Raw genomic sequence first — 144,179 nt, 5'->3', positions numbered from 1 at the left:
TATTGAGAAAATGTCCCGCGTTTTCATCAGTCTGTTGGTTTTTAATTATTATATTAAGAAAACGTGCATGTGTTCTTTTGCATTTTTAAGAAAGCATTTTATTTATTATTTTTGCGGCTAGTTTTTCACCTATATTTAACAGCACTTCGTCAGAAGTACAAACACAACAGCCGTTTTTAAAATCCTATCCAATGGTTGAAAGTAAAGGAGTAAACACGGTCACTATAGGTTGTGACGGCTGTCAATCAAAATGTGGAGCGGTGATTCGTTCCATGTGTTCCCTGTCAGAAAACTAATGGATAATTCGGTAAAGTAAAATTAAAAATGAACAGAATTTATCAACTTGTTGCCTTCTGGGGTTGTTTTAATTAACATCCTTTCTAAAAATATGAAAGTTTTTGGTTTAATATATTCTTAATATATAAGACTGTCAATGATCTAATTTTATGTTGTTTTGTATTTTATTTGTTCATTATTAATTTTGTTGGATTTTAGTTGGACTTGGTCAGAACTGTTTCAAAAATAGTTATCTGCATGATGCTTGCTGCCTTTGGGCTCAGTGTTGTTGAATTTAAATGACATGTAAAATATGACATGTTATGTTACATTGTGATGTAATGTTTTTTTTCTGGAAGAGACTAAAGAACAAAGAATTTTGATCAGCTGAAAGGCAGAATACAAATGTTTTAAGTTAGATAAACATTAGGCTATATAACAGTTTCAGGTTATGTTTTAGTGTCGATAACATGTCCCACATTGTCCCACACAAACTTAGAATCGTGTCACCGCTAGGGCCGAGGACAACCACCACTCCGGAGGAGCTACACCAAGGAACACCAATGAGGCGAGACAACAACGTGAGATAAAAGCTTGATTTCTTTGAGTATAAAACACTTTAAGTCAATGTCACATGACTTCTCGTAGAGGCCGCTCCAATCCGCACCCGGTTGGACAGATATATTACTCCTCGAACGGATACAGTCCGGCCGAACAAGGTGAATGATTGGACCTCTCTTTGCTCTAGAACATCCCTAAGGCACCAGAATGTATCAGTCTGCAGGCGAGTAGCTCAGTTTCTCCGTCCTCCAGGACGACGAGGGGGAACCAGGACACAGCAATTCCCACGGGAGAACACTCGGGACAGTGTAAGTGGCCAGATTTTTCCTTTCTCCAGAGCGACAATGTTGGGACAGATTAAAGCAAACTTCAATGAAGGAAGGCTTTACTACCGGTGTCTTGATTTCCTCTATCTTCCAGCACAGCGATGATGGAGCTGAGTGCGACGGGCTTCAGGTATCAAACCTCAATGTAACAAATTACCGGATATCTCAATTCCCAAGACAGCAGGGATGGTATTATATGCAGCGCACTTGGACTAGGGGACCCCAGGGTGGCCAGTAACTGGATCTCTCTGTTCGCAGGGCGGCGGTGGGGATAGGAGCCGGACACAGCCAGGACAGGCTTCGAGGGAGGAAGACTCTGAGCAGCGGATGATTGGATATCTCCGTTCGTGGAATGACAGTATGAGGTGGGCAGAGAACAATGGCCTTCGGGTAAGGAACCTCCACGAGCAGCCAGCAAATTTTCTCCGTTCTCCAGGACACAGCGATGGAGACCGAACACCACGGTAGGTAACCGAATCTCTGTTCACAGGACCACAGTGGTGAGGGCGAAACCCAACAGTAGATCTCTGAGCCTTCTCCGTTCGCAGAACAGTAGAGGCAGAATATAGCGGTCAGCGAGAGAGGTATTCAAAGCAGCGGGCAGTGGGCTTTCTCCATTCACCGGACAGCAGCAGATAACTGAGTGTTCCTTTTCCACAGGGCAGCAGAGGGGGAATGCAGCAGCAGATGACAGGACCTCTCCGTCCACAGAACAGCAATGGTGGGTACAGAATCCAGCAGTTAAAAACTGAGTCTTCTCCTATCACAGGACAACAACGGAGGATGCGGCAATCCTTGGGAAAGGAATCTCGGACGACGTGAGTGACTGGATTTCTCTGTTCTTAGAACAAAAATGGAATATAATACCATGAGCTTGAATAGAGATCTTCACAACGGCACGCGGGGCTGAATTTCTGCTTTCTCCACCACAGCAGCCTGGACTGGGACACCTGTACAGAGCTTTACACACAGCAGATCAGATTATTTCCTGACGTCCCACCGGGCTAGACGATCAGCAAAGATTTCCGAGTGATGGTAACGTTTAATTCTCCCACACTCGTGCATGCATCAAACACTTTAAATCTTTACACGTGCTCACTTCAATCTTCAGACACTGCAATGACACACTACCTCACAGTGAACAGTAAGCCTTCACTCCGTCTTGCCAGGGCCAGCCAATCCACAGCCGTGATCTTCAAAGGGGGATATCCGGGTACATGAGCGATACGAGAATCGGGTCTCACTCATCTGCTTTGACGACACATAGCAAGAGAACACGCTGGCAGCAAACACAGGTCAGTAACTGAAATGCTCTTCCTGAACTCAAAAGATGTTATCTCTCACACAGTTGCCATTCGTGTACTTAACTTCTCTCACGATGATAACATGTACATCCAGCCATGCTTTCACTCGCTCCACTCTCCCAGTCCTACTTGCCAGTCACTCGCCCATTCTCGATCCTTCGCTGTCCTCGCGTTTCCCAGCACTGGGCCATTGTCTCCTAATTGTGACTCACTTTCGTAGTTCCCTCTTTTTTTTTACCCGGTGACAACAGCGTATTTACTTACCAACATCTGACACACATGAACTGATGCCAAACATCGCTATGTGTTCAGAATGAGACTTCAGTGCGATTTCCTACTGATAAAATTCGCGTCTGTTTTTGACGCCACAGGTTTCCCATTTAATTTAGTTCCAAATTAGTCATAGAGTGACGCCAGGGGCGCTTGACCATGCTTCAGTTTTTGACGCCTTGGGAGTGAGAATGGGTTGTCAGGACAGATGTGAAGTCTCGTATGACAGATTTCATCCTCCTGTTAGTTCTCAATGGTTTAGTTGTGTCTCATCACTGTCCTTTTTAGGCTACTTATCTCTTGATAAACATGTATTACTTGTTTTGTTAAACATTAGTACACTAATTCAAGAAAAAAAAATCAGGTACTATTTAATGTAGCAACAATAAGTTCCTTCCATCACCATCACAGCAGAACATTTCACTATATAATGACGCTTTAAAGTGTTTTTTGACCAAATTTTATTTTTTTATTTTATTTAACCTTTGTTTAACCAGATAAAATCAGTTGAGAACAAGTTCTCATTTACAACTGCGACCTGGCCAAGACAAAGCTAAACAGTGCAACGAAAACAACAACATAGAGTTACACATAGAAATAAATAAACATACAGTACAATCAATAAACCAATCCATTTACAAAAAAAGCTAAATATAGTACAAAATACAATATAATTAAGAAAGTAGGACAATAAATAGGCCATAGTAACAAATAAATTACACATTTACACTAAATTAACATTGGAAATATGAAAATGGAAACAATGGAAACAATGAAGTGCAAATAAAAATACTAAAGTACACAATAAATAAAAATAAAGGCTATAAACAGGTGCAGTGATCAGTAAACAGCTTTGACAGCTGATGCTTAAAGTTAGTGAAGGAAATAGGAACCTCTAGTTTCAAGGATTTTTGCAATTCATTCCAGTCATAGGCAGCAGAGAACTGGAAGGAATGGCGACCAAAAGAGGTATAAGCTTTGGGAACAGCCAGTAAAATATACCTGCTAGAACGCATACTTCGGGTAGATGTTACTATGGTTACCAGGGAGCTGAGATAGGGCGGGGATATGCCTAATAAAGACTTATAGATGACTTGAAGCCAATGGATTCGGCGACGAGTATATAGTGAGGGCCAACCAATTAAAGAATAAAGATTGCAATGATGAGCAGTGTAAGGAGCTTTGGTAACAAAACGGATAGCACTATGATAAATTACATCCAGTTTACTAAGCAGAGTTTTGGAGGCTATTTTGTAAATAACATCGCCAAAATCAAAAATTGGTAGAATAGTAAGTTTTACAAGGGCGTATTTGGCAGCATAAGTGAAGGATGCTTTGTGACGAAATAGGTAGCCAATTCTAGATTTAATTTTGGATTGGAGATAGTTAATATGAATCTGAAAATTAAGTTTACAGTCTAACCAGACACCTAGATATTTGTAAGAGTCCACATATTCTAAATCAGTCCCGTCAAGAGTAGTGATGGTAGCCTGGTTTGCCACTATGGGCAGTGTTCGATTAAAAAGCATGCATTTAGTCTTACTAGCATTTAAAAGCAGTTGGAGATCACGGAAAGCGTATTGTATGGCATTGAAACTAGTTTGAAGGTTAATTAACACAGAATCCAAAGAAGGGCCGGATGTATATAAAATAGTGTCATCTGCATATAAATGGATCAGCGAATCACCAGCAGCCCTAGCAACATCATTAATGTATATAGAGAATAGGGTTGGGCCAAGAATTGAACCCTGGGGCACCCCCATAGAGACTACCAGAGGACTGGACAGCAGACCCTCCGATTTTACACACTGAACTCTATCTAAGAAATAGTTGGAGAACCAAGCAAGACAGTCACTTGAAAAACCAAGGCTATTGAGTCTGCCAATAAGAATACGATGATTGACAGAGTCAAACGCCTTGGCAAGATCGATGAAGATGGCTGCACAATAATGTCTTCTATCAATAGAGGTTATGATATCGTTAAGTACCTTGAGCGTAGCTGAAGTACATCCATGACCAACACGAAAACCAGATTGCATAGCAGAGAAAATACGATGGGATTCAAAATATTCAGTAATCTGTTTATTAACTTGGCTTTCAAAGATTTTAGCAAGACATGGCAGGATAGATATAGGTCTATAACAATTTGGATCTAGAGTGTCTCCCCCTTTGAAAAGGGGGATGACCGCAGCAGCTTTCCAGTCTCTAGGAATCTCACATGATACAAAAGAGAGGTTGAATAGGCTGGTAATAGGGGTTGCAATAATTTCAGCTGATAGTTTTAAAAAGAAAGGATCCAGATTATCAAGCCCAGCAGATTTGTAAGGATCCAGATTTAGCAGCTCTTTCAAAACATCAGCTATCTGGATTTGCGTAAAGGAAAACTGACGAGGGCATGAACCGGTAGCTATGTGAGGTACAAAGCTCTTGGCCGAGATAGTAGTGGCCAAATGAAAAGCATGACCAGCCGCGGCAAAATGCTTATTAAAATTGTGAATTATCGTGAATTTATCTGTGGTAATAGTATTTCCAAGCTTCAATGCAGTGGGCAACTGGGAGGAGATGCTCTTATTCTCCATAGACTTTATAGTATCCCAGAACTTTTTGGAATTAGTACTACAGGATGAAAGTTTCTGTTTGAAAAAACTAACCTTTGCTTTTCTAACTGACTGTGTATATTTGTTCCTGGTTTCCCTAAAAAGTTGCATATCACGGGGACTTTTTGATGCTAATGCAGTGCGCCACAAGATGTTTTTATGTTGATTAAGAGCAGCTAAATCTGGAGTGAACCAAGGGCTAAATCTATTCTTAGTTCTAAATTTTTTAAAAGGAGCATGCTTATTTAATATGGTGAGAAAAGTACTTTTAAAGAAAAACCAGGCATCATCTACTGACGGGATCAGATCAAGATCCTTCCAGGACACCCGAGACAACTCGAATAAAAAAGCCTGTTCACAGAAATGTTTTAAAGAACGTTTGACAATGAAAAGTGGTGGCCGTTTGACCACAAACCCATTTCGAACACAGGCAATTAAGCAATGATCGCTCAAATCCTGGTCGAAAACAGAGGAGGTATAATTGGAGGGCATGTTAGTCAGAATTATATCAATGATAGTACCCGCATTTACGGATTTAGAGTTGTACCTGGTAGGTTCATTAATGATTTGTGTAAGATTGAGAGCATCTATCCTAGATTGAAGAACAGCTGGTGCATTAAGCATGTCCCAGTTTAAATCACCTAACAACACAAACTCTGAGGAGAGATGAGGGGCAATCAATTCACATATAGCATCCAGAGCATGGCTGGGAGCTGAGGGAGGTCTGTAACAGGCAGCGACAGTGAGCGACTTATTTCTTGAAAGATGGATTTTTAAGAGTAGAAGCTCAAACTGTTTGGGCACAGACCTGGACAGTATGACAGAACTCTGTAAGTTATCTCTGCAATAAATTACAACTCCGCCTCCCTTGGTAGTTCTATCTTGGCGAAAAACATTGTAGTTAGAAATGGAAATTTCAGAATTTTTAATGGCTTTCCTGAGCCACGATTCAGACACGGCTAGGACATCAGGGTTAGTTGAATGTACTAAAGCAGTGAATAAATCAAACTTAGGAAGGAGGCTTCTAATATTAACATGCAAGAAACCAAGGTTTTTCCGGTTACAAAAGTCACCAAATGAAAGTGCCTGGGGAATAGGTGTAATACTGGGGACTACAGGACCTGGATTTAACTCTACATCACCAGAGGAACAAAGAAGAAATAAAATAAGCGTCCGACTTAGCGCTTTCAGAACTGGCCTTTTAGTACATTGGGTAAAAAGAGTAATAGGAGAAGATTTCTGAACATGGTGGAGTAAATTGAACGCATAATTTATCGCCAAGGGTATAGTAAAATGTGAGTTCAGTGGAGGTAAACCCAGGCGTTGAGTAATAAAAAGAGAAATTGCATCTCTAAAAACACCAGTTAAACCTGGCAAAGTCTCTGCATATGTGGGAGGTGAAACAAAGGAGCTATCAAACATATGTTTAGAGGGACTGGGGACTCTACAATAAAATAAAACAATAATAGCTAACCTAAACAACAGCATACAAGGCATATTTAAATAAGAAAAGGGGCAAAAAAATAAATAAAATAATAATAAATAAAAAAATAAAATACCATATAAACAAACAGACCTGCAAGCGTCAATAGTGACAATAGTGAAGCCGAGTAATCAGCATCCGATAAGCAGCAAAAAGGCAACAGTTCAATGGGCACTGCACTAGAAGATCACGAGGCACGCACGACACCCAGAGCGCCAGCAGTCCGAGGCTAGCAGGCCAAGGCTAGCGGATGAAACTTCAATGACCACTCACACCGACAGATCAGCCGCAATGGCTCAATGGAACTCCGCGCCGACAACAGAAGGTCCAGGCAGGCCAACAAGGAAAAGCTGCAGTGGCCAGGGCTAGCAGGCCAAGGATAACGGACGAAGCTTTAGCGACCACGCCGGTGGATCAGCCACAGTAGCTCGGCGGGGCTCTGTGCCGACAACAGAAGGTCTAAGCAGGCCGACAGGGTAAAGTTGCGATGGCCGCGGCTAGCGAGCCGAAGGTAACGGATGAAGCTTCAACGACCACGCCGGCAGCTCAGCGGGGCTCCACGCCGACAACAGATATTCCAGGTAGGCCGACAAAATAGCTGCGATAGCCGAAGCTAGCGGGCCTAGGGAGACGGACGAAGCTTCAACGACGACGCCGTCAGATCAGCCGCAGTGGCTCAGTAGGGCTCCGCGCCAACAACAGAAAGTCCAGGCAGGCCGACAAGGTAAAGCTGCGATGAAATCAGTAAATCCAGTGATGTAGGAGAGAACACAATCTGATGTGTGATATGCGCAAGATTGGTAGCGCACTGTGCAGACTGGCCAATATTGTCCGAACTACAAACTGATGCAAGCAAAACCGTGGTAAGGGCCGCTAGCAGAGGCAAACAATGATCAATAGCTAGTTTGCAAGCTAGCCAACAGGCCAGCCTCTGACTGCAGTTCAGTTCAGTTGGGTAATAAAAATATTAGATCCATTTCACAATAAATGAAGCAGGTTGCGAAAATAAACAAATCAAAAAGAGTAAAATATATGGAAAGGCAGACTGATTAAAAACTGTTAAAAAAGTCTTAGACGAAACATTAGACGAGACAAACAGGAACACGTCTGCACTGTTGCGCCATCTTGGATACTTGGGAAAACCCAAGTTCACAGTTCAAGTTCCCAAATATCTTCTTAAAGTGTGCTTTTAAATGTACATAGTATAATAACTGTATTTCTCCGTGTAACATGAAGATATAAAAAAAAACATAAATTTGAGAAAGTGCTCTATACATTTATTATACCTGGAGCTCCACATAATCCAGGTTTGAGACTGCATGAGATTGTGTCAGATACTTATTTCACTTTTGTTGGTGACATACAGCAAGGAATCCCCTTTTTTGTCATCAAAACCCCTTTGACCTAAAATGTTAGTTTGAAGTACTTGCTGAGATTTTAAATTATTTTAATAACATTTCTCAATATCTTAATAAAAAACGGTTCTCTGATGTCGAGTAATGGTCACATGATTTGCAAGTCGATGCAAAATTTCATCCTTTATTCAGCATGTGGTTGAACATCAGAATAAGTTTTCATCTTTGCTGTTGCTCAAAAAGAGCAATATCCCAATAAAGTAACACTAATGTTCAGTCCCTTAATACAATGTTACACTGGATTAATCAGTTACTAAACTTCTGTAATGTCACACACTTCACTCTTTGCCCAGCAGATGGCAATAGTATTTACCATAGCTTTATATGTATTACGTACTTATCTGGCACAAAAACAATGAGTCTCAATTTAAACAAAACAAATTCACACTAAATACAACTAGTAAAACAGAAAACCCTAGCAATGCACCAGCCATTCAGCCATGAATTATCATATAAAAGATCATGTTTAGGAAGGTGGCAGTCAGTTGTACTGACACAGACTGTCCCAAAAGCACACACTGTTTCAAACCTTCACTAGTAGATAAAGCTGTGTGTATAACTCCAGGAAGCTTCCAGATGAGTGAAAGTCCACAGGTGTTTACATATAAGTCTCCACTCCACTCCCTTAGGATGCGAGGAAAGGAAACAAGGATGTACAAAAAAGACTTAAGAAATTAGAAATGGACTAATATGTAAACACCTGTGGATGCTTGCTCATCTGGAAGCTTCCTCACTCCTTGCTCCTCGTTCCTCACGGTTGTCCTTCACGATGGTGGAGTTCAGTCGGTTTCCGGCTCACAGGCAGGAGGACAGAGGAGCGAGGAGACGAGGAAACATCGATTAGAGTATCGAGAAGAACGACCAGTTGCTGTTTCCCAATACAGAGGCTGTCTGAATCCTTCGAACACAGATTGCATCACAGCGGCGCGACAAAGACTGTCCCAAACCAAAGACTCCTTCAAATGCCCCAGAATTCATTGCACATCAGTGGCCTTCAAAGGATGCAGGACACGGCTATTGTCTTCTTTACATGAGCAGAAACGAGTTCAGAACGTCTCATCTGGTGGAACATCCTCAAGATACTGAAGATACACTGAAGACATTGGCAGGGCTGATATCAACGGCTGGAAATGATACTTTGAAAACAATATGCTATATTTTATATAACATATATTAAGTGTCCAAAAAAAAAAAAAAAAAAAAAAACTACATGCATTATATTGATATATTTTTATGAAAATACAGCATTAGTTGCTAACTTGTTACTTTTTCTCCCTCAGAGCGGCAGCTTTGTTCAACTCATGTATTTATCTGGCACAAAAACACTGAGGATCTCAGTCAGAACTGAGTCTTGGTCTTTCACGGGTGGTTGCAGGAATGCAGACCAAGAATAAAGTTCACATACAAAGTTTAATGATGATAATACAAAATAATAATCAGACAGGAACTGCAACACACACTAAATGCAATATAGACTGAACAGAGAATTAGTGTGAGGGATGAACTTATATAGCAAACAAAAACGAGGATAATTAATAGAACAGCTGAAACCAATGAACTATATAATGTTTTAAATTCAACCAAGTTGGAAAGTTGATTAATTGTGAAAAATCTAGCCCATCACAGATGTCCTTAAAAACATATTAAGTTTTTGATAACCAGTCCCAGTTTAAGTCTCCCAGTAATACAAAATCATTGTCTGAAAACATTTTCATATAGTCTGACAGCAGTGTTAAAGCATCATGAGATGCCGATGGTGGGCGATAGCATCCCATTACTGTAAAATCCACACCGTTGGGAAGATGTAACTTAATTACAGACAATTCAAAACACTTTACTGATCGACTCAATCCATGCCATTTTGACATAGATTGCAACTCCCCCTCCTTCATTAGTGTGATCTGTCCTTTAAATGTTGTATCTGTTGTATCACGTTTTTTACAAAACCATAATTTCACAGTCAGTCGAATTTACCCAGACATGAACTGCATCAATTTTATGAATTAAACTGTGTACATGTAAATGGATGAAAAGCAATCCACAGTGTTTTTTAAGATCTTCTGGGGTTTCAAGTTGTGCCAGTTCAGGGCCTGGATAAGGGTGAATGTTGCCTGATAGAGGAAGCAGAAGAATCAACAAGGGTTTCTTAACTGGAGCAGATCTCCGTCCTTGTCTACGAGCAACAGAAGAAACAAACTGTTTTGTAATTGTTCCTCTTCAACACTGCAACCGCCGGCCATCATATTGACACAATTCTGCAGGAGGCGCTGCTGTAATCCAGTGGTTTGATCCAAATTAAGCCACATCCGAATGGAAAAAAATCCACTGGACAAGACGCAGTAATCCACAACATCCTATTCTCCAATTTGTCTCCCATTTGCGATGATTCCCCTGTAGAACAGCCCGAATGGCCACATATTAGTTCAATCTTTTATCAAATCTTCTGTTAGCCAGGTTTTTCTTCCAAGTAGCGCAGATTTCACCATAAAATCATAAAACGGCCATCTCAAAACATGTGTGTGTGTGTGTGTGTGTGTGTGTGTGTGTACTGTATATACTGTTTTAACTATATTTTACAAAAGCATATTACAAAAGAATGTTCAAATCATGAAATATGAGATGTTGGTTACTAGAAGGCTGTCGTCCTCTGTCAGGTGATTTGAGATCGCCAACAAGTTGTCACAGCTTTTCACATTGTTTAAATTTGCCTAGTTAGATTAATTCCTTATACACATTGAGCGTCTTGTTCTCTTAAGCTCATCCATGATGTTCTGTAACTTATGGATTATTTCCCTCATTTCAACAATGAATTTCCCGGCTTTTGACGTGATCTCACTTTCACTTATGTGGCCGTTTCGTGCAAGCTTGTCCATGTCATCGAGTGCCTTGTTATCTTTGATAACTGAGAGAATGTCAAGCACAAGGCCAACGCTAGCAAAAAACCCAGTAAGAGTTCCAGTCAAAAGCACAACTTTAGACATCTGTGCAGCCACTTGACCAATGTCATCAATCCACATCATGCATGCTAATTCACTGGCGGTGGCAAAACATTTACTAAAACCACTGATATCGTGCTCTGGTTTATTAAGGATGGTCAGTATTTCATCAGTATTTTGAGAAATTACTTCCATAATTTTAGTCACAGGGATGATTTTTTTCTGAATTTTTTCAAGTCCATTTTTTACATTTTGACGTAATTTCATCTGCTGGCACATTTTCGTGAAGTTTATTATTCCACTACAGATTCCTCCACCTACGGCTACGGCTACTCCCGTTACAGCAACCGCAGCAGAAGCTCCCAGAGTGAGTGGAGCTAAAGCTAATCCTGCTATCACGGTGACTCCTCCTGCTATTGCCAATAGTCCTCCATCTCTGCTGTCTTTAATATCACGTCTGAAATCTCCTTCAAAGGTTTTGATGAGACGACTCAGTGACTCGATGCACTGCTGGAGTTCAAGCTGATCTCTCTCATAGAGTCTAATGAATTCCTCTCTGAGACAAATAACTTCATTTCTAAAGAGAACATAAATATTAAGATTTGTTTGTCATTTATTGTATATTTAACTGTTTTAATGGATGTTGATGAAACTGAGTTTATTCATTTTATTTTACATAAGACAATCTCTTACACTAAATCGGGAGGTTCATCCATGATGTTGCTCCATCGGGGAGGATTGGATGATGCCATTGTTGCTGTGATTAAGAAAACACAAGTGAACACATTATCTCTTATTGTTGTCGTTGTCGATAAGCTGTTCCATTTTAATGGAAAATGGCGGTTAGTGCAGAATTATGACTGGTGCTTAAAATCAAGTGCATGATGCAAACAAAAGAATAAGGATAAAAGAATAATGAAGATGAAGTCTCATCGAGGCAGAGGTATGAAAGGTTTGTCAATTGACTACAATAAGCATGAATGGGCCAGTTCTCCTCGCCAGACATTAGTCAAAGACTGTAAATGGGTGTTTACAGGGCAATACAATATTTGATAAGCTTTTACTGAAAAAACTCTTGCTTTAGTCTTCACAGCATGGATAATTTTAGAGATATCATCCTCAGATTTGAAATGAAGCATGACCACACTTGTGGCTACACTTTAGTTGTGGTTATAAGTTATTATACTACATTCACATAATATTTTTACACATTTAATATTTATATATTCTTAATATTTTTTGTTTTTGTTTTTTCTTATATATCTCAATATTAATAACAGTATGATTAAATATGAGTCTTGAACTGTAAACTCTCAAGGGTTGGTTTTCTAAATATATGTTGGTTATGTGTCTATTCAGAATGACTTATGAGCAACGACCTTTTTATTTTGGGTATGTCATGTTTGCCCCACATGCCAAAATTGGAGCTGTCTGGTAAGGTGATATATTCCGCCCCCCAGTGGCCTATATGAGTCAAATAAATTTAGTACAAACACAATTTACACAGAAAAATAAACGCCTAAATTGTCATTTTCTGAGGGTGATTTGATGTTTAAAGCTGCTAACACAAAACTGATGTTGCTCAAATTCATCATGAAATGCACTTACTGAATGAAGGAGGTTGTTCGATGCTCTTATCCGAGGAATCACTGTCAGCACAGGCTTGCACACTAAAAGTTTTACTTGAAACAAACCATTCACTCATGTAACGAATCTTCAGACCAAGTCTGCAAAGCAAAAACCACAATATACACTTGTTATACATATTTACATCTGCAACTGTAAAACAAACTTTTGTGCAAAATGCTCTATTTTATTTGCTTGTATTTTTGCTGTGACTTTATTCTGTAGCCTGTTCAACCATGTTCAGAGTTTATCTTTTCACAAATCTTACCCTGCGCATGCGGTTCTTTATGGCATCATATTATCTTCATAAAAAAAAAACCTTTTAGTAATGATTATGACACAAAAAGAAATACAAATAATTATGCATGGCTTTTTGTGTCTCGCATTAAAAAAAATATTCCCAAAGAGAAAATAAATCTCTTACCTGGAGAATAAAAACAGATGATATGATGACCTTTTCTAATACATTTCCATCCGTTTTCTAACAGTATATTGTCAGTAATTTAAACTTATGTCCAGTAATATCTGCGTGTGTCTGAGCAATATCTTGTGAGTCAATGCTGCTGTTGGTTAATGATCTACAGCAATCAAACAATAGCACACTCACTATCATGACTCTACATCAGGACAGTTTTGATTGGATCCAAAGGGAAAATTCAGATCAACAGAATGTGTTTTATTGCCTTTATCATATATTTATAAATAAACACGATTATAATGATAAAGCTTTTTTTCTGAAGTCACTAAATTTAAACAGATGTATTGTGACGGCCCCTGTGTGACTGTTAATCATCTTTGTTCTGTTGAGGTGATTGCTGATCGGGTGCACCTGGAACCTGTGAGGAGATAAAGCTCCACTTGGTCAAACTACTCGAGCATTCCCTTCTCTGCAATCCAGACGTTTGCCAATTGTGTCCCACCACTGGAGCATTTCCTCATCTGGACATTTAATTCCAATGTACTCTTTCTTGAGTTTACACAAGGTAGGCTCAACTTTTTTGCTCCATAAAGCAAACAATGCATCACTGTAAAGACCACCCATTGGCCCAATGACGGAGTCCAACGGCCTGGGCGAAGGGATAATGTGTGTATGTCTTTTCAGCGCTCCAGTGAAGTTAACTTAATTTATTGGAATTTATAAATATTACTTTAGCTCTACGCTTAATCTGACTCCAATTTCAAATGATAATCAAATTTAGATAGTGTTTCCGATTAAAGAAATAGTCATAATATAAATTATGAATTAATTTAGATCTTTGATTATTCTAAGCATCTCATAATTTCAAATATTATTTCATTAAGGACCCGGTGTCACTTTGAGACGTTACGTCAATAATGTGCGCTCACGATCACAAACTAGCCAGTCCTGAAATAGTCAGAGGATGCAGCAGGCGTGGATTTATGGGTGGGCCTGGGTGGGCACGTGCCCACCCAGATTGACCTGTGGCCCACCCAATCAGATTAATAAAAACAATTAAAAATTTTAATTTTAATAATAATAATAATGAACTAATAAATAATTTCATTTTAATGGTGTAAAATAGCTACGAAAAATAGCTACAAAAGAAAAATATCATGTCGGCATATCACGTGTCAGTCGATTGATGCTATCACGCAACTCATCTCTGTGCGCGCACTGACTTAACGTTGTGATAGTGACTCGCGTGACAAACAGATGAACTTCAGGTTTAAAGCAGCCGGGAGGGCTGACTGACATGAGTACAAGGTAGTTAAATTCACTACGTACCGATCTGCTATTGTTGACATTTATCAGGCGTGTTGTGTTACATAGGTGTAATTTGCAGGTGGGACATATCCCCACCACTTTTTAAAACATCTCGCGGCACGAATGTACCAATTCTACAAATAAATTAAACATCTCCAGTTAACCAGCAGAGCATTCATTTCGTTCGTTTGTTAAATAAGAGACGATCTAGCGTTGAAATGTGTTTTTTTTTTTTAATCAGGTGATGAAAGTTGCCGCTGCGAAAAGTGGCGCTGACAGTGTTCTCTCGTGTGGCTCGCGCACACACCGCACTGTCTTGACTCGACGCGCGCTTCAATCCGTTGCGGATACTCTCTATTCGTTCTGGTGAAATCACACATCATAATGCACACGTGTCCCTCCTTGATATACAACCACTGATGAACATAATCAGTTTTGATAAAAAAAAAAAAAAAAAAAATATACTGGAGCGGATTAGATCCCACAACCTCTGACACTGTTGGCGAAAGCTCTACCACTGGGCCATTGGGTATACATTGTTCGAATTTAACAGCATAGGCTACATCTCATTAAACGACAAATGTAGCATACTATTTAAATCGATGGACATCGTAATGTTATTGTACAATGTACATATAATTTAACAAAGTTACGCCACTGAGCATGTAAATAAGCTTAAAAAACCGAGGCCCCCCCGTATATTCACCAGGCCCACCTATTAATGACATTCTGTATCCGCCACTGGGATGCAGTGCAACTATTTTACCCTAAGCGGCCGCTCACTGCTGACTCATGACAAAGGTGTATTTTTTCTAATAGTTGTGGGCTTGCACCAAGTCAGTGATAGTCAGAAATCGGAAGGTCTCCTTAATGATGTGCTCCATGCTCCATTCATTAGTGCCTTAGGTGTGATCTATCCTGGAGTAGCTTTGCAGAAACACCAGACTGCACTTTAATCTACTGGAAATAATGATTTCTAAAAATGCAGAATGAATCAAGATGTAACATTTATTTGTCAAGTAAAATTGTATCATGCCAATTACACAAGTGATTAAAAGCCAATTCAGAAATAATAAATACATGACATCAGTTACTCAAAGATGACTCTAAAAGTAAGCAATGCATTCCTGACAGAGACACACAGTGGTGTGTGAGTGTTTTCCAATAGGAAAACACTGAAACAGCACTGTATGGGGGCTGATCCTGGTAAAGGATCCCAAAGACTGCTCTGTCCCCTCGCCTTAAATACCCAGACCAGAACAAAAGGGTTATACAAATATTGTTTAGAGTTTGTTTTGGGTCAATCCATGTCCCCCAGGGGGTAACACCTGGTTTCTTGAGATATCTTAAAGAGACATCACCCAGAGAGGAGAACAGGATTCTCCTAAGTTCTCAAACCAATGACTGCAATGAAATTAAGACCATTTTACCAATCGCACTGAGACACTTAAAATGATACCAAACATGAAAAGGAAAAACAATAGATTCACAAGATACACCATATGTGATATATAGACATTCTTAGTGAAGTTTTGGTGACTTGACTCACGAGAAGAGGAAAGGAGGAGGGAGAGGGGGATTCAGAGATAAGGAAGAAGAAAAGTTTGGACAGTAAAGTCACACTCCCTGTGCTCTGTCTTTGCTATCTTCTGTCCAGGATGCGTTTTATGGCTTTATTGCAGGGTGAGTTTAGTCTTAGCAGGAAAACCAGTCCTTACAGTCTCATGACTTTTGGCGTTGCTGTAGTGTCATGCTGTTCTATTGCTCCCAGCAACTCAACACAATTAATCCTTTTGCAAAGCAATTGAATCTCTTCAGAAATCAAAATTAATTCAGAAATCTTCTTTCTCCTCTCACGTGTTTAATGGAGAGAGTTCTCTAGTGGTGAGACTAATAAATGGGTGATTCTTCAATTGGGGGCTATTTAGCCATCTTACATTTTGATGAATGAAATTTGGTTGAATTTTGTTAGAATTCTGTCAAGATAATGCTTACATGCTTTGATGTAAATATATAATAATGGCCACGACTGAGCTTAAATATAATTTGAGTATTTTATATCTATTTTCCAACTGGCACTGCAAAACGTCATTCCTGTCACAACATCAAAAAGTCTCATAATGTAAAGAATGTATCAAGGAGATCATTTAAACTCATTTATCTTGCAAACATTGTTAACCTTCAACAATACGTATAAAAAACAAAATGTTTACATTCAGCGAATTACATATATTTTCTTGTTCTTACCATCAAAATGTGTTTTTCTGCGTTCATCAAAGCACACTTTTGTTTAATTTCTGGAAAATTAATTTTAGATGTTTTTTCTTTGAATAAGTGGATGAGTATTTCATTAGGCTTTTCATGTAGCACCTCAAGATTGAACAAAACAGTTTTAAAGTTATGTTTGCTGTAAATTAAGCAACGTAGCGGTAATGACATACTGTTCTGGTAATGACATAGTGTTTTGGTAATGACATAAATGAAAAGTGCATTGATACATAAAGCAAATTTAAAGGCTTAAATAATGACTTCTGGTGAATGTTGTTGAAAGAAATGGACAGATTTGAGGATATATATATATATATATATATATATATATATATATATATATATATATGACACAAACATCAACTTGAACATGTTTTTTTATCAGTAATTTGTTAGTCAGAAAAATATTAGACTACCTTAAAAGTATTGCTTAATTTAACAAACCTGTGTGTGTGTGTGTGTTTTATATCACTAGTGCAGTGTTCGTTCTCGGAGCATATAAGCCCGGCCCGTGTGAGGCGTGCCGCTTCCCGCTCGCGCTGTTCTGTAGTTTACTAAAAGTTTATTAATTCTGAACGTGTCGCGTCTCGCATGTCCATCTATATTGCACCAAATGCGACACTGCACTCCTTTGTGAAGTCGATTGGATGAACCGTTCTCGAAATAATAAAAATGCAAACGGACATACCGACACATAGAGAATACTGCCTTTATTAGAGAGAAGAATATGTTCAGCCCCCTCTCCGAAGCTTCGAATATTCGATGTTCATTACTACCGAAGCTTCGAAGCTCAAAAAATGGTATTCGGACCAGCCCTAAAAATCACAATATTATGCTTCTTTAACTTAATTTATAAACACATAATATGATATAGATAGTGACACAGAACATGTCATTACCCCCAACACTGTCATTACCATCACAACAAGTTGTGTGTTGGTAATGACGTGTTGCAGTAATGACATTTAAAAAAAAAAATCAGGAAAAAAGATGCTAGTTCATGGATTTGCTAACATCACTCAACAGCTAGTACAAAAATAACTTTATATATATATATATATATATATATACATTTTTCTAAATATTGCTGCTAAAGCATTTATGGTAATGACGCTGAATAAGTCTACTCCATGATCAGAAGGAATTCATGATTAAATTACTTACTTTTTCAGACATCAAATATCACTGTTCTTTCATGGCTGACATGTGCTCCCCTGCTAATTTTCATTTCCATGGTTACGGCATAAACAAGTCTTACCCTCAAAAATATCCTTGTTGTAATCATAGACTGTCGCGGTAATGACAGTATTGTTGTGGACAATACTAAATTGAAAATATTCACAAATTGCACAGATATGAACCTGAATTATGTATCAAGTGCCTTTTAAAGTTACTGTTTAAACATATATTGTGTTTTTTTAATGAACTGATAACATTTTATCACATTTTCAGAGCAGATGAGTTTTAAAGTCTGGGTTGGGGACAAGGCCTGAGTAGCCAAATATTAGTGATGAAAACATTTTTAAATATGGAAATTATACTGAATGTAACATGATCACATAAATACAGCTGTTCTCACTGTTTCCTGCTTTCATTACAGAGGGACAGTTGTGTAAATGTTTTACTAGCACAAATACTATAACTATAAATATAAAAAAACACAAAAACATGCTTGTCACGAGCAGACTGGATAAAGTGTGGAAAAACAATGTTAAACATTTTAAAACAGTTGTTAAAATTGCCTGTAAAGCTATAATTAACATCTTATATAATCATTCATAATCTTGTTCAACTTTGCAATGACTGTCAGAAACATTACACATCAGCACACTGGAAAACTGTTTATCATCTATTGGCTTGTCTACTGATACATAATATTGAATAATTATAAAAAAAATCTACTCTAGATTATGAACAATTAAACATTTGTTTCAGTTTGTGAATAGTATATAAAATAAAATGCACCTCAGAATAGTTTTCATAATAAATAAAGGTTTGATTACTCAAAGTAATTGATTCACTATAATAGTTTTGGTGTGTTTGTTGTTAAGTCGTGCTTTTGCATGTTGAAGTCTTTTGTTTTATTGCCACGACTCAATGTTCTTCTTTAAGCATTTCACAGTCAGATGATCAGTAATAACTGTCATGTTCAGAGTTATTGGGTGAGTCGCATAAAGCCAGAAGTTCTTCCATATTCTCCCTCAGAGCATTAATGAGGTCTGGAACATCTTCACTACAGACGAGCCGATCCTCTGCCATGAGTCCTGCTGCCTTCAGCACATGTTTGATCATATTAATCACAGGTTTCCAGAGGATGAAGCTTCGGGTTTGTCTCTCTAGCACAGAGACTCTTCCTCTAAGGACGCTCAGTAGATGTGTGGCTCTCCTGACCTTCTCCTGAACATCACCTGAGATCTCCAGCTGCTGCTTCACCTCTTTAATGTCCTTCTGAATGTTATCCAGCACATTATTGGTCTTATAAATGTCCTTCTGAATATTAGAGATCCTGGATTGATAATCAGACACCTTCCTGCTGTTCTCCTTCACTTGGGAGTTGGTTCGTTTGAGTTCTTCTTCAGCTTCCCTGATAGCGTTTAAAGCCTTGTCGATTACACGAACTCCTTCATACATCATTATCGGACCTAGAGGACAGCAAGAAATGCTATCAGACACACACTATACTCTTTAATATGATGAAAGTAGGGGTTCTTCTTACCAGCAATCCATCCAGCAATCGGTATCACTAGAACAGCGACTCCTGCTCCTGTTACCAATGCACCCGTGCCCATCCTCTCTTTCTCTCTGTTTAATTCATATTTGGTTAATTCTACTTGTTTTTCCGCTGTCTCCAAAGCCGCTCTGGAATAATTCAGGGATTCTTCCATAGAGGTCTTCTCGGTGTGCAGTTTATCCATGTTCATGCATTTTTCTTTGTGCTGCTGCTCAACCTTTTCTTTTTCTTTGATTAGTTGCTCCATGTGTTCATCCAGATGTTTCAGTTTTTGTACTATCATCATCTCTGAATAGTTTCAGGCTCTACTCAGCGTGTTCAATGTGTTCCCTAAATTCTTTGTAATTGGAGCACATGTCAGTATTGGGATCTACATCTGCATCCATAAGGCACTTGCTGATCTTCCAGATGGAGGCAATGCCCTCATTCAGAGGCCCAGCGACTGCCTCCATATCCATAACTCTGAGAGTATGAAGGTATGGCTGGGGGGGAAAGATGCTGACAATATGAATGGCGTTTACCATGTACATACACTAGGGCTGCACGATTAACTGCAGTTAAACCGAAACAGTGATTTGGCTTAGTGCGATTATGAAATCACAAAAGTTGTGATATTTTTTCGATTTTAAATAAAATAAATATACACACAGTGTGTTAGTGAAGAGCTAGTCTCAGCCTCAGACGTCACGCCCACGGAACGTTGGCTAAACGTCTGATGCATATGGCACACTTTTCTGGAAACACTTCAGGAGTTTCGAAGTCGCGATCTGATTGGTTGAATTCTACAGGATGTCCGCGAGACGTGTGTGTCGCGTTCTTTAACGGTCCGTCTGGAAACAAATGCCGTGACGCCAAAACCCCTCGTGGAAGAAGAAAGCCATTGTGTTTACAACTGAGACAAATGAGCGCTTACCAGGATCAACTAAACGCTGGATTTTCAAAAGTATGTGAAGTTTGCGACTCCATTGTTGCAGTAAACTTGCACAACGTTCTTGAATGAATCATTTATTAAATGCACACCGGTCTGTTATTGTAGGGACATCTACATTATATTGGCACGCCCCTAAACATGACGCGGAACAAAACGAACTGTGATTGGTTGCGTTATATGTCAGTCAAACGTCCTCTTGGCCAAGAAAAGAAAAAACACCCCTTCACTTTTGTGTGTTTTTTTTCTGGATCGTGGCAGATTTGGAGATTGTATGCACAAAAAATCTCTGTATTGTCACATTTTTGACAATTTCCCATTCATTTCCTATGGAGTAATTTTTTACCAAAGAGCAGAAGTGTGACGACCACTTAGCATGCTTGGATCATGACCTCAATATTTTTTGTGTGTTCACATACCTAATACCATAAAAGTCACCTAGTTTCATAACATTCCGATGAAGCTGCGATTTTTAAAAAATTTAAATAGATTTATGTAATCTGAATTTATTAGTGTGTATGTGTATAAAAGTGTGTTTGTGTTTGTGTGTGTGTGTGTGTGTGTGTGTGTGTGTGTGTGTGTGTGTGTGTGTGTGTGTGTGTGTGTGTGTGTGTGTGTGTGTGTGTGTGTGTGTGTGTGTGTGTGTGTGTGGATGTGTCTGTTTTGCACTCTTGATGTTTTATAGATTCACCCCTTCACTGTTGTGTGCTTTTTTTCTGGATCGTGGCAGATTTGTAGATTGTACGCACAAAAAAACTCTGTATTTTCTTATTTTTGCCAATTTCCCATTCATTTCCTATGGCGGACCATTTGGTCCCGAAGACCTTGAGTGTGACTATTTTTTTACAACCACTTAGACTATTCAAATCCTGTCGCCAATTTTTTTTGGGTGTTCATATACCAAGTACCAACAAAGTCACCAAATTTCGGACCATTCCGATGAAGCTATGATTTTATAAAAAATTTTATTTAAACATTTTGGGACCATTTGGTCCGAAGAACACCAGAGGGTTAAAATAGTAATATTTTGTATTATGTTTAATATTTTTATTTAACAATAATCATAATAATAATAATAATAATAATAATAATATTCAAGCACAACACTTTGGGCCAAAATGTGCAGTTCCCAAACAAGCACAACACACTTATTGTTCTTTATAATTTAGTTTTGTTTATTTGTTTTAAAAATCACATTAAAAATAGCAATTTTAAACAGAAATGTGTGATTAGATTTTCATGCAGCCATATATATATATATATATATATATGTTTTCATTTACAACACAATATCAAAAACTGATAATTTTTCACTTTACTTTGTGAATGGAGGCAAACACACTCACCTGGATAAGTGGACCGGTCTCATTTCATCTGTCATAGAGGAACACAATAGAAAAGAATTACTGATATTGTGGGCCATTCGTCAGCAATGATTCATTTCATTAAAAGTGTTGGAGTTAGTGTAAAATGTCTCAGCTGTGGTAACATTAGTGAAAAGCCTATTAAGCAATATCACAATATAATAGTCCATAATGATGATATTCAGTATTCAGCATGACATAAGTCTGATGTTGCTTTAACACACACAGTTCAATGAATCGGTGATGATATTTAACTATTTAACATGTCGAGTCACCTTTATTTATATAGCGCTTTTTACAATAGATTGTCTCAGAGCAGCTTTACAGAGATAACAGGAAAAAGATGCAACAAAGTTTGTTTCTAGAAGAAAATAGCGTCACAGTCCAGCTTAAGTTCAATACTGCGATCATAACTGTCGTCATTAATGCTGATAGATCTCTAGGAGTTTTACTGCCTTGTAATAGAACATTCATCACATGTACACAATAATAATAATATAGGCTATATTAGAATTTTTTTTTATGACTTCGAAACCTCTGCCTATGCAACCCAGTATTTATTCTGCTCTCCACTGACCTAGAAACTGGTCCATTGCTCCAACGAGGCACTTGTTACACACAGTATAAGAAGTGTGTAATGTATAAGAGTATAAGTCTATGCAAAAACCACAGTGTCAATGAAATCACGTCGGTGGTGCTTGTGCAATTCTACGTCACATTGCATAGAATCTTAGAACAGCTCATTCTGAGAAAGTGCTTATGATTGATTGAGATTGTAAAAAAAACACTGGGTGGATTTTTATCATTCTAGGGTGGTTTTGCTCACACACTGCCGACACACATTTATGTTCAAACACCATGTAAAAGTGAATTTTGCATAATAGGTGCCCTTTAAAGCAATTTCTAAGCAGTGTCCTACAGCAGGGTAGTCTTGCAGTATTTAACTAAAGATAACTGCATCTACTAAAGTGCTTCTAACACTTACAGAGTATGTACAGTATATTAATGATATAAATGAAACCACTTCTTTGGAATTAAAATAAATGTAACAAACCACTGTATTAAAAGGTTTAATAAAGCTACATGCAAGAATTTTTTTAAGTCCATCTAAATATAAATGTAACAAACTCACAGATTATAGTCCAGTGTGTCATTTCTGTATACTCTATCAGCACCAAACAGAAGTCAGAAGGTTTTCCTATGAATATAGCTTGCTAATAAAGAGATACTTTTAATAATGGAAATACCCACATATCAGTGAACGTATTACATAAATGCATTTAACGTTTAGTTACAACACTCTTTACAGAAAGAAATAACACAGTTATGTATCATCATCAAGTTTGTCCGAAAGAATGAAGATAGTGAGAGTGTAAGTCTTATTAAAAAAGCAACATTTTGGGAAAAAAAAAAAGCTGAGAAAATAACGTTCTTTTCAAAGACTTCATCAAGATGGGATTAAGAGCGTTGATTAAAACAAAGGACTGTGAAGCTTTGAGTGTGTTGATGGACTCAATTCATCACCTTTGATCACCTTTTTTAAATTAAACTTATCAACATTCAAGTGTTGATTAAAAAAAAAACAGAGTTAGAACCAATTTCTGAAATTGCCATGAAATTGGTTTGTGGTTGAAAACAAAAGAAAAACACTGACAGAGAAATAATTTACACTGTAGGACAATGAAATGCTCAAATCACTCAATCTAATGTAATGTTAGTCAGTAGTTGGGCTCTTGTTCTGTCAGGTGGATTGATTATCAATATGTCTTATCCGTTCATAGAGGATATGCATATAACAGAAGAAGAACTTACTGTACACATAAGATTTGAAAAGAAATCTGAGGTATTTTTTTACTGACTGCCAAAAGCCACAGAACAGAGAAGCAATGGCTCGCTGCGATTCACAGAAACATCTGGATCTAGGCAGAGAAAGGTGGATTTGCATTTATATTTTGTCAATATGTTGAATTTTGAGGTAAAATCATACTTGTTTTTGTTATGTACTGTATTGACAACTCATTAAAATGAAATAAGATGAAATATTTGCAATTTTATATTCTGTGTACACTATGCACAAGTGTACCTGGACAAAAGCCGTTTTAAACGCAAAGGGTCGTTACACCATATATTGATTTGAAGAAGTTAATAGAAGTAAGGGATACATTACTTTATAATAAATAAATTCAATTTGTGATTTTATTTTTGAAGCAATTCTCACTTTACAGCATTTCAACACGAGTGCCAGTGCTTTTCACAGTACTGTAGCTTTGCAGGAAGGTTTCTTCAAGCGTCTCGGAGACGTTCCCGCAGTTCTTCTGGATTTAGTCTGTCTCAGTTTCTTCTGTTTCTTCATGTAATCACAGACGGACTCGATGATGGTGAGATCAGATCATACCGGCTGCTGTCAGACTCCTTGTGCATACACAAATCTCACTGGATTATTACAATTAATGGCAAAAAGAATGTTTGAAAATGTAAACTGATATTTTAGACCCGCGTGTAAGAGACTTCTTCTTCTTCAGAGTCTAAAAAATGTAAAATACAATCTTGCACATCTGTAAATTTTACTTTAATTTCCTAATGGTATAAATTACATTGTTCAGAACTAATTTTCTTTCTTTCTGAACTGTATTTGACTCTATTCAACTATACTTATGTACATTATTTTGCATTCGCTGACTTTAAAATGAACTGTCTGTCGATTTCACTGCGTATTTAAACCATTAAACGTGTAATAGTTAAACGTATAAATGTCATTGTTCAGAACTAATCTTCTTTCTTTCTTTAACTGTATTTGACTATTTAATACTTGATGTATTTTTAAATGATTTTGCATTCGCTGAATTTAAAATATAATTGTCAATGTCACTGTATTTAAACCGTTAAACACGTAATAGTTTTAGATTTAATCTTCTTTATTTATTTATTTATTTATTTATTAAGACTGACAATATTGAACTACTTTGATGTCAGCACTAAACGATTTTTGCATTTAAATGTAATGTGCAGTTTGTTGCCATTGCTGCCAATTTTAACACATTTGTGAATGTCAGTTGACAAGCATTAAAAATTAGTATACAGAATGTCAGTAAGCAAACAGTTAACTGGTCCCATTGACTTCCATAGTATTTTTTTTTCCTACTATGGAAGTCAATGGGACCAGTTAACTGTCTGGTTACTGACATTCTTCAAAATATCTTCCTTTGTGTTCAGCAGAAGAAATAAATTCATACAGGTTTGAAACAACTTGAGGGTGAGTTTAATGATGACAGAATTTTATTTTTCATTTTCTTGTGCATCAACAGAAAGGTTTTTATGTATTTATTTTAGAGATTGTTTTGTAAATAAATTTGTAGTAAATGTAGAGGGTTTTAAATTGAATTTGTGTTGATTGTAACTAGGTTATTAAGATATTTATAATAACTTTGTTATTATTATTATTTTTAATTACAAATGTATTTAATTATATAATAGTGTACATGATGTATATTACATTAAAGTGTATGTTAGTTCACATTAATTGCTTGTCAGTATATTTGGAAGTACACTTTTATCATATTTCAAAGTTCATATAAAAATGTATTAAAGTCCCACTTAAGTTGTTCCAAAAAATCACTCTTAATTTCAACTAATTGCATTTAATTTAAGCTTAATCTGTGATACATTTGAAATCAATAACATATTATATGCAATACGTTTGTGGAAAACATTACACTTAATTCACATTTAAGTGTATTGTTAACTGACATTAAAGTATATTTTAGTTCACATTAATTGCTTGTCAGTTCATTAAACAGTACACTTTAACTATATTTTAAATACACTATATGCAAGTATGAAATGACTTCTTACATTTGTATTAAAGTGCCATTTAAGTTGTTTAAAAAAGCATTCAAAAGTTTAACTAAGTGCATTTAATATTAAGTTAATTTGTGATGCATTTGAAACTAAATACAAATAAAATGCACTTAAGCGGTGAAAACATTACAGTTAATTCACACTTAAGTGTATTGTTAACTGACATTAAAGTACATTTAGTTCAGTTAATCAATTTTAAAGACACTAGAAGCAATTATGAAAGTAAAAATAAAGTTGTATAAAAGTCCCACTTAAGTTGTCCCAAAAAAAATCACCCTTAATGACAACTTATTGCATTTTATTTCAACTTAATATGTGATATACAGTATACGAAATCAATTACACTTCATGTACATTCAGTGCACCGAAAACATTGCATTTAAGTCACACTTAAGTGTATACATTTAAAGTATATTATTTGTATAATAAGTACACTTTATAAAAGGACACTAAAGTGCACTTTTTATTCACAAGGGCAAGGTCAGTGAGAGACTGCTTCATCATAGATAATGTCACTCAAGTCTTCTTCATTGTGATTTGTTCTGGTGATTGTTTTTGAGCTAATCATACTGTGTTAAGCTGCATTATGTATGGTTTTAAAATGGCACTCTACTTTGTGAGGTGGGGGGAGCTGATTACACTGGAAATCATTGATCAATCACTCGGGGTGTGTTTTAAGGACTGCCTGTCCCCTTCAGAGCTGTATTTAAGCAGCAGACTGACCAAACACATCACACTTCTCCAGCTTTGACCAGGCGAGCTGCTCTTGAGAAGAATTTCAGACTGCAGTCATTCATGTAAGTATACTTTCACTCAAGGGCACTTGACTTAAGATGTAGCTAGCTAACAGTTTCTAATACTTTGCATGAGATTATCCAACCCGATTTTCCTCCACCGCGTATCTATAGCGCGAGTTCATGTTTTCATTTGCCATGCTCTTTACGCAAAATGTACCCATTGACTTTAATTGGTTGTCTATGTCTAGGAGCCGCTTTCCAACAGGTTATTTTAAAATGAAAAGTCAAAATATGTTTAAGTTAGGTTTAAAATGTTATGGGTTGGTTTAGGGAAAGGTTTGGGTTTATATGTGCGAAAATAATGATCAATCTGGATCTTTTTTTCAATTGAAATTCAGAAGTTATACAACTTTTATTTTAAAAAAGTTTTGTCAGCATTGCGATTCTCTTTGTACACATATACACTCTTTAATGGACGTATGCACGAAAACACAATTTAAAACAACGCAGGCCTAATATTCATACTACTTCTACTTGTATTAAGTTGCTCAAGCAAGTAGTTAAAAATATTTAACCATGTACTTATATTAAGATTGCAAACATTTTAAATTAAAACTTAAAATTGACAAAACAGCCGACTATCATGCCTTTTCTTTTGCATTTAAATTTTAATACAATACATCTTGAATGTCACAAAGAACTTGTTTTTCCACCTCCACGAATGAGACGAGTGTTGTTCATTATGTCGCCTTGTTGAGGTAAATTGTAGTTTCACACATACTCCGTTTGCAGTGTGTAGGCTATGCGGTGCGTATTTTTTTCCGTACCCATGTTAACAGGTCAGAGCTTTCACGCTGCACGCGGATGCGGTCCGGCGATCCGTTCCAGGTGCGGTGCGTATACAGCAGTGCAGAGATCGTTTCCGCACCGAGACTATTTCTGCTGTGCTGCACGCGCTGAATTAAAGTGACAGCACATGGTTCGTGGTCAAAATGAACACAGATTGATATGAAAATATAATAATCTCACCATACATGCGTTTAATTGTATACAACAATTTTTCACAGTCATCTTTTTACTTTTAGAAGACTTTTAGTAAATCAAGGAAAACTACAATTTACCTCAACAAGGTGACATAATGAACAACACACGTCTCATTCGTGGAGGTGGAAAACATGCGAGATTTATTGTATAAAGATTTAAATTATGCAAAAGAAAGGGCATGAGTCTGCAGTTTTTGTCAATTTTAAGTTTTAATTTAAAATGTATGCGATTTTATATAAGTACATGGTTAAATATTTTACCACTTGCTTGAGCAGCTTAAAATATAATTATATAGAAGTAATGAATTGAATAATACGTTGTTTAAATTTGTTTAAATGTGAATACGTCTATTAAAGAGTGTATGTGTTGAGAGAATCACAATGCTGACAAAACTTTTTTAAAAGGTGCTCTAAGCGATGTCGTAGAGAGACGTTACTACTTGTTGACGTTCGAATTGTTGTCAAACAAAACGGAGGCTAGCTCGACCCTCCCTCCTCCTCATCCCGTCTCCTCCCTCCTCCTCATCCCCCCCTCCCTCCTCCTCATCCCCCCCCTCCTCCCCTCCCCTCCCTTCCGGCATAAAGGAAAGTCAAAGTAGTCACTACAAACAAAGTTGAGTTTTACTGATACTTCATTCAATGTGTAATGTCACCGTTAGATAAATGCTTTTATATATTGCAGAACAGAATGCAGAAAAAGAGAAACATTATCTTAAAATCATTTCGCCACCTGAGGTTATAACTATAGCTCCCATACAAGGACGCAATAATAGCATGATAACGTTAGCTTCGCGTTTCCCACTGAGCATAAACAACAGCGGTGTCGTAAACAAATTTAGTCAAAGTTGTCAATAGCCTATAAATGAACATTCAAATTCATAACAAACCGTGGGTTAAAACAATCATTCACACAAATTGTCGCCCTATACTGTGAGTTTGCTTGATCATTTACAATAGAGATTGATCGCTAACGTGTTGTAGTCACCAAAGTTAACGCTGACTGCATAGTTCTAGCTAATGACATCCTTGTGTTGGTTTGGTGAACATGAACGTTTATTTAGAAAGAAAAATGGATTTACCTGTTCTGCAAAAACAGAGCAACTGGAATGTCGGATTGGAAGCCCTTCTGCCGGCGGAGTTCTCGCCACCTTTCCAAGGTTTTTCCGATGTAAATTCAGTACTTCCCGCGTTCCTTATCCTTTGTCCTTCTTCTTTGCAATTTGTTCATCAGAATGTCGTCTCTTTGGTCGTGTGTCGGACATAATTCAAACTTCATTTATGTCGTTCATATGGTTTATGACATCAAAGTACCACAAGAGCAGTTCAAAAGCATAAGGAGCCATCTACTTTCTATTCGCTCCTGCGGTACTCTGATGAAATTCACCGATCGGTCTGTGCAGCGCCGGTTCAAGTCCAACAAGCCTATTATCAGGGGTGCTGGAGGGCTGGACATGATGCTACATAAACGCTTTTTGACTTTCTCAGTTTGTGTACATCTATAGGGTTCAGAGAATTATTTTTTCCCACAGTAATTTCACACATATCTAGTACAATTATGTGGTTTTGTTTTATTAATACAGTGTGTGTGTTTTTAAAGCTGATGTTAATTCTTATCTGATTTTGCTTTCAGATCTATTTAATTCCAAGATGTCCGACACAATAAATCTGCATCTAATTGGTGGAGGCGGAGGTGGTGCATTCTCATTTACTGGTGTGGACAACGGTGCCAGTTTAGAGAAGATCGGAGTCTGGGTGGGAGGATGGCAGGTTAGGGGTGTCAGGGTCTGGCTTTCAGATGGAAGAGTTGAAAATTTTGGAGAAGGTTCTGGACCGTATCAAGAGTACACGTTCTCACCTGGTGAGTGTTTCACCTCACTTTCCCTGTGGGGGAACGGAGCAGGAACACGTCTTGGAGCCATCAAATTCAAGACCAGTTTGGGGAGAGAGTTTTTTGCAAAGATGACAGACTGGGGTTTAAAAAAAGAATATCCCATGGATGTCGGGTCTGGATATTGTTTGGGAGTTGTAGGAAGAGGTGGTGCCGACATTGACTGCATGGGATTCATGTTTCTCAAAGCAATTGAATCAACAGTTCTCACCGATGTCCACTATCCCACTCTCCACCAACTGATACCACAGGTGGCAGTAGAAGACATCAAAGCCCACAGTTACAGGAACAACTCCTCCACCACACAAAATCAAACACTTGAAAGCTCAACGACTATAAATAAGAAATCTTCATGGTCTGTGAGTGCAAGTTTATCTGCAACATTTAAAATGGAAGTGAAGGCTGGGGTTCCAGAGGTTGCTGAAGTTACTAAAGGATTCAGTGTCACCATTGGATTTCAAGGCACTTATGGTCAGGAGAACACAGAAAAGAGAACCGAAAAGCTGTCTACAAATGTAAAAGTGCAACCATGGAAGAAGCTTGATGTTTCCATCACTATTGGCAAAGCCACTTTTGACCTGCCTTACACTGGCACAGTGAAGATGACCTGCAAGAACGGCAGTGTGTTTGCGTACAGAACCAAGGGCAGATACAAAGGCGTCACTTACACTGATATCAAAGTGGATACCAAGGAATCTCCTCTGTAATGTCAAGACAGATTGCACATGTAATGTACAAGTTCTTTGAATACTTCTAATTTTGTCAATCATGTATCAGTTTGGGTGTTCAGGGAATATATATATATATATATATATATATATATATATATATATATATATATATATATATATATATATATATATATATATATATATATATTCAACATTTGTTGTTTTCAAATAACCTTATATAATACCAATACACAAATATTCATATAGCTTCGTACTTTGTGTAATCACAATAAATAATCTCTAGATACTGATTCTCTAATAATGTGTTTAAAATTACATTTAATAAAAAAAAAAAAAAATAAATAAATAAACCCTCTGTTGTAAGCAGTGTTCCCTCTACTTATTTTCTTATTTTCATTATTTTTCTCTATTGGGCGAACATTTCAGCCACATGAGCAACAGTCTTTATACCAGACTTGAAAAGTGACTAAATGTGGTTGAATCACTTAGTTGTAACTTGTAAGTTACAAGTTACAACTAAATGATTCAATGTCATTTAATTAATGTGCTATTTCTATTTGATTTGACCCTTAAAGTAACTTAGTTAAGTAAAGTAAAGTAATCTCTGTTGCTCTATGATGCTGTATTTCATTTGAATGTGCAGAAATGCTTATGGTTGGGATCTCAGTCAAGGAGTAATATCTCACAATATAGTGACACTTTATAGTTAACTTAGTGTATTACTAACGTAAATACTTTGTAACATGAAGCACATTTTTATATGGATTAAAAGATAGTCCAATCACAGCGAGTTCAGCGATAAAGTCACGGCCAATGACAACCCATCTGAATAGAGGCGTCACACTTGTTTATTTATGGTAAATTATGACAGATCTCTTTCACGACTGAAGGGATTGATTCCTTAAATATTTAATATTTCGACTGTTACATTTATTTTTCTCTAATTAAATATTAAAACTTGTTAAAATGATGTATAGGCCTACAGTTAAAATACAAAAGGTATAGGCTAGTATTTAAAATGTTATCAGAAGAAGTGTAAAACAAGTTAGAGTAGCTATGTACATATACATGTACAGTTTGTAAAGACATCAGAAAAAATGGTAAAATTTCACTCGTGTGCATTAAAACATGTCATTAGTTAATTTTGAAATGTTAGTTAAGTTAACAAATATTCACTAAATGACTGATTTATTCACTCTTCGATAGCACAATTCACCTCTACCAATGGAGGAATATGAACCATTGTTTCAGAATGTGTTTTTTTGGACAAAGAAAATATTGAAACTATGTGTCTTAAACTTTAAAAGCGTGAAATGTATGTGGTAAACAGTTTTACACAGGCATGTACCACTTTCACACACAACTTAAAATTATGCCGACCATTAAAATACAAAGGTTTAGTACTATTCTATTCGTGCATTTTAGGTCGTTAACAGAAGAAATGTAAAAACAAGTAAAAGAGTTTTTCCCTTCACATACATTTAAAAACGCTAAAAATAAAATTAAAAAAAGTCATTGTTCTTAAAACAACTTAGAGAATGTATTTTACTTAGTTATTTTAAAATTATCAGAAAAAAAGGGTAAAGTCCGGTTCTAAAACTTTTTAAGCTTGATCATTATTTTGAACATATCAAACAACAGCAGTTAAAAATACATCAAGCGGATATACAAAGTTTTTCCTTCACATACAACTTTAAAATGATGCAGACGTTTAAACCACAGTGCACATCCTCTGACTCTACGGCTGATTTCCTCCTCAGTGTTTCCTGTTCTGTCCAATCACAGGTCAGATCACATCTATGATGAGAAGCCCATGGATCTGCTGTAGGACACAGTTTCAATGCCCTGAGGTTTTCAAGCAGTGATTCTTTCATGCTTTACGATGATTTATCAAGTTTTTATGCAAATAAGGGTTTCCCTGTATAAACTTACGGAAGGAAACATGAGAACGGTTGCATATTTTCAGTTATGAAGTCACAAATCTGTGGAGATGGCTGCGGTATCACATTTAGCTTGTTTTACAGGGAGACAGAACTGCATCCCCGCCGCCATCGTAATCTGAAACTGACATGCTTTTCCTGGATGTAATCTGCATGACACTTGGGTTTATTCTCTGGAAGAATATCTAAAATATTAATCCGTTTGTGTTAGATTACATGAATGATTTGTGTTGCATTAACTGAAACTGGGCGGTGCTTGTTAGTTCCCAGAATGCTTTGCGTATGGCTGAATTAAGAGAGAATAATTGTTGAAATTAAGTGTTATTTTATGTGTTTTTGAGAAAAGGGGAAAACTTTATAGTGTGTATTGTTTGTCACATCACTAGCCAGCTTGATAAATGCTAAGTCTGCTCCATGTTTTTTCCAGTGTGTTTCCCGTAACATTTAGATTTAGACCTAGACATGTGTATGCAATGAACACAGCTTCTTGATTGTTAATAATATATTATAATGCTTTGCATTCCGAAAATAAGTTATGTAAATTATAAATAAAATGCTGAACTGAAGAAGATCTGCAACAACAACAAAACCAGATCAGACACACTGATATTCATCAATTCAATAAGAGAAACTACCAGGATATTTCAGGACAGAAGGAGTTTGCTGGAAAACTTGACATACAGTGAAAGACAATCACAGACAATGACCCAGACAAAATAAACCTGATAGTTTCAACATTATAGTGATGTGAAAGTCTGTTGTTCCTTGTAAACTCACATTGAAATGAAGCTCTTGGGAAAATAAATGGAGCATAAAAATATGAAGAGTATTTCATGATTATATATTTTGGTTGTTTATTTATTTCACTAGTGTAGTTTTTAGAAATGATGCGACTTCATTAAAACTGACTAAATCTGACTAAAATTTGTGCATGAATTTGTTTAGATAATTGATTAGTTAAAAATAAGCATTTTAATTCAAAAAGATAAACTAATAGGACATTTTCAAAAACAACAAATGAGTTGGAAAGAAAACAGATGGATGATTTTGATCTCTTTCTGGTGATTTTTCTCAGTGTGTTTGACAGATCTGAACACACACACACACACACACACACACACACACACACACACACACACACACACACACACACACAGACAGAGTTTGTTGTTGACGAATGTGTAAAGTGTGTAATCTTTGAAAATGCTTAATGTCTGACACAGGTGAAGTGAATCGAGCAGAAGAGATGTTTCTTGTTCAAAGCTTTGACTTTATCTTTATTAACTTTATAATCAACTGATTATTATCCATAAGTACATCATTTACAACAAGGTTTCATTTGTTAACACTAATTAACTACATCTTTATCAGTGCATTTTTATAATATTTTATTCCACACCCCAAGCATGAGCGATGCATAACTCAAATGATTGTAGTTCAGTGAGATGAGCTAGCGCAGGTTCTGCCAGTAAAGGACACTGGTGTAACGTTAGCAATGATGTACATCTGAGACGGAGAGAAGTTATCAAGAGAAGGACATACAAACTAGAACACAGCCTCTATTAGCCAATGAATTAACTAATGTTAACAAAGGAGCCTTTATTGTGGAGTTTTATAGTGTTGTTAGTTTGCTATAGTGCAAAAGTACAGCATGACAATTACAATGTGAATAATGCTTAATATAATATGTGCATTTGGCTGGTAAACCATATCAAATTGGTCATGAATTTATTTAAAATTATATGTTACCCCTGGCTCAATTTTTTTATTTTATTTTATTTTATTTTATTTTTTTATTTTACTTGCTTTTATTGGCTTTTTGTCTACTGTTTATAATTACATTATTGTTGTTTAATTCTGTTTTGAGATGTAACTATGTATTTGCTGTTATATTTATTAAAAAAATTATAATAAGAATAATAAAAGAAGAAAACTACAGAGGGCATTTTTGTACGGCTAGCGCGTCTGACTTTATCAGTTTTCACATTGGGAATGGCAGGAGGAACAAGTGACGCATCTAACATGATCAAGACTATTGAGAAGATCATCACACATTTCCATAATAGAATCAAACCAATGATTCAACATCACACAACTGATAACACCTTTGAAGAGATGGAGATGTATTCTGTTCACAATAATGCAAAACCTTCAAAACATTTAATTGTACTTTGAACTGCTAAAATTGGGAAAACTGCCAAAACTCTCAAACTGGTTGGGCAACTAACTACACTGTAAAAAATAATTCTGTGGCTTAGTAAATATTAAAGAAATTTTTAACTTTATTAACTTAATAAAATCTCTGTATATCGTTTACTTGATTGTTTGAGTTAAACATACCAAAATAATTGAGTAAAAATCCAACAGTTAATTTTATCTAAAATTTACAGATATATTTAAGTTTTTTTTCAATAAAATAATTGAGTATTTGACTAACCAATTATTTCTTTATAATATACTTAATATATATGTGGAATTTCAATCAAAATATTTGAGAATGTTTAATTAAACTGATCTGTTTCAAGAAACAAAAAAATTACTTAATTCAAATCAATATTATTAATATATTTAACACGCTCTTAAAATTGAGTACGTTTACTCAATTAAAACAATGCCCCCCCCCCTCCCCCACCCTCTGACGTGACGAAAACGCGACGGTTGAGTGAGCGCGGCTGTTTGAACTCTCCAGTCTCCAGAACAACAGCTCTCTTCTCAGCGTCGCAGATTTGGTGCATTTTCACTGTGAAATTCAGGTTGGTGTATGTTTTATTTTATCTATAAAATCATTACTGTGCTTTAAATCATATTTAATGCAAAACAACATACAGAGGCGTAATTCGACACCTAAACGAGACGAGAGCCGCGTTTGTCTTTTTGCGTGATTGAAACGCTTTGCATAAACACATGACTTTCATAATGATAATGAATATAATTATTATCATTTGGATGATAAAATGTCCTCAGAACTATCACTTTTTGTTTATTGGCAGGTTATGTCAGTCGCTCGCAGTATATTTCGGCTGTGCCTCAGACAGTGACTGTGAGTGAAACGCACATAGACAGTAAAAGAAATGGACACAGCGACCCCATTGGAACTCAATGGAGACAAGTGAAGCCCATTTTCAGCGATTTCTTAGCACTTCCTTTCCTGACGCGCAGACTCAAACCGAGCAAAGCGTTACACGGACCACGTGAGCAAACCGTCTGTCTTCTAGTGGCTGTGCCGAGAGAAATCTGAATCATTCCCTTCCGAATCTTGCAGAGACGGAGAGTGTGAGTACGAGCTGTCCATGAGCGATGAGCAGGAGAAACTTTTAGTAGGTGTTCTGATTAATTACTTTGCCATTTTCCCTCCACGTCTCCCCGATTGCCCGCGAGCTTATCCTCCTGTCCATACGGTAATCTCTCTACTGTGCGACAGAGAGTCGAGTGGTTATGACGCAATCGTTAGCCTACTTTTACAAAAACTGCTTCTACGGGCCCATAACATAAGCTACAAGGTAATGGAGCATTTTATACATTGCCGTGTTTCTTTAGAAATAAAAAATGGACAAATGGAGTCTTCAAACGCCTCAGATGTAAAGTTATTCGCTGTCAAAGTGACGCCAAAATGAATGGAAGTCAATGGGATTGCTAACACAAGTGAAGTTCCGCTCAAGATGGCGGCACCCGGCCGACTTCAACTTCCGGTCGACTTCCTTCCCGCCTGGAAACACAGGACGGCGGTATGAAGTTCAAAGTTCACCCGCAGAGGCGAGTCTGTCTCCGGCATGAGGACCAGCGCAGATTCGGTGGATATTGGATTGAATTAGGCTACCTGAATGTTTAAATATTTCATTTTTACTTGTTAAATAAGTTTAAATGCAGGCAATATTGTATACATGAAAAAACAGTCTAAAATGTGCTGTATTGCTGTACTCATTGAAAATAAAGGCCAATGTAATGTATACTGGTGGTTGTCTGGAGTACTATTTTACAAAGGTTTAGAGAAAATAAAAAAGTTAATATTACTCATTAATAAAAACAGTTAATATTACTCATAGATATTGTTTTTTTAATGTTTAAATGTTAAATTATTTCTACTCAATTTTATTTGTTAATGTACCAGATGCAGTTACTCAGATTTACTTAATGTTTTTACTTGCATTTACTCAATTCATACAGTATATTTCATTGATTTCACAGCTTTAAAATTTACTAAATTTTTTTGAGTGTAAAAATGTTTCACCAATAAAATTGAGTAAATAATAGTTAAACTTTTTACAGTGTAGAAGAATCTAAACTACATTAGTTTATCTTGATCATTACAGAATCACCAGCAAACGAGACAAAGGCAGAATACATTTTGCATTTATTAATCAGATGATAGAAACAGCTACATTTCAGAAGACTTTGGATGAGGTTAAAAGTGCCAAAGAACATGTTAACAAATCAGTGTAAAATCTGTTTAGAAATGATTGAACAGATCTTGAATTATCATCATCTGGTTTTATTTGAGAAACATGAATCCCATGCAGTCGATGTCGGAACCAGATCTTCCTGCAACTCCCAAACAAGATCCAGAGCCGACATCCATGATATATTCTTCTGTTAAACTTCTGCCTGTCATCTTTGCAAAAAACTCTCCCTTCTTATTGGTCTTGAATTTGATGGCTCCAAGACGTGTTCCTTCTCCGTTCCCCCACAGAGTAAGCGTGGTGAAACGCTCATCAGGCTTGAACGTATACTCTTGATATGGTCCAGCTGGCTTTCCAAAGGATTCATTTCTTCCATCTGTAAGCCAGACCCTGACAGCCTTCACCTGCCATTCTCCCTGCCACACACCAATCTTCTCCAATCTGGCACCATTGAGTTGACCAGTAAATGAAAACGGACCACCTCCTCCTCCACCGACTGTAGACAGAATCAGTGCCATCTTTGAAGAAATGAGATCTGAAAAGTAAATATCAGATTAATATCAGAATTAACACCAGAGATCTAAATCAGGTATGTTAACGTCTCTTGTGCATGAATTCTAAAATGGTATTTTTTACTCAAAGACTTTTGTATTCTTATTCCATGATTAACAGAATTTTTAATTTGCTTTTTTTTTTTTTTTTACACATACATTTCACAATTTATTACTAGTCCTGTATTAACCTCCGAAAAGAGTTTCAAGCCATTGGCTACATGAATTGCATCTTAAATGCTTACTGAAATATACTCACATGAATGACTTTAGTCTGAAGAACTCAAGAATAGCTCGTCTGGCACGAGTCAGGAAGATGAGCTGTGTTTGACTGAGAAGTGTTTGTGAGATGTGTTTGATTGAGATGTGGCTGCTGCTTAAATTGAGCTCCAAAGGAGACGGGCGGCACCTGATGTGCGGTTACAAGTGACACATTATTATTTTAGTTATGCAACACTCATTTCATTTGCATAACTTCCAGTTCATAAGAAGCAACTAAATGTGGCAAATTTAAGATTGTGGTTTCTGTGCCCAAATAGTCTACACTACACTTCAGTTCACTGGCCCTGAGCTTGTTCTAAGTTTCTGTGCCTGTGCTCGGTCAATGCATTTTCAAGCGACGTTTTAAACATTTGGTACAATTTAATTGGACTGTTTAAAGCTGGAAGACCACCTTGACCAAACGAAATTTTTCCGTAAAAGTCTAGTGGGGCTACATGCCCACCAAATGTCATGTTCCCCGGTGTTTCGGTGTCCCTGGTATTGTTGACGAAAAATTCACGGGGGCCCCAGTGTTCGGGGTGGGGGTGGGGGGGGGGGGGTTGGGGTTTCAGTGGCCCCCGGGGACCAAACGAAAATTTTCCGTAAAAGTCTAGTAGACCAACATACCGTAAAAATGTCTTCATCCTCGGTGACACGGTCCACTAGACGATTATTCAATGTCATGTCTAATGATATACAAAAGTGAAAACTATGATAGAAACATATTATATCTATATCACACAGCCATCACAGATTCAGAATCTAAACCTTTAATACATTTTTGTCCATAAGGCAACTAACATCAGGTTTCAAATATAAATTAATGAGCTCTGTTATGGTCTCCACAGAAATAATGATCACATGAGGGTGGTCTCAGGTAGTTCTTGAAAACTCTTTCCCATCGCCTCTTAAATAATCTCCTTTCCTCAGGGCGTTGTCCCCTGGCATAGTTATATCAAGTTATGGACACTTGACACAATGAAAAACAAGCCATCCAAGGAATGCGGTTTCTAGTGATCAGGCATGGAGGGCTCACATTTCTGGGTAGACTGCTGTAACCCTCAATGATGCAGTTGGCCTAACACACATCCGCATTGTCCACATCACAGGAAATGTTTCCAGACGAAGGGGAAAACCCTCCAGACAGACACAACGAGCCTTGACAACACTGGCCAAACCTTGCTCTTTCTCTTCCTCATCCTCTTCCTCCTCACCCATATCACCTGTGCACCTGAACTGGCTCACATTTCATACAGTTGTTTTTTTAATCTCACCTCGGAATAAAGCAATGAAACGCACCCTGGAGAGACGATCTCAAAGAAAGAGCACAGTACATCGCCTAATCTTCCTCATCTCTGCATCCCCCTGATTCAAATCACTGAAAGTTCACTGAGAATGTCTATATATCACATATGTTGTATCTTGTGAATCTATTGTTTGTTCCCTTTCATGTTTGGATTAATTTGTTTGGTATAATAGTCTCAGTGCGATTGGTAAAATAATCTTAATTTTACTGCGGTCATGAGAAAGATTGAAAAGTTAGGAGAATTCTGTTCTCGTCTTTGGGTGGTGTCTCTTCAAGATATCTGATCATTCTCTCATGATAAGTGGCAGAGTAGTCTTTGGTAATCTGGTTTATTTCGAATTCAGACGAAGAAGCCGAACACGAGCTGAACATGCACGCACGAGGTATTCATCCTGTTACTGAGGGAAGTAGTAGATGGCGGCGTGGTAGTGCGCAGCGGCCACTCCAGATCCTCAATGTTGCTATTGTTATTACTTAGCCTATTTTCTCACGGCATTATGGATATCGCAGCGACCAGCATTTGTGTTTACCATCGCCAGACATTGCTTAAATACAAGACTCATACTATAACCAAGCTGGATGGTGATCTGCATGAGAAGCTTCGCAACCTCGGCTTGCTGCGGAGGCCAGAATTCCAGCCCTCGTGTTGCATAACGCCGGTAGCCGGGGGAAAGGACGACGTAAGCGGTGCGCGAGGAAACGGAAGCGCGGCAAGAGAGCGGGGGTCCATGCTAGGCTAGAAACAAAGCCTAGCCGGCTGGCTATCCCGTCTATCTTGCTTTCGAATGTTTGTTCTCTTGTGCTCCAGCAAACTTCGCAGCAGGAGTTTAGAGACTGCTGCGTTTTTATTTTCACAGAGACGTGGCTCAGCGACAGAGTTCCGGACGCCGCCATTCAGCTAGATGGGCTCGCCTTGTTTCGTGCCGACAGAAATGCATCTCTGTGCGGTAAGACTCGCGGAGGTGGCTTGTGTGTTTATATTAACACGGAATGGTGCAATAACTCTGTGCTAGTCTCTAGCTACTGCTCAGCGCTGGTAGAGATTGTGACTGTTAGGAGTCGACCTTTTTATTTACCACGGGAATTTACCTCTGTTATAGTAATCGGTGTTTACATTCCCCCAAGCGCAAATGCCAAGGAAGCGCTCGGTGAACTTTATGGGGCTATTAGCGAATTGCAGAATGCTTACCCTGATGGATTGTTTATTGTCGCTGGAGATTTCAATCATGCGAATCTCAAGTCAGTGCTTCCTAAATTCCATCAGTATGTGGACTTTGCAATGAGAGGGGCGAACATGCTTGATCTTGTTTACACAAACATCCCAGGCGCGTACCGGGCGGAGCCCCGCCCCCAACTCGGCTATTCAGACCCCATCTCTGTTTTTCTTATTCCAGCATACAGGCCGATCGTCAGGCGCACAAAACCACTTCAAAAACAGGTGAAAATTTGGCCAGCAGGAGCCATCTATGCTCTCCAGGACTGTTTTGAGTCTACTGATTGGCATATATTTAAAGAAGCTGCAACATATGACAACTCTACCAACTTGGAAGAATATACATTATCAGTGACCAGCTACATTAGTAAGTGCATTGATGATGTTACCTTCTCCAAGACCATCACCACACGCTCTAACCAGAAGCCGTGGATGACTGCGGAGGTGCGTTCCCTGCTGAACACACGTGACTCAGATCTCAGAGTCTAGGCTGCCTACAGAGACGCGTTTTTTGACGGCATGCTTATGGGCGGCCAGCTAGCGGATCGTTAGGAAAGATTAGATGAATGTGATAAAAATATTTTTGGGGTTGAAATCACTGATACCACCTTTACCACATGTTTAATGTGACTGCATTGTTTTGTGCAGATTGTTTTTTTTGAATGCTGATTCTGTTTGAGTGATTCACCTTTGAACGGCGAGCCAGACCCAGATCTACGATTCAAAAGAATCATCGTGATTCAACAAGGATTCGAACTGAGAGCTAAGCACATACACACTACCCGGGTAGGAAACACGAAAAGGCCTTTACACACATTGACATTTGAGTATCATACACACACACAAGGGATCCAGAAGGACTACTGAGACTTTGTTTCATTCTATTTGATTTTATTTTATTCCTGGACTTCACATTCAACTTTGGTCTCCATATGAACAATTTTTATTTTTTTTTTGGTTCATGGTGTTGGAATGGAAATATACTTCAGCCATTAACACCAGACAGAAGGATATTCACATCACCATATGGAAGGAAGCATAAATGGATGGAGACGCATAGGTTACTGTAAAGCTATGTCTTAGCTGGTGCTAATATTGGCGAGAGTCGAGTGCAAATCAGCATGAAATTTCAACATAATAATAATAATAATAATAACTTTATTTTGTATAGCGCTTTTAAAAGTCAATTCTCAGAGCGCTTTACATAGTCAATAAAACCACGGTAGAAAAATCAGCATAGTATACAACTATTACAAAACATGCATACAAACAATGTTATAAACCTAAAAGACAAGTTAAAATCAGTAAACAAAACGTAAAATAAAATATATCACATGTAGAACCACAGCAATAACGTTTCACCCAAATGCTTCTTTGAAATAATACGTTTTAAGGGATGACATAAAGGGGGGGTGAATTGCTGTTTCATGCATACTGAGTTTTTTACACTGTTAAAGAGTTGGATTCCATTGCTAAACATGGACAAAGTTTCAAAAGTTAAGTTGCACGTTTGAAGGAGTATTTTTGTTCCAAAAATACTCCTTCCGGTTTGTCACAAGTTTCGGACAGTTTTTTTCGAGTATGGCTCTGTCTTACGTAAGATAGAGCGGAATTCCCTTATATGGGTCCTAAGGGCACTTCTCCGCGGGCGCGCGCGCACTCGTAGACCAGAGAGAGAAGAGAGCGAAAGCAGTACGTTACCTCAAAGCGCTATGCTCTGCTTTAGGGAAGTCAGTGTCACCAAAGAAGTGGGTTTTTGGTTGCCAGGGCAAGACAACCCTGCACAGATTCCCAAAGAACCCAGCGTTAAGGGAACAGTGGATGGAGTTTGTTTTTCCTGAGCATAAACGGAGTTGTGTAGACTGTTTGTTCCCTGCATTTCGACGATGATTGTTTTATAAACAAAGCCCAGATCGTCTAATGCTTAAGGATCAAGCAGTCACAATGATAAAGGTTCGCTGTCGCATGCGGTGAGTAAACTGCTTCAAATGTCTCTCTGTGTTGTTGTTAGCTCGGTTAGCACTATAGCACACCGCCCACACGGCCCGCCCCCAGCCGCTCATTTTTTTCCGGAAAGACTCGGTACAGCCTATCTTTCTATTATAAATATAATAAAACTAAAGACGTTTTGGAGATATGAAGGATGCAAAACTACTCTATAGGTACTCAAGATTAATAGGAGATTGAGTGAAAATGAGCAATTCACCCCCCCTTTAAATAATTTCAAAGATGGAGCACTTCTAATCTGGGAGGGCAGGGAATTCCATAACTTTGGAGCGATTGAAGAAAACGCCCTATCACCCATTGTTTTTAGGCGCATTACCGGGACAACTAAAAGGCCAGCGTCAGCTGAGCGAAGATTACGTGAAGGAAAGTACGGTACTAAGAGGTCAGAAAGATATTGCGGAGCGAGTCCATTTAACGCCTTGTAGGTCAACATAAGAATTTTAAAATCAACACGATATTCAACAGGCAGCCAGTGCAATGTCTCTAAAACAGGTTTTATATGATCTCTTTGTCTGGTCTTAGTCAGAATACGTGCAGCAGAATTTTGTACCCACTGAAGTCGGTTCAGAATAGATTTAGATGCTCCCGCCAACAAGGCATTACAATAATCAATTCTAGAAAAAACCAGAGTATTTATTAATTTTTCTGCTACAGAAATAGGCAGCATGGGTCGTAATTTGGATATATTTATAAGATGATAAAATGAAACTTTAACAGTATTACGTACATGCAGGTCAAATGTTAAGTTAGAATCAAAAATTACTCCCAAGTTTTTTAATTTAGATTGGAACTGTATGTCTGAGCCGTCCACATTTAAAGCTACAGATGTTACTTTGCGTAACTGGTGAGTCGAACCTATGAGCATCACCTCGGTTTTATTGCTATTTAGACATAAATAATTAACAGTCATCCAATTTTTGATTTCTGTAATGCAGTTGGAAAGGTGAGTAACAGCTACATTTACATCCGGCTTTGAGTGAATATATATCTGGGTGTCGTCAGCATATAAATGAAAATCAAGACCAAGAGACCTCAAGAGTTGGCCAAGAGGAAAAATGTAAAGACTAAAAAGCAAAGGACCTAAAATTGAACCTTGAGGTACACCATATTTCACTATACCAACCTCCGATCTACTGCCACCCAGCACAACAAATTGTTTGTGATCAGAGAGATAAGATTTAAACCAGCTCAGGGCAGAATCAGATACACCAAAGACAGACTCCAGGCGAGTAAGTAAAGTACAGTGATCAATAGTGTCAAATGCAGAACTGAGATCAAGCAAAATCAGTATTGATAAACATCCAGAATCGGAAGCCATCAGTAAATCATTTGTGACTTTAACTAAAGCTGTCTCAGTGCTATGCATTTTACGGAAGCCAGATTGAAGAGGCTCAAAGAGTTCATTAACAGATAAATGAGATAACAATTTTGTTGCAACAATACGTTCTAAGATCTTAGCAGTGGTGGAAAGAGTACTAACAAATTGTACTTAAGTAAAAGTATTGCTACTTAAGTAATAATTTACTTGAGTACAAGTAGAAGTACTGAAAAATAATATGACTCAAGTAAGAGTAAATAAGTAGTTTGCTTAAAAACTACTCAAGTAACTACGTTACAAAGTACTTTAGTATTATTTTTCTATTTTTACCCAAAATGGGGAGATGATAGCGATATGGAGTGCTAAACACTCTCTTGTCAATTCTGTTTCATTCATACTGGAAGCCCAGTACACACTGATTCTTACCTCACGCAGAAAGTCCATAAGTGAGATTCATAGAAGAGATTCACTTATGACGTTTCAGGAAATGCCAATATGGATATAATAAACTCATATTAAACTCATAAATTGTAGTTTTTGACGGTATGTTAAGCAAACATATTAGCTTTCCCTGTTGTCAAGAGCAAATGTTTTATTACTAATCTTTAAAAGTCCAGGTAAGATCATTTGAATCATTTCATAATTGAAAGCAAAGAAGGTTAAGTGAAAGGTCTGATAAAAAAGAGAGAGATGTAGTAGGCTATGAATAAAAAAGTGCCAGTAAAAAAAAAAAAAAAAAATAAGTGGGGTATAACATGTAAAATTAAATGCTCTTTTTTTCCCCGTTCTACCGAAAATGTGCTGGGAGCCGACTATTGCTATAGTAACGAACTACACTTTTACATGCATCTGATTGACAGATAAATCATGCAATCTCATTTCACTGTTGTTGAGGGTTTTTCAGCTTTGTACAAAGTTTGCTTCGTACATTTAGTTTAATTGTATTGTTAAAGAGGGCGAGCTTTACCTTTCAATTGAACTGTTAATGTTTTCAAGGCACGTACATTGTTCTTGCTCCGTCCATGCAATAACGGTGTCCATGTTATGAGCCGAGTTTTTTATTTACTTCAAATGCTCAGTGCTCTGGTAATATCAATGGGATGACCCATTTCAGGATTTGCCATAATTACATTTTAAAATCAGAATATGAGCATAGCTCACACTTACATTCACTAAAATATGGAAACGTTAGCGATACAGATTCTAAACACGAGCGCCAGTGATTGAATGTCAAAGCGCGGTTTGAACTCCCCGCCCCCCAGCTGAAATGGAAGTTTTGATTTTTTGCACCCGAGTCAGACCTGTCTGTTATTGGCTGAAGCGCTTTCAGAACTGTCTGTTATTGGCTGAAGCGCTAGGCTGAGGGCTCAGCCTCCACCGCACGCAGTAGTTTGAAAAGTGTTTGTGAAATGTAAGCTTGCCCTGTAGCTCCGTCGGCATCAAAGTACTCTGTACTTTTGGTGAAAAATAAATGTAGCGAAGTTGAATACTTTATTTTTATTCTACTCAAGTAAAAGTAAAAGTACCACAATTTAATTATACTCAAGAAAGTAGAAAAAATCGAAAAATCTACTCAAGTACTGTAACGAAAGTATTTGTAATTAGTTACTTTCCACCACTGGATCTTAGCAATAAAAGAGAGATTAGAGATAGGACGAAAATTTCCTAGATTCTCAAGGTCACAGCTATTTGTTTTTGGAACCGGGGTTACAGCGGCAATTTTAAGTGCGGAAGGTACAACACCAGAAGACAGAGAATCATTTATAATACTCAGAAGGGGCAAACACAATGAAGTAAAACATGACTGAAACAACCTAGCTGGTATGGGGTCAACATGAGAGGTAGTAGCTTTCATCTTTAAGACCACATTACACAAAGATTGAGAATCTAACGGGAGAAATTCTTTAAGATAGACACCTGAAAATTCTATGCTATTTAGTTTTGAGATAGCAGTTGTTTTTGTAGTATTAATCTGATCTCTTATCCCCTCAATCTTATTGCTAAAAAATACAAGAAACTTGTTGCACAATTGAAAAGAAGAAGAGACATTAGAATTATTTTTTCTGTTTAAAAGATTATTAATTGAATTAAACAACCTTTTAGGGTTATCTTGATCACTTGCAATGATTTGAGCAAAGTGAGCAGACCTTATCAATACCATTTCAGTCCTATATTCACCCAAGCTTTCTTTCCAGGTCTGATGATGCACAGTTAAACCAGTAGAGCGCCACCTGCGCTCCATTTTGCGACACTGAGTTTTCATTGCACGCAGATCGTCATTATACCACGGAGCAGACCGTTTAAAAGATACAGTACGTGACTTCAAAGGAGCAAAGGTGTCCAGGCCGGATGAAAGAATTGTGTGCAGCATATTTACTTTATCTTCCAATGCATCAGATGGTATGATACAGCTAGTAGCAGAGTGAATAAAGTCAGAGAAGTCTTTGGGCACAATAGATCACCACTTACGGTAGTGAATAATACGGGAAGTGGTAGCAGGTATAACAGGTAGCTCCAAGTTAAATAGTATAGCTAAGTGATCAGATAGCCCAAAATCAGATACAGACAACCCAGACACAAATCACGAGATCTAACATGTGCCCTTTGTTGTGCGTGGGACAATCTACAACTTGATGTAACTCAAAGCACTCTAATAAAGATGTAAAGTCTTTTGTTGATGAGATATCTATTTTGTCCATGTGAATATTAAAATCACCAAGAATTAGAATTTTTTTATATTTTAAAATCAACACCGATATTAATTCAGCAAAATCAGATGTAAATCCTTTGCTACCCTTGGGAGGTCTATACACAGCCACAATGACCGTAGACGATGAAGAGACACTGAAAGCAAGGCATTCAAATGAGGTAAAAGAAGGAATATCCACAGAAGATAGTCCAAGTGGCTGTTTATACAGCACAATGATGCCACCTCCTCTACCCGTTGAACGCGGGAGATCACATAATCCATAACCCTCAGGAGTCAGTTCATTAAAAAGTAGTCCATCAGATTCTTTATGCCAGGTTTCTGTGCAGCAAATGAGATCCCAGTTTTGATCCATGATTAGGTCACATACAGTCAGGGCTTTGTTATTAATTGAGCGCACATTTATCAATATCTACTCTCATGTAATGGAAATCTTGAGTTAAATAAACATGAATGAACATGAAATATTTATTGAGTGAGTTATAAACTGCTGTCAAATACATTTATTGTCTTTGTCCCTGAGTGTCTTTAAAGGGAAACTGTCAACAAAGAATTTTAATGATGAAATGCTTTCAAATGAAGACACTAAATATATAAAGATTTATTATTCAATTATGACTGAAACATTAAGACATTGTTTTTGAATTAGATGATGGTTTACAAATGTGAAAAACCAAGAAAAACACCTCTAATAAACTCTTAATTTCAACAGTTATTCATTTATACAGAACATTTGATACAGAATAAAACTATGTTATGTAATTACTCAAACAAGCGAACTAGAACAAGCAACAGTATCATTGTCAAGCTTTCACTAACATACTAACAACACAAGGTTATGACAAATATAAAGCTTATATAAAGAAGAACGAACTAAAATACTTTCAAACCATGTTAAAGGGCAAATAAATGCTGACAGGACATTCACACATGTGGACAGAATTAACTCTTTAATATCAGATTGAAGTTTCTTCCTCTGTTACGGCGTAGCCTACTGACTCTGGTCTTCAGCAGATGAGACTGAAATACACACAAATCACTCATTCAGTGAGAGAGAGAGAGAGAGAGAGAGAGAGAGAGAGAGAGAGAGAGAGAGAGAGAGAGAGAGAGAGAGAGAGAGAGAGAGAGAGAGAGAGAGAGAGAGAGAGAGAGAGAGAGAGAGAGAGAGAGAGAGAGAGAGAGAGAGAGAGAGAGAGAGAGAGAGAGAGAGAGAGAGAGAGAGAGAGAGAGAGAGAGAGAGAGAGAGAGAGAGAGAGAGAGAGAGAGAGAGAGAGAGAGAGATCAGACAGAAGTGTTACCTCTCGCTCTGTAACATTTGTAAAGCAGCACGACTGTCGCTAGCAGATATGGAGAAGCGGCCAGAAGAGAACTGAGGATTTTGAGGACAGAAATCTGAGCTGAACGAGACACTGGAAAACAGAAACACAAGAACATTATTGAGCAACATTACAGAGCTCTGAAGGGCTTTCAGAAAGTTTCTCAAGGAACCCAAAGTTTGTAAATGAATATAAAAGCTTTGAAATAGTTTTTATCATATTATTCCACCAACATTCCCCTCTTACAGCTCTGTGTTAAAGGAAGAGTTCATTCACAAATATATATTCTGCCAAATTTACTGACCTTCATGTTGTTCAACCCTGTTTCAATTTCTTTCTTGAGTGGAAAATAAAAGATATTTTGAAGGAACTTTTAATTTCATTGAATTGTGTGATGTTTTTTTATTAGGTGTTGATTTCACTATATTTCAGCATATTTTGCATGTGATTTGATAGTTCAACTTAGCTATGTAAAACAAACACAGTTCTGTCATGAACAACTGTCATCATAGAGAATGGGGAGGGTTTCTGAAAGCGCATGAGCTCATTGGCTGCTGATACAGCAGGAACCAATCAGCTGTGCCCTAGAGAATGATGTGATTGCAGACTGAGTTAAAGACCGGTCCGCCAGCGCCATCTAGAGTTTCATGACAGAACTTTGTATTTGTCAACACCTGATTGTGTCCAGCAGAAATAAGAGACAGAGACTCATATATATGAATAGTGTGGCGTATCTCATCAGATGCTCATGAATAAAATAACCTCTGACTGAGATCCAGCTGTGGAGAGACTGTCCTCTCTCTGTTTTACAGTAGTAGAAACCCTCATGTGACTTTGAGACAGTAGTGATGCTCATCTCTCCTGTCGTCTGATCCTGGATCAGTGATCCGTCTTTATAGAAATCAGCGCTGAGGATCGGGGAGTTTGTAGATCGATGTAAACAGTGTAGAGTCAGAGTCTCTCCCTCAATCACAGGATCAACAGAACTCTCCAGAATCACCTCACCGTCTACAAACACAAGAAACACATCAACAGATGTAGTGACGACACAGGCTGTGTTAATCAGAGCCATACTTCAGTTATTAATAAGATCTGGAGGGTCAAAATATTCACTACCTTTAATCTGAGAAACTTTTATTCAGTAAGGATTCATGATCAAATGTGACGCATTGATCAAAAAAGACCTTTATGCTACAAAATAATTATATTTTAAAAAAATGCTGTTCTTTGAACTTTCTATTCATCAAAGAAGAAAAAAAGCATCACGTTTCCTACAATTATTTTTTTCAACATTGATAATAATCATAAATGTTTCTTGAGAAACAAATTATCATATTAGACGATTTCTGAAGGATCATGTGACACTGAAGACTGGAGTAATGATGCTGAACATTCAGCTTTGAATAAATTACACTTTATATTCACATAGAATTTTAGTTTTATTGTAATATTTCATATGTAATAATACTGGAAAATGAAGGTTTTCATGCATTTTTGATCAAATAAATCCAGCCTTGGTATCGAACATATTTCAAAAACATATAAAAAAAATACTAATCCCAAACTTCTGAATATTTTATTTTATTATAGAGTTTAAATCTTGATATTCACTGTGCTGATATTCAGTTAGTTTATGCATAATCATAAGACTGAATTCTCAATTCTACTATGTTTTAATCTTGAACAGATTGTTATTATTGTGTTTTATAGTTGTAAGAGTGATTGGACTCACCATGTACAGTGATGTTTCGAGGACACCGTTTCTCTCCAGATTCAGACTCACACCAGTACACTCCAGTGTCAGATGTGCTGAGAGAGTCCATAACACATCCAGATCCTGTTTGATTTGCACAAGTTTGTGTGTGTTTGTCTGTGTATCTTCTCACTGTCCATCCAGCAGAGTTACTCTGATCCTCACAGCTCAGAGAGAGAGAGTCGGATGAGAAGTGTTGACTTCTGCTGGGCTTGATGACCAGAGACACTGAAGCAGAAACTCCTGAAAAGAGGAAAATCTCCATCAAAACTGAAGCACAGAGACTGCAGTGAAACACAGATCCGGATGAGCACAAGCATAAACCCTCACCAGTGATCCACAGTGTGTGTGAGCTGCTGTTGTGTGTGTAATAGGCTGGTCGTCCTCTCTCTGCTCTGCACGTATAAACTCCTGTGTGCTGTAGAGCAGCAGGACTGAGAGTGTAAGATCCTCCAGCTCCTCTGCTGCTGTCTGACAGATGATCATGATCTCTGAACCAGCTGAACGTCCAGCCTTTAGAGGAGCCTGAAACCTCACAGGTCAGAGTCACTGATTCTCCTTCAGTCAGCCACGGCTGTGGAGACACTCGCACTGATGCCTGAGCTTCAGCTGAACAAAACATCACGAGTTACAGAGCCGTAGAGAAACTGATGGAGAAGCTGATCACACACACACACACACTCACCTGAGACAGTCAGTGTAACAGCATCACTGCGCTGAGAGCTTTGAGTGTGTATCTGTCCTGTACAGGTGTATTTACCGCGGTGAGAGTGATCAACACTGCTGATGTTCAAGTCTTGTGTTGAGGTTCGGCTGACAGTGTTTTTATATTGGTTGTTGGTTCCCTCTATTTCCCATCTGTATGTCCACTCAGTGTCTCCTGCCCACTTTATATCACATCTGAGAGTGACTGTTTCTCCTCTAAACACTCGTTCATCAGGTCGTACCGTCACCACAGCTTTAGGACTCTCTGTACAAACACAGATTATTGCAGTTATAGTTTCAGAAGTTGTGTAGATATTGTCTCTGATCTGTATTTGTTGCATCACACACTGCAGTCTCTCTCACCTGTAACATTTACCCACAGTGCATCACTGTATTGTGTGTAATAGACTGGTTTCCCTCTTCCAGCTCTACACCAGTACTGGCCTCCATCAGACACTGAATCAATCTTCAGGCTGTAGGGGTTTGTTTCTGTCTTCTCTGTCTCAGGGTTCAGTGTGTGTTTGTACCAGTAAGAGTCCCAGTATCCAGTGGACGGATCCATGCGACAGGTCAAAGTCACTGTGTTTCCAGTCAGTGCAGCTCCTGCAGGATCTGATGTGAGTTCAGGCTTCGGCTTTAGATCTGCAGGAGAACAACAACAGATTCAGATCCTGGAGAGTCAGAGTTCACCAGCGTTACACAAATCATTGAGTATTTCAGTCAGTAATCAGTATCAGTTCATACAGAAGAGAATTGAAGTGCTGAAAGCATTATAGATCTGAATATGAACTACATCAACAATGTTTATAATTATTAGTAAAAATAAAAAAAAGTTGATATTCATATCCAGTCGGCATGTATGTTATTTTGCATTTAAATGTATCACACAAATGTGGATTATACAATATTTACATCATTATTTAAAAGTGTTTAAAATCTTGTAGATTCTGTATAAACTCACTTTATTAGTAAAGATAATGACTAGTAAACTTGTTCCTTTGTGTTTGATGATCTGGAGTTAATTTTCCTCTGTCATATTCAGTAAAATGTGACCTGATCCAGCAAAATGAGTCACAGTGACCCAAATTTCAAAATTGAGATTTTGGTATTAATGGAAAGAGGAGACCATAAGCTTTCAAATTATATCCTAGTCAAAGTCATACCTTGAATGGTTGTAAAGATATACACATTTGAATTATGGTCGTCTTAAGGTCTACGTTGACGCTCAATATAGTAGAAAACTCTGGACAAAAGCTTGTCGGTGAGCTGTTTTTCCCGCAGCTCTTGTTCTGAATAGGCTGGCAAAGTTTCCTGCCCAACAGACATCATCTGGGGTAAATGATCAATGCCAGACATTGCTAGTGTCCTGGCACCGATGTTCCACTCAACATGTGAGTTCAATATAGCAGAGACATCTGCATTTGTGACTGTCAGAAGGTCTTTGTTTTGTTGGATGTTAGATTTGCATGACTGACCTTGACTAAGGACACACTGCCCCTTTTCTGAATCACACGAACGTCTGAAAGCATCCTGGACTGAAACTGTAGACATCCCTCTGGAATCAGCTAGAAGTGCTCCATATGACTCTTTGAGCAGTCTCTGCGTAACATCATTTCTGACAAACGGAACCCGGCTCAGGGCATCAGAGACTGTGTTTTAGGGACCAGGCACGTACTTTATGTCAAAGTTGTAGCCAGCCAGTTTAGCCACCCAACGTTGTTCGCAGCAATCAAGTTTGGGCTTTGTAAGTATATGGGCCAAAGGATTATTGTCAGTCAGTCCTTTGAGCCAATGGCTAAATTTATCACATACTGACCATTTTAAGGCCAAAAACTCCATCCGATGTGCTGGATAATTTTGCTGCGAACCGAGAAAGAGACTTACTGGCGAAGGCTACCGGCCTGGCTTTTGTCTCCCCCTCTGGGACCTGTGAGAGCACAGCTCCAATACCGTCCGAAGAGGCATCCGTTGTAAGTATGAAAGGGCGATCAAAATCTGGATGGGCAAGGACAACACTCTCGACCAATGATGTCTTCAACCTCTCAACAGCCTGGTCCTGAGCTTGTGTCCAGGGTTTCATCTAGGTTTCATCTTCCTATTTTGGCGAGCATGATCCAGCTTCTTCGGATTCTTCGCTCTCGTCTTTTGACCCTTCAGAAGATTAAAGAGTGGCTTGGCTACAGCAGAATAGTTTGGAATAAAGTGCTGGTAGTAATTCACCATTCCCAAGAATGATCTTATTTTCTTCTGAGAAGGACATCTACCATCAAGCTCCATCAAATCCAAACTGCTCATCTTAGAGATGCTTTCAACTTTGCTTGGATCCGTGGATACACCTGTCTGATCAATCATATGCCCAAGGAACTTCACTGATTTCTTCATCAGGTGACATTTTTTTGGAGCCAGCTTAAGATTGTTTGAGCGCAGCCTGCCAAACACCATTTCCATGCGATCAAGAGCAATTTTCTCATCTGAACCGAAGACAATTAAATCATCCAGATAACAATGGAGACTGAGATAGTTTTCATCACCGAATATGTTGGTCATCATACGCGTAAAGCTGCCAGGACTGTTGCAGAGGCCTTGAGGTAACCGATTGTACTCAAAAAGGCCCATATGTGTTGTAAACAGTGTTGGTCAAGTTACTTGGAAAAAGTAATTAGTTACTGATTACTGATTACTTCTCCAAGAAAGTAATCCAGTTACTTTACTGATTACTTATTTTCAAAAGTAATTAGTTACTTTACTAGTTACTTTACTAGTTACTTTTCAAAAACATGATGCACGAAATGAATACGCTATAAAGCAATAGACCTTTCTGCTTCTATTCTTTCTGCATATTCCATCATCTAAAATTGAATCAAAGGAAACATTCTTTTTTAAAATTTGTTTTATTAGTTTCGGTATTTTAACTTTATGCACATTGCATCAATGACTCACTCATTAAGATGGTCGCCTGCCGCCTCCTACTGGCGGTTTATAAATATTTCTATGCATAAATAATATTTCTTATTTGTATATTAATTTTTTTTTTAAATAATCTCATTACATTATTAAATGCTTTGATTGGTAACAGCCCTTTAGCATCTTATTATTCTATTGTAATTTATTGATCAAATTTAAGAATTTTAAATGAAAGATGAGGCAAACGATTAGGGAAAAATGCCCTTTATAAAGGTTAAAATATCATACATATATACATTTATATATGTTAAAGCTGACTGAACTGATGAGAATACTGATTCAGAATAAATTATATTTACAACACACACATAAAAAAAATCACATTTTTTTCCTGTTCTAACAAATGTTTTTACTCGAACAAGTGAATGACCGACCGAAGGACAAATGAAAAGGCTTAAATGTTGAGCCCTGGTATATATTTTTTATTATTATTCATTTATTTACCCATAAACCTGTCATTAGGAAGCCATAAGTTACAGTGGCAAGAATAACTTTGTGAAACCTTTGGGGGTGGTGGACAGAGAGGAGTATGCCTTAATCTAGTTGATCATGCATTTATTTTCTTTTATTCCACAGCTGATGTGTGCAGTTTTTTATTGCTTGGATTAAAATAATTTTCTCTTGTTTTGTTTTTTAATTGCAGTCTTTTTCTTCTGCCATTCATGCTTATCAGCTCCATGCAATCTTAAACTTTTCTTGGTTCAGCTGCACACAGTCTGAAAAGGTTTTTTGGCAGTTTGCTAAAGTAAAAGACCCATTCTAAGAGCTGTTGACTTTTCTACCTTGGGAAAGAACGTTCAACGAACAACTTGAAAAGGCATGACAAATCATGACATAAGACTGACATCACTCACAACGTACCAATGCATTATCCCTCATGAACAAATATAACGTCTGATGTTTGCACGTGCATACAGTTTACCATTACGACATCGTTCATGAATAAACATGACGTCTGAACACGGACAAACGGTGCGTGTTGACGCCTCAAAATTAACGCGTTTCGTTTAAAGACTTTTGAACGCGATCGCTTGCCATAGTGTTTACCACTGATTTCGCGGCGCTCATGTCATTGTCACTCACGAGTCACGGCTCACGTCGCGAGACAGTCTCGCAGTATAACGCAGTAACGCAGCCTGCTTACGGGGAAGTAACAGTAATCTAATTACTGTTTTTGCAATTGTAATCCCTTACTTTACTCGTTACTTGAAAAAAGTAATATTATTACAGTAACGCGTTACTTTGTAACGCGTTACACCCAACACTGGTTGTAAAGGTGGTAAACTTGCGGTCATCCTCATGCAGCGGCATATTATAGAATCCAGACGTCAGATCCATCGTGCTAAACAGGGTGTTACCGCCGAGTGCTGCCAAACAATCCGGCTGATGTGGAAGAGGGTGCGCGTCTTTCAGCGTTCTCCTGTTCAACCAGCGGAAGTCTGTACACACACGCAGGTCCCCGTTCTTTTTCCAGACCAGAACGAGAGGAGAAGCATACTCACTGGTAGATCTCCTAATTATCTCCTTCTCCTCCATTTCAGTCAGCACTTGACGTGTCTGAAAGGAAGCCTGAATGGTCTGGTGTCTGAAAGGTGTATTTTGTGCACGAAACCCTTAGCTTCCCCACAATCAAGATGGCCACGTGAAAAGATGTCTTCATAACTCAGAATCAGGTTCAGCAATCGTTGCTTGCATGCATCTGAAACATTACAGACTGACTTCGGTCGCTCGCTCACAGGTTACACATCAGCCACATCCTCAGACAACCGTGTAGGGCAGTTTAGCAGAAAAGGATCGATAGTATTGGCATCATCAATATCTTCAAGAGCAAGGCACGGATAGAGATCTGCAATTTTAGCATTCCGTCTCAACATCACTGGACTGCCCGAAGTGTTGATAAGCTTCAAGGGGACCCATCCATCTCCCCACATAGATATGATTAGTCTAGCCACCATAACACCTCTGGAAGCAGAGTGAGAAGATGTAGGCTCAGTCATGACTGCACTTCCTGGGGACACAACAGCAGATTTGGGCAGCTTCCCCCATACTAGGTACTCACAGCCCGGCTCAAGATAGACAGCCGAGTTACATCTTACTGTTCCTATCTTCCAAGGTATCTCCTCTCCTCTCCACCGGTTTAATCCAGCAAGCATTGACAGGAAGCTTTCACATTCAGGGTTTGCTGAAATCAGATTAGACACAGCCTGCCAAAATCCATCACACAATTTGAAGTATCTGAGAATGTGTTTAATAACATTCGTCCCAAGTATCAGCTCATCATGTTGTCCAGGAACTACTAAGGTGGGTACTAGCATCTTTATTCCATACACTTCCATGGTAAGATTGAAAGATGATTTAGGTGTTACATGCACCCCTCCACATCCTACAACAGTGACATCAGTTTTAAACTCACCACATTCATCCACTGCACCAGCTGATCTCAGTTTCATCTCAGCATAATTGTTTATTGTGCAGGCCATCGAACCACCGTTCAACATTGCACTCAATGTCACTGTCTCTCCAAGTTTCACTGGGGTATAAAAGAGGCTGTCACATCCACCCACAACATGCGTGTTCTGATAAATTACTTCAGAATGATTACAACTTCCTTTGACTAAAAGGTATGCCTTCTCAGACTCACAATCATCAATGGCTTGGGAGTTACTATGAGGACCCGCACTGCCTCCCTCCAAATACGGGTCTGCTAGTTTTCCTCATGTTGTGCCTGGTCAGAGGAATGTTTATGGCATTCCCTCTTTGTGTGCCCTGGGGAGAAGCATGCAAAACATAGTTTATCCGTCATGCAGTGTGTCACCGTGGTGTGTTTGCTGTCATTACAGACTCTACAGGCACTTCTGACAAAGCTGCGCTGCTGTCTAGAGCCACGTCTTGGACTAGAAACATCCCGAGATTGCACCCTGCCCATGAGCTGCTCCATCATACTAGTGAGCAACTGACTGTCAGGCTGTTGTGTGTGTTGAGATAACACTGGGGCCGGAGTTGAGCAGGAGGAGGGCTGATGCTGTGCCAGATTTGGTGCTGGTGTCGGCTCTGGCCGGCGACGTGCCTGACCATCAGGCATAGCACTGAATGATTGGACTGGAACCGAAGGCAACTCAGTCTTGGGGCAATCATACAGAACATGTTCACTGTCGAACACTGCAGTTGTGTGGCTCCGTAGATTCGCTGTACTATTACCCCGGCTTCTAAATTCCCTCTGGTGATCATCAGTCCTGCTCTGTATTTCTTTTGCACTCCATTCTTGAACAGGCTTGCATCTGAACATACTCGCTAAACTGGGGTCAGGACAGAATTTAACAAACATCCGTGTTACCTCCTCTCCTATGTTCTCGAAACGTTTGCCTTGTCTTTGCAGTCCCTCATCTGCCAGATCAGCCGCTTTGTTAATTCAAATCCAGTAGTCCACAGAATTCTCTTTGGCTCTGGGGAGAGTGGCATAAAAAATCTGCAAGTGGCAGGCAAGAGGTTGATTCACTGAAGTACTGCATAAGAATGCCATAAATTAACTCAGGTTCCTGCCTGACGTTGAGCATATCATCACTGCGAAGGCTGACTTTGACAACATCTCTTGCCTTTCCAGCTAGTCTATTCATTATCTCTTCGGCTTGCTCATGAACAGGGCACTTTTGCTCTCTTAAGTAAGCTTTTGTCCTGTCCTGTCCACCCACTCCTCAATGCCATACTTATCATACTTATCGGATCGCTCCAAGATGGCGCCGTTGAGGATGGCTGCTGTTTCTCACGCTCCAAACCAACTTTGCCGTTTTATTGTTTAATTAGTACTAGTGTTTTTTTTATCTAGCCACATCTGACAGTGTTTTATTAACCTATGATAGACAGCAACTACTGGACATTAAAACTGCTCTGGAACTTACATCATCATCTAGAACGTCTAGTTCGGCAAACTCCTCGGAATATCCATTGATGTGCTTACCTGTACAATCACCTGGAATACGACGCAAACGTAGGAAGCGTGCTCCCCTCCCGAGCATTCTCCTGGCGAACGTCCAGTCATTAGACAACAAGCTGGACGAGTTAAGGTCCAGGTTAACTTTCCAGAGGGACACCAATAACTGTAACGTCCTGGTTTTTATTGAGACCTGGCTGGAACCCTCAATTCCGGATGCGGCTATTGCTCCGGGCAGGCTATCTGTCCATCGGCAGGATCGAACAGCAGAGTCCGGTAAGAGCAGGGGGGGTGGTGTTTGCTTTATGGTAAACAACCTCTGGTGTTCGGATGTGGACTGTATTTCTAAAGGATGCTCTCCTAATCTGGAGCATATTACGATCAAATGTCGTCCTTACTATTTACCCCACGAGTTTACATCAGTGATCTTGACAGCTGTGTATATTCCCCCGCAAGCTGTTGCCAGGTCTGCGCTTGACGAATTGTTTTGTGTTATCGATAGGCTTGAATGTTTACATCCGGATGCTGCCTTTATTATTGCGGGTGACTTTAACGGTGTGAATCCGAAGAAAGTACTACCGAAGTTCAAAAAGCATGTTAACTTTCCGACACGAGGTGATAATACACTGGACAATGTTTACTCTCCTTTTCCGCATGGATACAAGGCCCTCCCCCGTCCCGCTTTCGGCAAATCAGATCACGTGTCGATACAAATGCTTCCTGCATACAGACAGAAGCTTAAACAACAACAGCCTGTGACGAGGTCCACTCAGCGCTGGACGGCTGAATCAGAAGCTGAACTACGTCATTGTTTCCTCACCACGGACTGGAATATGTTCCGGGAATCATCTAGGGGAAACATTGACGAATACACAGAGACTGTGACCAGTTTTATTGGCAAATGTATTGAGGATATTGTACCATGTACAACCTCAAGATCATTTCCCAATCAAAAACCATAGGTCAATAGGGAAATACGTACTATGTTAAAGGCACGGACTATAGCATTTAATTCAGGCAATATGGATAAGTACAGGGAATCACAACGCAATTTAAGGAAGGCCATTAAGAGTGCAAAAAAACAATACAGAACAAAAATAGAATCTCTCTATCAGGACTCCAACACCAGAAACATGTGGAGTGGTCTGAGAGCCATTACGTACTATAAAGGGAACACAGATGGAGTGGAGGTGTCAAACTCTCTCCCAGAGGAACTTAACACCTTTTTCTCACGGTTTGAAACCAACATTGATGGCACGGTCACTGAATGGGAACAGGGCGGGTGCCCCCTCCAAGTAAACAGGGCAGATGTATGTAAACAACTTAAAAGGATTAACATTCGTAAAGCTGCTGGACCGGACAATATTCCTGGCCGTGCTCTCAAAGTATGTGCTGACCAACTGGCGGATGTATTTACAGATATATTCAATCTTTCGCTACTCCAGTCAGTGGTCCCCATCTGCTTTAAAAAATCTATCATTGTCCCTGTTCCTAAAAAGTCCAAGGTACTTTGCTTGAATGATTACCGCCCTGTAGCACTAACGTCGACCATCGTGAAGTGCTTCGAGCAGCTAATCAAAGCTTACATTATTGACTCTATGCCTGCGACTCTGGACCTGTACCAGTTTGCCTATAGACCTAATAGATCTACAGAGGATGCCATCTTTCTGTCACTTCACTCTGCTCTCTCCCACCTAGACAAAAAGAACACGTATGTGAGAATGCTGTTTATAGATTACAGCGCAGCATTCAATACAATTGTGCCTCTTAAGCTTGCGGTGAAGCTCAGGGAACTGGGTCTTGACACCTCCCTGTGCAGATGGATAACCCTAACCCTAGACTTTCTGACGTGCACACCTCAGGTGGTGCGGATGGGTAACATAACCTCTACCTCACTTATCCTCAGCACTGGCTCCCCCCAGGGCTGCATGCTGAGTCCCCTCCTATACTCTCTTTTAACCCATGACTGTGTAGCTACACACTCCTCCAACACCATTGTTAAGTATGCAGATGACACCACTGGCCTGATCTCTAATGACGACGAGTCGGCCTACATTGACGAGATACGATCGCTGTCTCTCTGGTGTCAGGAGAACAATCTACAACTCAACGTCAGTAAGACAAAGGAGATAATTGTGGACTTCATCAATGAGTCTGTAGTTGAGAGAGTCAATAACATAAAGTTCCTTGGGGTTAACATTAGTGATGACCTGGCCTGGTCCATCCACTCTAACATGGTGGTTAAGGAGGCCAGAAAACGGCTCTTTTTCCTCCGACGGTTGAGGAGATTCGGCATGGACGCAAGAATACTGTCCAGTTTTTACAGATGTACTATTGAGAGTATCCTGACGGGATGTGTCACCGCATGGCATGGCAGCTGTACCTCCCACGATCATAAGGCACTACAGAGGGTTATTAAAACAGCAGAGCGCATAACGGGGTCTGACCTGCCATCCATGCAGGATCTTCACAACGAGAAGTGCAGGAGGAGAACAAAAATTATAATTTCTGATCCTAGCCACCCGGGCCATCGATTGTTCAGCAAGCTGCCATTGGGCAGGAGGCTCAGAAGCATCCAGACCAAGACCAACAGGTTCAGGGACAGCTTCTTCCCCCTGGCCGTTAGGCTATATAACTCGTAATGTACTTCCTTCATTCTGCACCAAATATAGACTGTCTTTTATACTGTCATTTCACTTACAATTGCTACTTAGCTAACTGGACTTAGCATATTATTGTATGGTCACTGGCACTTATTAATACTGTACATAGTTGGCTACTTGGTTTTTGTTTAATCTTTTGTTATTATATTTATCTTACTGTTAGTATATTTATTTATTCATGTGGATGTGATAAGATGTTTTTATTCTAGATAAGTTTTTAATTTGATCATTTGTATGGCAACGTTGGGGGGAGGGGGGGGGGTGATATCTAAGCATTTCATTACATAACCTGTTATTGTAATGACAAATAAACTACCTTGAACCTATCAGAGCCATTACCCCTAAATGAGTCATGTTCAGACTTCATGTGCACTGTAACTTGTGGCGCCATCATTTGCGTATGTGTACACTGTTCTGTACGTGCTGGTGTCTGAGTGTAACTGAGTGAATTGGTTTAGCAATCAGCATTTGCAGTAACTAAGCCAGCAGACACTAGTTTTGCAACTATTGACTCGCCAATTTGCGAACCTAACTGGCTTACCATGTCTGTGAGGTGGTCAAAAGCAACTCTATCAACACCAGGTGTCGAGGTGTATGGACCCTCACCAGGAACCCGACCAACAAGAGTACCACCCAGGAACTGACTCAACCCAATACCCCTACCGTTGTCATCATATGACTGTGGTCGTCCAACCCCCCGACTAACGTCTTCACGGAAAGTACCACCTTTGGCGCTACTCAGTAACCATGTACCCCTTCCTCTAGGGAAACCCATGTTACCATAACATGATGCATCCAGATCACCATCATATTCAGGTTTCTCAGCCATAATGAAATCAAAAGTTGTGCATGAAAAATAATTTTGAAAAAATAAAACAAGAAAAATATCAACGAGATTGATTATGAGAAAGCTCACTACTTGAAATTATATCTTGATCGCAAAGACAGTCAAATCAGAACTACATTCCATGTGTCCATGCGTTGTGTATGTAATAAACTAATGTACAGTCCCAATGACAGTGTGTGAGTATGTGTATACTGTCCGCATCCAAAGCATTGAAGACCTGACCCTTCTGACGAACATGACCTGCTCACAGCAATGAAGACTCGAACCACCGATGAACTCGATCTGCACACAGCAATCATGGTCAATTTGCATCAAGCTGATCAAGGGATCCACGGAGTCACGGCACCAGTGTAACGGATGTGGAAGGACACACTCACAAATGGGGTTCAGCTTGAATTTATCTTTTTTTGGAAACAACAAGAAGAAAGACAATTTACATTGGCTGATGACAGACTGCAGACATTTATATGGACCACAGCGTCGACACTTGAATCTGCTGCGGTACGGCAAAAGAAGAGCGACCAAAATCCAATATCTGCAGTACCATTAACCCTCTGGGGACCAAGCTGTTTTTGGGGTCCTTGAGATGTTCTGACATGCCTTGATATTTGTGCTTTTTTCAGTTATTTATAAACATGTTAATGGCTAAGGTGTAAATTCACTCTATATAGCACAAACAGGGCTACCATAATATGCGAGCAACGTGTATGTAGATGTTTGTATTTTTAAGCGAATAATGTTTATGCGTGGTTATTGGAAAAAAATAAAATGAAAGTTGCTGATTTAAGAACACAAAACACATATTAAATATGTGTCCACAAGACTTTTGAGTAATTGATGTTGTTCCTTTGAGTTCTAGCTTCAAAATTATGTGAAAATAGTCTTGCTTTATCGTTCACAAAAAAAAAAAAAATACATTGATTTAAATGGTGTAAAACAGGTTTTGCTTGGAAAGCCAATATGCGAGGGGGAGGAGTAGTTTACACCTTAGATTACAGTGTCCCACACCCACTCTGCATAATTAGCCATTCATTCAGGTGTGACACTGACTGAGCCACAATGCAAAGACAAAAGATGTATTTAGAACAGCGGTCCCCAACCTTTTTTGCGCCACGGACCGGTTTTATCTCAGACAATATTTTCACGGACCGGCACACTTTAAGGTGTGGCGGATAAATAATAAAAAAAAAAAAAAAAAAAAAAAAAAAAAAAACTGGGGTATTTTTTAAATATAATAGCCTAATAAACGTGAATCCAATGTGTAGGCTTACTCGCAATTTTATTAGCAGTGTACTCGTAATATCGCGCCTAAAGACAACTGAGAAAGCCTGAACACAAACAAAATGCCCCCCCCCCAAAAGAAAAAAATCTCCACGTTTACGGTGCTGATGCGATGTAAGGGTGCGCTGCCAATAAAGCACCTAAAAGCTGTCACAAAGAACCGGCAAAATTAATGATTATGAATATGTAAAATATAGCAGGAGACATTTTAATTGTTTAATAATAAACAAGTGTTTTCTGTGCAAAGATGAAGTTATGCTGACTCGATCTTCGCAGTAGGCCTATGCCTAGTGAACGCGCCAGAGAGAAATGCACATTTCATATGAATTACATATATAAGCAGAGAACAGTCAGTTTTCTTTCGTTTTGAATTGTTCTGTTTAAAATTAGACATTTCAAGCTTTCTATGTCTCAGGTCTGTGAGGCAAGTAGGCTACCTTATACGCTGAATTTCGGCTAATTTATGAGATCAGCTCCAGTTCACGCGCCCGCGCCGCCTCCGTGTCGTGATTAAATATTTTCTATTATAATTACTCCTTATTGAATCCAGGCAATTTGGTTGATGAAACATTGATTAAAATTAAGATACAATTAATACAAAACGAAATAAAATTTAAAGACAGGCATTTCGCTTTCTGTTTGAGGTCTCTGTGAAAGTTTTAAATCAGTCTTATAGAGCTGCTTTCAGCGCGCTCACGTCCATAAGGGAGAACTGTCCCGTCCGTAACAATTATTATTATTATTAGGCTATATGTTAATTTTTTTTTTTTTTTTTTTTTTTTGTGAAATAGGCTACTATTTCTAAATAAATGCGATTTATAGTCCAGTGCGACTTAGGCTATATTATGTTTTTTCTTCTTCATGACGCATTTTTTGACTGATGCGACTTATACTCCGGAACGATTTATAGTCCGGAAAATACGTTAAATTATATATTCTTTCTGTGCGGCCCGGTACCAAATGTCCCACGGACCGGTACCGGTCCGCGGCCCGGGGGTTGGGGACCTCTGATTTAGAAGACTTATATTGACCATTTAAGATTTCGCTTACATCTCTCTTGTAAATATGTTTTGCTATTTTATTAAAAATGTTACAATTACAACAATAATTACAATTTCAACAACATTTCAAGTGTACTCTTTCTTTAAAAAAAAAAAAAAAAAAAAAAAGATTATAGGCCTACATTTTATCATATGTATTCATTAGTTTGAATATAGCCAACATTGGAACATCTAACATCTTAGTCTATGAATTTATTTTTGACAAAAATAGTATTTTTTTGCAGGTTAATATGTTGCTTATACAAATACATTTTATTTCAACATATTCCAATCGATTTTTACTCATCTCAGTAGGCTATAGCAAAGCAGTTTATTCTTTCACAAACAGACGCGCGATTCATATTTAGGCTAAACAGTCTTTACAAATATGTCCCCTTCATTCATCTCACAGAAAGGCGAGTCATATTATAGAAATGCGATTCATCTTTTTGCGGTTTGCATAGGCCTACACTAACGTTATTCCATAACGTTATTCCACACGTGAGAAAAGAAAACAGCCTACCTCACTCCTCAGCGGAATCTGCTCCTCATATCAGGAGATATTGCTCCTCATATCAGCACTGTTCTGAGGAAACATTTCTCCATAAGGTAGGCTATAATGTCTCACTCGCGAGGAGTCGCGACGCGCTTTGTTTACAGCTGATGTGGGCGTTTCACAGCTCTGAAATAGTTCTCAGAATTTGCGTTTGAATAGCACGCGCTCTCCGGGGAGTGGTCACATTAGTGTGAATCATCTAGTAATGAGGTTGACTGGAGTCGCTCTCTTTTTATACAGATTACAGAAGCTGATAATATTTGTTTTTTATATAAGTGACTTCATTTAACAGCTGCGATCTCAAGCTTTATGCCCGTGGGTCTGTTTGCCTGTTTGACTGAATTTTCGCGGAGTTATAGATCATTTTCGAACGCGTTTCAAATGGGAGTTTACTGATAGAGGGAAGGCAGAAATCGCATCATGTTAAAGTTTCTTTATTTGTCAAAAAGCAAAACACTTTATTTTTATTGTGAGTATACAGAAAAAAAATTGAAACTGAACAGGATCGATTGATGTATAACACGAAAATTAAAGATCAAAATTAACAGAGCATTTTGTGTTTATTTTTCATTGCAAAAAAAAAAAAAACGAGCAAAACGCGCCGGCGCGTTTTTGGTCCCCAGAGGGTTAATAGCCACAGGAGGGGAGGCGTCTAACACCAATAAATACAACTAAATGCCTTATTTTATGAAATTCACACAATACTCTTTAACCCCCTGAGGTCGGCTATCGCGCCGGCGCGATAGGCTCGTTTTTTTCCGTATGAGTGCAAAAAAATTATAAAATAAAAATATTCATTTTTATCTTTTATGCTTGTTTTGTACATCAATCGATTCTGTTAAATGTGTATTATTTTTGTGTATACTCACAATAAAAACAAAGTGTTGTGCTTTTTGCCAAATAAAGAAAAATAAACGTGATGCGAGTTCTGCCTTCTATCTGCCAGTGTCGTCCATTCTGAAACGCGTCCGAAAATGAACAATAACTCAGCGAATACTCAGTCAAACAGGCAAACAGACACACAGGCATGACGCTTGAATTCTCTTCTCTTAAAGGTACAATATGCAATAATTTTGCATTAAAATATCCCATAATCTCAAGGCCAGTGTTATATATTTTGTTAAGTTGATTACTTACAATATCCCAAATGTTTCCAACTATTTTTAAATCGTGAGAAAATTGCGATTTTAACCAACGAAACGGGGCGTTAGAGCAGGGGGGAGCTGGGAGTCGCCAGTCAATTGCGTCACATCCGCGTTACCCTCGGTTTCCACCATTCTCTGGTTTCCGCTCGTACTGCGTGGAGTCCTGGACAAATGCGGAAGTTGTAGTTGTAGCGTCTATCAAGCAACAAACGTTAGCTTGTTTCGTGCTGTCGTTATGGAACACATTTATTCTTTACCGATTGCAGCTGGTTCTGTCGACAAAGCATGCTTAATTTTATATTTTCCACATGTAGCATTCTGCAATAGTTATGTTTATGTAAGGGAAGTATTATTGCTTTAGATTTGTGTTTAGTTCATTGACATTGTTTATCACGTCTGGTGTTTATGGCCATGTAAATAAATATAGCATGTGTTATACATAAAGATTAATCAGTATTTTGGCAAATGATGTGGGTGTGTTTGAATGTACTTTTACAACAATTGTTTAGAACACGTAAAACTGCGTCGCGTTATCACAACAATGAATTCGACATAGGCTACAGTAACATCTATGATAACCAATTTAGTATTAAACCTTACTTTGCTTGCGGTTGATTAATTTTAATGAAATAAAAGTGTGATGAGGTTTAAGAGTCAGGAAGGAAGAAGACGCACGTCGGCGTGACTGGGACTTTATTAAAATAAAGCAAAACAAACACAATTCGTGCACAACACGCATTCACCGTGGCAACCGCGACGGCACAAAACAGTTCAAAAATGAGAGCTCGGATCCACCGGTTTTCTTTCTCTGCGTCCAATTTTCTCTTCAGTCTCTCTCGTTCCAACGCGGCGTATAAGCGGTCTCTCCACGCGGATCACAGCAATAAGACACAGGTGTTCGTCATTTGCACTTGACCTACTTGCGTTCCGCTCGTCTCTTCTCTCTCCCATTACAGACCGCGCTGAACCACGCCCCCCTCGCCACAAAAAGTATGTTACATCCACGGTGGAGTTTAAAACGACAGTTCCCATCATTCCACGCTCCTTCACATCGTCATCAAGCTACGCCGTTGTTGTTGTTTGGAATGTAGCGCCATCTAGTGGACAAAAATTCTTGCACATTGTAGCTTTAAATGAAGTAATTTATATAAAAAACAAATATTCTCATGTTGTGAAATCTGTATTAAAAGAGAGCGATTCCAGTCAACCTCATTAGAGCTAATTCAAATGTAATGTGACTCCGCCTACGGAGAGCGCGCACTATTCAAACGCAAATGAATGAGGCAATCCAAGCAAACCTGTGAACGCCCACATATCAGTTTATTCAGATCATTACTTTAACACCGTCTCAGCAATAACAATAATGAAAAAAGTACATCAGAAGTGCGGGTATATCGAGGAGCGAGCTGAGGAATACTGTAAGTTTTTTTTTCTTCTCACGTGAATCGGGTTTCTGTTTTTGATGAATGAACGGCAGAGATGCGCGCTGTTTACCACAGCTCGCAAAAAGACAGTTTAAATTTAAATCGCGTGTGTGAATGAATGAGGATGTTTTAGCAAACTGTATTACTATGAGTAAAAATCGACTGAAATATGTTGAAATAAAATGTAGGCTATTTGTACGTATTTGTACGTAGCAATACGTATTAAACTGCAATTTTATATGCCCTAATATTTCATAAAAACAACGTTACAGTCAGGCGAAATATGAAAGACAACATTTTGTTGACTAGATTTGAGTACAGTTTTTACTGTAGAATATACTGCCACATAAGCTTTTGATGAAAAAAGTAGCCTACCTCAGAAGTGCGGGTATATCGAGGAGCGAGCTGAGGAATACTGTAAGTTTTTTTTTTTTCTCACGTGAATCGGGTTTCTGTTTTTGATGAATGAACGGCAGAGATGCGCGCTGTTTACCACAGCTCGCAAAAAGACAGTTTAAATTTAAATCGCGTGTGTGAATGAATGATGATGTTTTAGCAAACTGTATTACTATACTGAGATGAGTAAAAATCGACTGAAATATGTTGAAATAAAATGTAGGCTATTTGTATAAGCAATACGTATTAAACTGCAAATTAACATTTATATGCCCTAATATTTAATAAAAACAACGTTACAGTCAGGCGAAATATGAAAGACAACATTTTGTTGACTAGATTTGAGTACAGTTTTTACTGTAGAATATACTGAATATATATATCAAATAAGCTTTTGTTTAGCAATTTTTATATATATATAAAATAAAGTCATCAACTAAGATGTTAGCTGTTCCAATTTTGGCTATATTCAAACTAATGAATACATAGATAGGCCTAAAATGTAGGCCTATAATCTTTTTTTTTTTTACAAAGAAAGAGTACACTTGAAATATTGTTGAAATTTTAATTATTGTTGTAATTGTAACCTTTTTAATAAAATAGCAAAACATATTTACAAGATAGATGTAAGCAAAATCTTAAATGGTCAATATAAGTCTTCTTCTAATTTTTTGTCCTTGCATTGTGGCTCAGTCAGTCAGAGTCACACCTGAATGAATGGCTAATTACGCAGAGTCATTATGCATAATGGGTGGGACATTTTGTATTCCAAGGTGTAAACCACTCCTCGTTCACACCCACTCGCATAATGGCTTTCCAAGCAAAACCTGTTTTACATCAATTTAAATCAATGTATGGTTTTATCTGAACGATAAAGCAAGACTATTTTCACATAATTTTGAAGCCAGAACTCGAAGGAAGAACATCCATTTCTCAAAAGTCTTATTCATGCATATTTATTATGAGTTTTGAGGTCTTCTTTCAGCAACTTTCATTTTTAATTTTTTCAATAACCACGCATAAGCATTATTCTCTTAAAAATAAAAAAATATACATGCATGGTGATCACATATTTTGGTAGCCCTGTTTGTGCTATATAGAGTGAATTTACACCTTTGCCATTAACATGTTTATAAATAACTGAAAAAAGCACAAATGTCAGAGCATGTCAGAACACCTCCAGTGCCCAGAAAACACCTCAGACTCCAGAGGGTTAAATCAAATGTTCTTTTTAACCCTGTTACATCCACCCCCACTGAACTACATAAAATATATGCATGACCAGGGGAATATCAACAACGGAACACTTTTCCTTCAGTTCACAATAATAAACTTCACAATACGAAAGTAACTCCTATAGGAGAACAGTCAAAAACCAATAATCCCTTAAGGACGAAGTGATGAGAGAGTAGCGCTAAGCTAAGCTACAGCAGAACATCTACATACATTCCATAATATCATTCCATACACTATTCACTATTACAATACCAAAACAAACTAAAACAATGTAGAGATACACAAGGTATACTCAAAGATGTGAAGGCAACCCATTTCTTCAGGTATGTGCTTAATCTGAACTACTGCTTTTAGACAATATGCCAACAGGCACAAAACCAAAAGTCTTGTTCTAAGCAGAGAAAGCCCTAAACAATGACTTGCAAACAGCTTGAACATTGTGTTTTGTATCCTAAACCACAGCCTGTGTAGACATTACATGTATTAATCTTACAACAGGTCTAACGACTCGACCAAAACGTGTCCTAATCTGTGTGACTGAGCTAGAACTTTGCGGTACACTCTAAGGGCCCTATTTTAACGATCTGAAACGCAAGTGTCAAAGCGCAAAGCGCAAGTAACTTTGTGGGCGGGTCTCAGCGCTGTTGCTATTTTCCTGGCGGGATAAATGACTCTTGTGCCCAATGCAAATCTAAAAGGGGTTGGTCTGAAGTAGCTTCATTATTCATAGGTGTGGTTTGGGCGTAACGTGAAATAAACCAATCAGAGCGTCATCTCACATTCCCTTTAAGAGCAGGCGCACTTGTTCTATAGCGGATTCCTATTATAACGGCGGATTTGCCAGACGCACGCCAGGAGCGGTTCACAGCCGAGACCGACGTTCTATCGTAATAATGTATGATTTGCAAAAATGAGAACTGCTGCTTCTGTGTAGATGAGAGAATCAAAGTGTATGTTGTGCACACGTTACATTGATTATGGCCAAGCATGCGCCCTTAAAATAGCATCTGAATAACATGCGCAACGCGCCACTGACTTTCAACTGTTTTTTTTTTTTTCGGTCAGTGGCGCAATTGTTTTCTAAACCTGTAAAATAGCATGAGGGAACGTTTGCGCCGGAACACGCCTCCTCTTTGCGCTGAACCGCCCCCGGGAGCGCAAGTGTATTTCTTAGTTAACCGACGTGCCTCTGTGGAGGGAAAAGTCCTTTTTGCGCGGGTGCAAAATGGGAATGATACATGCGTCGCTGTACAAAGTCAATTGCGCTGGGTGCAAGATAGGGCCCTAAGTGTTACACATGGTTATTGAAAAAAAATAAAAAATAAAATTTCTGAAATAAGGCCACACAACACATACTAAATATGTGTCCACAATACTTTTGGATAATGTATTTTGTCGCCTAGAGTTTTTTCTTCAAAATGATGTGAAAATCATCCTGCCTAATCGTTCACATAAAACAATACATTGATTTAAATTTTGTAAGACACTTTTTGTTTGGAAAGGCAATATGCGAGTGGGCGTGATTCACACCTGAGACAATGCCCCCGCATAATGAGGCTGCATACGTAATGAGCCTTTCATTCAGGTGTGTGACTGAGCCACAAGAAAGAATGCAAGGACAATGCAAGGATATTTTCAGTGTAATCTTTCTTTGTAAAAACTAAAGTATACATTTTATCATACGTAATTCAATTCATATGAGCAGAAATTGGCAACATTATAAGCTTATTTGATGTGGCAGTATTTTACAGTAAAAACTTTATAATTATCCGATTTTGTAGTCGATTTTTACTCATCTCAGGATAGCAATAGAGTTTGGTAAAAGCTGTTCATTCATTCACACACAAAAACGAGATTCATTTTGAAACAGTATTTTTGCCAGCTGTAGTAGCTCCACAACAGCGTGCATCTCTGCATTCATTCATTCACACTCAGAAACGCGATTCATATTTAAACAGTCTTTTTGCTTGTACAGACACTTGCGATTAGAACAAAGCATATATAGAACTGACCTATTCCTCAGCCGGATCCGTTGCTCCTCGAAAGAAAACTTCCAGAACTTCTGAGGTAAATTTTCCAGGATTATTATTAATATAGTATTATTCCTCACAGTGTCGTAAAGTACATGAGTCTGAAAGTGAACTCGCGGTGTGTGTTATCCAGCTGATGTGGGCGTTTCACACTCACAGGTTTGTATGGATTGCCTCAGATAATTTGCGTTTGAATAGTGCACGCTCTCTGTGGGCGGAGTCACATTAGAACTTAAAGGCAGGGTAAGTAGGATTTTTCTAAAAAAAAAAAAAAACATTCCAAATTGGTTTAAACTGTCTTTATATACCAATACATAACTAAAATGTTAGTAATCTGAAAAAGAGAGTATAAAAATCGAGTGTCTGTAGACCTCTCACTAGTTATTTCCATTCACTCCCACCCCCTCCCTTCTGGGCTCCTTCCAAAGCCACGCCCCCAAAACACATGAACGTACTACGCCAAACGCTCAGGCTCAGCTGCCTGGAAGACGCATTTATTTACCTGAGACGAGTGGAGAGGAAGGAGCGCAGTGCATGCAGTGACATCATGTCAGAATCACATGTAATAAAATACCTAACTTTATCACTATACATATAAACAAATAAGATGGCTTTTAGTACTCACTATCAAGCTAGCATATCGATACTGGTAAAGTTTAAAATATATTTTGTTTGATTCTGTAACAAGCTATATTTAGGCTATAGAGCTGGTAAGTCCCGCCCCTTCCGTAAAACCCCGCTGGACCTCAAAGTTGAAAAACCGTCAATGCAAGTGAATGGGAGAAAATAATTATTTTCTGATCCCGTTTGAATTGTGCCATGAATTGAACATATGTTGTCTGTGATTTTTTTATATAACTCTCCATGTTACGAGTTTGACAGTATATGGTATGATTCTTCAGCTAGCAGTTGTGGAAAAGACATAACGAGAAAGACTACATGTCGCCTATGTGACGTCACCCCATAAAGTTGACTTACCCGTGGTTTTCACCAACTTCAACGATTTTGTCCTCTCCCTGAAAGAAGGCGATGAAGTGCACCAAAGACACATCCATGTTTAGCGGGATCCGTGAGCTAGTCCGTGTGCGAGTGTGTTGACGTTTCAAACGCGCCGAGAGTTGTAGTCCATAAAGTGCTCTCACACAAAGTCTAACCGTATCAAACTTCTACCCACTAAATTGTATTATTCTTTACACGAAAAGTTATATAAAAAATTCACAGACAACATATGTTCAATTCATGGCACAATTCAAATGGGATCAGAAAATAATTATTTTCTCCCATTCACTTGCATTGACGGTTTTTCAACTTTGAGGTCCAGCGGGGTTAGCGGAAGGGGCGGGACTTACCAGCTCTATAGGTAACGAGCTATATTTATAAGGCAAATCTAAAAACAGGTTGCATTGATACACGTTTTTCCATTACCATCAGTTACACTGTGATGAAGGTGAATTTCGTGTAAGATTCATAACATATACAGTGTTTTGCATGTAAGAGTTTCCATGATGAAAACATTGTTGACTCTGATGAGAACTAATGTTACACTCCTCCGGAGACAAGTACCACATCGTTGGTTCGAGGACAGGTCCGGGGGTCGAGGGTGAAGCAGAGGAGGTCGTTCAAGAGTGCGGGCTGACTGAATATGCAGGTGCTTTGAATTTTTAATGCTCTTTCTCTGCCATCATTTTACTCTTCGTAGTTTCCGTGCCTCTCTTGCACTCCTCAAATCAAACGGGTGCGCGCATATGGGCAGATCTTGTAGCAACAGGGGTGGTAGCCATGGTTGCGAGAGAGAGTGACAGTCGCCCAGACCAATCAATTGTTTTGTCCCGGATGGAAATAATGAGCTGTGTTTATTGCAGATTAAAAGGTCTACAGTCACTCGATTTTTATACTCTCTTTTTCAGAGCACTTACATTTTAATTATGTATTGGTTTATAAAGACAATTTAAACAAATTTGAAATTTTTTTTTTAATAAAAATCCTACCTACCCTACCTTTAATGAGCTGAGATGACAACGACTGACATCTCTCTGTTCATACATATTACATAAACTGTGAATATTTGTTTTTTATAAAAATTACTTAATTTAAAAGAAGATAATTCAAGCTTCATGCCTGTGTGTCTGTATGCCTGTTTGACTGAGTATTCGCTGAGTTAGTTCATTTTCGGACGCGTTTCAGAATGGACTTCACTGACACAGAGTAGGCAGAACTCGCATCATGTTTATTTTTCTTTATTTGGCAAAAAGCACAACACTTTGTTTTTATTGTGAGTATACAAAAAAAAAAACCACTTAACAGAATCGATTGATGTATGAAACTTGTTTGTAAGATCAAAGTCAACATCTCTCTTTTGAACTGATTAGAAAAATAGCGAGCTGGTATCGCCGGCCATACCACCAACCCCAGGGGGTTAAGACACACAACATTATTAATATCAAGACAGAATATCAGTTAGTCGGGGGGAGCTAGAGCCGGCTGATCTGGTGCTACTATTCATGCCAAATGTATAATATGTTAATTTGAAACATTTCACAGCATCTACCTCTAATGCTTTTTTTAACGTGTAACTTTTCAGCTCCACCTTTTCTTTTCTTCCCCTTTTCATCCATGGACAATTATAATAATTATATAAAATTATTATAAAATAATTATCTGCTCAGAGAAATTCGATGTAACAGATCTCTCTCTCTCAGTTTAAGCCTGGAACACACCAAGTCGACGGTCGGCCGTCGGGCATTTTTTGTGCGTCGGCCGACTACGTTTTCTCAGTGTTCCGCACATAGACTGTAAAAAGTGAGGTGTGTTCAGGAGCGCGTGGACAGCCTGCGGGTGTCAGTTCCGCACGAAATTGGTCCTACACCTTCGGTGAAAGAGGGAACTCTGATGTCAGTGCACGATAATAATAGCAAAACAGCGAGCAAAGTCAAAACGACACAGATAGAAGGCTGTTTTAATGTCACGTCATCTTACCTTAGTGTTCCTTGGCGAATATTTCAATATTAACATGAGCGGAGTGGAATAAAGAAAGTGTTTAGCAGGACTGATATTCGACACGGTAAGCACGCACTGCTTTGTTTATGGTTTGTATATCTGCAGCCTGCAGTGTCGGTTTCCCTTTTTGAATGATGAATATATCTGCAGAAATAGACAGTTGTCTCATTTACACGCAGGCGCACTCTAGCTGACAGTCGGCAGTAGTTCTCTCGGTGTGTTCAAGTGCAGCTTTTTTTCCGCGACGCGAGGCGACAACACAGTTGGCTTTCATCAGCGCTAGTTCATCGGCTTGGTGTGTTCCAGGACGTGAAAGGGGGCGTGTTTCAAGATAGGCAATGGAGTAGACCAAATTAATCGGTTGGTTTCACGTGACGTCACGCTGCTGCATCGCAAGAGCGCGAAATTCAGATGGAGGGCAGGAAGTGAAATAGCTGAGGATCTGCCGACTGAAAAAATGCCAATGTTTTGTGTAGTTTACGGCTGCTTCAATTGTTCTAATCGAGAAAAGAGAAAGGGTTTTTAAAGAGTACCGAAGATTGTCACTCATAAAGGTGAGAAATGTAAAAAGCTCACAGAACGACCCCGTAAAAAGTGGATTTTTCTGCGGTCGGGAGGAGCAGAGTTTGTTAATGCCCGTGTCTGCAGCGACCACTTCGTCAGAGGTATGTTAGCTAGCCAACGTGTTTATTGTGTCTGTGTTTATATACCATTAGGTTGTCGTTAGGTCTCGTTTACATTCCGATTTTTTGCTCATATGTGACACAGACCCGATGTGTTCTATGACAGTGTATACAGGAACAAAACGCATGCATTCGGATATTTCCAGATCGGTTTCAGGCCTCATTCATGCGTGGAAATAAATCGGATATGTGCCAATGCGACTGTCATGTAAACAGGCAGATCAGATTTTTCTGAGGCATTAGTTGCCTCCGTCTCCGCGGTTAAAAGCAATATTTAAACACAATATTATGCTCCCACCAGTCCTGAGATCTCTCTCACACACAATAACTGAATCATATGTGCAATGATGCCACTTTTTGTCCTCCTCCACCTCATAATAATGCTGATGTTTGACTAACTTCGCGTGTATCGCAGAGTTAACATCAAGCATATTTCACGTCCGCCCATCTGTGCACAAGAATTTAAGCATGCGTGATGTTTCAGATAGTATGGCAAGTGTAAACACATGAATTGGATATGGGTCAGAGTTGAAAGAACGTGTAAACGGACAGTCAAAAAAAATAGGATAAAGGTACAATATGGACACTCTGCAACGGTTTCCTCCATAGACGTATTCTCCATGTTTACTTCCTGCCCTCCATCTGAAATCGCCCCGCCTTCACGCGTCATTATAATCACGTGACTGAAACCCAGCTATTAACAGTGAGGTAGGAGGGCAATACACTCACACAACTCTTGTCGGCCACGCCCACGCGATCGTCTCACTCATCCATTTGCGTAGAAAAGAAATGTAATGATTTAATATTTTTTTATGTAGCAGGGTGAAGTGTACCCGTGTTGATCATTGGCCAATGTCATGTGAAGAACATTGAACCTATCAGCAGTCTGGTATCATGGTATAAAATGGGGAGGTTTTTGTCACTTGGGATGCGTCGACACCGGTACCGCCCCTTTACGGAGGCCGCCATTTATGAATGGGAGAGTAGCTGAAGTGCCGTCTCGGCTCTGTGCGGCCGTGCACAGGCTGTCCCGGGCTTTGAGGTTGGTAACCTACGTCTGTTATGAGGATTTTCGTCAATGGAATGTGTATTTACTATTTTGAGTCTGTGTAGTTCATTGACGAGCAACCGGCGGCATGTTGAGGCCAGCGAACACGCATAGTGCTGCGCTGAGAACGTTTCCGATTGAGTGACGAGAGCAAGGGTTTCACCTCTATATTGCTGGACGAGATGCGCGTCTGTTGACGTAACGCACTGCTGCCTTGCCTGGGCTTATTCCGGTCGACTTTTGTTATAGTAAACTTTGTGTGTGTTTACAACTTTGGGTAAGTTGGGTGTACAAAATTGAATTTCACACACTTTTGCGTCACCGTATGCACGCAGATTTCCCCCCCATAACGCTCGTCTAAACGCAGAATAAAAAGTGATCACTTTTGCGTTTTCTATTAAGATCGTTTCCGTGTAAACGTAGCCTTAAAGCAGCATTATGCAGATTTGCCGATTTCTTCGCTGTTTTCTCGCTTTTTGCTCGCAGGTTTCTCTATAGAGCTCCCCCTACAGCTTCGGAATAGATATTTAACAACACTGTCGTCAAAACTCGTTGGCGACTCTCCCCCCTCCCATATCTTTTCCCGCCGGCCATGTGCTTTTTTTTTCAAAGAACCCGGCGAACGCACGGAGCCATGTCCACTGAGGTATGTATGATACACAGAAGGCTAGCATATAAATGTTTAGATTGGTTTAGATAGTGTATGTGTGCAGTGCCGTAAAGCAGTTCGCTACATCGCGAGACCTGATATCACACGATACTTCCTGACGCTGTGGCTGTCGGCCCGCCGGCCCAAAGTTGCAAGGGTGGTTTTTCGTCTCACAGGCGCTCGAGGGGTGCGAGAATACCACCATTCAACCCGAAAACATATAACCATTCCAAAGACTCCGAAGCGGTTCGGTTAAGATAAAAAGTTACTTAGTTCAACTTTAAGCGTGGTGTGTGGATTGAGGGTCACAGCAGTCCATCTCCCTCCCTTAAGCTTTCTTGTGTATTTGCTTTTTTGTTGTTGTATTTATTATTTCTTTATTTTGAAGTTTTGTAAAGTGTTGTTTGTTTTCCTTTTCTTTTTGACATGTGAATATTGAGCCCTTGATGTTAATGTATTGATGGTTTTAAATTTTGTACTTGAATAAAGCTGCTTCATCTTTAGTACTCCCTGGCCTATGACTCTCTGCTCACCCATTTCTTTTGGTTACGAACCTGTGCGCCCCCTGTCTTGGGGCTGAGTTCCCGGTATATACCGGGTAGCGTAGTCGACCATCATATAATTGTGGTTTCATACAGTTCCCTCAAGTACCTGACGCCACTGGTTATATATATATATATATATATATATATATATATATATATATATATATATATATTAGGGCTGTCAGCGTTAATGCATTAATCGCGATTAGTTAAAAACAATCCATAACGCGTTTTTTTGTTTTTAATCGCATTTCAGGTAAGCCGTTTTGTCCCTTTGACCAGCCCGTAGTCAGCCCCTTTGGTTTGTGAAGCGGTAAAAGGTGATGGATAGAAAAAGTACGACCGGATTATTAAACAACCTGTTTAACTTTAAAAAAAAAATCAGACGGTTCCGTTGACAACACTAAGGTACAATGCAGCATTTGTTTCAAGGAGTTCAGCTACCATCGGAGCACGTCAAGTCTAAGTTACCACCTCCAGGCGAAACACCCCGGTGTTTCACCTGACGCCTCCCCGCCAAGCAAGCCGCAGCCCCGCCAAAGAACTATTCCTGAGTGCGGGCGTCGCAGCAGACCCTTGGATGAAAATAAGTTAACCACAGCGATCGCCAGATGGGTGGCAACTGATTGCAGACCAGTCAACATTGTTCAAGATTCGGGTCTCAGGGATGTAATCAGGTTGGCAAGTTCTGAACCGGCTTACACGTTACCATCGCGGGGAACAATTGTTGCTCGCATAGAGGAGCTTTATGAAGCTGAGAAACAATCTAAAATCAATCTCCTGCGAAATGCAAATGCTGTGGCATTAACCGGGGATCATTGGACGTCAGTAAGCAACCAGAATTATCTTGGAGTTACTGCACACCACATAGACGCTGACTGGAAGTTGCATTCGTTTGCTTTAGCGGTTAAACACTCAGAAGAACGGCACTTTGCAGAAACATGTGCCGAACAATTTTCTGAAGTTGCAGAGCAGTGGGAAATTGCGGGGAAGGTGACAACAATTGGCACCGACAGTGCCCGTAATATGACAGCAGCAGCAAGACTCCTGCCATATGAGCACATGCCGTGCGTTGCGCACAGTTTACAAAGATCGATCACAATGTCACTCCGTGACAGTGGTCTTGAGAATGTCTTGGCAAAATGCCGCAAATTGGTTGGACATTTTAAGCATAGTCCAGCAAATGCAGCTGAATTGCGAGCACAACAAGAGGAGTTGGGACAGCCACAGGAGCCCCTCGTCCAAGATGTTTCCACCAGGTGGAACTCCACTCTCAGCATGATCACCCGGCTTCTGAGAAACAAGGACGCTGTCAAGGCTACACTTGAACTCCATCAACAAAGAGGCACACCAGCCATGCTGACTAATGCAGAACTGGAGAAGATCGAAAAGCTTGAAACACTCCTTGAACCATGCAGGTAAATATTTTGAATTTGTTTTGTTGAAAATTAAAATGTGACTGATTTATTAGTCTCTCTTTAATCATTTAGTTATTGCTAAAATTAGAATCTGCTGCTTTTGTAGCTTTAAACATTGGTTATATGTATATGAAAAGCACTGTAAGATGAAGAGGAGGAAGGCCTACACACATGCTCTAAAAATTGAGTTTTTAGAATTTTTTTTTCACTGGAGCTTAACTTCATCCTTTTTTTTTTTTTTTTTTTTTTTATAACTGGTAATTGATTGAGCTTTATGTTTCTTGGCAGATATGTGACTGAGCTTTTGGGAGGAGAACAGTGTGATGTATGCTGTTACTTGCCACTAGGTGGAGACCTGTACATGTATCTTTGTTATGACAAGTAAAGCAGAACAAGTACTACATTGACAGTGAACAACTCGTGGTGTGTCTTCTCTTTATTATATTTTGTTTTCCTAAGCGTTAAGCCTAAACAGCTAGCTAGGAGTTACCATCAGACATTACATGGTGTCAGAAGTTCACAATGGATCAGCTAAAACCTCCAAAAGGAACTGAGTTTTGAAGGAAATGCCGCAGAAAACTGGCGAACCTGGATACAGAAGTTTGAGTTGTATCTCATTGCAAGTGGAACATCTGAGAAATCAGGCAAGAAAAAATGTGCTACTTTTCTCCATGTTGCCGGTGATGAAGCGATAAAGATATTTAATACCATGGATTTTGAAGAGGAGGAAGCGAATGATTATGAAGCACTGAAAGAGCAATTCAGGCGTTACTGTGAACCAAGGAAAAATTTAACATATCTAAGACACATGTTTTTCACTCGAGCTCAGGGACCAACTGAATTGATTGATGCTTATGTGACTGAGTTAAAAAACAAAGCCAAAGAATGTGAATTTGCACAGCTGACTGATTCACTGATCAGAGACCGCATAGTGTGTGGCGTTAACAATGATCAAATAAGAGCTCGACTCTTAAGGGAACCGGATCTAGATCTGAACAAAGCTGTGGATATCTGCAGAGCGAGTGAAGTCGCAAAAAGCCAAATCAAAGCACTCCACGAGGAAACTGAAGTGACTGTGAACAAAATTAGCAAACTAAAGCTAACAAAGAAGTCACCTGGAAATAGTTCTGCTCCGAACGCATGGTCAAAGAAAGAAGAGGAATGTACCAGATGCGGTTACAGGCATGAACCGAGGAAGTGTCCTGCATATGGGCAAATATGCAAAGTGTGTCGTCGAAAAAATCATTTCGGAAGGATGTGCAAAATGCAAATGCAGGGTTCGACTAAAAACGACAAAACAAGGTTCACAGTGAGAAAAGTTCATGAGCTTGAACAAGAGGATCACACAGAACTGTTCGTGGGTGCCCTTAAAGAGATGCTGACTGGAAAGAAAACGGAGACACAAGTTAATGAAGCAACTGATGCCACAGTTGGAGGAAAAGACAAGTGGACAGAAACACTTAAAGTAAACAAAAGAGCACTTTCTTTTAAACTGGATACTGGAGCGGAGTGCAACGTGATTTCATATAAAGACTTCAGAGCAGTTGCAGGAAAATCCATGTCAATGTGCAAGTCTAACTGCGTGTTAGTAGCGTACTCAGGCCACAAGATGGAGCCAAAGGGCAAAGTAAAGCTCATCTGCCAGTTCAAAGAGAATGAAGCTGAAGTTGACTTCCAGATTATAGAGAAAGACTCACCTGCTATCCTTGGAAGGTCAGCTTGCACAGAGTTAGGACTAGTCAAGAGAATCTACAAGGTGGACTGTGAAGAAAACACTGACATTCTGAAAGAATTTGATGATGTGTTCAATGGGTTGGGGTGCATACCTGGAGTGCATCATATCAAGATTGATACGACAGTGTCTCCGGTGATACATCCACCCAGAAAAGTGCCGATCGCACTAAAAGACAAAATCAAAACTGAACTAAGCAGAATGGAAAGTCTTGGAGTGATCGAAAAACAGACAGAACCAACAGATTGGGTCAATAGTATGGTGACGGTTGTGAAGCCGAACAAACTTCGAATCTGCATTGATCCCAAAGATTTGAACAAAGCTATAAAAAGAGAACACTTTCCACTCAAGACAGTTGAAGAAGTGGTGAGTGAAATGCCAAATGCAAAAGTTTTTTTCTGTGTTGGATGCTAACCATGGCTTTTGGCAAATTCAACTGGATGAAGAAAGTTCCAAGCTTTGTACATTTAATACACCTTTTGGTAGATACTGTTTCAAGAGGCTACCTTTCGGTGTATCATCAGCCCCAGAGGTATTCCAGAAGTGCATAGCACAAAGGCTTGAAGACCTGGAGGGAGTCGTGAATATCATGGACGACATACTCGTGTGGGGAGAAAATGCGGAACAGCACGATGAAAGACTCAGGCGGCTTTTAGAGAGAATCAGGAGTATAAATCTGAAACTAAATCGGGAAAAATGCAAGATCAGAATGTCTGAAATAAAGTACATAGGGCATGTACTGAGTGGAGAAGGTTTGAAGCCAGACCAAGACAAAATCAAAGCAATTATGGAGATGCCTAAGCCACAAGACAAAGCTGCCTTGATGAGGTTTCTTGGCATGGTTCAATATCTTGCAAAATTTGTTCCAAATCTGTCAGAGATCAGTGCGCCGCTGAGGAATCTGCTGGAAAATGGTGTGGCTTGGCACTGGGAAACCTCCCAGCAAAAGAGTTTTGAGATGCTGAAGTCACAACTAAGCAACGCCCCAGTTCTCAAATTCTTTGATGTCTCTTAGCCATTGTGTACGGTTGTGAAAAATTCAGCCAATACCTCTATGGTAAACCAGTAAGAGTGCAGTCAGATCATAAGCCACTGGAGACAGTGTTCAAAAAGCCTCTAGAAAAAGCGCCAACACGACTGCAAAGGATGTTGATGAAACTTCAACCGTATGATCTGCTAGTAACCTACAAACCAGGAAAGGAGTTGAAAATCGCTGATACGCTTAGCAGAGCCTACCTGGAGGAAGAAGCAGAACAGTTACTGGACAGTGACTTGGAAGTTCATCAGTTGTCAGAGTGTCTACCAATTTCAGAAGAAAAACTTGAAGCAGTCAAGAAAGCTACAGAAGCAGATGGAGAACTGCAGATGGTGATGGCAGTAGTCAAGACAGGATGGCCTAAACAAATCAGACATGTGCCAAATGCAGTGAAAAAGTACTGGACATTCAGAGAAGAGCTGACCATTTCAGAAGGACTGCTGTTCAAAAACACAAGGCTCGTGGTTCCACAAAGTCTTCAAGCAGAAATGCTGGAGAGGATTCATGAAGCTCATTTGGGAGTTGTTAAGTGTAAAGAGAGAGCAAGAGATGTATTGTTTTGGCACGGCATGGGAAAACAAATTGAAGGTGTGGTGTCAAAGTGTGCTGTGTGCAACACTTTCAAAAGACACAATACCAAAGAACCTCTTGTCAGTCATGAATTAACAGACAGGGCGTGGGCAAAGGTAGGAGTTGATCTCTTTCACTTCAACAAAGCAGATTACTTGCTATGTGTGGATTACTTCTCAAAATTTCCTGAAGTTGCAAAGTTGACACAGACAACAAGCCAGCATGTAATAACAGCACTGAAGTCAATATTTGCAAGACACGGGATTCCAGATGAAGTTGTTTCAGATAACGGACCACAGTTTGTGAGTGCTCAATTCAGCAACTTCAGAGATGACTGGGAGTTCAAACACTCGACTTCAAGTCCAAGGTATCCTCAGTCTAATGGTCAAAGTGAAAGAGCTGTACAAACCATCAAAAACCTACTCAAGAAGGTGCAAGAAAGTCAAGGAGATCCGTACATTGCTCTTCTTGAGTACAGGAATACGCCGCTAGGTGGAGTGAAGTTATCTCCTGCACAGCTTCTTATGGGCCGTAGATTGAAAACCAGAATACCAACAGCGAGTAAACTGTTACAGCCGCAGCTGCACAAAGGTGTTCAGCAAAGCCTAAAAGACAGGCAGCTGAAGCAAAAGTTCTACTATGATCGTGGGGCTAGAAACCTGCCTACTCTGAGTGAAGGAGAAATGGTGAGGCTGAGAGCTGAGAATCGTTGGCAGCCAGCTGTAGTGGTGAAAAGTCTTGACAAACCGAGGTCATTCTTGGTTCAAACACAGGGTGGAGAAATCTACAGAAGAAATCGAAAACACCTGCTAAAGACCAAAGAGTTGAGTTTCCAAAATTCACACATTCAGGACTCATTCGATCCAGTTATAAATGACTGTGTTCCTGTTGTGGGTGATACAAAGCAGGCATTGCTCCCTGTACCAACTCCTGCAAAGATGTCTTTGGTGCCTGAAGGTGTTGCTGAAGAAACTGTGAAGGTGACGCGTTCTGGTAGAGTGATTAGACCTCCAAAGCGTTATTCTTGCTGAAGTAAGCAAGTAGTTAATTAAAGTTTAGTAGAGGTTCCGTTCTGTTCAGAGATCTCAAGAAGAAGAAGAAGAAGAAAAAAAAATTTGCAATACTGACTTTCTAATTAGAAATAAGAGTTCAAGTTTATAGTTGTGTTTAATAATACTAATTTAAAAAAAAAGGAAGATGTGATGTATGCTGTTACTTGCCACTAGGTGGAGACCTGTACATGTATCTTTGTTATGACAAGTAAAGCAGAACAAGAACTACATTGACAGTGAACAACTCGTGGTGTGTCTTCTCTTTATTATATTTTGTTTTCCTAAGCGTTAAGCCTAAACAGCTAGCTAGGAGTTACCATCAGACATTACAAACAGTACATATCCTGCTCCGCGGTCCTGCCTGCACTGTGTCATTTGTTCCGGTTGATGACTGGTTCTGACGATGATCCAGGTTATGTGCTCCGGTTTAAAGCGGCCTTCACATCTGACCTATCAAAGCGAAAACAAAGCACCAATCTCCAGTGGTTGAAAGTGGCAACAGCGCTTGACCCCAGATTTAAGGATCTGAAATGCCTTCCCAGATCTGAAAGGGAGGAAGTCTGGAAGTTGATTAAAGAGGAGAGTGCCCAGCAACCTGAGCCTCGTAGAGAACCTGAGCCAGGTCCACCTAAAAAGAAGATGCACTTTCTGTTAGCTGCTGCATCAGATTCAGATGATGAAGAAGACCCAGCATCTGACACGTCTGTGGATCGGTACAGAGGTGAGCCCAGCATCTCCATTGATGACTGTCCATTGGAATGGTGGTCTGGACACGCAAGGGCCTACCCAACCTTGGCACCTCTAGCACAAAAATATCTGGCTACACCTGCAACAACGGTACCGTGTGAAAGACTGTTCTCACTCTCTGGTCACATTTTGCAAAAAAAGAGAGCAGCACTGTCCACTGCTAATGTCACCAGACTGGTGTGTGTTAGCAATTGGGTTAAAGAAAAGAAATAGGAGAGACAACTTAGAACTCAGATAGTTCTGAATCCCATGTCCAATCATGCACTATTTTTCATTTAATCTTACTGTCATTTGGCCTTTTTTTTTATCCATGTTCAGCACAGGTTAATTACAAGGATGACATTCTTCATTTAAAACTAGAAAATGTTACAAATATCCCGCTGTGGCCGTCAATGTTTTAGACTGTTCTGTTTGTCATAAGCGAGTTAGAAATTTCCTACCAGTGTTACATATTACTTGATTGCTGTTATTTCCAGCTAGGAATTGTTTTGCTAATAATGTTATTGTTTATTTTTTAAGTAGCTTAAGAGAGTGGCCTGATAAATGTAATCTCTCAAAGTAAGCACTGCGTTACTTTATTCCTCCTAATATTTGGAAGTTGGTCTACATTGCACTTTTTTTTTTTAATAAAAAAAGGTCAAAAAGGAAATTTTGTGTTCTTTTGATTCCCAATGAAAACGCTGGTAAGATATTCTACATTATGGGCTTAGAACTGCCTTGATATGCAAAATAACAGAATTTTACACGTGCAATTCAAACCGCGATTAATCGCAGTTAACTATGAAGCTTCTGCGATTAATTGCGATTAAAAAAATTAATCGTTTGACAGCCCTAATATATATATATATATATATATATATATATATATATATATATATATATATATATATATCAGGGGTGTCAAACTCATTTTGGTCTGGGGCCCGCATACAGCTTAATCTGATCTCAAGGGGGCCAGACTAGTAAACTCATAGCAAACTTACATAGAACTAACAATAAATCCATTTTTTTCTTTGTATAATTGCAAAGAAGAAGTAATTATAAAAATCTTTATGTTAAATGAATTGTCCTTTTTCAAAATATATTATGAACAACCTAAGTAGTATGTGCAATTTCAACAACACTATTACTCAGTTAAACATTTATTTTAAAGTACATTGTACAATAACTGTGATCAGTTTTTATGCATAATGTCGCAAAACATTTAATCTCAGTTTTGTGGAACTTAAAAACACTGTACTGCATGTTAACAAATAAAACATCAAAATATAGACATTATTTAAAATCGATTTTCCAATTCTGGGAAGCAATTGACGAACACATGAATTGACTACACACAATTAAAATCTTAAGTGGCAGCTGTTTTAAAAAGAAAATCTTTGTAAAATTTACTAATTTATACATTAATTGAGTATGTATGTTTTTTTTTTAAAACAGTTTTTTTTTTTTTTTAAAGTAAACAAATTTACTTTATCAATTTGCCCCTGAAACTTGGCATATTTTAGCCTGCACAAGTGCATCAATATCAGGCATCATGTCCTGAGTAGCAGCCAATTTTAGAATCTCATTTAAGTGCTTATGTGTGAGCTTTGAGCGCAGCTTCGTTTTATTAAATGTTCATTACTGAGAAAACTTGCTCACAAAGGTAGGTAGTCCCAAACATGCACAACATTTTTGCAGCCAGTGCTGTTAATTTAGGATAGCCTGGCAGGAGATACTGATAAAATGTATCCAAGCACACAGAAGCAAATGTTTCCTTCAATTCTACATCACACTGCAAATCAATTATTTTAAGTTGCATGTCAACGGGCACATCAGAAGCTCTGACTGTGAATGGTGAGCGAAAAACTGCGAATTCTGTCTCAAGTTCACTAAAAACCTGAAATTGTTTCTCAAACTCCCTCAGCAACCCTGAAATCTTGTCTTTGTACTGTCTCACGTCAGGATTAATGCTTGCTGCGCACACATCTCTTAAACAGTGAAAATGAGCAGGGTCACCGCTTGCCATCTGCGTCTCCCATAACGTGAGCTTTAACTTGAATGCACGTATGCTGTCATAATACTGTGTTACAATTTTTTTGCGTCCTTGCAACATTTTGTTTTTTTTAATAATCAGATTATTCAAGTGCTCTGTAATATCAACCATAAATGCAAGGACCTGCAGCCATAGTGGGCACTGTAATTCTTTAACAGGTTTTTTGATTCTTTAACTCAACTATAATATTGAGTACAACAAAATAAACAACTGTCTTACCGATCGTTAGTTTGAGCGGGCTTTCATGACGCACACACTTTCAGCACGAGGGGATTCGTGCTGAAAGTGTGTGCGTCATGAAAGCCCACTCGAACTAACGATCGGTAAGACAGTTTATTTTGTTTACTCATTGAGTGAAGCGGCAACCTGTTTTGACCGTCTGAATAACGTACTTGGTTACTTACGTAACCTCGGTTCCCTTAGAGATAAGGGAACGAGTACTGCATTGAAAACGCGGTGGGAAAACTCCTTTTCTCGAGAATATTGAAGCCTTTATTTTAAAACGCATTGCTTGCAGCACAGGCGAGAGCATCATGCTCGCGCGAGCTAGCTGATAGGCTGTGCTGTAGGTAACTGCACGAACCAATGGCGAGAGTGCAGAGGCGGGGAAACCAATCAGAGGGCTTGGCGCCCTGCCATACTAGAGTGCGCCAAATAGGGCGTGGCATGAGAGTATAAATGCAGAGAAATCTCGCCATAAAACAGGTCTAATCGACTGAACGAAAAATACCTGATGTTAGAGAAATAGCACGGCAGGGCAACGCAGTACTCGTTCCTTTATCTCTAATGGAACCGAGGTTACGTAAGTAACCAAGTACGTTACCTTACGAGAACGTTCTCTCGTACTGCGTTGAAAACGCTGTGGGAACCCTTTTTAAAACGCCGTGCTATAAGTCTCATGGCTACTCTGAAATCCAGGAATCCCGGGATTAGGAAAGTGTAGCCCAAAATACCACAGACCAGAACATCGGGCCTAGAGATATCATAGTGTGTACATAGACTGGGGCAAAGGGCCAGCCTATGTAAAGTTCCCTATAACTCAGAGAACAGCCGAGTATCTGAGCCAAAAATTAGCCTGGGTCCGTAGAGCCAGGGCTAGACTGAGAGAACTCGTGCTTGTAAAGCAGGGACCTCTAAGTTATAAAATCTTGCAAATGTGGACGGAGTTGACCAGCCGGCCGCCGCACAAATGTCTTCAATAGGGACACCACTAGTCCAAGCCCACGAGGAGGCGATGCCTCTCGTAGAGTGAGCTCTAACACCTATGGGACAAGAGAGGCCCAGTGAGGTGTATGCTAGAGCAATAGCGTCATCTATCCATCTGGATAGTGTGAGTTCCGTGACCGGAAGACCCTTGGTCCGGCCCCCGAAACAGACAAAGAGCTGTTCAGACTGTTGAAACGAGGTCGAACGCTCCAAGTATATTCTCAGCGCTCTAACAGGGCAGAGCGTGTGAGCATCACTGTCTTCTCCCGATGTTGGGAGAGCTGACAGAGAAATTACCTGTGCTCTGAACGGAGTCGAGAGCACCTTAGGCACATAACCATGTCTTGGCTTCAAAAGGACTTTAGAGTCGTTAGGGCCAAACTCAAGACAGGAAGCGCTCGTAGAAAGCGCATGTAAGTCCCCTACTCTTTTAATTGACGCCAGTGCCAATAACAGAGCGGTTTTCAAGGGAGAGGGGCTTTAGGTCCGCCGACTGAAGTGGTTCAAAGGGAGGTCCCTTAAGGGCTCGTAGAACCAGGGAAAGATCCCAGGCCGGCACTGAAGGTGGTCGCGGCGGGTTGAGCCTTCTAGCTCCTTTAAGGAAGCGAACAATAAGGTCGCTTTTTCCCAAAGAAGATCCAGCCACCAGAACGTGAAAAGCCGCAATGGCTGTCACATATACTTTGAGCGTGGACGGGGAGCGCCCCGCGTCCAACATCTCCTGAAGGAAGGAAAGTACCATAGGCACTTCACAAGTATACGGGTCGAGTTCTCGAGCCAGACACCAGCTGGAGAACACTGACCATTTAAGATGGTAGAGACGTCTAGTGGACGGAGCTCTAGCCTCCATAATAGTATTTAAGACGCCCTCTGGGAGGTCCTGGGGTACCCGTTGAGTGGCCATGCATGTAGGGCCCACAAATCGGGATGGGGGTGCCAGATTTTTCTGTTCGCTTGAGCCAATAGATCGCTCCTCAGAGGAATTGGCCAATGTTCTGAAACAGACAGCTGTATCAACTCTGGGAACCAAGATTGGGACCGCCAGAGGGGAGCTATTAAGAGGATTGCACACCCCGTGTTCCTGATCCGTTCGATAACCTGAGGTAGCATCGAGACCGGAGGGAACGCGTAAAGGGGAAGATTGGGCCAGTCGTGGGCCAGCGCGTCCATCTTCTTTGAGAAGAAGATTGGGCAATGACAGTTGTCTTCTGAGGCGAAGAGGTCTACCTCTGCCTGCCCGAAGACTTCCCATAATAGGAGAACTGTCTGGGGGTGGAGTGACCATTCCTCTGGGGGAACGTTGCCCCGAGAGAGCATGTCTGCTCCTGTGTTCAACATGCCCGGCATGTGAGCTGCTCTGAGCGAGCGCAGATTGGTCTGAGCCCATAGTAGCAACTGAGTAGCCATGGCGAACAGTTTGCGGGATCTGAGGCCACCCTGGCGATTTATGTAGGACACCACTGACATGTTGTCCGTCCGGACCAAGACATGGTGTCCTGCCAGGTATGGAAGAAAAGTTTTTAGGGCTAGAAAAACCGCTCTCATCTCGAGGCAGTTTATGTGTAGGCGTTTCTCCGAGCTCGACCAGAGGCCGGAGGCAGGCCTGCCTTCGTACAGGGCTCCCCAACCTGAGTTGGAGGCATCTGTCAAAATAACCCTCCTTTCTGAGACCACTCCCATGCTTACACCCTGCTGGTACCAGCTGGCATTCTTCCAGGGGGCCAGTGCCTGAATGCAGTGCTGGTCCACCCTGATATTCAAGAAGCCCGAACGCCAGGCGTGAGGCGGTACCTGAGGCGCTAGCCACAGCTGAAGAGGACGCATGTGCAGTAGGCCTAGTTGGAGTACTGAAGATGCCGAAGCCATAAGGCCCAAAATCCTCTGATACGTTCGGAGGGGTACATGTGCGCCCCTCGTGAACGACGCGGCGAGCCGCTGAATCGAGAGAGCACGGGTTGGTGTGGGCCATGCTCTCATAAGTCAAAGTCGAGAACTGTTCCCAAGAACGTGATACGTTGGCTGGGCAACAGAATACTCTTGGAGAGGTTTACTCTGAGCCCCAGGCATTCCAGATGACTGAGAAGCCAGGCTTTGTGAGTATGGGACTCCCCCTCTGACTGAGTCAAAATGAGCCAGTCATCGAGGTAGTTCAGGATGCGCATTCCCCGTTGTCTTAGGGGGGAGAGAGCTGCATCCATGCATTTCGTGAACGTACAAGGTGCCAGTGCCAGTCCAAAAGGTAGAACTGTGTACTGGTATGTCTGCCCCTCGAAGGCGAATCTCAAGAATGGCCTGTGGTGGGGGTTCACTTGAATGTGAAAGTACGCGTCTTTTAGATCCACTGAAAAGAACCAGTCGCCTGGGCGAATCTGCGCCAGGATGTGTCTGGTTGTAAGCATTCTGAATGGCCGTGTCATGAGAGCCTTGTTCAGATGTCTGAGATCTAAAATGGGTCTTAAGCCGCCGTCCTTCTTCGGAACGAGGAAGTAACGGCTGTAAAACCCTGACTCGCTTTGTGAAGCGGGAACTCTCTCGACAGCCCCCTTTGCCAGCAGACCCTGTACTTCGGTGCGGAGGACGTGAGACAACGTGCTCCTTACCGAGGTTTGAATAACAGCTCGAAAGCGGGGGGGTCTGCGGGCGAATTGAAGCGAGTAACCGCGCTTTATTATGTTCATCACCCACTCTGAGACTCCGGGAATGGCCTGCCACGCCAAAGCCCGATGAGCCAGAGGTATTATCATATCTGAGGACTGAGCGCCCGGAGCCGGGGGTTCGACTAGACAAAAATTGAATGAGAAATTTTGCTCGATTTGTGCTTTGTGTGGGTCGCTGTTAAAACAGCGTTTGTGTGCAGCGGTGCGTGAGGAATAACAGGCCCTTTTACTGCATGTAAAACCACTCCAGCCGCCTGAACTGTAGAGGGGGCTGTGAGTAGCACTCGAGCGGTCTTCGGGGCTGGTCCGGCCGCGGCGGGACATAAACCCCTCTTCCTGTCGGTTAGGACGGCTTCTTAGGCTCGTGGTCGAGCGTGAGCTTCGGCCTGGGTCCCTGGCGCTTAGGGAACGGGTACCGCTTCGCAGGCTTTAAGTGCTGACTGGTTTCAGCCGCTGGGCGGGGCTGGTGGACCTGTGGCACTGACTTCTCTGGCCGCGGCGTGCTCTTAGGGCGCCGTAAAGCAGAGCTGGAGCGTTTTGGTAACCGCGAAGCCGCTAACGGATGGGCCGAAAAGACCAGACGTGGAGATCGGAGAATCCAGGAAGGCGGTTCTGTCTGCGTCCCTGATTTCCGTCAAATTGAGCCATAGATGGCGCTCAAGCACGATCAAACTGGCCATGCTACGGCCGAGGGCCTGTGCAGTGGTCTTCGTGGCCCGCAGTGCCAAATCAGAAGCACTACGGAGGTCCTTCAGGGCGTCTGGATCAGGGCCTGACTCATCCATGGAGCGGAGGAGCTTGGCTTAAAACGCCTGAAGTGTAGCCATGGCGTGAATCCCCGAAGCGGACTGGCCAGCGGCAGCATAAGCACGGCTGGCTAAGGACGAGGTAGCCCTGCATGGTTTGGAGGGAAGCGCCATTTTAGACCTCCAACTTCCTGCAGTGGGAGGGCACAAATGAACCGCGACCGCTTCCTCGATGGGGGGAAGAGACACGTAGCCCTTTTCTTCAGCGCCGTCGACGGAGGAGAGTGTGGAGGAGGCTGAAGAGCGCGTTCGCGCTGAAAAGGGCACGTGCCAGCTTTTAGTAAGCTCCTCGTGGACCTCCGGCAGAAAGGGAGCGGCGATCTGACGGGGGGCAGATTGGCGGCCCGGCAGGTACCACTCGTCGAGGCGGCCTCTTGTAGGCTCATCTGGAGAAAGCCAGTTGAGGCCTAGTTCGTCGACAGCGCGAGACATGACACGGAAAAGTTCGGCGTCAATACTTGCACGTGTATCAGGATGATCGCATAGAGAGGAGGGGGCGGGATCCGCGGAGACCGACCATTCCTCACTCTCAGATGCCGCCACAGAAACTGCATCATCCTCAGCGGATCCGCCGAAGGAAACGAGTCCCGCCGCTTCGAGAGAGGGGCGTTGATCGTTCCTCGCGAACAGAACCGGAGATGGGGGGGTGGGCGAAGCACGCGGGGAAGGACCCGGCGTGAAATCTCCAACCTCACCGCATTCGGGGATCCTCTGATCTCGCCGTTTCTTCCTACGGGGCTCGCGGGGCGCCGGAGAAGGAAGTGAGGCGGGTTCACCCTCTGAAGTAGCGAGGGCGAGTCGAGACCGGAGAACCGCCATGGTCATGCTGTCGCAGTGTGGACAGCCGCCTTTAGTGAGCGCTGACTCGGTGTGCTCAGGACCGAGGCAGACGGCACACAGTGTGTGTCTGTCAGACACATGCAGGGAAACCCCGCAGGACTCACAGACAGGCATTTGAATCAACGCCGTACGCTGTGAAAACAGCGGTTTGCTCTTTTATGAGATAGCAAAAAGGATACTCGTCGGATGCCACAGGGAAACGCTCAGCCGGCGATCTGCCAAGACGCGAAGCTGTTCCGCTGAAGGGCTTTTCCACGGCGAGTGGCTTCTCTCTGGAGATTTCCAGCGAAGAGGTGTGTCTCGAAGCTGAAGGAGATTAGATCTGTTTTATGGCGAGATTTCTCTGCATTTATACTCTCATGCCACGCCCTATTTGGCGCGCTCGAGTATGGCAGGGCGCCAAACTCTCTGATTGGTTTGCGCACCTCTGCGCTCTCGCCATTGGTTCGTGCAGTTGCCTACAGCACAGCCTATCAGCTAGCTCGCACGAGCATGATGCTCTCGCCTGTGCTGCAAGCAATGCGTTTTAAAATAAAGGCTTCAATATTCTCGAGAAAAGGAGTTTTCCCACAGCGTTTTCAACGCAGTACGAGAGAATGTTCTCGTAAGGGAACTGACGGCAGTTTAGCAAACTCGTCCAACGCTGCCAGAGGAACCACTGAGAATCCCTGGTATCTCAGGGCATTATCTGGGATGTCTTCTATGGATTTGGTAAGAGAGACGATTCACGGTAGTTTTCCACACACGCGACCTCGCGTCTCTCACGTGTGATAAGCGCTGTTTCTTGAGAATCGCGCTACTCAGTTATTTGATAATCAAAGGGGAAAATACTATCCCCACACGTTCAAACAACATTTTACCAACTTTAAATCAGTTCTCGTATGGACAACTGTCCTAAAATGGTATCTTTTATCAAACTAGTACTCATCGATCTTCCAGCCATCACCTCTTCTTCCCGGACGTCACCCCTCGTCCCCGCCCCTTCAACATTTAACCAATCCCAGCTCTTAAAGCCCATGTTGCAGGTTAACCACCACTGCCGATTAATGGGTACATAAATCACTCAAGATATGTATATAATTTTTAAAATGTCTTAAAAATGGTCTTAAATAGCTTTTTTTTACGTTTTTGGTATTAACGGTTTTTTTTTCGCAATTCGGTGATGACGTCACGTTGTGGAGAAGTGGAGGAAAGCTAGCATCAGCCTATATGGAACGTTCAAGCCATCTCGTATAGATCGTACTTACGAGTTTAACGCACTTTAACGCCACCACAATGTCGTAAATACTTAATAATTAAATGCATGGTCCTAGGAGAATGAGTGGAGAGTTGGTTAAGTGTCCTGGTGAGTTACTATCATTTAGCAACGCAATGAGAGCACTGGAGCTAACGTTAGTCTACGATCAGCAGTGCACAATAACGACACATTTTTTTTTTTTTTTTACTGTCTTTGAATAGCACCGAGTGAAAAATCAACGTTTTCTTTATATCTAAGCAGTGATCATGACGTTAGTTCAGATAAGTACCAGTAACCTTTGTCATAGTGTAGTACTGGTAAACTTTGTCATCTAGAAATAGAAGGCATCATTATAGCTATATGGGCATTTCTAAGCGTTTATCTCTTCCTCCGGTGAAAATGTTGTTGCAAACGTAGCCACCGCGTGTCTGTCGCCTATGGTCTGTCGCCTATGGTCTGTCGCTATGTTTGGCAGGTGCTTGTGTGGGCGCCGGCGGTGCCGTCCCATGGAAACTGCGTTGGAAAGCGTGTGCTGTAGGGAAGTGAGTGCGTTTTGGTCGCTGGTCGAGGAGCTCACCCCGCGACCAGATGTGACGTGCCTCACTCAGCAGTCAGCATCCAGAGTTTTTACACCAGCACAAACAGAGTAGTTCACCATTGTCAATCTACCTACTATATATTTCTATATATCTATCTAGCTGCTAGCTATCTATGCTAACGTTATGCTATCTGGCTGTCTGCCTATCTCTCTCTATACTAGCCTATCTGTCTGTCTGTCTGTCTGTCTATATATATATATATATATATATATATATATATATATATATATATATATATATATATAGTCTATATATCTATCTATATCTATGCATTTATCTATTTATCTATAATCTGCGCTATCTGAATTCTCTCGTCTGCTACTCGTCTCTCTAGTCACTCTCAATGCTCTCAAGGCGGGCTTTGGTAATTCTCTCCCCAATGTGACGTAATGCAATGCATTGTGGGGGAAAGGAGAGTCATTGCAAACCGCTGTAGTTTTTCGTATTATATTCCGTTTTGTGATACCTAACAACATAAAATACAATGGATAACAGTTTAAATGTTTATTACCAACAAGTAAATTGCACAAATTCATTGAAAAATTAACCCTGCAACATGGCCTTTAACAGTGGCAAGTTCTTTTAACTCATAATCATACATTTTCCTTCCTTTTCAATGAAAATAATATTGTACAAGGAAACCAATACACATGCATGTATATAAATAAAATATTAGAAAATAATATTAAGGAAATATTACTAAACCAAATGAATACCCAAACTATATGAATAAATTTCAATCAGGCTTCATTGTAAAAACTTTCTTAGAACAAAAATGTGTAATCCGTGAAAACACTCTGAGTTTGTGGTTTTGACTTCAACACTAATAATCTGTACATCACGTCATTCTCTCTGACTTCAGTACAAAACTCATCAGAACTGAACTCAATCGCTCCAGTCCTTTTCTATTCTCATGACACTCATGAATATCTCCTGTAACCATAGTGACAGTGACTAAATATTAAAGAAGGAGACGCACATAAGACTGGAAAGTCACAATTTACATGATTTTATAATAAACCAAAACCTCCACAAAACAAACACACACACACCCACACCCACACACACACACACACACACACACACACACACACACGACGTGTGCAGTTACTGAATAATGACTAAAAGTGAATTTCTTCAGTCCTCTTATAACAACAAAACAAATAATTAACAGATGTGAATATGAAGACTCACCTGATACAGTCAGAGTAACAGCATCACTGAAGTCTGTCCATGAGTCTGATCTCTCTCCTCTACACCTGTATTCACCACTGTAAGACGCATCAACTGTTAATCTTAAAATGTAATCTGTTGTTGGTGGTATAAATGGATAGAACATGTGAGTGTTTCCATCTCTAGTCCATCTGTATATCCACTCAAAGATTCCTCCTGTCTCTATGTCACATTTGAAAGTGACTGTCTCTCCACTGAACACAGGCTGATCTGGCCACACCCTTATTTCAGGTTTCACTGAGAAACATAGAAGTAAATATTGAAAAGCATTGCAGTATCAAGATCACTGTCATGAACTCAAAACTTCATCAGGAGAAAAACACTCAGATTAAAAATCTAGTTTGCTTGTAAATTGTAATGATTACATCAAAATGTATGCATTTGTAAAAACTAGCTGAAACTGATATATTTATCCAGTCTGCAAGTCCTTTGTATTATTGATCTGCCAGTTCTGACCAGTAGATGATGCTGTTTACAGTCTGAGTGTTTAAAGATCTGAACTGAACTTACTAACTTCTGTCTGTCTGTTCTCAAGCCCTTTTCTCTTCCAGCCCTTCAACCAAACCACACTGAATGAATAAAGCTAAGCATTGGTGCTCAATGATCTTAAAGGGACACTTCACCCATTTGCATTAAGCTTTGCATTGTTAGAAACCCAGTCATACTATTGAATGGTCGTGCAATACTCTCTCATTTTCCCCTGAGATGGGAGAAATCTGTTATTTACCTCTTACACTTCCTCCTACAATGACGCAAAAATCGTCATTTTGCGTCATTGTAGGAGGAAGTGTAAGAGGGGGGGATTTCTGTTAAGACTACAGACACTCGTTCCTCATCTTTCCCAGGGGGCGGGACCCGCTCACGCTACAGACCTATTACAGATCAGTGGGTGGGACTTTACTCTCTGAAACTGAAAGCAATATCCTCCATCTTTTTTGAAGCTAAGCTAACAGGCGCTGTGGAGACAGATATAAAGTTATGACAATAGCGGAGGAGAGTGCTCAATATGATATAGAGGAGGAGGATTTCGGAAGTCTAATGCTTGAATCAGGTGTTTGTGGCTACCTTTACAAGCCGGGTTATAGTGAAGAGCAGCCGAGGCAGAAGACCTGCCTGCCGCGGACGAGGAGCCCGGACTGGCTCGAGTTAGGGCGGACCGGTGGCGCCGGTGATCTCACTATGCAGCTACGAACCGCTACGAACACAGAGATAGAGTCCGTCTGCGGCAAAGAATTTCAACGATGACAATTTCTCCTGGACGAAATCTCTGAATCAGACGAGGACACGGACGTTTGTGTTTAGAACTATCCTAGTTTCGCACCGCATATGTTCTGACTGAACATCCAGGTACCATGCAATAATTCACCTTTTCGAAAGAAATACAAACGAGGAGTAATGCACTAATGAGTTCGCCAACTAACTAGACATTTTGTGTGAGTGTGAAATGAATTTCAAGCTCTGGTAGTAGCTAGCCTTGTAGACGGAAGAGTGATTTCTCTTATAGGCAGATATGCGCTTTCTGGATTAGTGGGAGTGGCTTGCGGAGCTGTGCAATGTGGTGCATTGTGGGAGTTGTTGTCTTTCATACAAATGCGTCCTGAAGTTATTTTTTGTCTTTTCTCGGTCACGAAGGCACCAAATTCAAAAATTATTTTACATTTCGACTACATATATGACCCACTTTAAATAAAAAACAATGTTCAAATGGGTGAAATGACCCTTTAATGACACGCAGTCAATAATTAATAAAAAAATGAGAAAAAAAAAACTCATTTCTGTTTTATACAGTGGATATGATCTTTTAAAATCAATGTCTGACTGAACTACTTTACAACAGCAAGACTGCTTGATTGATTGAATAAATAGCAGATTTCTGTAATGATTTGCAGCATAAGTAACTACAGTCAGATGATTCTGTGAAATATGCAAAACATGGACATAAAACATCAGCAAAGAGACAAATGTGGGATCCTGATGTAAACATGAAGATAATATGGTTATAGTAAACCATATATAGTAAACTACTATAACACAATTCACATTAGTTAAAAACTAAAATTTACTGCAGTAAAGCACAGTACCTTGACTGAGTCCAGAGTGAACGAGGGACATCAGCACTAAAAGCAGAAGAAACACAGATATGAATCATTTCCATTCATTCAACACAATGTAAATCACACACTGAAACATGTCTAGAGTTTATTCTACATGAACTGAAAGTGTTTTTCTGTTGTGATGCTCATTCAGGAGAACTGATGGATTATTCTCCAGCATTTAACATCATCACACACACTGACGTCACAGGACTCGTGAACTGATACGAGAGTCGATTCAGTGATTCACTGTTTGATTCACTGATTGATTCACTGTTTGATTCACTGTTTGATTCAATGATTGATTCACTGTTTGATTCACTGATGCTCAACAACAATTAAGCAGTTTGAACACTGAGCTTCACAACATACAACATCATATGACATTATACACTCTAAAAAAAATTCTGTGGCTTAGTAAATATTACAGAAATATTTCACTTTATTAACTTAATAAAATCTCTGAATATCGTTTAATTGATTGTTTAAGTTAAACATACCAAAATAATTGAGTAAAAATCCAACAGTTAATTTGACCTAAAATTTACAGATATATTTGTTTTGTTTTTTTTCAATAAAATTATTAAGTATTTGACTAACTAATTATTCTTTATAATATACTTAATATATTTGTAAAAAAATCTACAAAAATATTTGAGAATATTGAATTAAACTGATCTGTTTCAAGAAACAAAAATATTACTTAATTCAAATCAATATTATTAATATATTTAACACTCTGTTCAGATAGACTGCTCACTAAATGATAAGAATCAGTGATGCCTAAGCTCAACAGTTTTTGAGCCACATCCATGTAAAATGCCAGGTATCATGACTCCTCCCCCACCCTCTGACGTGACGACAACTCGACGGTTGAGTGAGCGCGCGCTGTTTGAACTCTTCAGTCTCCAGAACAACAGTTCTCTAAGTTCTCAGCGTCGCAGATTTAGTGCATTTCCTCGGTGAAATTCAGGTTTGTGTATGTTTTATTTTATCTATAAAATCATTACTGTTTATTTAAATCATTTTATTTAATGCAAAACAACATACAGAGGCGTAATTCGACACCTAACCGAGAGTCGCGCCTGTCTTTTCGCGTGATTTAAACGCTTTGCATAAACACACGACTTTATTCCTAATGATTTGGATGATAAAATGTCCTCAGAACTGTCACTTTTTGTTTATTGGCAGGTTATGGAGTCAGTCGCTCTCAGTATCTTTCGGCTGTGCCTGTGACTCTGAGTGAAATACAGAACGGCGGTCTAAAGTTTTAAGTTCACCCGCAGAGCGCGAGTCTCTCTCCGGCTCGAGAACCAGCTCTGAGACGGTGGACATCGGATTACAGACTGGTTGATTACACTTGAATTAGGCTATCTGAATGTTTAAATGTTTCATTTTTACTTATAAAATGTTTGTTAAAGGTTGTCTAAGCGATCCCGGGAGATGTTTCTTCTTGTTGACATTCGAATTATTGTCAAACAAAACGGAGGCTAGCTAGACCCTCCCTCCTCCTCATCCGCGCACTAACCCCCGAACCCCACCCCCACATCATTCTTGTCGGTTATTGGCTGGAACAGTTTGTTGTGTTTCGTGCTGCGGGTCGCTCTGTTTGTTGCTCAGTTTGTTTTTGTTGCAGTTTGTGGAGCCTGTGGTGTCTACAGAGACCGCGTTTTTTTACAGTGTGTTCAGGGGACAGGCAGCTAGCGGATAGTGAGGAGATGTTTGCGGTATGTGACAAAAAATGTTTTGGCCTAAAAAACGAGTGACATGACTTAGAGCACCTTTAAATGAGTTTAAATGTAGGCAATATTTAATACATGTTAAAAACAGTGTAAAATGTGCTGTAGCCTACTCATCGACAATAAAGGCCAATGTCATCTAACGTATAATGTTACTGGTGGTTGTATGGAATAGGCTATTATTTTAAAAGGTATAAAAAAAAAAGTTAATATTACTCAAATAAAAAAAAACATTTAATATTACTCATGAATATTGTTTTTAAACGTTTAATTGTTAAATTATTTCTACTCAATTTTATTTGTTAATGTACCAGATGCAGTTACTCAGATTTACTTATTTTTTTTACTTGTATTTACTCAATTCATACAGTATATTTCATTGATTTCACAGCTTTAAAATTTACTAAATTTTTTTTGAGTGTAAAAATGTTTCACCAAAAAAAAATTGAGTAAATAATAGTTAAGCTTTTTACAGTGTAGGCTAATGTAGAAGATTTTAATATTTAGAAAATAAGTAATTTAGCTATATATTTGTACACTATTATTTCCTCTGTGTGTGACTTTGGTTTGACTTTCTGAAGCCTGAAGAAAGCAGAAAATTATATTCTAGTATGTCTAATATATTCTAGTATGTCTATTATATTCTAGTATATCACACGGTACAAAGACCTTTTACCCAAACATATCTATAGAGTGTATTACCATCTTTGGAAAAGGATGTATGGTATATATGTGTGAGCTGAGAAAAATCTGGAGTGGTTTTCTGCAGGAGACGCTCGGCTTTGTTGCAAAATAAAGTCTAATATTTCTGGCATCAAAGATCTCTGAGAAGTGATTTTTCACAAAAGAGAGAAACCAACAAAACTACTCATCAATAAATGTGATGTCAGTGTATTTCTGTAACTCTGTCTTCATGATTCTTGTTCTCTTGTTTTGTGTTTGTTTTATTTATTTATTTATTTATTTATTTTTTGCTCCCTATTGAATTTTGCCTGTATAACATGTTCCTAACCCTAACATGAAAGACACTATTAAACATGTATAAATAATATAGAATCATGCAGCTTTCACACCACTACAATGCATTATATCAAAGTACATAAAAATACACTTTATGAATAAAGACACTTGCATACACATGTTAAAAAAGAAAATATTAACATTAATGTGATTAAAGTTTCACATCACTGATTCTTCACTGGAACAGAACAAGCTTCAGAACCAAATCAGGCCAAAGTGTTTGAGACACACGACATCACTTCCTGTTAGATAGTGGCTGCAAACATAATTTGGACACTTGGTGTGTTTCACATATAGTCCATTTTAATGACCCAAACCCAGTTCAGCTACAGTGAACCAGAAAGAAAACTTCATGCTTCTTCTGGTCTAAGAGCATTTTCACACCTCGTTTGTTAAAAAAGCTAAATAAAATTTTTAATTAAAAAAATTATTAATAAAAAAATTGTTAATTAAATAATACAATAAGCAGTGAGGCTGTGGACTCATAGACTCTACACAACAATCATTATTTTATCACATCTTCAGCTGAATACATCGCATTAGAAACAGAAAACAGAAGATAGTAAAGAATATGATCAAATACTCACAGATGAGAGGCAGTGCACAGGAGCCCATACTGTCACATTAACAGACTGTGTTAACAGCGCTGAGTGTTTAAACACACACTTCCTGTGTTAGAAAGAAGAGATGAGGGAGGAGGAGATAAACTTACACAGAAATACACAGATAAAGAAAAGAGAGATATTTAGCTACTAATTTATTCAAGTTGTTACAGCTCTGTTCATCTTCTTGAAAATCATATTTTCCAGATCAGTTCTGGTGGAGATTGTTCTCACTGTTATTGTGTTCGTTCACACAGTCACACACACAGTAGAAGACAGACGGTGATTAAAGTGAAATCACCACGTGACATCTAATGTGTGTCTAATGTAACTCTACAACATATCAGTGAATGAAATATACAACCTTTTTTAACATAAAGTTTCATAAAAACTATTGTTTTCTGTTCCTCTGTTCCTATTGTTTTCTGTCTCTCAGTATATCAGGCCTTGACTCGATGGAACTGAAGAAAAGGTTGGAGAAACAGAATCACAAAAGGCCAGATCTTCTTTAAGTCAGAGTTAGTAGTAGTAAGTTTATAAAGTGAACAGGACCTTTGGAAAATTAGTCCTGACCTTTTAAAAAGTTTCCTTAATGTGTGTTAACAGAGCCTGAATCTGGAGAACATTAGGACCCTGAAACACACAAGCTGTCGACCAGCGATCTGCAGTCAACATCACAATCCCTGTTGCTGATAAAGTAAATGCATTTGAAATAGCTTGTTTGTTTAATAAAGCTTGTTTTACATGAGGATTGATAGAATAAACAAGTAATCAAATGTCATTAAATTCTGGCAGAATCTGAATATTTTCCATCCTTTTTGATTTGATTAAAAACAATGTTTCTGTAATATTCTGGAGATACAAATCTTCAACTGCTTTGCTGTCATGAAAGTGCATTGAGAGCGTGTGTATGCGACAGGATGGAAGTGGGCAAGACTGTCCCATGTCATAAAAATGGCAAGTGCAGTGCCCTTAAATGGCCCTGGGATTAAACATTGCAGTTTTAATGAGTTTCAATGGGGACATTTTTGTCCAAAAGGCGCTGAGAGGAGCTATTTTGTGTAGAGCAGGATTCTCATTAAAGGAAATGGTGGTGAAATAGTAAAATTCCAATGAAAATACACACCTTTGACAAATTTTATGCAATTAGCATTAACACAGGAAAAATTATAAAAAAAAAAAAAAAAAAAGACAAAATTGTCCATAAGGATGCACAACATGGTTTAGGTTAATCAAGCGAGTGTTCAGAGTATGTTTGATGGTAAGATAACCTTGCTTTCTGGAATACCTGGTGATTATTTTACCTGAAACTGATATTTTGGCAACTAACATTATGGCAAAATGTACGAAGTCACAACTTGTATGATAAACTTGAAAGATTAGGATATGCCACATGTTGTCTTCTGCAATTCAACCATAGTTTTTATTAGTAATTATTTTTTTTTAAATCAATTAATTTTCTTTCTTTCATGGGACAAAACTAAATTATTTTGCTAAATATCCGGGCTGCTCCTCTCTCTCTTTCTTTGCATTGATTTACAAATGTGTTTGGTTGAGTGTTTTGTCTCAGTGGGAATACCAGTTGGATGTTTGTGTTTGAGCTCACTGATAAATTAAAGATTTGGCTTACTCTTTACCATTTTTTGTGTGTATTTTCCTGCAATACTCACAGTTGAGACTGTTAAAAAGATACTCACAACTTCCTATGAATCTCTCCCTGAGAGCTTCTCTGAGGATCTTCGTCAGCTGGTGAAAGACACACTTCAGTTCGCTGGATCCGCCCGTCTGTCAGTGAGATCTTGACCAGGCCTTTCATCATTAATTGTCTTTGTGAAAAGATGAGTTACCATATTAAAATATTTAGTTGTTCTTTCAATTTGCTATAAAAAAGTACATATGTAAATTTGCCTTAATTTTTTCCAGAACATACAAACTATTAACACTCTTTATAGGATATTAGAGAAACTGCTGAAGCAGCTACAGGAGTTTTATCTGCACTTTTTGTAGCTGTTGACGTCTTCTTGGTTTTTCTCGACTCCAGAGAAATCCACAACATCCGCCAAGATTACGCTTTACGAGAGAGTCAACCAGAATCAAGATCCACCAGCAACCAAACCACTGGGTCGACTGAGAACACATCAGATAACAGCGACACAGCAGATCTGCTGGTCACAGACACTCAACAAGCAGAAGAACTGAAGTCTGAGACCAGGAAATCTGTCACAAAAATAAAGGAGACAACAGAGGAGCTTCAAGCGATCCTGGATACACTACGAGACGCAATGCACCCAAATTCAGATCCGCCAAATGCAGACAACTGAGAATATTGTATGAGAGGTGGTGGTTTGTTACTCTCAGTATGTTCTTCAATCATAGATATATGTGTTGATATAGTAGTAGCAAAGGTTATGTAATGATATCAGTATTTTCTGGGCTTTCTTGATGAAATATCTAAATCAATATCAATAGTTTGAGTAACAAGTAGTGAAGCTTTTTATGAAGCAATAAAGGAAGCATTTAAGCTTGCTGCACTCTCATTTAATTATGTTAATAATATACTGCATATCAGGACTTCTTGCCTTTATTTCCTTGATGTTTTGGAAATCAGAAAACAAGAGCATAAAACATTTTTCTGTGTTTCTGTATGCGAGTGGCTGCTTAATGTAATTTTCTTTCACATAAACTGAAATAAATGTATCACAGAAAAACAAAAATGGGTGTTTTCTTTGGTTTCAATTCACTACATTTTAATAGGCCAGCTTGTTCATTGTTACAACATTATTTGTTTTTATCATGAGATGACTTCATCCCTCTGCATGTTTCAAGTTCATGTCTGGCGTGATAAAGAAATCTGATTATGTAGCAGTTTAGACAGTTCCTGTAAACATGTTTAAGATATGACATATCATTACGACAATCAGCATCCTCAAACCTAATCAGAGATGGACGATTTCCCTGTCGCCCCAAAGCAGTCACTACTAAAGTCAGGGCTAGTCTGTGGGGCTGAACAAAGCAAAGTATCTTACCTGTAAAGGATTGATGGATGATTATTGAAAATCCTTATTATTGTATTACTTATTTATTTCTGTTCCCTTTCGTAAAGGGAACTCCCGCTGCATCGATACTCGATACTTTGGGGAATGCCTTCGGCATGAAGCGTCTGAAGCCTACTATACAACTATTCCAATCTGGATTGGTGCAACGTCATTACGTCACCCGTGACGTCGCATGTGACGGTGATCCGGAAGCTATAAAACGGTCACAGGAACCAGGAAATGTCAGCTTCTGGTCTTCAGCAAGCGCTCTATGTACAACTGTCTGTTCTATTTGGTGTTTGTTTGTCCCGTAGGAAATATATATATATATAAAGTGATGGCGAGTGATAAGCAATTCAGGCAGTGTGCGTCCCCTTGCCCACGCTTTTTGGCGGAGGGTGACACACACTCGCTTTGTGTTGTTTGTCTGGGAGCGGAGCATGCACAGGCAGCGCTCGAGGGTGCTGTCTGTGCTAACTGTGAAACAATGCCCCTAAGAACGCTCCGCTCCCGGCGTTCTATGTTTAATGAGGCCGGCCAGCCTCGCGATCCTCGTGGATCAGGTCCCGCGTCTGTCGAGGCAGCGTGGCGCCTGCATTCATGGGGATCGCAGAAGGATCTAGCTGATAATGTTGAGACAGCTTCGGCTCTTTCTCAGCATTCTGAGGCTAGTTCCTTTAGTTCCGCTCAGGGTGCGGAAGCCCGTGCTGCGGCTTCTTCCGCCCCTGCAGAGGAACCGATGCTCGAACTATCTGGTTACGAGGAGCTAGATATTTTGGGCATCGAGGCAGGGGAATGTGAAACATCGCCACCACATTCCCCTGCCTTTGAGGAGCTGCTAGAGGTTGTGACTCGAGCAGTGGCCAAATTAAAGATCGATTGGCCCTCTGAGGTGCAGGAAGCGACGGCAAAAAGCAAACTCGATGAGCGCTTCCTGCAGACTCGGTCACAGCCTCTACGCCGGAGTCTGCCCTTTTTTCCCGATCTCCACACTGAGGTGTCGAGATCGTGGAATAAGCCCTTCTCCTCTAGAATATCTGGCCCAAATGTCCATATATATTCAAGTATTTTGGGTGCCAGGGAGGAGGGCTATGGGATGATGCCCAGGGTTGAAGAGTCATTCGCAACACATCTCTCCCCTGACGCTGCATCATCCCTGCGGGCTCCGGCGCTTCCCACCAAGCCCTGCCGTACAACATCGGCCTTGGTTGGGAAGGCATACATGGCGGCAGGTCGGGCTGGTAGTTGCCTGCATACTATGGGGCTATTGCAGGCATACCAGGCCGACCTCCTCAAAGAGGTGGACGACAGTGGGGAGGTCGCCTACGACGACATCAGAGAGATGCGTCGTGTGGTCGACTTGTCTCTCCGTGCTACCAAGGAGACGGCCCGCGCCATCGGCCGCTCCATGGCAGCACTGGTAGCAACGGAGAGACACTTATGGCTGAATCTGTCGGGCATCGGGGACAAGGACAGGGCTTGTCTTCTCGATGCCCCAGTTTCGCCTTCTGGCCTCTTCGGCGATGGCGTCAATAACGTCGTCGAGAGGTTTCAGGAGGCGAAACGGCAGTCAGCCGCATTCAGAGAATGCATCCCCCGCCGTCGCTCCAGGTCTCGTGGGTCTGCTGCCAGGGGGCAGTCCCACGAGACCGCCGCCAGCTCCTCACACCTGCTTAGGCAGAAGGAGAGTGTTGCTTCTCGCGCTCCCCCCCAAGGGGCCTGGAGGCAGAAGCAACACCCTCAGTCGAAGCCTTCCAAGATGAAAACAGATCTGCGGACTGTTATTCAGTCGAGGAAGGCTTCGGCTAAAAAACCATGATGGGACGTCCAGGTCTCTGAGGGCATCCCCCTCCGCGTGGGCTTTTTAAAACTTCGCTCCGCGGAGCCCTCAGGAAATCGATGTTGCTTTCCGCCGCCAAGTGCGCTTCGGGACGCATCGACTTCCAGCGAACATGTCACAAGAAAGGTTCCTATAAAATCTATGGTTCTAAAATGTTCGCTACCTCTCAAGAGACCTGGAGAAAAGGTGATTCGGTTAGCTCCTGCCAAAAAATTGCTTCAGGTCACCGAAAGTAAAAGTAAAAATAAAGATGATAATGATGTTGTGAAGCTTACACCTGAGGTCAGTCCTGAGAGACTGATTCCTTTAGCAGATTATTTAGACACCTGGAAGGGTCTTCAAAATATATCTGAGTGGGTCCTGAATACAGTCGAGAAAGGATACAGAATCCAGTTCCAGTATAGACCACCTAGATTTAATGGTGTTATTCATACGCTGGTATCTCCTGATCAGGCTCAGGTGATGGAAGATGAAGTGCAAACTCTTTTAGCTAAGGAGGCCATAGAATATGTGCCCTTAGAGCAGAGGGATTCCGGGTTCTACAGCCGGTACTTCATAGTTCCAAAAAAGGATGGTGGGCTGCGTCCTATTATAGATCTTAGGGTTTTGAATAAATCTTTGAGGAGATTCAAGTTCAAAATGTTAACTATACCTATGATCGTTCAACAAATCAGATCTGAGGACTGGTTTGTGACGATAGATCTAAAGGATGCATATTTTCATATTTCCATCATCTCACAACATAGGAAGTTCCTTAGATTCGCTTTTGGGGGAAAAGCTTATCAATACAGGGTCCTTCCTTTCGGCCTAGCTTTATCCCCTCGCACCTTCACTAAATGTACTGATGCATCCCTTGCTCCGTTGAGACTTCAGGGGATTCGTATCTTGAATTACATAGACGACTGGCTCATTTTAGCTCAGTCGAAAGAACTGGCGATTCAACATCGAGATGTTGTCTTACGTCATTTGAGGTGCTTGGGGTTGAGACTCAATGTGAAGAAAAGTTCCTTAACTCCTCTTCAGAGAACTATGTTCCTGGGAGTAGAGTGGGATTCCATCACGATGCGGGCACAATTGTCTCCTGCTCGTGTTAATACTATTCTTCACACTATGAAGAGTATTAAGTTAGGCCAGGCTATCACTGTCAAACACTTTCAAAGAGTTTTGGGTCTTATGGCTGCAGCTTCCACGGTAATTCCCTTTGGTCTGCTCCATATGAGAGCCTTGCAGTGGTGGCTCAGGAACAAGGGTTTTTCTCCTCTGGGAAACCCTTTTCGCACGATCAGAGTTACGAGCAGATGCCTTCGTTCTCTTGTCATGTGGAAGAAACCATGGTTCCTGTCCCAGGGCCCAGTGTTGGGAGCACCATGTCAGAGAAGGACTCTGACTACGGATGCGTCCCTCACGGGTTGGGGTGCGGTTATGGAGGGCCGTTACACCCGAGGTACTTGGAAGGACCATCATCTCTCATGGCATATCAATCGCTTGGAGATGTTGGCCGTATTTTTTGCCCTGAGGCACTTCCTTGTGGACCTCAGAGGCCATCATGTTCTTGTTAGGACAGACAATATGTCGGTGGTCTCTTATATCAACCGCCAAGGAGGTTTGAGATCTCGCCCTCTTTGTAGATTGGCTCATCAAATTCTTCTTTGGTCCCAGGATAAATTTCTCTCTGTCAGATCCATTTATATTCCTGGGGTTGAAAATATGGGAGCAGACATCCTGTCGAGGCAGGGGCTGAGGCCCGGGGAATGGCGGCTCCACCCTGAAGTGGTTGAGCTTATATGGAGAGAGTTTGGCCGGGCGGAGGTTGACCTGTTCGCTTCTCATGAGAACTCTCATTGCCCGCTCTGGTACTCTCTCTCACATCCAGCTCCTTTGGGCTTGGATGCCATGGTACAGATGTGGCCGAGGTCACATCTGTATGCTTTTCCCCCGATCGCTCTGCTCCCTGGGGTTCTAGAAAGGGTCAGGAGGTACGGAGTGAGACTACTCCTTGTAGCTCCGTACTGGCCGGCCCGAATTTGGTTCTCGGACCTTATTAGTCTCTTGGAGGGTCCTCCATGGAAAATTCCTATTAGGAGAGATCTTCTGTCTCAGGCTGATGGTACATTATTTCATCCCCGACCAGAGTTATGGAGACTATGGGTCTGGCCCCTGAGGGGGTCTCACCCATAATTAGGTTGCCCTTTCCACCGAGGTGGTCAGGACATCCATACTAGAACCCCACTCTACTAGGAACTAAACAATTAAGTTGGGGAGGGCATTGAACCCAGTTTATTACTGCCCACTGGCTTCAGTACTGGTGTTCCATCCCGCTCTCTAACGGGATCTCCTGTTCATGCTTAGGGCCTCTATGGCGGCCTCAGTGCCCTCCACAAGCCTCTAAGGATGTTCTCGAAAGGACGTTCCCACTGAAACTCCATGTTCCTGTAGATTGGAGGATGAATCCTTTTTCATCCAGCCTATTGGCATCAGGCTGATGGGCTATCCCTGGCACCCATCATGTCCTGTGGATGACATATATGTATATATATATGAGTATATATAAATATATAGAAGAATCTATTGAGTCTGCTTCCTGCTTGTCTTACTCCCTGGAAGAGTGGTGGTGCTGCCCCCTCTTACTTGCGAGCGTGGGAGCCACTCTACAATATTTTTGCCCCGGTACTGAGGTGCCTGGAGGCAATATCATGATTCTTCAGGTATTCCATCCTCCATCGCATGTGTCGGATGATCAAGGTCATAGCCTTGGAGGTTCCTATATAGACCTCAGGCTGGGAGGAGTCAATCCATCTAGGAGGTATCAAGGGTTAGGAGCTATTCCCCTTTATCAAGTAGACAGTTGGTTATCTGCAGAAACCACTCATATTTGATGTACAAGGTGCGCTTTGGCCTTCACCTTTTATTTAATCATTTCTACTGTCCGGGGTTTCCCTTTCCATGAGGTCAGTTGAGCCTCTGGCTCCTCACCTCCCCTTCTTACACCAAATCTTATAACAGACTAGTTTGGATCTTCCCTCTACTCATTCTATCGTCCTTGAGTATACCAGATGCTTTGTACCAGGGCGTTTTTCTCTCAGTGTGGCGGCGTGGGTATTCGTTCCCCAAAGTATCGAGTATCGATGCAGCGGGAGTTCCCTTTACGAAAGGGAACGTCTCGGGTTACGTATGTAACCCTCGTTCCCTGAGTAGGGAACGAGACGCTGCATCCCTCGGCCACACTTTTCGCGCCCCTGAGAACGACTTGCTTTGACCAATTAGAAGCTAACATTTCCTGGTTCCTGTGACCGTTTTATAGCTTCCGGATCACCGTCACATGCGACGTCACGGGTGACGTAATGACGTTGCACCAATCCAGATTGGAATAGTTGTATAGTAGGCTTCAGACGCTTCATGCCGAAGGCATTCCCCAAAGTATCGAGTATCGATGCAGCGTCTCGTTCCCTACTCAGGGAACGAGGGTTACATACGTAACCCGAGACGTTTTTATTTGTGTCAAGTCAAGTCATCTTTTATATAGCGCTTTTAACAATGGAGATTGTTTCAAAGCAGCTTTACAGAGATAAGTGTATAATTTAAGGTAACAGAGATTGTTTTGGCTTTATAGCGTTTCATTAATAAAGTTATTTTCCAGCTAAGGTTAGTTATGATAGATTCGCTTCCGTCGCAACGATCATTTGTTATTAAATTAGGGGCCGCTTAGACGACACCATTCACTCTACACAGACTTTAAACGCGAACCTGTGAGAAACGCTGATGGCGTTCACATGCGCATTAAGAACTGGTTTATAGTTTGAATATATGTGCGCAGGTTTGAAATTCCCTAGAAACCAAGCTGGACTTTGTGGTGCTCTGAAATTAAGTTATTTTAATATTAATATGTGATGAAGGACTTTGAGAGAAGTTTGACAGATTTCAGTGCTGAATAAGGTTAACACTACCCCGTTTATTTGAAAATGGTTAATATTTGACAGAAATGTAAAAAAGTAATCAAATTGAACCAGCTGGAGAATTTGACACAAGACAAAACAGAACAGATGTTTCAAAACCGATCAGATAACGTTATTTTGGCTTTGTATGGCAGTAACGTTAGCCAACTAGTTTACGGTTAGACTAGGCTAGCTATCGATAACGTTACACTGACACAACTTAAGTTAATGCTCTGAATTCGCAGCTAATATCAAATCCATAACTTTTTGATAAAGTTAAAATTTCCAGGTCAACCACAAATAATCCCACTACCTTTTAATATCATCCGATAACTAATTCAATGCCGGTTTGTTGCTTTGCCCTAGCCTGTGTACCAGCCCGAACCCCGCCACACAACATTTTTTGGTCGGGAAGTTCGGTCTGGACTCGATCCGTTGAGGAGTAATTATGCCAGGCTCCCAAAAGGCCGAGCCAATCAAATTGCCATGCAGGGCGGGCTTTAATCGATGATAGACAGATGATCTGCGGTTACGTAATCACCCACGTCACCAAAGAGCGCTTGATTTGAATTAGTTTACAACAAAGACGAGTGCAGCTGGAGAATTGAGATTTCACGAGTTCACATTTACAAATAAGTCAGATAGAATAAATGCGTATATAAGATTTCACGAGTTCACACAAATAGTCAGATATGCGTATATGACGTGCTGTCCGAGGAGAGGGCTGTGGGCTCGGTAGCCATACTCCCCCGTATTCCTGGTTGTGAGAGAACAAGACAAGAGTGAGGATTCGGGGTGGTGGAGGGATGCTGAAAAACTGTCAAGGAGTGTTAGGTAAGTTGACAGAGTGAATATGCTTCCTCATGCTGATAGATAGGGTAACGTTAGACATGGTATTGTTTGATGACAAGTTGATATTGGATTGATTATTTGTACGTGCTCCTCCCGAACTTTGTTTATGATACATCATGTGTAGATTCCGCCATCGCGTCTGTTAGAAGATATCCACAGCGCATTCATTTTAAAAGAGGAACAGAGAGCCGCGACATTGTGTTGGTTGAAAATATGAATGAAGAACATGCGTCATTTACTCCGTTGCTCTGATTGGTTGTAGGTCTATCCAATTGAGTGCAGAGGTGTTTTTTTTCCTGGTTCGGTTGAGACACGCCCCATAATCAAATCTCTATGGAGCAGTCTCAGACTCACATTCTGACTAGAATATGAGTATGACGAAGTCAGGCTAGCTTTGCCCACTTACCACTTCAAGACCATCTGTAAAACATTGCCAGCTCAACGTGCGAGACAAGTGAGTTGCTTGAACATACACAGCAAAGACGCGCGTAGCGCTCTAGATTTGATATACACAGACACCATATTAGGAAAAAGGGGCGGGCTGATGCTGACCGATTTATTACACATCCAGAAGAATACATTTGAGTCATTATAGGCTCTGGTATATTATGGAGCATAATAGGAATAAAGTTGTGACAAAAAAATGATCAGGGAGGAAAAATCACGTGCCCCCTCACTTTGAATGGGCATGACGCCACTGGTTGTCTGTCAAAGATAATTGAAAGGAAATTTTTGAACAGATTGATAATTACTTAAAATCACAAAACTTACTTTATGAGTTCCAGTCTGGCTTTCGTAAATCTCACTCTACAGATTCTTGTTTACTGTTTCTAACTGACTATATAAAAGGAGGTAGATCATGGGAATTTCTGTGGCATGGTCATTTTAGACTTACAAAAAGCCTTAGATACAGTCGACCATTGTGTTTTAATGTATAAATAGAAAGCCATGGGTTTTAGAGAATTAGCACAGAAATGGGTGGGCTCCTATCTGGAGAATAGAACACTAGAGGTGGACATTGGGGGGAAAATGTCTCAACCAAAAGGCATGGACTGCGGGGTACCTCAAGGGAGTGTTTTGGGTCCACCTTTCTTTCTGCTATATATAAATGACATAAAGTCTGCTTGTTCAGGCAGTCTTTTTTCTTATATGCAGACGATTCTTCGCTGGTTGCTTCTCACAAGGATACATATATTACTGAAAGCATAAATGTTAGCATGTGGATGGCTGATAACAGATTATCACTTCATTTAGGGAAAAACAATCTATATTGTTTGTAACAAAGATAAAGTTAAAGAAAGCCTCGGGTTTCAAGGCCCTAGCCGGAGATATTGTAATTACTGGCAAGGAATCAATAAGTTATCTTGGATTTATGTTAGATTGCAACTTATCTGAAGTAAGTCAGGCCCAAAAGGTAATCACCAAAGTAAATCAGAGAGTCCGTTTTTTGGCCAGAATATCACAGTTTTTAGATGAAAAAACAAAGCTAATTCTGGAGGAGCTCTAATTCAGGCTTATTTTGATTATGCGTGTGGCTCATGGTACAATGGTGTCACAGGGAACCTGAAACATAGGCTTCAGACATCTCAAAAGAAATTAATAAGGTTTACTTTAGACCTTCCCATAAGATCTCATCTGGAATCTTCCCACTTTGAAAGGGTGGGATGGTTGAAAGTTGAGGATCGGGTGTCTCAGATGCAGCAGGGTATGGTAAATAAAATTGTTTATGGAGATGAGATGGAGATGTTCCCAAATATTTTAGAAATTATTTTAATAGAGTAAACGAAGTTCACATATACTCCACTAGGGGTAGCTCAACAGATTTTGTACAGGATCAGTTTACGGCAAACATCCCCAGCACAGAGGCAGACTAACGAAACCCAGATGAACTTGCTAGTATAACTTTAGACAAATATTAGCCTCCGATATATATTTTTTATGCTCATGCCCACTCTCCCAAAAAAAAAACAAAAAAACACGGAAGCAGTAGTTCGCCTCGTTCATATCGTTCGTTCCCGGTAAAAATACTAGTGTGCATGACAACACACAAAAAACAAAAACAAAAAAAAACTCGGCATCAGTTGGAAATAAAATATTACTTTACTTACCTCGGTAGACATAACTGGTTTTGAAAAAGCCGGTTCCTCTGCTCAGCTGGGTTGACAGCTGATAAGCTGGGTTGCTCGTGGCGAGGGGGGAGGGACAACAGTTCGTCTTTACGACAGTCCGGGAGGGACGAAGAGGTCCTTGCTCTGGTCCTGGCTCGCGTCTTCCGCTGTGGAATCACCCAGGGTCCACGGTGTTGTGTCGGTGCCGGAGTGAATAAAACTGGGGATGATCGCATCCTGGTTTCTCGGGTCCTGTGCAGAGAAACACACGGAGTAGACGAGGTCAGAGTCGAAAAGTTACAAACCACTGACTTGTGAGCATCGGCGCGTGATGTTTCAAGCGCTGATCGCCGATCTCGCAGCTCGGCTTGCCTCTCAAGTAGTTCACGACTCCAGCTCTAACTGGACCGAATGCAGCTCGAACGTGTCCTCACCTGCACTCAAAGGTAACGTTAGACACACATCCGATATATTCACCATTATAGCAGATGAACAATAAATTAGCAGTGATACTACCAATATCACTACTAATTTAGGACTGAAATCCTATCCTTTCAGTGATACGATCGATAGGCGAGATTACGTGTACAATGCTAGCGGGCTAAGGCTAGTAGCGGAAGTTCGGAAAGTTGGATATAAGTAGCAATATCAAAGCAATCCGATTGTTTTTTATAAAGAATAGTATCGGAGATATGTTCACACGCTGTAAAAATAGAAAATTTTCGTTTGTAAATAAATGTGAAAGAAGAAAATCAAGGATTATGAATCAATTTCGACGGAGCTTCAAACACAAACAACACGCTTAGTCGTGACGCATGCGCATGCCTCCTATGACGCAAGGTGATGCAAGTAATGTGCTGTACTTTACACCTTTGAACAGAATACTTTCAATATCATTATGTTGTTCTAAGTCAATTAAACACATTTCATTTTAATCAGACTAACGTTACACTACACTGAACAAAAATATTGACTTTTAGTTAGGTGAAAAAGTAAAGTTTTGTGAACTTAGGCTACAGAAATAATAATAATAATAATAATAATAATAATATTAATTCATTACATTTATATTGCGCTTTTCTCGGCACTCAAATCGCTTTACATAGAAGGGGGGATCTCCTCACCCACCACCAATGTGCAGCATCCATCTGGATGATGCGGCGGCAGCCAATTTGCGCCAGAACGCCCACCACACACCAGCTTACTGGTGGAGAGGAGACAGTGATGAAGCCAATCAGTATATGGGGATGATTAGGAGGCCATGATGGACAGAGGCCACTGGGCAAATTTGGCCAGGATGCCGGGGTTACACCCCTACTCTTCTGAAAAACATCCTGAGATTTTTAATGACCACAGAGAGTCGGGACCTCGGTTTTACGTCTCATCTGAAGGACGGCGCTCTTTGACAGTATAGTGTCCCCATCACTACACTGGGGCTTTAGGACCCACACAGACCACAGGGTGAGCACCCCCTGCTGGCCTCACTAACACCTCTTCCAGCAGCAGCCTGGTTTTTCTCAGGAGGTCTTCCATCCAGGTACTAACCAGGCTCAGCCCTGCTTAGCTTCAGTGGGCAACCAGTCTTGGGCTACAGGGTGACATGGCTGCTGACAAAATGCTCCAGAAATACGCCAGAAATACTACGTCATGATGACACACTACTTCACTAGAGTAAAAATGCGCTGTTATGTTTCTGTAATCGTGATGCGTGAGGAAACGGAAGCTTCCCAAACAAGAAGAGAACAAAAGGAGCGCCACATTTGGGTGTTTGCAGATGAGACGTTATACTGCAAATAATCAGTCAAGTAAGTATATCTGCATTTATAATAGGCTACTACTGCAAACTGCGTAGGCTATGTTGCATTTTACTTCTGTATATTTTCAATATAAAGTAATATCTGGTTGTTACATTGTATACTTTTGTGAAGTTTAATGTAATCATATTGTGATGTTAGGGAAAAAAGTACTTCAGGTTACTTCACATTTGTAAGTGAATACTTAACGAAATATGCAGTTCCGAAAATTAAAGTAACAAAATGTAGGCTTATTGTCACAATATTAACAAATGGTTGCTAACTACAGCAGCGTCCCATATCAAAGGGCGCATCTGAAGCGCTCGGACCGGTCTAGCCTACGGAGGACTGTTCTTGTCGCCTGGCAACCTTGACAGCTGCCGATGACGAGCGCGAGAAATTTTGGACTTTTTATATTAAATTGGGTTTTGTATTCAAACAGGGCTAAACCGAAAATACATGATCCGGCAGCGCCGGGCCTCACCATGTCCTCCAGTAAAATATAAAACATAAAAATGACAATAGCCAATTCTGGCTCCATAGTTGTTTACTCAGTTATCAAAATGAATGATCAGGATGGCAGCTGTCCTCTCGCACTGTTGCCAGGAGCGGTGATCGGGAACACCTGGTTGCACAATTAGGAAATCCTAAGAAGGCTGCATGGTGCGTCCTTCAGAGGATGCAGCCTTCAACATTGGGACACAGCTATTATCACACAAAGAACAAGTTACGAGGTGGTGAAATTATATTTTTGTAATATATTAATTATTGTGCTTTCTTTAAACGTTACCTCAAAATGATTAAGCAAGTACAAATAATAAACTTAACGTTACTCTTATTCTCACTATTGTGCTTTGCAGTAAAACTACATTTTCAAAGAGTTGTGGGCGTTCGTTGTCTTTGTGCAACATTTTTATGTAGTTCACTATTGTTCTTACATTTGTATGCATGTCTTTCAAAATACAGTTTATTCTTCACTGTAGTGGACCTTAAATTAGTGTATTTCTAGCACAGCACGTGTTTTTCAGCCTGAATGTCCTGTAAAGTCAAACTCAGTGTTTTCCACAGATAGGCCTACCAAATGTTTGGAGGTTTTATCATGACTACAACTTCTGCTTAGTCTTTAAACATGACTGGCATTAATTTAGCACTCTTATGGGAAATTACAATATTTTGTAATTATCATTTAAATCAGACTTGCTTTCAAGCTTGTTTGTCAGTATCTCAGGAAACATATATGGGTTTTTGAGAGACGAGGTGTATAGGGAAGGAAATTATACATCTATATTCCTATGAATGTAAACACTTGTGTCATCATGTTGCCCCAAGAACACGTTAATCCCAGCGGGCAATTTATGTCAAATAGACATCAAATTGACGTCAAACATAGTCATCAAAGAATTGGTCAAAAATGCAAATCAAATCGATGTCAAAACTTGACATTAAATTGACGTCAAGATTTGACATTCATTTGATTTGCATTTTGTTTTAAACATTTTTAACACATTGATGTCCTATTCTAGACCACAAGAATAATGACAAAACAGTATTAAATGCAAGACGTGTTTTATTAAATTCACTGGTTTTTAACATAATTGTATATATAAATGTTAATCTAATATAAATCTTAATTGATAACTGCATTACATTTTTCATTTACATTTTACATCACAACAACATTTTACATCACAACAACATATTACAGGTTTTTACATCAAAGCTATCAATACATTTAAAAACAAAGAGCAAGTTAAATTGAAAATAAAACAAGTTTTGTAATTTGTTTCGTAGATAAACAAATTAATGAACAGAAAAATTAATGAACAGAAACATTGTAGATAAACAATAGGTGCATTCTACTTATTCAGAGTCTGAACAGACCTCAACGGCCGATTTCCCCTTTTGCCGTCCCATACCCCCATATCTATCAGGAGCAGACCGGAGATAGCTGCCCATGTATTTCTCTATTTCGGCCTCTGGCGCAGAAGGTTTCGACTGCTGTACAGCACCTTAATGAATATAAAGCCACAATTAGAACTCATTTTAAGACATAAAATACAGCATACATTTTTCAGCAAGCATCACTTGTACTGTAAATCCACAAAGTAATTAACTTTTTAAATAAGCATGGATAATCATCTAGTGGCAGTGATCCTCCTCACCATTCATTTCAAGTGAGCTGCAACAGTAGGAAAACAGGAAAACTGAATCCAAACTTTTTGTTTTTCGGATGAAAAATTAAACTGATAAGTGCTACCCATAAGGTGGCATAGGTATAACATAATTGACACATTTAAAACCTGTGCTTTTAATATTGTCTGAAATTTTGTAGATAAACAACTGCATATTTTGAGTTTATGCAAGAGAGCGTCCTCTGAGTTTTGGATGTGGCAGCATTTAACCGTAATTTATTGAGAAACTCAGCTTAATAATTGCACAATTAATTGTTACACCCCTACAGTATTGCCACTGTGCATCTGTGATGGCTAAAAGTTTGCTGCACAATGGGTAACACTACAACATACATCATCTAATCATTAAAAAAAGTAATGTAGTACCTATTATAATGCGGCATAGCCGTGTTTTTCCAAACACCTTCTTCACCCCTGAGCCGTCCATGTTCATTGTTGCCATCACTCTGTTGGTAAGAAATCTGACAAAAGAAAAAAAGACAACCAAGTAATATCAGTAATCATTAATTGTTAAGATAATTGTTAAGATTATTGAACAATACAACTAAGTGACCAGAACAGCTGAGCCTTCAAGCAGAAAATAAATGTCTTACAGTTTTTCACCATCACTTGGTGCATTTCCTGAATCATCATCAACATTTCAACAACAATAGTGCACTGCTCAGATTAGTATTAGGGGGAGAGTGGGGGCGGTTGCAACACTTTTTACATTTTCTCACGTTTCTCAGCGACTGTTTGTATTAGAAAGACAAAAAATATATATATTAAACCCATATGTGTCACCTACCTGCCCATACTGTTGCAACATGTGTACATGTGATAATATGAAAGTAATTTGTACTTAAAGGGGTCATATAATGGTACATGCACTTTTACAAGTTGATTGCACTGAAATGTCTGTTGGCAGTGCCTGTACACAACCATCCTATCATGATTAAAATCCATCCAGTGGTTTTGTTTTAATCTCCTTATATGTTTGACCATCTATGAAATCAAGCCGTTCGATATTGTGACGTCATAAGATCGTACGCCCCTCCCGCGATTGTGATTGACAGCCGTGCTTCAACACAAGACCTGCCCTGAGCGAGCTGTGACAGCCGTCGTCATAGTAGTCCGCCATTGTTGATATGCTGGAGGAGAATGGCGTCTACGCGATTGTGGTGTTCTGTTCTTAGATGTAATAAGGAACACAGCAGTCATTTGGATGTTCCTAAATCTGAGCCGTTGAAGATGCAGTGGCTGAGTTTTGTTTTTGAAGCGATATGCCCAAAGGATTGACGCGGGGATTCCCTCACGGGGATTCCCCACGATCGTCCATGCTTTCATGTTTACGCAATCATTTCACACCAGACAGCTTTACAAACGAGAAAAAACGGATCGGTACCAACGTGTTCCTGCTGAACCTCCAGAAGATGTGAGTGTAATGTTTTATTAACCTTTATATTAGTATTTATATTAATCTTTGCGAAATTTGCAAACCTTGCTGCAGGCTTCACGATGAATGCATCTAAGGTTACACTCCGGGTACATTACAGCATGTTTTCTATGTACGACGTTCTCAATATAATTCATAATCCCACGTTTATAATGAACAACGCATGGTTATTGTGTTACAAACGGTGTACGCACAGAACAGAGGGGCGGGGTCAGCAAAGCTCATTATCATTTAAAGACACATGCACTGAAACGGCGTGCTGAAAACAGAGCTGTTTTTGACCAGGTAAAATTAGTGTTTTCTTACAATACTAATGAGAATTTTTAATTAAAGTATATTACAAACTTTTAATTTAGACCCTAAAGAATCATATTAGCTTGTACAAAAATGGCATTATATGACCCCTTTAAATGGACCCTGAAAAATGTTGCAACTGTCCCCATATATGGGGACAGTTGCAACAGTACTGAGGGGTAGTTGCAACAGTCATTTAGATGTAATAAAACTCATACTTCGGCATCATTATTCACATTCTTTTTTAGTTTATTTGAGAACAGAGTTCACTGAGTTAACTTATTAAAGTACAAAAACAAGTACACAACCATGTAACAACTTTGTCAATCCCACAAACTGATTTATGTAGGCCCTAACAATTTCATAACCACCAAAAGAACACAAACTAATTATTTCATAGCATCAAGTATTCACGATTCCCCATCTGACTCACAATTGTGGCAAACGTAAATGGAACCACCATCAGTGCAGGCTTCATGAGCCCATGCCTTGCACTGCCAACATTGAAGCCACACCTCGCTCGGTCTGGAGTAGCTCTCCAAACAGACAATGCAAAAATCATCTGCTTTCTCAGAGTCACTGTCCTTCTCTGTATGCTTTTTCTTCGCGGTTTTGGTTTGTTGGCTTGTTTCCAGTGTGTTTTTTGTCAGTTTTCTCTTAACATTTGTTGGCTTTCTCTTAACTTTTGCTTTCTCCCTCTCCAAAGCCTCCTTTTCAGGGGTGTCTGTCAAGATGGCCGATTTGCATTTTTTCCTACGGTTTGCTTTCGTTATCTTCCGTGGTCCTGCTCTGGGGTGAGGTCTAACAGTCTCAGGTGAGAACTCAGCTCGCACTGGAGGAACTGCAGAAGAAGCAGAAGTCCCAGCTTGCACTGGAGGAACTGCAGAAGAAGCAGAAGTCCCAGCTTGCACTGGAGGAACTGCAGAAGAAGCAGAAGTCCCAGCTTGCACTGGAGGAACTGCAGAAGAAGCAGAAGTCCCAGCGTGCACTGGAGAAACTTCCAAAGGAGCAGATGTCCCAGCTTGCTCTGGAAGAACTGGTGGTGGCGGCCGGTCTGTCACCAAAGATGGTGCAAAGTCACTGTCTTTGAATTTATCTCGGTTATAAGGCCAAATTCCAGTGCTGCTAAAGCCATTCTGCACATTGCTTGGTGTTCCAGCCAATGGGAGGGCCAACCTAACGATTCCAGGAATGTCGTAGATGGACATCGTCAGGCCTGGGTGACTTCTCATCCAGGTATCGCAAAATGTGTTGACATGACGTTTTAGGGGGCCATAAACGGTACGATCGAGTGGCTGTAATTTGTGGGAGCAATGGGGTGGAAACGATAACATGACAATGCCATTTTCTCTGCAGAAATCTATTCCTCTTACAGAAAGATGGGAGGAATGATTATCAAGGATCAAGAGGACTTTGGCATCCAATGAGGCCCTCGTGTGGTGGTGGAAATGTTTAAGGAACTGAAGGAAATGGTCCTCCATCATCCACCCTGATTTATTGGCGGCTCCAATGCATCCAGGCGGGCCATCGCGGATGAAATGGTCCTTGAAGTTAACCCGCGGGAATATGAACATGGGTGGAATCATGTTCCCTAATGCATTGCCTGCACATGCAACTGTTACCAGTGTTCCTCTCTCTCCGGAGGTTACTGCCCCCACCTGTCTGACGCCGCGCCCGGCAACAACATTTTCTGGTTCTTGGACAGTTGTGACCCCGGTCTCGTCCATATTCCAGATGTCCTTCCCTTCGAATTTGTTTTTGGCAAGCACATTTGCAAGATTGTCGTAAAACAAGGATACATTGTGACGGTTGAAGCTTGTGTTCCGTGTGAGACTGGTAGCTTGAGGGCACCGTATAGACAGACTGGGCTGTCTTTTCATGAACCCCATAAACCAATCCCGGCCAGCCAGGGAACACTCATTCCAGGTTTCAGGGTAGGAGCACTTGTAATAGACAGCCAGTTGGAAGGCTAATCTACGAACCTGCGAATTGGATGGTAAATGAAAATGGAGGTGGAATGGTAATTTCTCTTATCTTATTATTTCACAGTCTCAATATTCTTATATAATTCTCCCTACCAGCCCTCCCTTTAAGCCTACACTCTGCTTTAATACCTTCCTCATCCTTACCTCTTTAGTGCTGAGACCATAGAAAAGATCAGCTGCTCTCTTTAGGTATTCTGCCAGGCTATCTTCCTGTTGGACTGAGAAGACCCTCCTCGGGGTCCAATAACCTGTCCTCATCTCCTCTCCTGGACTTAACCTCTCTCTCTTTTTAATAAAGCGGTAGAGGGTTGTGTGGCAAATTGAATACTCTTTTGCCACAGACCTCACTGTCCTGCCGTCATTGCTCACTACAGCAGCAGCTAAGGACAGAATAGGTAGAGGGACACCCCTATCTGTTGTCCTTTTCCTGTCTCGTGGCATACTGAAAAAACAGAACAGAAAATGTAGGATACACTGCAGCCTAGTTTGACTTTTAAAAAAGCAATTTGCTGAAATACAAAGAGGAGACACCTGGCTATTGAAATATGTTCTTTATCAAACCACTGATTTGCCTTTTTTTTTTAATTATCTAATTGTCATTATTATTGTCATGAGGAACAGTTGCAACACCATGTGGGGACAGTTGCAACAATGTGTTGCAACTGTCCCACCCCCTGGCAGCCATCTTAGAACTAGTGATGCTAGCCTAACACATTAGCTTGAACACATTGTACCTAGGTCTGTTAAGAGCTAAGAAACTGCACATTCAAACTATAAAACTATAAAGATCAATACTAAAACAGTTTAGACAGTATGACAAAAAATCTAGTTTCAAAAAAAGTTACTTTTTTACCTTGAATTTCAGTTCTCCCATAAGGTAGTTTCACATGGGGCTGATAACTTCCAGAAAGAAGGAGGGGCATACTGAGCATGTGCAGTAGGAGTGTCATGACTCCAGCTCATTCCTGATTGGATAAATCAGCAATGTTGCAACTGCCACACGTTGCAACTGTCCCCACTCTCCCCCTATCTACGGACTTCGTCTGATTTACAAATTATACCCCTACATCTGATTTTTTTTGTGTGTGGTGCATTCACACAAAATTTTGAATTATAATGGGTTCTAATGAGTTTACATTTATATTTACATTAAGTCATTTAGCAAATGCTTTTATCCAAAACACAAAGAGTTTCAGGAAGCAATAAGCGATATGTCATACAGGAGAAATAATACAGTAGGTGCTAATACAAAGTTACTGGTTTTAAAGCCGAACTCGGCAAGTCTAGCGAACTCTAGTCACTTCTTCGCTGATTTTCCATTTTGTTGTCGCATGTTTTCCCCACGAGCTCCCCCTACAGCTGTGGTGGGGCGTATATTTCACAACACAGTCGTAAAAAACTCACTTGCGGCGGCCTCCTCCCCCTCTCTACCGCTGCTCATGTGCGTTTGTTTTGATCGGAGCAAGCCAACTGTATCGTGTGGAGCTATGTCTGGCTACCGAGGTGGGTAATCTGGTAATATCATACATGCGTGTGTGTTTATGTCGAATTGCCAGAAAGCAATTTGTGTTTCGCGCTCGTTCTCGCTTTCGCTTCTCACGAGACTTCCAATTTCTATCTTGCCGGGACGGTAGTGAACAAGTTGCAAGGTTGGTTTTCCGCCTGGGAACGCTGGGGGGAGCGGGGAAAGTCACCAATATCACCAGAACAGGTTGTTTAACCATCCAAATGATTTCTAGACAGTTTTATTAAGTTAAAAAAGCTACCAAGTTCTCCTTTAACAAAAGCTAGACCACTACATGTTGAGAGAAAGAGAAAGGGTTAGTGTGTTTTGCTGTCAAGTATTCATTTTGAATGTTGTGAGAGATGTGGTTGACCGGACAGAAGAATGTTCCACCATGGTTATCGCTTTGTATTTTATTGCAATAGATTTGTGAACTATCAATATCTTGCATTAAACACTTTGATTGAATATAATTGTAAATAGTTTGCAGAAAATAACTGGTGTTACGCCGCCTTCACACTGGCAGTTGAAATCAGCTCCGTAAAACACAATACACCCCCGGTGGTTGTCGTACACCGTTGAAAAGCATCGGAAGCGAGTAGAACAAAAATGGCGGAGAGGTTAGAACGATTTCAACTGCCAGTGTGAAGGCGGTGTTAGGGATTTAAATACATTTGTAAAGAATGTTTACATAATTATAAATAAATGTTGATAATTTCCATGTCTAAAGACATTTCCATTTTAAACGCCAAATATTGGCAAATCCACGGACAACTAACAGTCATTAGGACGAAGAGGGCGCTTGAAGACGTGCACAAGTCAGCAAAATTTATGATGATTTATTGGCATGAAGTTTCGTGCACAATGACAAACAGGAGTGCAACATTCTCCAAAAAACAATAAGCAGAGTGGATTGCCATAACATCAATGAGAAACATTACTGCAGTCTTCAACATGGCTGTGTTTACCATTAGAAATGTCAAACAAATTTTGCCTATGTAGGCGACTGTAGACCGTAGACCAAATCTGTATCTGTATGCATGAGACTGAATACTGGCAGAATTCACATTTTTGTAGTAAAAAGAGACACATTATGCAGTATAATTTACTGTTATGCGTGTTTGTCAGAGCATGATGAAAAATTAAATATAAGATTTAGAATTATAATAAGAAATTGTTACCATAAAAATATGTTTACCGTAAAATAAAATGACTCATTCCGTGAAATAGATTTTTTGTCATTTCCACCCACCCTGAGGCTGAAAGCAATCTATTGGCTCTCTTCCACTGCATTGTACGGCTCGGTATGGTTCGACTCGGCACGGCTCGGCTCGCTTTGCTTTTCCACTGCACTACTCACAGGATTTGAAGAAATAAACAATGTCACCAAAGAAGAGTGTTTTTGGTTGCCAGGGCAAGACAACCCTGCACAGATTTCCGAAGAACAAGGAAGTGGATGGAGTTTGTTTTCCCAGAGCATCAACAGAATTGTGCATGCGTTCTTGTTTATTCCCTGCATTTCGACGATGATTGTTTTATAACAATATATCAGGGGTCGGCAATAGGCGGCCCGCGGGCCAAAACTGGCCCGTCAGCAATATTTTCTGGCCCGCCGGATTATTTTGGAAGTCTTTTTTTTTTTTTTTTTTACTCAGCCTATTTTTATTTTACAATAACGGTTTACAAATAGGCCCCGTGTATCATTCGTTACTTATTATTTATTCGGGTATAACACACCGATAAATAATATGTATTACCTGAAAAAAAATATTTGCACTAAATGCTGCACAAAACTCTTCCAATACTTGAGAAAAGCCGTAGCCGCGCGGTGATTTCACCGCCGCATACTGTGTGAAACGCCCATAAGGAATCATGCGGCGCGGGATTAAATTTTAAAATATAAAGACGGTAGTGGTCGGAACTCTGGTGTACCTATAGCCTACTTTGGACGGAGCGGGCGGTCTGACTGATAATAGCCCACTCCCGACATCTTTTGACAGCGTATCCGCACTTCATTCTGCTCTGAGGAGCTGTTTGGTACTAAAACCATTGTCAGTCAACAACTTCTTACTTTTTTTATTTATTTTTTTGCAAGGATGTTTGAGATAGTTTGGCAGAAAATAGCCTACTTCATTTGTCAGTAGGGCAATATGGTTTTCATTTATGTTGCTTAGACATTTGAGTGATAGGCTTTGTCCTATTTAATTTATGTTATTTATTTCATTATTTTTTTCTGTGACATTTTTTTCTCTGCTGACAGTAGCCTAAGCCTACAATGTTAAAATAATATTTTATGTCGACATGAACAAAATCTTTGTATAGCATTTATAATTGTTATGGGCTACTTAAAGGGTTAGTTCACCCAAAAATGACAATTATGTCATTAATGACTCACCCCTATGTCGTTCCAAGCCCGTAAGACCTCCGTTCATCTTCAGAACACAGTTTAAGATATTTTAGATTTAGTCCGAGAGCTTTCTGTTCCTCCATTGAAAGTCAATGGATGGCATACTGTTCACGTCCAGAAAGGCAATTCAGACATCATCAAAATAGTCCATGTGACATCAGTGGCTCAATCTTAAGTTTATCAAGTGACGAGAATTTTTTTTGTGCGCAAAAAGTATACAAAAATAACGACTTTATTCCACTATTCATTTCCTTCTCTCTGTGCCTCAAGTGAGTTCACGTAGTGTAATAGCGTAGCGCGTCTGTGTTGTACGTCACACGCATCACACATGACCAGCGTCGGCCAATTAGTGAGCCTACGTGTGACGTACAACACAGACGCGCTGATTCGCTGAAATCCGCTGTCACTCAAAAGTTCAGGGGTCAGCGGCCATTTTGAAGTCAAAATAGCTGTATTATTGACATGTAATTTGAATATTTACCATAGTATCAGAGAATGTCTAATATGAAGAGAATTGGCACTCTCTGGTTACTTCCGGTTTCTGGACTGGCTGCAGTAACACGTCTCTGTCCATGCGGGGGCGCTCGCAGGCGAGTGCAGAATGAATGGAGGTCTATGACGCTATATCCATCAAAATCCACTTTTCTCAGGATATAATTTGTTGTCTAGTACTTTGAATGTTGTATTCGAAAGAAGATGCAAAGAAATTACACATTGCTGGGTGTTAGATTTTTTTAGAGTCACTTACTTGCTTTAAAAAGTCTTTCAAAATGTCAATGACGTCAGAATGCTGTGTTATGGGCAACAACAACTCAACCTGTAAGAAATCGAAAAGAAATAAGTACTCGTTCATTCAACTTTCGATCTATAACCCATGTTGAATTTGCAAAACCTACAATAAAATCTGAGAATTCTCAACGGCAATCGGGTGAAAGAGATTAATTCAGCCGGTTAGCCCCATTGACTCCCATTCAGTCTGCACTCGCCCGTGATCACCTCCAGTGGAATTCTAATGGAACTGCAACCAAGATCTGTACAATGGGGCTAATAGGAAGTGCCAAGGCTCTCCGTAGACGGGCTCTGATAGTATGTTCAATAGTTGTGAGAGCTCTGTTGGCTAACTTGGAATGCTACTATTCACAGTAAGTGGATGTTTATTGATATATAAATGTGTTATGGACTAAGTACTTCGCTGAATTGGATTGTATGGAGCCTTTACAGTGTAACTAAACCATTGTTGCTGCAATGTAATGGATCAGTGGACGAACAGAAGGATTTTTATGCAGGTTTCTTCCACTTCCTGTTTGTTTATTTGGCTGTTGGTGGTCTGAAAAAGACACAGATTGTACCCGCTGTGTTTATTGTATCCTAAAATGGCTTTATATCGTTCGAATCACAAGAATCTCAGCTTTACATATATATGCGACTTGTTAATTTTTTTATATATATATTTTTGTCTTTCATAAAGTTTACCCTTCAAAACGCCCAATGTCCCGCGGACGACCTGTCGGACCACTATGAACAGTTCAACATGAAACATATTGATTTAGTTAAAAGTTAGGTAACCTTTTAAAAGCAACATATTTATTACTTTCCTTCCTTTGACATTACTGTGATATTTTGCTGCATCAGTAGGAAAAGTCAAGTCAAGTCAAGTTTATTTATATAGCGCTTTTCACAACACAGGTTGTATCAAAGCAGCTTCACAGTAATAAATTAAAACAATACATCAATGTTTGTTTCTAGTGGAACGTCTACGTTTGGTAATGCTGATCAATAGTATCGTTGATTGATTAATTAAATTAAATATCCCCAAATATCCCGAACTGAGCAAGCCAAAGGCAACAGTGGCAAGGAACCAAAAAGAATTACAATAATATAAATTAAGTTCAAGTGCCCAACCAAAGGGAACACTGATCACCATAATGGTTGGTTCAAACAAAAACATTTTAGGAAAATCAACATCAATTTATGAAGGCAGCTTATGTGGTTAATTTTTTCAGTTGTATTGACATTTGAACATTCAAGATGACTTTGGAAAAATATTGAATACAAACAGAGAAAGATAACTGCATAAGTGGAGGAAATGAGTGACTCGTCTTGTAAGGGTGGATTCCCTGCAGTGGTTCAGGCTGCAAGACGGCCGAATGACTAAATAAACGTTATTAGCAAGCTTGTCTATACCACCCACTGCCACTTATACCAACGACGGAAATAAGTGCAGTTACAATAGCTTAATATGTGGGAGAGCGTTGCTTTATAGAGTGACAATATTGTATTGCAATATGTAGCACTTCAAAGTCAATACCAAATCAAAACTAGTTAGCACATTAGTTGTAATTGAAAAGGTTTAATGAAAAATAAAATAGTTACAAAATAGATGTATGAGATGATAACTTATACCATTAATCTTACCCAGCATGTAAAATGTGACCAGAGAGAGAAAAGAGGAAGTAAAGAGAGAGCCCCAAGAAAGGGACCCAGAGAAGAAGAGAGCCAGAGCATCAAAAAGAAAGAGCAACAGTTTCAATCTTGTTTTATCCTTTCCTTGCCCATGTGACTAAAACCCAAATGTGAGACATTCAAACTGACCAATCAGATAATTACACTTCCACCACTGTACTAAAGGTGTGACAATTCCTGGACCCCCAAAGTACAAACATTTGGCCTACAGGCCTAGATCACTATCAGCCCCTCTGTGCCTTTAGGAACTCCAACTGGTCATTGTGGTAGAAAGAGGGGGTAAAAAAAAAACAGTCATCTTTGTTCATTTAAAATATCTTGGATTATTTTCAGTGTATTAAGATGTATTAAGATAAGGATATTAAGAATCTCCACACCTCTAAAACAGTCATATCACCCTGTAGCCCAAGACTGCTAGCTAAGCAGGGTTGAGACTGGTCAGTACCTGGATGGGAGACCTCTTGGGAATACCAGGTTGCTGCTGGAAGGTGTTAGTGAGGCCAGCAGGGGGTGCTCACCCTGTGTTCTGTGTGGGTCCTAACGCCCCAGTGTAGTGACGGGGACACTATACTGTCAAAGAGCACCATCTTTCGGATGAGATGTTAAACCGAGGTCCTGACTCTCTGTGGTCATTAAAAATCCCATGGCACTTCTCGTAAAGAGTAGGGGTGTAACCCCGGTGTCCTGGCCACATTCCAGTCATGGTCTCCTAATAATCCCCATCCACTGAACTGGCTCTATCACTCTCTCTCCTCTCCACTATAGCTGGTGTGTGTGGTGAGCGCACTGGCGCTGTTGTTCTGTGGCTGCCGTCTCACACTGGTGGTGGTTCAGGAGAGACCTCCTGATATGATTGGAAAGCGCTTTGGTGTACAGTAGTACATATGAAAGCGTTATATAAATGCCTCATTCATTCATAAAACAACTGTTGGATTTATGTGCGACACATAGGGAACTCTCTACATCCAGAATTAGCACAAGTAACTTGAAGAAACACCTGGACCGGTGCCACAATAACACTAAGATACCCGAGAGAGCTGCAGGGTCATAGAAGAGACAAAATGTGGCGGACGAGAGTGCAGGCAAGACAAAGCAACACATTTTTTTTTAGGATTCACAGTTTTTATTTTCTCTTTCAGATTAACAAAAACATACATTCATTCAACAAACATAGGTGTTACATCAAACCCACTCCCATATTCAAAGCAACAAAAAATTAAGTTTATCTCAGTTTTTTTTTTCTTAACAAAATATTTTTACTCGTTTTCATCTATGCAATAGATTTTGTTAATTATATTGAAGCCAAAAGTACAGTCAAACTCATGACAGTTCTCTTCACAGTGCAGGTTGCATTACATTACATTACATTACACAATGGTATCATAACAAAAAACAGCAGCTAAAATGGAAACATGCAGATTTTCATATGCAGTTAAACAAAATCCAAACCCCAGATCATGTGGTTTATTTGTGAAGAGTTACTCCGAAGAAACACAGAATAAGAAAAACAACGATAATCAAAACGATGCTCTTTAAAAATAAAGCATAACTGTTGCCTTTGCGATTTTGCCTAGCCAGGAAAGAAGTGCCATTTTTCAACTCTTTCTCAAATTCTTTGTTAGCAATGTCTCTAGCATGTTTAATTTCATCTAGAGCCTTCTGAAAATGAGCAGCTGTTTCTCTCATCTGATGAATAAATTTCAATGTGTTTGATTTTGTATTTGTTGCATTTCTTTTGTCTGCTGATTGATTCATTTCAGAGATCTCTATTGAATCTTGAACAATACAAACAACATCAAGAACAACAAACAAAGCTGAGACTACACCACTGACCGTCAATGCCAAACCGGCAGCTTTTACAGTCTGTGCAGACATGCGGACAGTTTTGGCAGCTTGTGAAGACAAACGAACGGATTTGACAGCCTTTGAAGACAAATTAGCGTTTTTGACAGTCTCTGAAGATGGACGAATTTTTTTGACTGCGTTTGAACAAAACTGGACACCTTTGAAAGCCTTTTTAGACCAATCAACAGCTTTGTCAAACGTTTTAGCCTCTTGACTCTTTTGAGGCATTTCAGCGTTAGGAAGTTCTGAAAAGGCTGAAATGCCTCTCAATTTACCCACACCATCATCCTTTACCATCAACCTTGCTGGTATATAAATCATCTCATTCTGCACCAGCTGTTGAACGTCTTCTGTGCTGTTATTAATTATACTCAGATTCTCAGTCATTGCATTGATCGTGTTCAGAAAATCATCAGTGATCTTCTTAATAGTCTCACGTAGGTTTTTCTGCTTGGTGCTGTTAATAATGTTACATGCTGTACCTGTGGCTCCTCCAGCTACTCCAACAGCAGCACCAGCAACAGAAAGAGCTAAAGAAACACCTAATGTGAGCGGGGCCAATGCCAGACCCACTATGGATATGATTCCTCCCGTTGCTCCCATTGTTGCTCCTGTCAAACTGCCTACCTTAGTTTTCTTGTGCATGGATTCAAGTTCATCAGTGATGATATTGAGTTTCTTTATGTGACCAGTGAGTTTCTGATGCTTTCTGTCAAAATCTAATTTATGTTCGTTCATCTTTGTTTTCAAGTCATCAAAAATGTGAAGTTTCCTGGAATATTAGAGAGTATTTAATTATTTTTTTGTTTATGCAACTTTATAGATTGCCAGTGTTATGGATCAACTGGGGACTGTGTTAGCTTGGGACATGCACGTATATGTGAAAAGTTTTACCTAGATTCCCAGCAGATTGTGCTGACAGATGTGCTGAATGTGATTATCCACGGAATACAATAAAAAAAAAAATGTGACATTGTTTTTAAATGTTTGTGGATTATCATTAATAAACACTATAATACAACAGCCACATTCTGACAGTAACATACCATTTTCCATTACAACAGTTATATGCCATAGAAAACAATGCATTTTGCGTAATATTTGTCAGTTTTGAGAAAGCAGCCTACAGGAATATACTGTGGATAAGCAGTGTTCAAAGTCGTCACTGAGATGCTGTGTTTCAAATCACGCCTTGTATACCCTCATTCCAGTGGGGATTTCTTTAAGACTGCAAGGGAAGCTCGGCTTCCCCTATAATGTCAAAAAAAATATTGTTTAAATATTTACTATTGTGTTAACATTTTATTGACTAAAAATGCGTTAGAAAACGTTAATCTCAAAGACAAGTTCGTTCAGAATCAGTTACATACAGCAGGTCGACTGACTCGATTTACTTCTCATACATTCCCGTAGCGTCACAGACAGCGCATTTCCCTGTTGAAGCCCAGCGTCCGTTGACTTCAATGGGGCTGCTCTGAACAGTTTTTTTCAGCGCTTCGAAACTAGACGGTCATTGGATAAATGCTGTGATTATGTCCCGCCCACGGACGCTCAGCGTCTCTGGGGGTGAATGAGGAGTGGGCTGGCCCGGACTCCGGGCTTCCGCGTGATGATTGGAGGGGCTGCATCTCATTTGGATTGACAGCGATTTCATACAATAAAAAGTCGCTATTGGAGCTCAGTTCCATCGCGGATTTTTCAAGTCATAGTCAAAAGACAAACTGCTGCTACCTCTTTCTTGGTATTTGCTTGTCGAAATTGCTAGCCATTTTTCATAATAAATTTCACACAATTATACATTATACATAAGTACACATTGATGGCCTAAGACACGAAACGAGCGGTTTGTGTGAGAAAACGAACAGTATTTATATCGTTGTTAGCTCTTGAAAACAGCACACATCCAAATGATCTGACGGTGCGGGCGGCTATAGATGTATACACTAGATGTCGCCTTGGCTACTGCAGTTCATTGGAACAAAACCGTAGCCAAGGCGACTTCTAGTGTATATATCTATACCCGCCCGCGCCGTCAGACCATTTGGACGTGTGCTGTTTTCAAGAGCTAAAAACGATATAAATACTGTTCGTTTTCTCACACAAACCGCTCATTTCGTGTCTTAGGCCATCAATGTGTACTTATGATGGGGAATTGTTTCATTTGGACGATGGGGAATTGTTTTAATTTGGACTTTGTGCATGCTCTTTGAGACAGTGACCGTAGACCTGCATTATATGACTGACATACAAGAACGGTTTGACCTAAAAATATCAAAATTGAAACTACTGCGGAAACAAAGACACCTACATCTTGGATGCCCTTGAGGTAAGCTAAAACATATCAAAAATTTATTTCAAAGTGAACTATCCTTTTAATTCAGACACTGATGAACACCTGCTGTTGACAAGCAGATTTACTGAAGGCCAGAGAAACAAGACCAGAAAAAAGAAACACAAGAACTACTGACTTCCAGCCACAGCCTTAAAGCCCTTTCACACCAGTTTCACAACTGGAGTGTAACCAGTTTAAAAACCAGTTTGACATTATTTCTTTCATACATGTGTAACAGAGTTAGAGTTAAACTCCTGAATTCAGCAGCAGTTATTCATTTCAAGTAGTTTTTGAACAACAAATAGTTTTTGAAATAGTTGAAATTTTATTATAATGCAAAATTAGTAACAATTTCGAGCATATTGTGCTTATGATTTTGTTTAGCCAATGTTTTAACCATTTAATCCGAGTAGTAACACATTTTATTAGTTATGTCCTTTTTTTAAAATAAAATCTTATGAATGTGTGCGGAGAGGACCATCCTGCCGCATCACAAACAAGTTGCAAGGGGGCACCTCTTGCCAAAGCAGTAGAGGCGGCGACCCCCCAGTCCCCCACTCCACCACCACCCCCACCCCGGTAATGCCGATTACAGCAAAGAACTTTACAATCAACGGTAAATTACTGGCAATAGTGTAATTTACCATTAATTCACAGTACAATGTTTTACAGTGTTTTGTTTTCTCTGTCTCTCTTCTCATGTATTTCACACAGTTTAAGTATGGGCGTATAGTTTGCGGGAGGCATGGGTTTTTTAATATACTTTGCGGAATATTACATGCAACAAATCTGTCATTGTCTAACATCTGCTGGAAAGCCAGATACAATTAGTTGCATGTATGCGCATGTCCCCAGTTAACAGGATTCCCAGTTGACCCATAATAACGGCATTACCACAGAGAGATCATGCTATGTTAAAGTACATTGTGTGTCTATATTTTAACAACTAACCCCTGGTTTAACAGACAAGGCTTCATCTAATCCTAGATTAAAATGCATGGTTGAGCTGTTTTAATTGAAAGCAACTTGCACTGACATATCTTAAAATATGTCAGTGCCAATGTTTGACTTAAGATGCTCTCTAGTAATGTTTTTTATAGGCCACATTTATAAAAGCTACTTAAATGCCCTAATTGAACTAAGACCTAATCCTACACAGCAAAATCCCCAGTGTTAAATTAACACTCCTCGGTGTACATATAGGTCCAACTACAGAGTGTTAAAAATGAACACTGAAGCAGTGTTAAAGTTAATGAGATAATAAAGTGATTAATTAAGTGATGATTGGCCATTAGTGGTGACACCTGATGTTAATAAGAATCATTGACGGAAAGAGAAACAAAAATAACAGAAAAAAGAGAAACACAAGAACTACTGACTTCGAGCCATTACACACTATTGCACTTAATATTACCAGTTTGACTTTATTTCTGTCATACATCTACACACGTTCTTATTTAGATTTAACAGAAGTTTAGATGGTAATGTTTTATGGGATGTTTCGTTTCATGTCACCATTATGGTGGTCAGTGTTTGCTTTAGTTGGGGTCTTGAACCATTCCTCTTTAACATTAGTTTTTCTCTGGCTGCTCCAACTCTGTGTGTATAAAGCACATTTGTTGTGGTAAGAGAAACTATGACCTGGGTTGTGTTTCCCGAAAGCATTTGCAAGCCTAATTTGATTGTACAGACCATTTATTGCAGTTGTTCTACGATCAAGTTAGGCTTAAAATGCTTTTGGGAAAATAAGCCCAGGTCATGATGATAATGTTTACCTGATGAAGTTACAATTCCTTTACTATCTTGATTAACTGAATCAGCATTAACTTAGCATATAACTTAATATTCAAATGATTTCTTCATATAAAATACATTAGTTAATTTCAGCAGTGCTTAAAACCACATGACATTTTTAATCACACACAGATATCAATAATCAACATATGAATCTCAACAATGGTGACAATCACACAAATGCTTCATGTTGCAGTGCATGATGGGAGCCACCAATCAAAATGCATCCCTGGCTGACATCATACATTGCAGCATGAATAAATTATGCAGCTGAATTGTCCTTCAATTTTCATTGTTTTTTCCTGTTTGCTTTTATTTTGCTATTGTTTTATTATGACTTTAGTTTTGTGATGTTCATAGATGATCTGTTTGTCACTAGTTTGTTTATCACCATTGTTGAGATTCATATGCTGATTCTTTATGTCTCTGTGTATAAACACGATTGTGATTTTGCTCAAAAGTTTTTTCAAAATTATTTCCATTGCTGTTGAATCTCAAACTGTAAAATCTCAGGGCTACAAATTAACGATAATAAAATGTAACAAGTCATAGATTTTGACTCTGAACGTCATCAGTGAATAAGGTCACAAACATGATGATAATGTCAAGCAGGTTTTCTCTTGGTGTACCAAAAGTGCTTTATAAACACAATGTTGGAACTTTCAGAGAAAAACTAACAATAAAAACTTAAAAGGGTCAAGAGCCCAACTAAAGCAAACACTGACCACCATAATGGTAACTAAAAATGAAAACGAAATGAAACATTTCATAAAACATTACCGCGTAAACTTTGGCTGAATCTCAATAACTTTTGTAGATGTATGACAGAAATAAAGGCTCAAACTGGTAATAATAAGTGCAATAATGTGTAAAGGCTCCAAGTCAGTTGTAGCTCTTGTGTTTCTCTTTCCTTCAATGATTCTGCTTATTAACATTAGGTGTCACCACTAGTGGCCAATCATCACTTAATTAATCACTTAATTATCTCATTAACTTCAACACTGCTTCAGTGTTAATTTTTAACACTCTGTAGTTGGACCTATATGTACACCGAGGAGTGTTAATTTAACTATAGTTTAGTCTAAGCCCTGTCTGTGAAACCGGGCCTAAAAGTAATACTTGTCATGCTATCGCTAAAAATACAAACAGATAGGGGTGGGCGATACGACCAAATTCTTATTTAAATATAATAAAATATACCACGAAATAGCTATGTTGTGTTATTTGATCTAATTCCTGTTGTTAAAAATAAGAAAAGAGCAAATTACAAACAGTAGGACAAATACAAAATAACTAAAGTTTGAATTAAACAAATGAAGATGTTCAGGGTAAATAGGTTAATTTAACATGTACTTAGTATAAGGCTGCTGTCACACTAATATCAAATGCACATATGCACTATACTGATACCAGGGTTATTATAGTTTAGCATTTTTCATTAGTTTTTATTTTTATTTCGTTTTGACTTTTTGTTTTCAAATTCAGTTTACTTTTAATTATTTTTTAAAGTGGGTTTGTTAGTTTAGTTTATTTTTTATTTTTTGAAAATGCTTAGTTTTAGTTTAGTTTGTATTAGTTTTAGTGTTAGTTTTAGTCTTTTTTTTTTTGTTATTTGTCAGGGGCAAGAAAAGACAATGGCATAACATTATTTAATATTTGAATCACAGCTTATATAGTGTTTTGACATCGACAACCACAACCAAAAAGTGCATTTTATACATTTATAATATATACATTTTATATATTTATATATATACATTTATTGTATAAGCGCTATATAAATGTAATGAATTTACCTCAAACTTGACAGAAAATGACAGAGTAACGAATAACGAAGTTATTTCCCCTGCTGAGCAACAAATCCAAGTGATGGCGCCGACGCATCGCTCGCTCTCACAACATAGGCTATTATCAGTTCACTTCTGGCATTGCTAACTTGACATCGCAGCCTGTTCATTATTAAAATAAAACACAGTCAACCAAATATATAAAAAGTTATTCTGCTTAATTTAATTCGTCTGTTGTACAATATAAAGGCTGTGCCGCACAGCAGTTATTCCAAACTCATTTCCCATGCTGTGAAGATGATGATTTAGCCTACGTGTAGGCCTATATTGGGACTCGACTGAAGTTTAAAGCCTTCTTTACAGTTAGCATCCAAATTTTGCATTGCAAATATGGAAACTTGGGACCGAGATGCGCGAAACCAACGTCGGTACAGTTTCAGTTTCGATTCAAATAGCCTAAATTTGTTTAGGCTTGGCGTTTAAAATAGGCTAAATGTTGTTTATAATAAAGGACACAATAGGCTATTATTATAAGCTATTAGGTTATGTTTTTATTATACGTGGCTACTTATTTTTTATTCTTGTTGTTTTCTGAATACCATTCATTTAAGGATTTGATATAGGCAAATGTCAAAGGGGAAGTAATGGTAAGGGGAAGTAAAATACGCATAGAAATAGCCTATATGTTATTAATAGTGTTTATAATGTTAATGTTGAATTTTATTTACCGGTCTTTTTCTGAATAGGAAAAATGCATTTGTTTCCCTCTCAACATGACCCAGTGCACTGCGCACAAGCGCACATCTTTGAGATATAAATTAATAAATTTTAATAAAACACAATAAGGCCTACATTATAAAACTCAGAAGAGTATGTATTTTAATATCTCTGTTGTTCTCTGTTCTCCGGTTGTTAGATAGTCAGTCTGAATGACAGTTCATGCGTTTATGTTAATATAGCCTATAGGCTTAGGCTATATATAGTCAATGCATTATTCTTTTCTTTTTCTATAAGTGTTAAAATATTTAATTTACAACTAATTATATTGATTATCTATATCTACATTTATTATTTAAAAAAAAAATTACTGGGTGATCGAGGGCGACCATGTTAGGCTAACAGCCGTCATTTACCCTGCATACCGAGCTGATGCAAAGCATAAAGTTAGGTGAATTTATATCTACACAGAAGAAAGCCCTGTCTAGTTTATTTCCCAGTACGGGTTGTGTCGAACCATTCGTTAGTCTGGTTGTTTGATGAAAAAAAGATTAAATGTAGTTGCAATAAACGCGTTAAGAATCCACACAACGGAGGACTCTTATTCTGCAGTGCAGAACTGAGGAAGAACTGATGACGGGACAGTTTGATCTTCGGCTGACAAATCAGAGGAAAGGGGCGTTTCATTCCCGCCCACGTGTAGAAATCGAATTTTCCAGCTGTTTATTAATTTTGCTACCTCAGAACGAAAAACGAAAAATTAAGCTGAATTCTTGTTTTTCGTTTTTTTGGAAAAATGAAAAATCGAAAAAGGAACTGTTTTCTCATTTTTCTACTTTCAATATTAAATCAAAAAACGATTGAACGAATGATACACGGATTTTTTTTCCCACCTAGTTTTCGTTTTTTTCGTTAATGATTATAACCTTGATACACATGTAGTTTAAACCCAACTGTTTACTTTCACTTGAGACATAACCAGATGTGTTTACATGAATAATCCATTTTGAAATAATTGCATGAATATTCGACCATTCAAGCACAAATACGCCATGAAAGAGAACTGAATACATAATCGCATGCTGAGAGATGCGTCTTTTTGTCATGCGCTTACGCTGTGTGTCGGTCAGTGCGTGACCGCATTGAGCTCTTTCTCACTGCTTATTGTGCTTTATTATGCTTTTTAACATCAAGCATGTCCCACACATTCGCAATCTCCTTCTGAGAGAGGCAGCTTTCTGTGTGTGCACTTTGGCAGTGTACCATTCAGCACGAGCACAGAGTTCCTTTTCAGGATATATTGCGCTTATAACTCTTTTTAACATCAACCACGTCCCGCTCTTTATATTCTCATTCATGAGAATAATATAATATAATATAATATAATATAATATAATATAATATAATATAATATAATATAATCATTCATTCATTCTTTAACGATAGACATTTTATACCGTGGTAATGATACACTGTATCGTCATACCGCCCAGCCCTACATTATATAAATAACACATTTATAAAGTCGAAGTTTAGAGAAAGAAATGCTTACCATTTAATTGTCTCCTCTGGTCGACTCCCATCACCTGTATTATAAAACATTTTCACAGATTATAACAGTAAATAATTGACAATGTAAATATGTCTATACTTTGAAATTCAATTATATTATTTGTGACATACAATTTTGATTTCTGAGGTTTGCTGCTTTATGTGAACTCAATAAATGTGGTTAAAAATGTATTTCAAAATTCTTAATTTACAGACTCACAGTTAAATGAATGATCAGTATTGTGATCTGAAGCTCTGCCGTCATCACTGCCCTCAGAGTGTCTGCGATGGTGAGTCATCTGAAGGAAAAAGTTTTACTGCCTCTTAATCAATCAAATGTATGTATTATTAAATAACATTAATTGAGCCTTAATAATTTATTAACAAGGTACAAGGCAAAATGTATAAAAAAAAATATAAAAAATAATTATAAAATTTGTATCCTACAATTTCTTTTTTACATTAATACTAAATATTAATATTAATATGTAAGACCCAAAATCACTGAGGAGTTCATTTAACACTGGGGTTTTGCTGTGTTGTTAATGAATTGTTGAAAACATCCTTAAAGTATTTCATCAGTTGATTTTGTCTTTTTTTTTCCGAGTAATTTAGAAACAAACAATTCTGTTTTTTTTTTTTTTTTCGCAAACATGTGTTATGTAGAAATAATAACAAAATGTAAAAATAACAATAACTCAAAAGGAAAAATGGCTCCTTATCTTAAGTAATGCTGGCTTAAGAAAAGAAACTGGCTTACCTTACTGTTAAGCATGTCCACTGAATTCACTTTGTTTTTCAGTTGATTCGATTATGGCCAGAGAAGTGGCCAGGTGGGTGATTAGTAATTTCATATATTGCCGATGTTGGTTAATAGTTTACAACAGTTAAGCAATATAACTCACTATCATGCCATTGAACTATATACATATATCAGGACAGCTGATATTCAGAACAAAAGCAACTGCAATATTGCCGTTATACAAATAGTTCAGTACATAAGTTGAGATATTTCTTCTTCACTAATCAAAAGTTCTTAAAAAGAAAAGGAAACTCTACTTGTACCAAGCAACACAGTTTATTTTATGTTTTTGAAATGTACTTGTACATATTCTTTTATAATATATATATATATATATATATATATATATATATATATATATATATATATATATATATATATATATATATATATATATATATATTAGGGGTGTAACGGTTCACAAAATTCACGGTTCGGTTCGATACGATACACTTGTGTCACGGTTCGGTTCGGTGCAGTTCGGTACGTTTTTGATACAGCAAAAAGAAAGAAATGCCAGAGAAATTTTCTTTATTTCATTTTTTTTTTATTATTTTTTTTAAAACTAACATCATAAAGTTTTTTTTTTTAATTTTTATTATTATTACTTTGAGCAATTCTGGAGCTATGATTGACTAGGAGCATATAAAACAAACAGCTCCTTGGAAAAAATTAAATGTAATATTGTAGTAGGCTAGTTATAAACAGGTTTATTTTAGTTCAGATATCCATAGTGAATGTTGCTGATCTGTGGACAAGTTCATTCAAGGCACAATGTTTCTCCCTGGTTTCCACGTCAGCGCTGTTTGATCCGTTAATAACGGAGAAATGTAAATGTTTATTCTGTGGAGAATTCAAATGCTTTCTTTACCGGATCTCTTATTAGCGCTGTGTAGTAAGTAACAGTGTCGCTTGATCATGATCGGCTCGCGCTCATAGACAATATGCTCGCGCTGCACTGGTCCAAACTGATAAACGGTCCTTCAACCACGCAATAATGAGCAGTTTCGTTCCGTTTGCCATTTGATGTTGGACAATGTTGTGGTCGCGCCGGCGTCTCTTACATTATGAGCGCGCTTGTCATGCGCCTACATTTGAAATAAGCAAATTTTGGTCGGCAGGAAAAATGGTACAACGAGCCGTTCGGTTTGAAAATGCGTACCGAAAACCGAACTGAAAGCCTCGTACCGAACGGTTCGATACGAATACGCGTATCGTTACACCCCTAATATATATATATATATATATATATATATATATATATATATATATATATATATATATATATATATATATATATATATAAATTAATTATGCTCTTGCTGTGTGCTGTGTTGTCTTCGCAAGCTAGAGAGAAATTAAATGTCTCCATATCATGGTAACATCACAGGGCATTGTTCTGAAGCAGTAATTTTCCATTATCGTTGGCAGTATAACTCTTCTTGAATTTTTGCTGGTCAGAGTCAGGCTGAATGTTGAGAAAGACCCAGAATTAAGATCATTCAATAAACTTTACTATTTTTTACCATCACTTTGTCTACTGTTTTCCTCTCTTCCCCTGCCTTTTTCTACCTTTTGGCTAATTGAAAAGTTAGTCCATGTCTAGGCCTAATTTTGTATGTACAAACAAATTGCAGTTTTAGCTAATTTTTACTTTCATTTGGCTCTTGGTCAGTGTTAACTTTGGACTTTGCTGTTTCAAATGTTTTTAGGGCAGTATAAATTCTTTCAAAATGTCCTGTGAACCTATCTTTGTTTATTCTTTTTATGATTATACAGGTGAATGAGTAAAAATATAGATTATGAGCTTAGAAGATATGACTCAAAATGAGTCCAAAGAACAAACGAGGAGCCTTAATGGACAAAATGCATACAACAACAACAACATCTGAATGCAAAGTGCATATACATTATGTTCCATTAACTTCACAAATGTTACCCTTAAAAAAATGCAGCTCAATCAAAACAATTTGGGAACCTAAAGTTAAGCCAAATGGTCTCTAGATGGTCATTTGAAAACACAAAGTATTATATCAAAAAGTTATCAGATTCATCATCTTTAACTGGTTACTTAAATTGGTTACTTAACTGGACTCTAATTTAGATTTTCTCAACTCAAGCATGCTTATTGCTATCATAGTAGCTTTGTAAGATCTCCTCTTTTTTTTTTTTTTTTTTTTTTTTACTGCTTTTCAATACATTTGCGTTAAAGTTTTTCATTCAGCCACACATTTTCTGCTGTTTGGATACACGATTGGTGCAATGGATGAGTCGCCTATCTCACTCCAAACTTTGTGAAACGCTATTCATTACGCTATTCAAATGCTAATTTAGAGCAGACTTGCCTTACTTTACCTGAGAATAGTTAAAATAAGGTTAAAATTAAGCACCATAAAACAACTCTCAAGTTGTGCACTTGGTCCACCTCTGGTGAACAAGCACTGAAAGACAAATAACACACTACAACTTTCTTCAGCCACAGTCTTAGATGAATCTCCTCTGAAGAGATTTAATGTCATTTATCTTCAGTTGGATTAAACAGCATTACCAGCCTCACTTATGACTAACCAGACTGACTTTATTTCTGTCAGATAATTACATAAGTTGAGAATTAACAGAGGTTGATGAAAGATTTCAATTAATGTTACCATCATGTGATCAGGCTTTAATTGGGCTCTTGACCCTTGTTCATTTTTCAGCCATTGTAGACGTTTTCAGAAAACATTTCAGCATTGATAAAAGCATTTAGAAACACATTGTTTTTGCACTGAAGTTCTCAGACCCTTTTTAAAGCATCTGGATTACACTTTTATTTTTGATATTTACTTTATGCTTTCATGGTCATTTGTTTACATGATCAGGACACAAGGTACATTTGTGGCAGGATGGTCATTATTTACAGTAGTACGTCACTTCCAGATACTTAGAAACACCCACACATGGATCAGAGAAGACATAATTTGAAGCATTTAGTTCACAAGACTTCTTCCCATCACACCTTAAAACAAAATTGGAAAAATTAGGAGAGTGTCTATTAGCTCTTGCATCATTCTACAGCCTCTCAAATGTAAACTAAAAATCAATGTTTCTTTGTCAACATATTAAGTAGCCATTTAATAACAGGACAATAATGATCTCAAAATGTACATTGACCCTTGATGTTGTCAGGCTTCTGGGGTGGATGAAGTAGGAGACAAACACGAAGATTATGAATTCCAAGATTTTAATTCTAAATATAAACAAATACAAACAAAAAGGGAGCGTGCGCTCAGAACAAAGATAAACCTAACATTAAACATTGACCGACAAGTGAAGACTGAAAGACTCAGGGCTTAAATACAGGGGAGAACAGATCAGGGAACAAGACACAGCAGACAAGACTAACGAGGAACCAGGTGATACAAATGAACTAATGAGGGTAACCATGGAAACCAAGGAGTGGCGGGAAAACAGAACAAAGGAAGACATGTGACCAGTGACAAAAACACTCAAACAGAACAGAACTGTGACATAATTCCCCCCTCCCGGTAGGCGCGTCCTCGCGCCGTAGACAGACCAACAAATAGGGTGGGAGGGTGGGCGCCCTGGAGGCTGACAAGGGTGTGGCTTGGCAGGACAGGGAGCCTCCAGGGCGGAGCTGGCAGTTCAGGTGACCAGGGCGAAGACAGCCTTTCAGGCGGCCATGGCGGAGAAGACCCCTCGGGCGGCCATGGCGGTGCGGACCCTTCGGGTGGCCACGGCGGAGACGACCCTTCGGGTGGCCACGGCGGAGACGACCCTTCGGGTGGCCACGGCGGAGAAGACCCCTCGGGTGGCCACGGCGGAGAAGCCCCTTCGGGTGGCCACGGCGGAGAAGCCCCTTCGGGTGGCCACGGCGGAGAAGCCCCTTCGGGTGGCCACGGCGGAGAAGCCCCTTCGGGTGGCCACGGCGGTGAGAACCCTTCGGGTGACCGTGGCCCCTCGAGTGGCCAGGACGGAGCCCTATTGCCCCCCCCCCCAAAAAATACTTGGGCAAAGTCCCGGGTACCAGAGAGGGCTTGGTGCAGGGCAGCGATAAGGGCTCGGTGCTGGGCAGATCCAGCGATGAGGGCTCGGTGCTGGGCAGATCCAGCGGTGAAGAGGGCTCTGTGCTGGACGGGACCAGCGGTGAAGGCTCTGTGCTGGACGGGACCAGCGGTGAAGGCTCTGTGTTGGATGGGACCAGCGGTGAAGAGGGCTCTGTGCTGGACGGGACCAGCGGTGAAGGGCTCTGTGTTGGACGGGACCAGCGGTGAAGGCTCTGTGCTGGACAGGACCAGCGGTGAAGGCTCTGTGCTGGACGGGACCAGCGGTGAAGAGGGCTCTGTGCTGGACGAGACCAGCGGTGAAGAGGGCTCTGTGCTGGATGGGACCAGCGGTGAAGAGGGCTCTGTGCTGGACGGGACCAGCGGTGAAGGCTCTGTGCTGGACAGGACCAGCGGTGAAGGCTCTGTGCTGGACGGGACCAGCGGTGAAGAGGGCTCTGTGCTGGACGAGACCAGCGGTGAAGAGGGCTCTGTGCTGGATGGGACCAGCGGTGAAGAGGGCTCTGTGCTGGACGGGACCAGCGGTGAAGGCTCTGTGCTGGACGGGACCAGCGGTGAAGGCTCTGTGCTGGACGGGACCAGCGGTGAAGAGGGCTCTGTGCTGGACGGGACCAGCGGTGAAGAAGGCTCTGTGTTGGATGGGACCAGTGGCGAAGAAGGCTCTGAGCTGGATGGGACCAGCGGCAAAGAGGGCTTTGTGCTGGATGGGGCCAGCGTTGAAGATGGCTTTGTGCTGGACGGGACCAGCGGCGAAGAAGGCTCTGAGCTGGGCAGGACCAGCGGCGAAGAAGGCTCTGAGCTGGGCAGGACCAGCGGCGAAGAAGGCTCTGAGCTGGGCAGGACCAGCGGCGAAGAAGGCTCTGAGCTGGGCAGGACCAGCGGCGAAGAGGGCTCTGAGCTGGATGGGACCAGCAGCAAAGAGGGCTTTAAGCTGGACGGAACCAGCGGTGAAGATGGCTTTGTGCTGGACGGGACCAGCGGCGAAGAGGGCTCTGAGCTGGATGGGACCAGCGGCAAAGAGGGCTTTGTGCTGGATGGGGCCAGCGTTGAAGATGGCTTTGTGCTGGACGGGACCAGCGGCGAAGAAGGCTCTGAGCTGGGCAGGACCAGCGGCGAAGAGGGCTCTGAGCTGGGCAGGACCAGCGGCGAAGAGGGCTCTGAGCTGGATGGGACCAGCAGCAAAGAGGGCTTTAAGCTGGACGGAACCAGCGGTGAAGATGGCTTTGTGCTGGACGGGACCAGCGGCGAAGAGGGCTCTGAGCTGGATGGGACCAGCGGCAAAGAGGGCTTTGTGCTGGATGGGGCCAGCGTTGAAGATGGCTTTGTGCTGGACGGGACCAGCGGCGAAGAAGGCTCTGAGCTGGGCAGGACCAGCGGCGAAGAAGGCTCTGAGCTGGGCAGGACCAGCGGCGAAGAAGGCTCTGAGCTGGGCAGGACCAGCGGCGAAGAAGGCTCTGAGCTGGGCAGGACCAGCGGCGAAGAAGGCTCTGAGCTGGGCAGGACCAGCGGCGAAGAAGGCTCTGAGCTGGGCAGGACCAGCGGCGAAGAAGGCTCTGAGCTGGGAAGGACCAGCGGCAAAGAAGGCTCTGAGCTGGGCAGGACCAGCGGCGAAGAGGGCTCTGAGCTGGGCAGGACCAGCGGCGAAGAGGGCTCTGAGCTGGGCAGGACCAGCGGCGAAGAGGGCTCTGAGCTGGGCAGGACCAGCGGCGAAGAGGGCTCTGAGCTGGGCAGGACCAGCGGCGAAGAGGGCTCTGAGCTGGGCAGGACCAGCGGCGAAGAGGGCTCTGGGCTGGGCAGGACCAGCGGCGAAGAGGGCTCTGGTGGGCCGATGAGAGGGGGAAGATCGCTGTCAGTCACAGGCGCGGCGGGCACGACGCTTACTGCCTTGGTCTCGGCAGCTCTGGCGTGAAGTGCGGGCTCGGCTGGTCTGGCGTGAAGTGCAGGCTTGGTTGGGCTGATGAGAGGAGGGAGATCAGAGAAGTCATCCCTGGGGATAGGTTCGATTGTGCAGATATATCGCCCATATCCTCCCCTGTGACCTCCACGGATACCCCGGAACACAGTTTGGCGGGTTCCCACAAAGGCCTGCCTCCATGTCTCCATATTTTCCTTTTTTAAGGTCGGTCAATCTGTCAGGCTTCTGGGGTGGATGAAGTAGGAGACGAACACAAAGATTATGAATTCCAAGATTTTAATTCTAAATATAAACAAATACAAACAAAAAGGGAGCGTGCGCTCAGAACAAAGATAAACCTAACATTAAACATTGACCGACAAGTGAAGACTGAAAGACTCAGGGCTTAAATACAGGGGAGAACAGATCAGGGAACAAGACACAGCAGACAAGACTAACGAGGAACCAGGTGATACAAATGAACTAATGAGGGTAACCATGGAAACCAAGGAGTGGCGGGAAAACAGAACAAAGGAAGACATGTGACCAGTGACAAAAACACTCAAACAGAACAGAACTGTGACAGATGTATTATACATGTACAAAAATAACTGAAGATAGTGACTGTAGATGAAGTACCTGGATTGCAGGGAGCTGCTGGTCTGAGGAGAGTAACAGTCTGGTGTGGTTGCTAATTTATTAGGGCAGGTTACGAGATCTCGTCTTCCATAATTGGTATGATGAACATGAATAACACCTTTACCTATTGATACACAGACACTTGATGAGAATTTCCTGAATGTATTGTATTTCCTGAATGTGAATTGTATTGTGGACTGGAGGCTAGACATCAACCTCAGCATAGTAAGACATACAGAAAGAAAAGAACTTACCACACTTAATGACGCTTTGACCATTTTCACAGGTTACACTCCTTTCTACATTTTTATTTGGGTGGAAGGGGAGCAGAGGTCAGACATATACAGTAACTATCAGTACAAGATATTCAAATATTTTTACTCATTTGCTACACCTTAATTTATAAAATATTCAGCTTCATTTATGATGGAAGTTACTTACCTGCTGGGAGACAGTCATAAGACAGATCCAGGTATTTATAAGTTCCAACACAAGGATCAGAGAAAACGGAGTTCACTGCATGAACAGTACAGTACGCACTTCCATCACACCTGATTCATGGACAGAATGACGAGTACTTAATAGCTGTAACAGACAATATGAATCTTGTGCTTAAATGTATAAAAATACACATTTTTCCTATGCTATCAGTTAAACCTACCGAGCAGACATTATAGAGAGGGACTTTGCTGTTTTGCAGTGTTTATTTGAGATCAGGGGCCTCATTTATAAAGCTTGCGTACGCACAAAACGGGGCTGAAAACATGCGTACGCAAGTTCCTGCGCAAAAGGTGTGATTTATAAAGAAAAACTTGACGTGAAAATATGCGCACCTGCACGCAAACTCTGACCCATGCGTACGCACATTTTGGAGATGGAGCAGTTTGGCGACACCGATGGTGAGCTGGAGTTAAATGTATTTTTGGTCACTTTTAGAATTTAGAATTAAAATTAAACATAATACAGAAAGATAATACAAATATAATTTCACTCACCAAGCCTGTCACTTGAAGCAAATATCCATTCCTTCTTAAATGTCCGCGCCAGCGAGCGCGTTGGCCGTTTAGTGAAACTGACGCAGTTTAAATAAATTAAATAATGATTTAAACTATGTTTTACTTCTGATATAAACATTTAGATTAAATATGCCATTCAAATTATGGAGTTAAACACTTAAACATGAATTCATACTGAATAGTTACAAATTTTTTTTATATTCAATCAATAGAAATATTTGTTGTGGATGCGATTGTTTTTGAACACTTTCTGTGGCGTGCTTTAATGTTTTAACCACAGAGATAATTGCTTATCATGATAATACCAGATTGTCTGAGAAAATAGTTTTGTGCAAATAATGCACAAGGTCTATCCGTTTCCATTAAAAATGGAATTAAAATAGAATATTAAAAATAAAATTCGGCAAGTGGAAAAGATTGAGAAAAACTTTCTCTGAAATGTATTTTACACTATTTGATTTATGTAGGCTATTCAAAAACAAGGCAAGGATAGACAACTACTTGATTTGTATTAATGTAATGTTTCTTGTACCGTTTATATCATTTGCATATGATTATTCATCCACGTGATATCGTTTAAGTTATCACGTGGATGAATAATCATATGCAAATGATATGTAGATGAGGATCTGCATAGTAAAACTAGGCGTTGTAAGCTCCATATATGGTTATTTCAGGTGGAGACGCATGTACGCACAATCTTCCGCTGACTGGGATTTATAAAGTGAATTCTGCGCAGGTTCTGGCGTACGCACGGTTTTATAAGTCTGAATATTTTTTTGCGTACGCCATTTTTGGCTTTTGTGCGTACGTACACTTTTAGTAAGGTTCCTATGCACAGTTTTATAAATGAGGCCCCTGATCAGCTGATTTCCCACTAATGCACGTTTTGGAAGAAGTCCGCCCATAGTTGGCTCGTTTGACCTTTATGAAACCCGAATCTATTGTTTAAAGAAAGACACAACTGAATACCACATGACAAGACCATAAACCAATGAGAACAAGACATGGCAAAGGAACCAAATCCACAGGGGGGCGTCTCAATCAGCTCCCTAACTCCAGACTCCATAACCGAACAGAAGGTCCATGAAAACTAAAACTAACAAAACATAATGATGACATTTCATACATTTATTTAATTATTTATGTCTAATTGTATTTCTTCCACATTTATTTATGTTTTCATTTATACATTTATTTCCACTTTTAGATATATCCACATTTCTTTATGTATATGTATTTATGTCTACATTTATTTCTAAATGTCAACATTTAACAATTCAGCATTCTTGGAATATTGATTTGTAACATTCCATGAACATAATGTCCAGTTTCCTGAATGTCAATAGAATGTTAGGTTAATAGGAAGTTCTGGAAACATTATTTCAATCATTCAAACATCTGCTGTGAACAACAGAGGTGGACAGTATCAAAATACAAGTACCGTCTTAAGTACAGTTTTTGAGTACCTGTACTTTACTTGAGTAAAAAAAAAATTAGAGACATTTTACCTTAACTTCACTAAGTTTGAAAGACAAATATCGTACTTTTTACTCCACTACAGTTCTGTCAAGGTCCTTGAGTAGAAAGTTGGAAATGAAAGTCGGGTTGACGTTAGAACACGACTGATGTTGGTTTCTGACGTCAACGCGATTTTCTTTTTCAACCACAATACAACGTCTGTGGTCTGTCCAACGTTGGTAGACCTAAGAAGGCAAGTTAAGTATTCTAAAGGAAACATCTCCATGATGAGTTTATGCCAAGATGTTTTAGAAGGAGGTTTGTCACTGATCCACAACAGGAAAATGTTCTGGCGTGCAGCATAGGTGAGGATATCATATTGTCTGCCTGAACCAGGACTGATTTTACTGTCTCTATATCCCAAGAGCAGCGAGACAGGATCACAGGTCAAAGCAGTTCCAAATATAGCACTCATATCTTTCAGAACATCTTGCCAGAATGACAGAATTTTAGGACAGTACCAAACACAATGAGAATATGTACCCACCGCTGATTTGCATTTAAAGGGATACTCCACTTTAAAATGAAAATTCTGTCATCATTTACTCACCCTCATGTTGTTTCAAAGCTGTATGAATTTCTTTCTTCTGCTGAACAGAAAGGAAGATATTTAGAATAATGTCAGTAATCAGACAGTTTTTGGGTCCCATTGACTTTGCAAAAGATGGTGCTTCAATGAAATGTATAATGCACTAACAAATACATCTCCATTTCCGGACTTACTCTAGAACACACACACATAGATTCCCAAAATGGACAGGAAGGAAAGGAAGAAAGAATGCTGGGATGAATGCACACTTGTGGTAACAGAGTTCCCAGG

General features: G+C 39.9%; 2 protein-coding genes across 2 annotated transcripts; one reads left to right on the top strand and one right to left on the bottom strand.

The window, feature by feature from the left end:
- Positions 1–29,096: 29,096 nt before the first annotated feature.
- On the top strand, positions 29,097–30,044 carry LOC308685855 (aerolysin-like protein; the record flags this gene model as incomplete). Its single annotated transcript, XM_081357912.1, has 1 exon — positions 29,097–30,044. The coding sequence occupies one exon, from the start codon at positions 29,097–29,099 to the stop codon at positions 30,042–30,044; it is 948 nt and encodes a 315-aa protein (XP_081214038.1).
- A 14,807-nt stretch (positions 30,045–44,851) lies between these two features.
- On the bottom strand, positions 44,852–95,531 carry LOC308685847 (leukocyte immunoglobulin-like receptor subfamily A member 3; the record flags this gene model as incomplete). The annotated part of the gene is made up of 10 exons (XM_081357899.1): positions 44,852–44,877; positions 47,028–47,138; positions 47,808–48,053; positions 48,778–49,041; positions 49,129–49,407; positions 49,484–49,768; positions 49,867–50,145; positions 92,065–92,340; positions 94,185–94,220; positions 95,477–95,531. The coding sequence occupies 10 exons, from the start codon at positions 95,529–95,531 to the stop codon at positions 44,852–44,854; spliced, it is 1,857 nt and encodes a 618-aa protein (XP_081214025.1).
- Positions 95,532–144,179: the final 48,648 nt, after the last annotated feature.

The sequence above is a fragment of the Scardinius erythrophthalmus genome (assembly GCF_964197995.2).
Source record: "Scardinius erythrophthalmus genome assembly, chromosome: 2".
Taxonomy (NCBI): domain Eukaryota; kingdom Metazoa; phylum Chordata; class Actinopteri; order Cypriniformes; family Leuciscidae; genus Scardinius; species Scardinius erythrophthalmus.
Note: the sequence above shows the minus strand (reverse complement) of the source record. Positions and strands in the feature narration are given on the sequence as shown.